This window comes from Nipponia nippon, unplaced genomic scaffold (genome assembly GCF_047370975.1).
Source record: "Nipponia nippon isolate SJK-2023a ecotype South Korea unplaced genomic scaffold, ASM4737097v1 scaffold_22, whole genome shotgun sequence".
In the NCBI taxonomy this organism is placed as follows: Eukaryota; Metazoa; Chordata; class Aves; order Pelecaniformes; family Threskiornithidae; genus Nipponia; species Nipponia nippon.
Window position 1 is genome coordinate 7,767,295 of NW_028262339.1, and position 144,179 is coordinate 7,911,473.

A 144,179-nucleotide genomic window follows, 5' to 3' on the forward strand; every position below is an offset into this window, starting at 1 on the left:
AAGATGCATGGCCTTCTACTTTTATCAGGCCAGTTCAGAGAGTCAGTATGTAAGTGGAGATTGTTTTCAGCTGGTGCCCATTCATTGGTTTCTATCAAATTAGTTTGGTGGCCTCAGGCTGGTTCCCAATGGACATGTGTCCATATCACAGAACTATGGCAACAACTGACACTAATTGGCACCCCTGTTTTGGCTGTCTCAGCAACTTTGTAGCCTCTAGAGGTGGTCTTTCCTGATCAGATGAGGCACACTGTCAGGGCAGCATGTGGGAAGTTTGCTCTGCTACAGCCTCTGCTACACTAGTTTTGTGACAAAGGAATGCAGCCTAGTACAGTGTACGAGAAAGCAGATGGGGAAATGTGGTGGGTTGGCCCTGGCTGGACACCAGGTGCCCAAAAAAGCCACTCTATCACTCCCCCTCCTCAACAGGACAGGGGAGAGAAAATATAATGAAAGGCTCGTGGATCGAGATACGGACAGGAAGATATCACTGACCAATTGCCATCACAGGCAAAAAAGGCTTGACTTGGTGAAAATTAATTTAATTTATTGCTAATCAAATCAGAGTAGGGTAATGAGAAATAAAAACAAATCTTAAAACACCTTCCCTCCACCCCTCCCTTCTTCCTGGGCTCAACTTCACTCCCAATTTTCTCTACCTCCTCCCCCTGAGTGGCACAGGGGGATGGGGAATGGGGATTGCGGTCAGTTCATCACACGTTGTGTCTGCCGCTCCTTCCTCCTCACACTCTTCCCCTGCTCCAGTGTGGGGTCCCTCCCACAGGAGACAGTCCTCCACGAGCTTCTCCAACATGGGTCCTTCCCACAAGCTACAGTTCTTCATGAACTGCTCCAGCGTGGGTCCCCCACAGGGTCACAAGTCCTGCCAGGAGCGTGCCCCAGCATGGGCTTTCCACTGGGTAACAGCCTCCTTCAGGCACATCTACCTGCTCTGGCGTGGGGTCCTCGACGGGCTGCAGGTGGATATCTGCTCCACCGTGGAACTCCATGGGCTGCAGGGGGACAACCTGTGTCATCATGTTTAGTGACCTGCGACGCCACATAGACACACACAAGTCTACGGGACTGGATGGGATCCACTGAAGAGTACTGAGAGAGCTGGCATAAGTGCTCACCAAGCCACTTTCAATCATCTATCATCAGTCCTGGCTAACTGGGGAGGTCCCAGTCAACTGGAGGTTAGCAAATATGATGCCCATCTACAAGAAGGGCCAGAATGAGGACCCAGAAAACTACAGGCCTATCAGCTTGTATTGCACAGGTTATCCATGAATGTGAAACATGCGCTGTGATCAAGCAAGCCAAGCAGTTAAAGCTTCTCTGTTATGGAGGACAATGGCTGAAATATAAACATGGGGAGGCCTGGCAGATTGATTGTATCACACTCCCACAAACCCACCAAGGCAAGCGCCATGTGCTTACAATGGTGGAAGCAACCACCGGATGGCTGGAAACATATCCCATGCCCCATGCCACCACCCAGAACACTACCCTGGGCCTTGAAAAACAAGTCTTATGGCGACATGGCACGCCAGAAAGAATTGAGTCAGACAACGGGACTCATTTCCGAAACAGCCTCATAGACACCTGGGCCAAAGGGCATGGCATTGAGTGGGTATATCACATCCCCTATCACACACCAGCCTCCAGGAAAATGGAACGATATAATGGATTGTTAAAGACTACACTGAGAGCAATGGGTGGTGGGACATTCAAACAGTGGGATACCCATTTAGCAAAGTCCACCTGGTTAGTCAACACTAGGGGATCTGCCAATCGAGCTGGCCCTGACCAATCAAGACTTTTACATACTGTAGAAGGGGATAAAGTCCCTGTAGTGCACATAAAAAATATGCTGGGGAAGACAGTCTGGGTTACTCCTGCCTCAGGCAAAGGCAAACCCATTCATGGGATTGCTTTTGCTCAAGGACCTGGGTGCACTTAGTGGGTGATGTGGGAGGATGGGGAAGTCCGATGTGTACCTCAAGGGGATTTGCTTTTGGGTGAGAATAGCCATGAACTGAATTGTATGATGTTAATTGCTATATAATACTGTACGACATCACTTCTATGGTTGCTATATGCCATATCAACGGTATTACAGTAAGCATCACCCAGATGAACGAAGAATGAACTTTGAGGAAACCGAGCTAAGTGCAGTGGTGATAGAACCAGAACTGACTTCAGCATGCAATAATACAACACCACACACCATCTCTTCTGCCCTGAAAGACTGTTATGATGGATGAAGCCCAAAGTCATGGACTGAATGAACTCAACGAATGTTTTAGAGGGATGGTCCATAGACTAAGGGAATGATATCTCTGTGTGTGTATATATATAAAGAGAGAGAGAGAGAGAGATGTCAAAAGACTGGAAAAGTGGTGATGATTAATTGGAATGTATTGGAAAGGTTAAGACCTGGGCATGACGTAGATGGTATGAAATAAGGGGTGGATACTGTCCTAGTTTCAGCTGGGATAGAGTTAATTTTCTTCCTAGTAGCTGGTATAGTGCTGTGTTTTGGATTTAGGATGAGAATAATGTTGATAACATGCTGATGTTTTAGTTGTTGCTAAGTAGTGTTTATACTAGTCAAGGACTTTTCAGCTTCCTATGCTCTGCCAGGTGCACAAGAAGGTGGGAGGGGGCACAGCCAGGACAGCTGACCCAGACTGGCCAAAGGGCTATTCCATACCATATGACGTCATGCTCAGTACATAAGCTGGGTGGGAATTGGACTGGGGGCAGCGATTGCTGCTCGGGGATGGGCTGGGCATCGGTCAGCAGGTGGTGAGCAATTGTATCGTGTATCACTTGCTTTATATATTGTTATTGTATTATTATTATATTATATTTATTTATATTATTATTACACTATATTATACTATTATTGTCATTATTATTATTACTACTAGTACGACTACTACCGCTACTATCTCAACCCATGAGTTTTCTCACTTTTACCCTTCCAGCTCTCTCCCCGATCCCTCCTTGGGTTGGGGAACAAGCGAGCAGCTGTGTGGTGCTTAGTTGCTGGCTGGGGTTAAACCACGAAACAGCCTGACGTCAGTCCCAGGGAAGGTTATGGAGCAGATCATCCTGAGTGCCACCACAAAGCATGTATGGGACAACCAGGGGATCAGGCCCAGCCAGCATGGGTTTATGAAAGGGAGGTCCTGCTTCACTAGCCTGGTCTGCTTCTATGACAAGGTCACCCGCTTAGTGGATGAGGGGAAGGCTGTGGATGTTGTCTACTTGGACTTTAGTAAGGCCTTTGACACTGTCTCCCACAGCATTCTCCTGGAGAAGCTGGCTGCACACAGCTTGGATAAGTGCACTCTGCGCTGGGTTAAAAACTGGCTGGACGGCCAAGCCCAGAGAGTGGTGGTGAATGGAGTCAAATCCACTTGGCGGCCGGTCACGAGTGGTGTTCCCCAGGGCTCAGTGCTGGGGCCGGTCCTGTTTAATATCTTTATCAATGATCTGGACGAGGGGATGGAGTGCACCCTCAGGAAGTTTGCGGATAACACCAAGCTGGGTGGAAGTGTTGATCTGCTTGAGCGTAAGAAGGCTCTACAGAGGGACCTGGACAGACTGGATCGTTGGGCTGGGGCCAACTGTATGAGGTTCAACAAGGCTAAGTGCCGGGTCCTGCACTTGGGTCACAACAACCCCATGCAACGCTACAGGCTTGGGGAAGAGTGGCTGGAGAGTTGCTTGGTGGAAAAGGACCTGGGGGTGTTGGTCAACAGCCGGCTGAATATGAGCCAGTAATGTGCCCAGGTGGCCAAGAGGTCTGATGGCATCCTGGCTTGTATCAGGAATAGTGTGGCCAGCAGGACCAGGGAAGTGATCGTCCCCTTTTACTCAGCACTGGTGAGGCCGCACCTTGAGTACTGTGTTCAGTTTTGGGCCCCTCACTACAAGAAGGACATCGAGGTGCTGGAGCGTGTCCAGAGGAGGGCAACGAAGCTGGTGAAGGATCTAAAGAACAAGTCTTATGAGGAGCGGCTGAGGGAGCTGGGATTGTTTAGCCTGGAGAAGAGGAGGCTGAGGGGAGACCTTATTGCTCTCTACAACTACCTGAAAGGAGGTTGTAGTGAGGTGGGGGTCGGTCTCTTCTCCCTAGTAACAAGCGATAGGACGAGAGGAAACGGTCTCAAGCTGCGTGAGGGGAAGTTTAGGTTAGATATTAGGAAAAACGTCTTCACCGAAAGGGTGGTCAAGCATTGGAACAGGCTGCCCAGGGAAGTGGTTGAGTCCCCATCCCTGGAGGTATTTAAAAGACAGGTAGATGTGGTGCTTAGGGACATGGTTTAGTGGTGGACTTGGCAGTGTTAGGTTTACGGTTGGACTTGATGGTCTCAAAGGTCCTTTCCAACCTTAACGATTCTATGGTTCTATGATTCTATGATCATGGTCTTTACTACGGGCTGCAGGGGAATCTCTGCTCTGGTGCCTGGAGCACCTCCTTCCTCTCCTTCACTTACCTTGGTGTCTGCAGAGTCGTTTCTCTCACATATTCTCACTCCTCTCTTCTGGCTGCTGTTGCACACGTTTTTTTCCTGCTGCTTAAATATGTTATCACAGAGGTGCTACCACTGTTGCTGATTGGCTTGGCCTTGGCTAGCAGCGTGTCCGTCTTGGAGGTGGCTGGCATTGGCTCTATCGGATATGGGGGAAGCTTCTAGCAGCTTCTCACAGAAGCCACCCCTGTGGCCCTCCCTCCCAAAACCTTGCCATGCAAAACCAATACAGCAAAACATACATAAGGAAATAGCTTTATAAAGTAAAAACTGTATTTTTTAGTAGAACATTTAGTGAGCAATAGCCTTTGATATACAATTAATACAGTTGCAAAGTTAACTGTGGTTGTGAAGTTTGACTGTACACATTTCAAGTTGTTATGAAGTATCAAGCCATACTCTAAAATAAATGTCTCCTAAAAAAAATCAATTAATATAAATTTTCATCTGGCCTCATTCTGAAAACAGTAGTAAAAGGAGTTTTAAAGTTTATAACACCTAACACCAGGCCTAGTCTATTTTATCTTTTTATCCTCTGTACACTCGTTTCTCAAAATTAGAATTTTCAATACAAGAACTGCACTTACAGGAAAAGCACATTTGCAGAATAAAAAATCTTGAGCTTTTTTTGTATTATTTTTATAGGAAAGCAGTTAATAAAGATGCACATTTGCTATTTTCTGTATCAGCATACTTTACGACCACATCTTCGATAAGCACCATAACTTAGGTTGTATTCCATACAAATTTTGGCAAGTTCAATAGACTCATTAGTGGGTTTTTCTTTAGGGCCAAAGAAGCTCAAAGAGCCCCTAACAATGGAGCTAATCACTGTGTCTTCCCTGACCCAAGCTTATGTTTTCCCTTTTTTCACTAGACTATTTCTGAGCAATTGGATTTCTGTGGCACACTCAGAACAAATAAATATCTTTTTTCCTTGCTTTCATGTTTTGTGTATATTTTGTTCTTTGCAACTGCCTGTATTTAAATTGGCATGGTAAATGGCAGGGTTCTTCAGGTAATCTTTCATTGGACACAAATAGCCTAGCATTAAAATGCAGATAATATTACCTCAATTAGAGAATGCTGTGCAAAGCTTTAAAATGACATAGCTAAATGTTTGGACTAAACAAGTAAGTCTATGTTGTTCAGAGTAGTGTTGGGCAAGTAGCAATTTCAATGGCTCCATTAATGAATAAAAGTTAGACTGTATCAACAGTCCTGAACAAGCACGTGGCTTGTATGTACACGAAATGTAATGGTATCAATTGACTAGCTCTTTCTGGTTGCTGTAAAGCGCCCTTGAATGTGTCAATGTAGGGAGGACATATAGACAATGAAGCCATGACAGCTGAATGTCAGCCACAACCTTGAACCTAAACTGGTTTCACCATTTCAGTGATTCCATCTGCAGTGGAGACATGCACTGCAGCTGGATCTGCAGCATTGCCTGTCATTTCCTCTGTTCAGACTCCAAGCATTTAACTGACAATTTCACCACATTGCTAGACCCTGTTAATAAGCATCAGGGAACATTCACTTAGTGATGTTGCTAACAACATGTTCAGCATTCTAATCAGACTGTTGCTGGCATTTGCAAAACAGAAAACACAAAGTAAAACAAAGCCAGTCACCACTGATAAAATGTACGCATATAAGAATATGCAGCCAAAAAAGGCACAAGCTGCTCTGTTATGAAGCAATGTTTTTCTTGATTTGAGTGTTGCACTTAGAGACCTTATATGCTTTATTCATATAAATAACATGATTGGTTAAAACACTGTGAAGAAGAAATAATTGGTATTTGGCATACAATATTTTTTAATGAAAAACAAAAGAATTTTCCTAAAGATCAGCCTTGCAGATTAAATGTGCCTTTAACATTAATGGTATACTATTATTGATATGCACACTATGCAGCAGAGACGTGCAAAACTCTTTGTGGCAAAGCACATTAGTATAGGCAAGCAATGGAATCCCTTTGCTTGAGGTAAGCAAGTTAGCATCCTTCTGAACAAAATGTACAAAACATGTCATGGGGTACAAAGAAGAAACAAGAAAGAAGGGGTGTTGGTGGATGGCCAAGTTTCAGTCATGTATACTTTGGAAGACATTTGTTTTGTGCACTGATATTTAGTGAGATCAGAATTTCAGTGAATGCCATGAAGGAAGCCTGTGTTGCTGTGGAAGAAGATCTTCACAGTTCACTGGGGGTGGGTGAGAGGAAGAAAGCTGGGTTTATTCTCAAACCCCATCTTGTACACTTAAATCCTGGGATGGGGAGCTAATATTGGAAAGATTTATCCTCTATGGAGGTTATGTTTCAGTCACTCTTATGTTCCCCTCACTTCTAGGAGGAATGTAGAGACAAATATCCATGTTGAGGAAGGCAGAATTAATTCTTCCCGTTCCTCGTCCCAATCTCATGTAGTTATGTTGAGATAAGACGGCAAATTACTTTTCGTGGGCAGAGGGGATAATATATAAACAGCAAGGCTCTTTTGTTTGCATTGAATATTAGTTTATTGATAAATTGGTATCAGAAATAAATTTTTGTGACATAAACCATACATTTTTCTTTCTCAAGCATCCACCTAGTTGTGCCAAGCCCACTGACCAGTCATACAGCATGTTTGTAAGCTTATAATTTAGGATGAACTGAAAACGCAGTCAGTTTTTGATGCATTGTGGCAATACTGTCTTAATTTGGTCCCATCCTTTACATATGGCAGACAGTAACTGGAGCCAGTTTTTGGCATAAATGAACACAACTTAAAATGAATTATAGGTCATGATCAATTTCTTGTTTGGACCAGGTCTTCTATAAATTAAGAACTAACTGGAAAATTTTTGCTGAATGTTACAGGGAGAAATCCAACCTCCTGTTTGACCCTGGAATAGCAGTAGATGGAAAGAAAATGGTATATTTCAGTGAAGCGCCAAAGCCAAAATCAAAAATGTTTTCCATTTTAGAAGCCTATTTCTGGCTACAATTTTTGCATTAAAAATGAAAAACCTGACTTAGTTAACAAACATTGTCTGTCTTCATTCTCAATTATACATTCTGGAAAAATGGATTAATGCTTTTCTAAATATCTTTAATTTTAAAATGCTGTTAGTGTTTGAAAAAATATTTTAACAGATCATGATAAACTATATAAAATTTATTATTTAAAATATAAAAGAACAAAAATTTTTCATTTATAGGAGAAAATAAGTACCTTAAATTCTGATCTTTCGTGATCATAAACAACACTAGCTGATTTACTTGCTGTTTTAATGCTAAATGCTACAATAGTATGGTAGTTAAAAAAAATGAGTATTTTTTAAAAAATTATGTCATAAACGGATCGGTCAGAGTCTGTACTTTAAGGAAAGGAATTCAAGAATATTGTAGAACAAGCAAATTAGTGCAATAACTTCATACTGAGATGTAGATGACAAATATTTAGTCATACTGAAATCAAAATATAAAAAGCCATTGCTTTTCTAAGTGCATGGAGTAACAAGCCCGCCTGGTGCTTTTCTCCCTTATATAAACAACAAAATGAGTATAAGTAGGATGGCAGCAAGTGAAAACAGAAGAATTCCCCTAAAAGTCATGTAAACAGCCTCCATAAAATGATAACAAGAAAAGTTTGAAGCTAGGAATTCATATTAGTCTTCATAGCAAACTTTCCTTGAAGATATCCACAGAATTCTGCAAAGATTTGCCAATTTATCAGCATTAACTTACATCCTCAGTTTCCATGTTGTTTTCCAAATGGGCTTGTGCACTATCACAACATTAGGAAAGGTATATTTCTTTGTGAATGGAATGCCTTAGTTTTATATTTTTAGCCAATAATAACTGCACTTTCAGTGTTAACACAAAAGTGAAATGAATAAAGCAAAATAAGTAAATTGTTTTAACTAGAGAGAAAGAAAATATTTCAATAAGCTTTATCTACTAGTAGGAAGTTCCAGAAAATAATAATAAGGAAGGTTATTTTTAGCATACCAGATAGGGGTAAGAGCACCTCTCAACTCCCTAACACAAATGTCTTGTATCTCTTTTGCAGGTGCAGCAGGTACAGAGTGAGCTAAGCACAGGGAATAGACAAGGCCTCATCAACATACCTGAACTTTCTAGTAGGCACAGTGATACAGGGGTAAGGGATCATAGAATCACAGAATGTCCTGAGTTGGAAGGGACCCACAAGGATCATCGAGTCCAACTCCTGTCCCTGCATAGGACAACCCCAAAATTCACACAGTATGTCTAAGGGCATTGTCCAAATGCTTCTTGAATATTGTCAGGCTTGGCACTGTGACTGCCTCCCGGGGGAGCCTGTTCCAGTGCTCCACCACCCTTTGGGTGAAGGACCTTTTCCTAATGTCCAACCTAAACCTCCCCGGCATATCTTCCTGCCATTCCCTCGGGTTATATCATTGGTTGCCAGGGAGAAGAGATCAGCGTCTGCCCCTCCTCTTCCCGTTATGAGGAAGCTGTAGACCGTGATGAGGTCTTCCCTCAGTCTCCTCTTCTCTAGGCTGAACAGACCAAGTGACTTCAGCTGCTGCTCGTACAGCTTCCCCTCTAAACCCTTCACCACCTGTGAGTGGCTCTCCTCTGGACACTCTCTAGTAGCTTCGTATCCTTTATGTACCGTGGTGCCCAAAACTGCACACAGTACTCAAGATGAGGCCGCACCAGTGCAGAATAGAGTGGGACAATCGCCTCCCTCGACCGGCTAGCAATACAGTTACAATCATAGAATCACAGAACCATAGAATCATTTAGGTTGGAAAGGACCCTAAAGATCATCAAGTCCAACCGTTAACCTATCACTGCCAAGTCCACCACTAAACCATGTCCTCAAGCACCATATCTACCCATCTTTTAAATACCTCCAGGGATGGGGACTCAACCACTTCCCTGGGCAGCCTGTTCCAGTGCCTGACTACCCTTTCGGTGAAGAAGTTTTTCCTAATACCCAACCTAAACGTCCCCTGGAGCAACTTGAGGCCATTTCCTCTTGTCCTATCGCTTGTTACTAGGGAGAAGAGACCGACCCCCACCTCGCTACAACCTCCTTTCAGGTAGTTGTAGAGAGCAATGAGGTCTCCCCTCAGCCTCCTCTTCTCCAGACTAAACAACCCCAGGTCCCTCAGACGCTCCTCATAAGACTTGTTGTCTAGACCCTTCACCAGCTTTGTTGCCCTTCTTTGGAAAGGCTCCAGCACCTCGATGTCCTTCTTGTAGTGAGGGGCCCAAAACTGAACACAGTACTCGAGGTGCGGCCTCACCAGGGCCGAGAACAGGGGCACTATCACCTCCCTGGTCCTGCTGGCCACACTATTCCTGATACAGGCCAGGATGCCATTGGCCCTCTTGGCCACCTGAGCACACTGCTGGCTCATGTTCAGGCAGCTGCCAACCAACACCCCCAGGTCCTTTTCAGCCAGACAGCTCTCCAGCCACTCCTCCCCAAGCCTGTAGCGTTGCATGGGGTTGTTGTGACCCAAGTGCAGGACCCGGCACTTAGCCTTGTTGAACCTCATACAGTTGGCCCCAGCCCAACAATCCAGCCTGTCCAGGTCCCTCTGCAGGGCCTTCCTACCCTCCAGCAGATCAACACTTCCACCCAACTTGGTGTCATCCGCAAACTTCCTGAGGGTGCACTCGATCCCCTCGTCCAGATCATTGATAAAGATATTAAACAGGACCGGCCCCAGCACTGAGCCCTGGGGAACACCACTCGTGACCGGCCGCCAACTGGATTTGACTCCATTCACCACCACTCTCTGGGCTCGGCCATCCAGACAGTTTTTAACCCATCGCAGAGTGCACTTATCCAAGCCGTGAGCAGCTAGCTTCTCCAGGAGAATGCTGTGGGAGACTGTGTCAAAGGCCTTACTAAAGTCCAAGTAGACAACATCCACAGCCTTCCCCTCATCCACTAAGCGGGTGACCTTGTCATAGAAGCAGACCAGGTTAGTGAAGCAGGACCTGCCTTTCATAAACCCATGCTCGCTGGGACTGATACCCCGGTTGTCCCGCACGTGCCGCGTAATGGCACTCAAGATGATCTGCTCCATGACCTTCCCTGGCACCGAGGTCAGGCTGACAGGCCTGTAGTTCCCCGGACCCTCCTTCTGACCCTTCTTGTAGAGGGGCGTCACATTAGCTAACTTCCAGTCATCTGGGACCTCCCCGGTTGACCAGGACTGCTGATAAATAATGGAAAGTGGCTTGGCAGCTCCTCTGCCAGCTCCCTCAGTATCCTCGGGTGGACCCCGTCTGGCCCCATAGACTTGTGGGCATCCAGGTGGAGGAGCAGGTCACTGACTGTTACCTCTTCAATTACTGGGGCTTCATTCTGCATCCTATCTCCATCTCCCAGCTCAGGGGCCTGAAAAACCCGAGGATGACTAGCTTGATTAGTAAAGACTGAGGCAAAGAAGGCATTAAGTACCTCAGCCTTCTCATCATCCTTTGTGGCAATGTTTTCCTCCGCATTCAATAAAGGAGGGAGATTCTCCCTGGCCCTCCTTTTGTCGCTGATATATTTGTAAAAACACTTTTTTTTTATCTTTTACTGCAGTGGCCAGTTTAAGTTCTAGCTGGGCCTTTGCCTTTCTAATCTTCTCCCTGCATAACCTCACAACATCCTTGTAATCCCCCTGAGTCGCCTGCCCCTTCTTCCAAAGGCAGTAGGCTCTCCTTTTTTTCCTGAGTTCTAGCCAAAGCTCTCTGTTCAGCCAGGCTGGTCTTCTCCCCTGCCTGCTCGACTTGCGGCACATGGGGACGGCCTGCTCCTGTGCCTTTAAGTCTTCCTTCTTGAATAACATCCAGCCTTCCTGGACTCCTATGCCCTTCAGGACTGCCTCCCAAGGGACTCTGTTCACCAGACTCCTAAGCAATCCAAAGTCCATTTCATGGTCGCTGTGCCCAAGACAGCCTTCGACCACCACATCACCCACCAGGCCTTCTCTGTTCATAAACAGCAGGTCCAGTGGGGCACTTCCCCTGGTTGACTCACTTACCAGCTGTGTCAGGAAGTTATCTTCTGCACACTCCAGGAACCTCCTAGACTGCTTCCTCTCTGCTGTGTTGTATTTCCAGCAGATATCTGGTAAGTTGAAGCCTCCCACGAGAACAAGGGCTAGAGATTGTGAGACTTCAGCCAACCGCTTGTAGAATACTTCATCTGTTTCCTCGTCCTTGTTGGGTGGTCTGTAACAGACTCCCACCATGATATCTGCCTTGTTGGCCTTCCCCTTGATTCTTACCCATAAACGCTCAACCTATATCATAGTTTTCCAGCTGCACAACGGCTTCCAGCTCCTCCTGTTTTTTGCCCGTGCTGCGTGCATAGATGCACTTCCATTGGGCTATTGATCCCACCACCTTTTTTTGGAGAAAAGCCCTAATTCCTACGTGACCATTCTCAGGTGCTTCCATGGTTTCTAACACATCAGTAACCCTTGCGTCTTTGCTGCCGCATGGCTCTCCATCCCCTACCTCCATTAAGATTGCAGACCGAAGGACCTCGCTAGCACAGCGTCCTTCAAACATTGGTGTGCCGCCCCCAGGCTTATCTCTAGCAAGCCTGGTTTTATCTCTTTCCCCCTTCAAATCTAGTTTAAAGCTCTTTCAATGAGCCCTGCTAACTCCTGTGCGAAGAACCTTTTTTCCCTTTGAGACAGGCGTACCCCATCTGTCGCTAGCAGGCCTGGTGTCGTGTAGACCAACCCGTGATGAAAAAAACCCGAATTTCACCGGAGACACCAGGCTCAGGGCCAGGTATTGATCTGCTGGCTCTTCCTGTTTCTTTCCTCATCATTCCCTGCAACTGGAAGGATAGAGGAGAACACTACTTGTACTCCTGATCCCTTAACCAGTCGTCCCAAGGCCCTGAAGTCTCTCTTGATTGCCCTCAGACTTCTTGTTGCAACTTCATCGCTGCCTACCTGAAAAATCAATAACGGATAATAATCTGAGGGCCGTACCAGGGTAGGAAGTTTTCTCTTCACATCTTTAACCCATGCCCCAGGGAGGCAGCAGACTTCCCTAAGTGGGTCCAGTCTGCATATCAGGCCTTCTGTTCCCCTCAGGAGAGAGTCTCCTATGACAATGACCCATCTTTTTTTCTTTATGGAAGTGGTTTTGATGCAGGGCACAGGCCGACTTAACCTTGGCGACACCTCCAAGCTAGATGAACCATCGTCCTCATTATTGTTCAGTTCCACTCACAGAGCTTCATACCTGTTTTGCAAGGGCACCTGGGAAGGTGGGGTAGTCACAGAGAAGATGCGCCTGCTGCGATGGGCAGGAACTTGTCGCCATTGCCCCCTATCCCTTAAGTCACCATGTTCAGCCAGGTGGAGAGAAGATAGGGAATCCTCCATACCATGTGTCCTGTCTGCCTGTCGGGCCTGTCCCAGGGAAGGTAGGGTGTGATTCCAGCAGTCTATCTCTCTCTCGGACTCCCTGAACCCTACAGTCTATCCCCCATTCCAAAATTATAGACAAAACCCAGAGCTATTTAACTGATCTTAGTAACAGTGACGATAATCTCTGTTTTGCTGGGAGTCTCACAGCACTTACAGCAGTGAGGGATCTGACATGCAGAACTGTTAAGCAGAGCAAAAGAGCTACATGACAAACTGGGGTCACCTGTGCCACCCCATGCTGAGTGTCATGCTGAGTGACATCCCCTTGTTTGAGGATCTGCTACATGTTACTATATGCATAATATTTGTTTATACATATTTGTACACTCCTTTATATATATATTTCTAAGTAGATATTGTATATAAATATATATATTTATAGCTGTGTGCTTCCTGGACCAAATGAAATGGACAGCCAGTCAGAGGGTGGTCTGAGATCCTGTGGGTATGACAGTGTCAAAAAATGGCAACCAGCCAATCACAAAGCAGTATGAAAACACATGGGGAATGACTCTGTCAAAAGTGGTGGTCTCCCTGTATGCAGTGAGAGGGGGCTTCCTTTTCTGACATACTTCTGGGTACACTGGTAGGGGCAGTAAGCTCTCCTTTTTTTTCTTGAGTTCTAGCCAAACCTCTCTGTTCAGCCAGGCTGGTCTTCTCCCCCGCCTGCTCGACTTGCGGCACATGGGGACGGACAGCTCCTGCGCCTTTGAGACTTCCTCCTTGAATAACGTCCAGCCTTCCTGGACTCCTTTGCCCTTCAGGACTGCCTCCCAAGGGACTCTGTTAACCAGACTCCTGAACAGGCCAAAGTCCGCCCTTCTAAAGTTCAGGGTAGCGGTCTTGCTGACCCCCTTCCTTACTTCTCCTAGAATTGAAAACTCTATCATTTCATGGTCGCTGAGCCCAAGACAGCCTCCGACCACCACATCGCCCACCAGGCCTTCTCTGTTTGTAAACAGCAGGTCCAGTGGGGCACCTGCCCTGGTTGGCTCGCTTACCAGCTGTGTCAGGAAGTTATCTATCATCTCCCACACACTCCAGGAACCTCCGAGACTGCTTCCTCTCTGCTGTGTTGTATTTCCAGCAGATATCTGGTAAGTTGAAGTCTCCCACGAGAACAAGGGCTAGAGATTGTGAGACTTCAGCCAACCGCTTGTAAAATACTTCATCTGTTTCCTCATCCTGGTTGGGTGGTCTGTAACAGACTCCCACCAGGATGTCTGCCTTGGTAGCCTTCCCCCTGATCTTAACCCATAAGCACTCAACCTTATCATTACTGTCGTTGAGCTCCAGACAGTCAAAACACTCCCTAACATACAGGGCTACCCCTCCACCTCTCCTTCCTAGCCTGTCCCTTCTAAAGAGCTTGTAGCCATCCATTGCAGCACTCCAGTTGCGTGAGTCATCCCACCATGTTTCCGTGATGGCGACCACATCATAGTTTTCCTGCCACACAGTGGCTTCCAGCTCCTCCTGTTTATTGCCCATGCTGCATGCATTGGTGTAAATGCACTTCAGTTGGGCTATAGATCTCTTCTCCAACACAGGCATGCCACCCCTAGGCTCATCCCTAGCAAGCCTGGTTTTATCCCCTTCCCCCTTCACATCTAGTTTAAAGCTCTCTCAACTAGGCCAGCTAACTCCTGGGCCAGGATCCTTTTCCCCCTTTGCGACAAGTGAATCCCATCTGTCTCCAACAGGCCTGGTGCCATGTAAACTGCCCCATGATCGAAAAACCGAAAATTCCACTGCTGGCACCAGCCTCTGAGCCACGTGTTGATGAGGTGGGTCTTCCTGTTCCTTTCCATATGACTCCCGGCTACTGATGGGATGGAGGAAAACACCACCTGTGCTCCTGATCCTTCAAGCAGTCACCCTAGTTCTCTAAAGTCCCTTTTGATTATCTTGATGCCACTATCAGCTACCTCATCACTGCCGACTTGAACAACCACTAGTGGATAATAATCGGAAGCTTTTACCAGCCTGGGGAGCTTCCTGGTAACGTTTCTTATTCTTGCCCAAGGGAGGCAGCAGACTTCCCTATGGGAAGTTGTTGAAGATGATCACCTTACAAATAGGGGTGAAGAAAAAGCGGAGGCATTCAATGCTTTTTTTCCCCCTCTGTCTTTAATAATACTGATCGACCTTGGGCTGCCCGGTCTCCTGAGCTGGAGGACCACGAGTGTGGGAACAGTGCCTTTCCATTTGTGGACACTGAAATTGTAAGGGACCAGTTGCATCAGCTGAATGTTCACAAGTCCATGGGGCATGATGGGATTCATCCCAGAGTACTGAAGGAGCTAGCAGATGTTATCACAGGACCCCTCTCAATCATCTACCCAAGGTCTTGGGAGTCTGGACTGGAAGCTAGCCAATGTTATTCCAATTTACAAGAAGGGAGTGAGAGAAGACCCAGGAAACTACAGACCTGTTAGTCTAACCTCAGTTCCTGGAAAAATTATGGAGAAGATCATACTGGGGGCTATTGAAAGGCATTTAAAGGACAATGCAATCATCAGGCACAGTCAACATGGATTCACAACAGGGAAAGTCCTGTTTAACTAATCTGATATGCTTCTACGATAAGGTCACCCGCCTGGTGGATGAAGGGAAGGCAGTGGATGCAGTGTTTCTGGATTCTAGTAAGGCTTCTGATACTGTCCCTCACAGGATCCTTCTGGACAAGTTGTCCAACTGTGAGATGAGCAGGTTCACGGTGCGCTGGGTGAAGAACTGGCTGAAGGGCGGGGCTCAAAGGGTTGTGGTGAATGGGGCTACATCTGGCTGGTGACCGGTGACTAGTGGTGTTCCTCAGGGCTCAATCCTAGGGCCAGTCCTATTCAATATTTTCATCAACGATCTGGATGCAGGAATTGAATGCACCATTAGCAAGTCTGCTGAGGATACCAAACTGGGAGGTGCTGTTGACTCTCTTGAGGGGCAAGAGGCCTTGCAGAGGGATCTAGATAGATTGGAGCATTGGGCAATCATCAATGGCATGAAATTTAACAAGAACAAATGCTGGATTCTGTACCTGGGATAGAGTAATGCCGGGAAGAAGTATAAACTGAGAGAGGAGTGGCTGGAGAGCAGCCCTGAAGAAAGAGATCTGGGGGTGCTGGTCGACAGGAGGCTCAACATGAGTCAGCAGTGTGTCCTGGCAGACAAGAGGGCAAAACGCATCCTGGGGTGCATCAAACACTATAACCAGATGGTCAAAAGAGGTGATTATCCCGCTGTATTCAGTGTTGCTGCAGCCTCACCTTGAGTATTGTGTGCAGTTCTGGGCCCCACAATTTAAGAAGGATGTAAAGGTCCTTGAATGCGTCCAGAGGAGGGCAACAAAGCTGGTGAAAGGGCTGGAAGGCATGTCCTATGAGGAGAGGCTAAGGACTCTGGGTTTGTCTAGTTTGGAGAAAAGGAGGCTGAGGGGCAACTTCATTGCTCTCTACAGCTTCCTGAGGAGGGGAAGTGGAGAGGGAGATGCTGATCTCTTCTCCCTGGTATCCTGTGACAGGACACGTGGGAATGGTTCAAAGCTGTGCCAGGGGAGATTCAGCCTGGACATTAGGAAGCATTTCTTTACTGAGAGGGTGGTCAAACCCTGGAATAGGCTTCCTAGAGAGGTGATTGATGCCCCATGCCTGTCAGTGTTTAAGAGGCATTTGGACAATGCCCTTAATAACATGCTTTAACTTTTGGTCAGCCCTGAAGTGGTCAGGCAGTTGGACTAGATGATCGTTGTAGGTCCCTTCCAACTGAAAATATAATATTCTGTATATAGATGGAAGAGGTACAAAATTATTATCAACATTTTTGAACTATATGTTTATGGACTGAGATCTGTCATTAACTGAATTGTTAGAAATGGAATTTTTGAAAAAACAATTTGCTGGGTTATAGTTATGTGGTCATGGCAAGATATATAAAAAACATTTATAAAAACAACACCTCATCAATATAATTCTCTCCTTATAAAAAACAATAGATAATGCAGTCCCTTCATTGCAGGTTTTTTTAGGGACAAATGAATGCAAATTTTAAAAAGGCCTAATCTTCTCCTTTGTATTTGTTTCTTCATTAAGCTCTAACTATGCTTTTGCCTTTGCATTGAATATTTGATGAGAAGATGGTATGACAGGCTTGGCTTCTCCCAATGCAGCTGGCACTGCTGAGGCCAAAAGCCTGAGTCTGTTGTAGTGGGATCATGAGAGATTCGTTCAGAGCAGTTTGCCTGTCAGTTTCCCATCCACCTCAGAGCACTCAGCTCCATCCCTGAATCCCCATGAGAAGTGGAGGACAATACCAGTATTGTTGTTTCTATTTGGGATCTTGTGGAAAGAATAATTGCTGTTTACCCAAGCATTTGTACTACCCAAACTCTGTCGATAATTACATCTAAAGACTCTGATTAACTCTGCTCTCTGCTTCAGCACAAATAGCTATTGAGCTAGACACATGACAACTTTTCTGTCCCTCATAATCTTTTAGTTTACTGAACTCTCATAGTTTATTGAATATTGCTTAGGTATGTATTTGGTGCAGAAACAACAATGCACCTAAATTCACGCTCATCTATATCATGTGAACAAATGAGAAATTTGTGCTTTGGTCTGATGCTGGAAATGCAACAAAAAAAGGCAGTTCTGAAAAGTACTCCTCTGGTTTCTTATTCCTGGTTTTCTTTACAACTGTTGGTAATAAAAAGAACCTTCTAATTAGCACTGGCATTTCTCAGCAATTTATCCTTATTAAATTTTTGTGGCTAAATATATAGCACAAAAATACTAATGAATTGTAAGCATCATAAGGATAGTGCTACGGACTTTGTTTTGTTTTTGTAAACCAAGCAAACTGAAACTGTTGCTGAGCCTATTTCTAGGATGCTGGTAATAATTTTAGTCTCTCAAATCATTTGGTCTTTCCTCACCCTCCTCCCTTCATATCCCCCCATGCAGCCTGATGCTAGCACTATGCAAAACACCATCATGAATATGCATAATTATGGAGATTCATGGTAATTTTTCAGGGTTATCTGATGTGACATTTATAGGACAGCAGCATACATCAATTTAAATGAGAGTGACAAATATCCTTTTTATTTCTATTGTATTTTTAATATTTCCTTGGTCTCTCCTGGGAGCAGTGTAAACTGGTAGGAATTTGAATAAAATATTTTAAAAATCAGTTACTTTACTAGCATACTACTTTTTAAAGTTTCAGTTTTTTTATATACGTGTAATATGTGTGCATGCATGTAAGATAGTCTGTCTTACCTTAAGATGAATTATTTAACATGAAATGAATAGAAGTCTTTTTGTAGATATTTTACATGTTATTATGTTACCTACAGATAACAATGCAGGGTAAAATGTCTCTTATGTTGGACTGATTTCTGAAAATTAATTTGATCTAATTACTTCAATAATCTGATCACCCACCTGATAGAATGATTTAGCAAGCTTCTCTTATTTTTATTTTAAGTGCAGACTTTTGAAACAATGACACTAAATTGTCTCTTGGCACCTATGACATACTGGAATTATGTTCTAGATCTGTTGCACATCCTAGAGATTTGGATATGATTTTCATTAAAGAAATTAATTGGGACATAGCCTAAGAATTTCCTATTTGCAATTATTACTAATAATGGCTATCACATATGATCATTTTTGTTCTGTATATTTTAAGCAGCTAGCACATCAGCTAAACCTTCAAATTCATGACGTGATTTCATTTGAAATCAGTAAAGTTACTTGCAGATGAAGGTATAATGCATTGTAAGACCTCAAAATATCAGTAGATATTCACCATATATTAGTTTGCAACGGTAAGATTGAGAAGTCTAGCTTTTTAAAAAAAACAAATAAAATTGCCTGTTGCACTGCAAATAGAGTATTACTGGATACTGTTACAGAGTTAATTAATTTGCAAAAACATATGTGTTATTTAGACTGCCACATGCCTCAAAATATTCACAAAAGAATGCATGCAATATCAGTCCTATATGAATCCTTCAGTCTTAACAGAAATTATTCTATAGCTATATACCTAAACTTAAAAAATATTGCAGGCAAAATTAAAGAGAAAGCACAATTTTAATTGTATATGTTCTTAGTCAAACTTACTGTCTGTTCATAAAATTTAAGAGTACACTTTATTGTGTCATAAATACATAAAAACATCACTGCATTTGCACTTATGAAAGAAGCCATAATTTTTGTTTTATTCGTTAATATTTTACTGATGTAGTCTATAGAATTTTTTTAATGGACATAAGCCCAATCCTGTCCTTCATGTGTAACAATGTAGTGGAAGAGAAGCTCACTGAAAGTCTTGTCTTTTGTTATTATATGAGACTCAAATTTAATTGGTGAAATTAGCCAGAAAGTAATGAAACAATGGAATAAGTGGGAAAGCTTTGCTTTATATAACATAGGAGTGTTGAATCTAGCATTTTGCATTTATTTATTTCAAGAGATTGCATGTACATACAGTATAAACTTGACTGACACACTACAAAAATAACTTACAACTGTGTTATAGCATATGAAGGAATAAAAAAACCTATACATACCCAAATGAATGGGTATGCACATGTGTGAATGTGTGTGTGGATGCATGTGCATCACACCTGAACAAAACAATATGGCTCCCAAGTATTATATTTTAAATAATAAAATTTATAGTCTAGCAGAACATCCATGAAGACCAAATGAATGTCTTTCTACTTTTTCTTTTTTTTTTCAGAAAACATGGATATCCAAATACATAAATGTAGGAATTTTATCTGTTTACTTTGAATATGTATTTTGTATTCAGAAGTCATGGAAGGAGTGTCTAACATTTATCCTGTTCTGCTCTGTGTTCATAAAGGGTCCAAACCTGAACACCACTGAACACAAACTCTCGTGGTTTCGCACTAGTGAACTGAGAGCTGTCCCCTTGAAGATACTCAGTGCCTTACAGACATCGGACCAAAACAAACATTAGGACACAGTTCTTGGGCATGTGTAAATTGTCACAACCCATCTGAATGAAATATACTAGGAAAATTTACATCAGCTAGGGATTTGTCCCTATATATTTTCAGTACATTTTTTAATGATAGTATATCCTAATTCTTGAAGAATCAGTCATTAAACTGAGCCTGCATTTGTTCTCTGTTTTCAGTTTTCAGACTAAGCTAAGTTTTAAAAGCTGTTCAGCAAAGACTAGAGATTTTGAAGTAATGTTTAAGTGGATATGCTTACTAAGGACCTGATCCTGCAAGACACTAAGCAGCTCACAGAAGGTACTGACATCCTGTCAAAATTATTGGAAGAGCTACCTGGAGAGCAGCACCTTGAAAATTTGTAATATATTCCTTTAAATTAGTGACAAGTCAAAGCATTGTACTAGCTCTCATTAAAAGAGAAGGCTTAGTTTATTTAAAATTTTACTATATTAGATTATGAGTTTTTATCAGTACCAGCTATCAAGACTTGAATGCTAAGCATCACCAAAATATTTTATGAATTTATTAGATGATGAAAATGAACTAGTGCTATGTTATAAATTCACTACATGCAAACTCACATGTAACAGTTGCTCGTATTTTCCATACTGCTTGAAAAATACTACTTGATGTAGGTTTAAAAATCTTTCTTATGTATTTATTGATAGCTTTTTTCAAAAGATTATTTTAATTAATTTTAAAAAACATGATCTATAATTTTATTTATGGAAAGTAAAATTCTGAAATTAAATAAGACACATTTTACAAATGCCTCATAATAAGTGTTACAGATATTTTTCTTTTGAATTGTTGAGGAGCAAAATATAATAATTTGGTGGCAAGCATCTGTTTAGTAATCATATAAGATAAATTCATAAGAAATACAGGAAAGATATTTATTTACTGTTAATGCTAAGCCAGCCTTTATTTATCTTAGAAGATTTTTCATCTGTGAACGGAAAATAAACTTTCTAAACTAAGGAAACATATCAGTAATAGTGCCCTGTAAATTAACTTGACATATTTGATGCAGAAAAAACCCTAAAAGCTTACAAAACACATTGAAAACAAAAGCCACTCAGGACCTGCACTACATATATTGTGTATTTAAGAGATCTGGAAGGTAGTTATTCTATTGTAAGCAACACACAGCCTTCATCTTCTTTGTTAAGACAATTCAGTCATTCTTTGTTAAAGCTGCAGTATTTGTCAAATAAAAAAAATGTATTTCCATAAAATAACAATCATAAAGCCAATTAACATCAAAAAAGGACATTGCTAATTATGGTCTTGGATTTATTTTGCATCTTTAAAATTCTAATATTTTTAAATATGCTATTATTAAAAGATAAGTTGGAACTATTAATAGTAATTTACCAATAATAAGGTGTGCTACATAACTAAAATATAAATAATTTAATGTTACCATTTTATGATTGGCACTTGCCATGTTAAGCATGAGTTATGCAAACACTGTTGTATCTTAAAAATATTGTTAAAGTAAACATATAATTTTTCCCTTTACTTGAAAGCTACAAATCTTTTTTTTCCTCTTTTTTTGTAAAAAATACTTGAAGCAAATATGAACTATTGATGAAATATTAACCAATTCTTTGACTCTACTTGCAATATAGACAGCAATAGGATACAGAGAGACATAGCATACTTAAGCTACTAGACATGCAGAAATGTTATTATGCTTTATTGTGTCTGCCTGTCCCCACCTCTCTTCCTCTCCCCCTTGCACGTCTCCCTTCCTCCTCCCTCCCCTCTTTGCTCTCTTTCACACACACACATGCACATGGGCACACACAAACACTCTCTCCCCCCCCCCCCCCCGCCCCCCCTTCTCTGCAGAGCTGGCAATACTGCATCTCACCAATATCTCACCTTATGGTTTACAAGCATAGGAGTGTACTGGTAAAATGCATAATCTTAGCATTTCTGTTTCTTGATATCCATAGATTTATTTACAAATCCTTGCATTCTACTTTTTTCCTGTTTCTATGGTTTATATTGCTTGCATGCTTATCTTCTTGTGGGCTTTTCAAATAAGAATCAAGATATAACTGGAAAAAATTCAAATAATGCAGTCTGAATTTCCATAATTTAGCTGGGTTTTTTAAAAGAGATAATTTTAAAAGGTTTATGGACTTATGGATATATGAAGAGTATTTTGATTGGGTTTTTTATTACTTCAACTACTTAAGGTTCTTTTTGTGTAAAATGGCTGTAATAAAAAGAATTTACATACACATACATGCTTGTGTGTATATAAATGCATTTGGAATGAAAAAGTTCATAAATCCTTGTCAATCGTGCTGATTAAACCCCATACTCTGTCATTGGCAGTGTTAAGATTTTACAGAAAAGTTAAAATACTAAAGGAAGTTATTCATTTTAGTTCTTCTTTTGGTAGCAACTAAAGAATGGATTTAACTAATTCAAAGGAAGTCATTCATACTTAGCTAATTTTCACTTCTTTAAGAAAGCATTTCTGTAGCACATTTTGTAATTTCCAAATGGACAATTTCATCTTGTAAATGGAAAGATATAGCGTATTTCAGCAATGATTTATTTTCTAAATATTTATTGACAAGGGCTTGATTCTGCAAGTTCTGGCACACAAGTAACTATCCTTACTTGAGTAAACCTCTTAATATCAAAGGGATTACTCATATGAGTAGTTTCTTGTAAGTGAATTTACTGAATCAGGCTCTAAAATAAAAAAATAATTTCAATATGCATTCTATTTATTATTTCAGTGTATTTTTTCTTTTTTTCCTTAAGAGGTTCACTTGTGAACAAATATTTGACATTAATTCTTTTCCAAGAGCTGATATTATTTAGTTTTATCAGGCTACAACAATAAAAATAACACTATATATACTGATCACGTATAATTCCTACATTTTTTCCCTTTTTTATTTGAAGTAACAAGATATTCCTCATAAATTCTCTGTAAGTAAAATACTATTGTTCTTAACATAGGCATGCACTTTATATTATTAAATGAGACTAATATCTTTCAAAAAGATGATAGTGAATTTGCAAACAGAAGCAAAACAGTTCACATCAAGATTATTCTGTCTGGGGTTTGGATTTTTATTTTGTAATTAAGTAAGTGTAGTGTTTTTGCAAGACTGCCTCAGTAGTAAAGCAATTTAGAGTGGAGGATATTTTTAGACTACATTCATTTTGAGGGGGAGGCCATGCAGTAAGATATACATGTATTTGTAATTCATATTGTTGCTGTGCTTCTATTGTACTCTAAGCTTCCATCATGGCTGAGACATGGGGAGCTGGCATCCAGACAGTGCAGCAGAGCAAAAAGCCCACTCATTGAAAGCACAGAAAATGGGGGTTCTCCCTCTCCTCCATTATCCCCACTAATTATTACCATGCTTGTTTATTTTAAAAATAAAGGTAAACTGCTGTAAGCTAGAAAGGTATATCTGGACGGTCTGTTAAAGAATGTTATTAAACCTTTTGGTCCAAAACAGAGATCTTCTCATTCTGGTCTTTCAAGAGTCTCAGTCTACCCATTCAAAAAGATGACAGAAAAATGAACTTGAATGTGCAAGCATTAAACATTTAAATTCTCTACTCCTTGGTCATTATTCTGATAGCCATATTTTACCCCCTCCTCCACTATACTTTTCCTGATTTCACTTCATTTGCATGGCCTCATTATGCATATAGCCTTTGTTCTACTGATATAGAATACAGCACAGTGCAAAGCAAAACCTATATACAGAGATATTTTTTTTCTCTTTAAAACTGTTCCAGCCATCTGATATTAGGATTTAATTTATCAATATAATTCAACCTTAAATCAAATGCATGTTCCTGATTATGAAATAATAATGGATTTACAATTATTTAAGAAAATGAAAAGCCAATGTCTAAACTGCCTCCAAAAATCTTTTGATTTAGTAATACATTGAGGTTTTTTTGTTGATATCTGTTTAAGCAAATATAGTGGCCATAGGTAACAGGTAAGAAGTACTATTATATTTATGATGAGTGAGATATCTGCTATATACTTATCTATATTGATCTTGATAAAGTGCTAGTATAAAATATATTTTTGAACTGCACATATAAGCTTCAATATGGACAGCTAACCTTCAATTTCAAGGGCTGCTTCTTTCCGTGGATCTTAAAACAAAGAGACTGTATCCTATTATAAATTTCAGGTTTTTCTTCTACTGCACCAAGTATATTTTGATGTTATAGAAATTTGAGGCTGATTCATCCAGCTTTATAACACTGATTGCAGTGGATCTGCTAAACCGGAGGGAATGTTTCAGAATCAGGTCCTTGGTTTCTATTCAAAAGTCGGTGATAGAAGGTTTAATGCAGCCCACTCAAAAGGGAATGGTAAACTAACTCCCACTGACTGCAATGAGAATACAACTGGGTCCATGTTGACAGACATATAATTTCACACAATAAAAACATTTTCTTTGCTTTCAGCATTTTTAGGATGCAAAAGGAAGGAAGAATTTGGCTGCTTGAGCTTTATCTTTCATGATACTAAGTGCCTTCAGGTCTGTGTAATTCCTACATGGGACATTAAACACTTATTTAATTTCTAACATCCTGTGGAAATATGGAATTAATCAAATACAACCTCATTAAATTTCTTTCTAAACAAGAACGACTTTTAGTGGTGCTAAACTGATTGACCATGATCCAATACCACCATTATCACCTTCCTCCAAGAAACTAGAAGACAAAAATTTATTTCCTTTCTGAAAAGAGGATATCTCTCAAGCTAATCTTAAAGAATACAATCACATTCTCATCTCCTTGTTTCAGAGCATCTCCTAGCAAATCTGGTTTACAACTCATTAATATGATGTCACATAGATAAAATAGCTCCATAATTTAGAGGAGGAATCATAGAATCATAGAATCATTAAGGTTGGAAAAGTCCAACCTAACCGTTAACCTATCACTGCCAAGTCCACCACTAAACCATGTCCTCAAGCACCACGTCTACCCGTCTTTTAAATACCTCCAGGGATGGGGACTCAACCACTTCCCTGGGCAGCCTGTTCCAGTGCCTGATTACCGTTTCGGTGAAGAAATTTTTCCTAATATCCAATTTAAACCTCCCCGGCACAACTTGAGGCCATTTCCTCTTGTCCTATCCCTTGTTACTAGGGAGAAGAGACCGACCCCCACCTCGCTACAACCTCCTTTCAGGTAGTTGTAGAGAGCAATAAGGTCTCCCCTCAGCCTTCTCTTCTCCAGACTAAACAAGCCCAGGTCCCTCAGCCTCTCCTCATGAGACTTGTTGTCTAGACCCTTCACCAGCTTCGTTGCCCTCCTCTGGACATGCTCCAGCACCTCGATGTCCTTCTTGTAGTGAGGGGCCCAAAACTGAACACAGTACTCGAGGTGCGGCCTCACCAGGGCCAAGTACAGGGGCACTATCACCTCCCTGGTCCTGCTGGCCACACTATTCCTGATACAGGCCAGGATGCCATTGGCCCTCTTGGCCACCTGAGCACACTGCTGGCTCATGTTCAGGCGGCTGTCAACCAACACCCCCAGGTCCTTTTCTCCCAGGCAGCTCTCCAGCCACTCCTCCCCAAGCCTGTAGCGTTGCATGGGGTTGTTGTGACCCAAGTGCAGGATCCAGCACTTAGCCTTGTTGAATCTCATACAGTTGGCCCCGGCCCAACGATCCAGCCTGTCCAGGTCCCTCTGTAGGGCCTTCCTACCCTCCAGCAGATCGACACTTCCACCCAACTTGGTGTCATCTGCAAAATTACTGAGGGTGCACTCCATCCCCTCATCCAGATCATCAATGAAGATATTGAACAGGACCGGCCCCAACACTGAGCCCTGGGGAACACCACTCGTGACCGGCCGCCAACTGGATTTGACTCCATTCACCACCACTCTCTGGGCTCGGCCGTCCAGACAGTTTTTAACCCATCGCAGAGTGCACTTATCCAAGCCGTGAGCAGCCAGCTTCTCCAGGAGAATGCTGTGGGAGACAGTGTCAAAGGCCTTACTAAAGTCCAAGTAGACAACATCCACAGCCTTCCCCTCATCCACTAAGCAGGTCACCTTTTCATAGAAGGAGACCAGGCTAGTGAAACAGGACCTTCCTTTCATAAACCCATGCTGGCTGGGCCTGATCCCCCGGTTGTCCCGCACGTGCCGCATAATGGCACTTAGGATGATCTGCTCCATGATCTTCTCACCTTCCTTCCATTTTCTCCCCGTCCTGTGGGAGAAAGGAGTGAGTGAGCGGCCGTGTGGGTGTTTGGCTGTTGGCCAGGATCACCATAGTCCTTTTTGGTCCACAATGTAGGGCTTAAGAGAATGACAGGTTTGATCGGAGCGTATCACACTGCATTTATAGTTGTTCAGTTGTTAATTGGCAGGCTTCTGTATTGGTCACGGGGCTTGCTTACTTTCCTGTATAATAGAGTCCAGAGCTTGTTAGTGGCTGCTGTCAGCTTTTTCTGTTTGCTATACCACTTATCACTGTACTGTGCTGTGACTGGGAACATTTTTTATAACAACAGTGACCGTGCACTTGGGCTGGCATATGGCTGTAGCATTGCTGCCATTTCTGTGCTCCACGAATGACCTTGCAGCTTTTTTTACAGAATCAGAAATTTGTATTTAGTATTATGGTGGGTTGACCTTGGCTGGCTGCCAGATGCCCACCCAGCTGCTCTCTCACTCCCTCCCCTGAACAGGACAGGGGGAGAAAATAAGATGGAAAAGTTCGTGGGTTGAGATAAAGACAGGGAGATCACTTATCAGTTACCATCACTGGTAAAACAGACTCGACTTGGGGAAAATTAATTTAATTTATTGCCAATTAAAAATAGATTCAGGTAGTGAGAAACAAAGACAAAACTAAAAAACACCTTCCCCCACCCTTCTTCCCAGGCTCAACTCCACTCCTTCATTCACAACTCTTCTACATCCTCCCCACCCCGAGCAGCTCAGAGGGGATGGGGAATGGGGGTTGTGGTCAGTTCATAACACTTCATCTCTGTTGCTCCTTAATCCTCACACTTTCCTCCTGCTCCAGCATGGGGTCCTTCCCACAGGAGACAGTCCTTCAGGGAAAGACTGCTCCAGTATGGGTTCCCCATGGGCCACAGTTCCTCCCAGAAAACCTGCTCCTTTGTGGGCTCCTCTCTATGAGCCGCAGTTCCTGCTTCCAAAGCCTTGCCACTTAAACTCAATACATTAATGTTCAGCAATAAACTAGAGACTGATTTGACATCTGTAATTCATATGTAAATCCAAGGCAGCTGCTCTGAAATTAGTGGGATTTCTTCAGATTGATATCACTGTTGCTAAAAATAGAATCTGATGGTCTATCTTTAGATTACACATCCCTTTTTCTCCTCCAGGATGAACACGTTCAACTTTGCTGCATGGGCTCCCGAGTTTCTTATACATCCTCATGTAAACTGTGTAATCATATTATCCAGCATAGTTGGCTTGTTAGGTGTGTGGAACCTGACTTGGTCCTGGCGTACAAGTAAACAACTAGTTGGTGATGTGACAAAGAAATGTGCCCTGAGCTGTTTGATACCTGGGTAGCAGGGTATGTGGGAAGATTTGGGCAGGTGCCTGGGACAGTTATCACCTCCAATAGCCTGGGATTTTATGCCTGAACAGGTGTGTAATCCCGTTGAATTGGTGCACCACTTGACGGAAGGGTGACTTGCTTACCCCTATGAGACCCAGCAACTCCTAGCATTGCTTTGGGGCTTGGTCTATGCCTATCAAGACTCTGTCCAGCACCATCAGAGGAGCAGGGGAAGGAGGGCCTCTGCATCTGAGGACAGCATGGCTGAGACAGAGACCCAAACCCCAGCTACGGTAATTTCCCAAGTAGTCAAAAGGAAACAATAGACATGGAGGTCGATGGGTCCATACAATCTGTCAGTAAGGTAGGAGGAGGAGGAGGAACCCCAGGTGCCCGCTGCGTGGCACCCTATGGTTCCTCCCGTGTGACCAGGAAGAGGATATGTGGAAGTGGGATGGTGCATCCACCTCAAAGCTATAAGCCTGCATATGTGAACTGCAGGGGGAGACATCTGCTAAGGCTGCCACTCCAGTTGCTATTGAGATATTGGAAGGCAAGCAGCAATCCCGCAGATGTAGAAGGCGGCCTGAGAATGCCTCTCCTCCTGATCTTGGTGATGGGACTTCTGGTCTGATAATGCAGGATTCAGATAGTAAATACTCTGACCAAGAAGAAAGGAAAGGAACAATAGGATTTCCTGGACTCTGTGGATTCGATGGTCTGGCACATCAGATCCACAGGAGTATAAGGCTCTAGTGGACACTGGTACACAATGTACCCAAATGCCATCAAGGTACAAGGGAGCAGAACCCATCTGGATCTTCGGAGTGACAGGGGGATCCCAGCAGTTGTCTCTGTTGGAGGCTGAGGTGAGCCTAACAGGTGACAAGTGGCAGAAGCATCATAGTGTGACCAGCCCAGAGGCCCTATGTATCCTTGGCATAGACTACCTCAGGAGAGGGTACTTCAAGGACCCAAAAGGGTACCAATGGGCTTTTGGTATAGCCACCGTGGGTACAGAGAAGATTAAACAGCTGTCTACTTTGCCCAGCCTCTTGGGGGATCCCTCTGTTGTGGGGCTGCTGTGCATCAAAGAACAGCAGGTGCCAATTGCTACCAGGACAGTGCAGTGGCAGCAAAATCGCGCCAACCGAGACTCCTTGGTTCCCATCCATAAATTGATACATTGACTGGAGAGCCAAGGAGTGATTGGCAAGACTCACTAACCCTTTAGTAGTCCCATATGGCCGGTGTGAAAGTCTGATGGAGGGTGGAGGTCAACAGTGGACTACTGTGGTCTGAACAAATTCACACTGCTGCGGAGTGCTGCCACACTGGACATGCTAGAACTCCAATATGAACTGGAGTTGAAGGTGGTTTTGCCATTAAAAAAAAAGCAAGGTCAAAGGACCTGCACAGGAGATTCAGTTCTTGGGAATAAAATGGCAAGAGGGATGTTCTCACATCCCTATAGATGTGATCAATAAGATAACAACTATGTCCCCATCAGCTAACAAAAAAGAAACATAAGCCTTCTTAAGCATTGTGGGTTTCTGGAGAATGCATATTCTGGGTTACAGTTGGTGTGCGAGACCTCTCTATCAGGTGACCCAAAAGAAAAACTATTTCAACTGGGGCCCAAATCATCAGCAGGCCTTTGAACATATCAAACAGGACACAGCTCATGTGGTAGCCTTTGGTCCAGTCCAGTCAGGACCAGCTGTGAGAAACATGCTCTACACTGCAGCCAGAGACCATGGCCTCACCTGGAGCCTCTGTGGAAAACACCCATAGAGACTCATGCTCAACCACTAGGGTTTTGGAGCCGGGGTATCAAGGATCAGAAGCCCACTACACCCTGACTGAAAAAGAGATACTAGCAGCATATGAGGGGATTCGAGTGGCTTCAGAAGTTGTTGGTACAGAAGCACAGCTCCTCTTGGCACTACAATTGCCTGTGCTGCACTAGATGTCCAAAGAAAACATCCCCTCTACACATCACGCAACCAATGCTACATGGAGTAAGTGGGTAGCACTGATCACGCAACAGGCTCGAATGGGGAACCCCAACTGCCCAGGAATCCTGGAAGAGATCATGGACTGGCCAGAAGGCAAAGATATTGGAGCATTGCCCAAGGAGGTGACTCATGCCCAAGAGGCACCACCATATAATGAGTTCTCAAAAGATGAAAGGCATTATGCTCTCTTTGCCGATGGATCCTGTAATGTTGTGGGAAAACATTGGAAGGGGAAAGCTGCTGTGTGGAGTCCCACACAACAAGTCATCAAAGCTGTTGAAGGAGAAGGCAAGTTGAGACAGTCTGCAGAAATGAAAGCCATGCAGCTGGCCCTAAGGATTGCCAAATGAGAGAAGTGGCCAGTACTCTATCTCTATACGGACTCATGGATGGTGGCAAATGCCCTATGGGGGTGGCTACAGCAGTGGAAGAAGACCAATTGGCAGCACAGAGGTAAACCCATCTGGGATGCTGCATTGTGGCAAGACACCGCTGCTCGAGTAGATAACGCTGCTGTTAAAGGTAGATGCTCACATGCCCAAGAGCCACACAGCCAAAGAACATCAAAACAATGAGCAGGTAGACCAGGCTGCCAGAACTGAAGTGGCTCAGGTGAACCTGGACTGAGAATGTAACGCTGAGCTATTTGTAGCTCAGTGGGCACATGAAACATCGGGACATCTAGAGAGAGATGCAACATACAAATGGGCTCATGATCAAGGGGTGAACCTGACCGTTAAAGGCATCACACAGATCATCCATGAATGTAAAACATGTGCCACAATCAAGCAAGCCACACGAGTAAATTCTCCCTGGAATAGAGGGCGGTGGCTGGGATACTGATATGGGAAGGCCTGGCGGATCACTGCTGTGAACCCGCTAAGGCAAGTGCTATGTGCTCACCATGGTGGAAGTGACTACTGGGTTTCTAGAAACATACCATGTAAACCATGCCACCACCCAAAACACCATTTTGGGCCTTGAAAGGCAAGTTCTGTGTTGGCACAGTACCTCAAAAAGAATTGAGTTAGACAATGGGACTCATTTCTAAAACAACCTCATAGACTCCTGGGCCAAGAAACATGGCATTGACTGGATGTATCACATCCCCTATCGTGCACCAGCCTCCAGAAAGACTGAGCTATATAATGGACTGTTAAAAACTATTCTGAGAACATTAGGGGCTGGGGAATGGAAGCACTGGGGTGCAAATTTAGCAGAAGCCACTTGGCTGATTAACACCAGAGGATCTGCTAACCGACCTGGTCTTGCCCAAAGAAAGCCCCTTACATACTGTGGGAGGAGATAAGGTTCATGTAGTGCCGGTAGAGAAGTGGCTGGAAAAGGCAGTCTGGATTGCTCTTCCCTTAGGAAAAGGCAAGCCCATTTGTGGGATTGTCTTCGCTCAGGGACCTGGGTGCACCTGGTGGGTAATACAGAAGGATGGGGAAATCCAGTGTGTACCTCAAGATTTAACCTTGGGGGAAAATAATCCAGCATTTGAGTTGTATGTTATAGAAAGTAATACATCAGGAACCACCTGAATCAACAGAGGATAAGCCTCATGAGGAACTAGGTGAGTGTGGTGGTGGCCCAACCCAAGCCAGTCTTGGCACACAGCAATCCAACATGCTGCTTCTCCTGCCCCAAGCAATCACCTTGACAGATGGGGCCCAAGTCATCAGCTGTTCTTATGGACATTTGGTGGGGGGGCCCATGGAATGGGGGAATAATGTCTGTGTATATGTCAAGGGACAGGGGCTGGTGGTTAATGAGGATGTATAAACCTGATTGTTGGATGTAAAGATGGTTTAAGCATGTAGTATAAGTTGCAAGTGTTGGTAAGAAGGAACTTTGGCAATGAGCGATAGAATGGAAAGGAAAAGAAAGGTATGGGACAGAAGGATCATATGTAAGGCAGTGTGGGTTAGGTAAAAACGTGGAAAGATTTGACTAAGGTACAGAAATGAAACAATATATGAATGAGATGGTCAGAGGACACTTAGATGTATCAGATAATGTGGGACCTGAGCATGACACAAATGGTATGGCATAAGAGGTGGAGATTGTACTGGATCTGGCTGGGATGGAGTTAACTTTCTTTTAATGAGTTTTTTCACCTTCCTTCTATTTTCTTCCTGTCCCGCAGGAGAGAGGGGAGTGTATGGCTGTTGGCTGAGGTCAACCCACCACAGGGATACATGGACTGTATCCTCAACTGACTTATGGAAAACCTTGTTGCAAAAACACTGTCAGGTCATGAGGCAAAAGGTGCCTTGGCAGAACTCTAAGCCTCTGGAGGGCTGAGAATTCCAGTCTGTAACATGAGCTTTCCACCAGTAAACATCCTGCTTTAAATTGTTGAGTCATGCTTCAGAATTTCAAAAGTAAACTCATATTCCATAGTGAAATGTTTAACTTGAACAAATTGGGTAGTGCTACTACAAAACAAATAGTGAGTGTATTGTGCATATGTAGTAAGGTTTGGGGGGGGGGGCTCTGCAGGAGTGGCCTCTGTGAGAAGAAGTCAGGGGCTGCCCTGTGCCAGACACAACCAGTTCCAGCTGACTTAGCAACAGACTCACCACAGAGCAAAGTTTGGGGTGCTTCTGTGAAAATATATTTAAGAAAGGGCAAAAAATGACAGACGGAGAGAGAAGGAGGGAACGAGTGAGAAACAGCAGAGGGAACACCAAGGTCAGAGAAGGAGGAAGAAGAGATGTTCCATGGAGCCGGAGCAAATATTCCCTGCAGCCCATGAAGAACCCACGCTGGAGCAGATTTCCTGACAGGAACTGTGGCCTGTGGAGAACCCATGCTGGCACAGATTTTTTTCATGAAGGACTGCAGCCTGTGGGGAGAGCCTACGCTGGAGCAGAGGAAAAGTGTGAGAAGGAAGGAGCGGCAGAGAGAGAAAAACTGTTATGTACTGAATCGTAAACCTCCCTCCCCCAGTCTCTCCTGTGCTCAGGGGGGTAGAGGAGTCTGGAGTGAAGGAGTGAAGTTGAGCCTGGGAAAGGTGGGGGAAAGGTGGTGCTTTAATTTTTGTCTTTTTGTTTCTCACTACCCGAACCTATTTTAATTGACAATAAATTAAATTAATTTTACCTAAGTTGAGTCTATTTTGCTTGCAATGGTAATTGGTAAGCAATTTCCCTGTCTTTTATCTCAACCCATGAGTTTTTTCATTCTTGGGGTTTTTTCCTATTTTCTTCCCTGTCCCGCTGAGGAGAGGCACGGAGTGAGCAGCTGGGTGGGAGTTTGGCTGTTAGCCAAGGTTAACCCACTGCAAGCTATAATAGATAAAGGGTTGTGCCCAAGGCTGTGTCATCTTTCCTTGCAGGAATTTGTAGGTGACAGCTAGAGTAGCTACTATACGTTATATGGCCCAGAGTGTAAGGATGTAGAGTAGAGAATTAACAAGAAATGCTAAAATAATATAAATATATATAAATATGTCTGTTTGCAAATTGATTTATCTTTGATATATTTGTTATAGCTACTTGATAAATAACTTTAATAATTATTTCTAAAATAATTATTAATCTATAGCCTTATTTGTATATGTAAATAACATGGTATGTTTCTTGTCTCTGACTGAACTAATGCTACTGTTGGAATGAGGCTTTTAACATGGATGTTCATGAGTATGAATGAAATATTTTCTTTCCATGAGTATTTGGTAATATTTGCTTAAAATTTTCTGTTACAGTGACTGTTTCTTCCAGTGAACTACTTTCTTACAATATTCATGCACAAAAGAGTGGAGCAAATTACAGTGAATCACTTAAAAATATGAACAAATATTTAACTGAAAATTGTACAAGGTATTCCACCAGCCTGTAATGCAAAAAGTAGGTAACAGCTGTAGGTACTGGAAGTAATCTTTGAAGCTTTTGAAGTTTGTAAACAGGGAGATAAATTTGGTTCATTTGGTTTGGTTTCCACATAGGGTAGATGGATTTCAGACTGAGTGTACCAAATTTATGCCAGAGCCTTTCACTAGTAAAGGATGGCAGTAGTGAGAACAGCTGTGTGAGGTGTGACCAAGTAGATGATCTGCTCAGCCTGGTGGCAGAGCTATGAGAGGAAGTAGAAAGGTTAAGGAGCATCAGGGAGGCTAAGAGATAGACTGGTGGAACCATGCTCTGCCCTCCCTGAGACAGAAACAGGAACATCTACCAGAAAAAACACAAGATCAAGGGGATCCTGTATCCTCCCCCGACCAGGCAGAAGGCAGTAACTTAAAGGAAAGAAGTGAATGGAAGCAAGTCCACACTCGGAGCAGCAGGAGAACCCCCTCCTTGCCCACCTCGCCTTCCCAGGTGCTTCTGTACAACAGGTATGAGGCTCTGGATGTGGAAGGCCAGTCAATGGATGATGTGGATGACAGTCCATCTACACCGGGACGTTGCCAAGGTCAGAAAAGCCTACCCCCCCCGTATCACGACCAAGTCCACGAGGAAGAAAAGACGGGTTATAGTTGTAAGCAATTCTCTTCTGAGGGGAACAGAGGGTCCAATATACCAGACAGACCCTCCTCTTAGGGAAGTCTGCTGCCTCCCTGGGGCCCAGGTTAAGGACATCACTAGGAAACTTCCTAGCCTGGTACGGCCCTCCGACTACTACCCATTATTGATCTTCCATGTAGTTGGAGAGGAAGCTGCAACCCATAGTCCAAAAGCAATCAAGAGAGACTTCAGGGCCTTGGGATGGTTGGTGAGGGAATCGGGAGCACAGGTTATTTTTTCCTCCCTCCTTCCAGTTGCGGGCAGGAACATTGAGAGGAACAGATGGATCCGGTCCATTAATACATGGCTCCGTGGCTGGTGTCACTGTAACAATTTTGGGTTTTTCAATAATGGGATGGCCTACACGGCACCAGGCTTGATGGCATCTGACGGGGTTCACCTTTCTCAAAGGGGGAAGAGGGCCTTTGCTCAGGAGCTTCTGGGGCTCATTGACAGAGCTTTAAACTAGACCTGAAGGGGGAAGGGGATAACATCAGGTTCACCCATGACAAGCCATTGGACAACATGCCAAGGTTTGAGGGATGGGGTGCTAGCGAGGGACCTCAGCCTGTTGCTGTGAGATGTGCTGGGTACACTGGAGCACACTTGAAATCTTACGGAGATTAGCCAGGGGCTCCTGAGGTAATAGGAGCCAACAGGGAAACACCAGTGAAATACCTCAAAGGGATTAAGGTGTGTTCCTCTAAAAAGGTGACGTGGCCAACAGCCCAGCTGAAGTGCCTCTACACCAATGCACGCAGCATGGGCAACAAACAGGAGGAGTTGGAAGCCACCATGCTGCTAGAAAGCTATGACCTAGTTGCCATTACTGAAACTTGGTGGGACGAATCCCATGACTGGAGTGCAGCTATCGATGGCTACAGGCTGTTCAGAAGGGACAGGCGAGGAAGGAGGGGCAGAGGGGTTGCCCTACACATCAAGAAATGGATAGAGTGTGAAGAGCTGTCTCTGAAGAATAGCCACGAGCAGGTTGAAAGCTTATGGGTAAGAATTAGAGACCGAGGCAACAAAGGGAACCTTGTGGTTGGCATTTACTACAGGCTGCCCGATCAAGGGGAGCCTATTGATGAAGCCTTCTTACTCCAGCTACAGGAGGCATCACACTCACAGGCTCTCGTCCTGCTGGGGGACTTCAACCACCCCAACATCTGCTGGAAAAGTAGCATGATGAGCTGTAGGCAATCCAGGAGACTCCTGCAGCGCATTGAGGATAACTTCTTAAGCCAGGTAATAGACAGCCCCACCAGAGGGGATGTGTCACCGGACCTGTTGGTCACCAACGCAAGTGAGCTAATCAGAGACATCAAGATTGGAGGCAGCCTGGGCTGCAGTGATCATGCACTGGTGAAGTTCGCAGTCCTGAGGGATATGGGACAGGCGAAGAGTAAAGTCAGGACCCTGAATTTTAGGAAAGCAAACTTCCAGCTGTTCAAGGAGTTAGTCAATGGGACCCCCTGGGAAACTGCCCTCAGGGACAGGGGAGCAGAACAGAGCTGGCAGATCTTTAAGGATGCTTTCCATAGAGTGCAAGAGCTCTTGATCCCCACGTGTAAGAAATCAGGAAAGGAAGGCAAGAGACCTGCATGGCTGAGTCAAGACCTGCTGGTCAAACTAAAGTATAAGAAGGAAATGCACAGGCAGTGGAAGCAGGGACAGGGAAGAGTATAGGGACGTTGCCTGGTTGTGTAGGGATGGGATCAGGAAGGCCAAGGCATGGCTGGAGCTGAACTTGACAAGGGATGCAAAGAATAAGAAGAAGAGCTTCTATAGGTATGTCAGAAAAAAAAGGAAGTTCAAAGAAAGCGTACCTCCCCTGATGAACACGACTGGCAAACTGGTAACAATGGACGAGGAGAAGGCTGAGGTACTCAACAACTTTTTTTCCTCATTCTTCACTGGCAACCTCTCTTCCCACACTTCTCGAGTGGACTGACCTCAAGACAGGGACTGGGTGAGCAAAGTCCCTCCCACTGTAAGAGAAGATCAGGTTTGTGACCACCTGAGGAACCTGAACATACATAAGTCTATGCGACCCGATGAGAAGCATCCCGGAGTCCTGAGGAAATTGGCTGATGTGGTTGCCAGGCCACTCTCCATGATATTTGAAAAGTCATGGCAGTCAGGTGAAGTCCCTGGGGACTGGAAAAAGGGAAACATTGCACCCATTTTTAAAAAGGGTAGAAAGGAGGACCCTGGGAACTACCGACCTGTCAGCCTCACCTCTGTGCCTGGGAAGATCATGGCACAGATCCTCCTAGAAGCTATGCTAAGGCACATGGAGGACAGGGAGGTGATTTGAGACAGCCAGCATGGCTTCACCAAGGGCAAGTCCTGCCAGACCAACCTAGTGGCCTCCTATGAATGAGTGACTGCATCAGTGGACAAGGGAAGAGCTATGGATGTCATCTATCTGGACTTCTGTAAGGCCTTTGACACAGTCCCCCACAATATCCTCCTCTCTAAATTGGAAGGATATGGATTTGATGGGCGGACTGTTGGGTGGATAGCAAACTGGCTGGATGGTCACATCCAGAGGGTAGTAGTCAATGGCTCGATGTCCAGATGGAGATCAGTGACAAGTGGTGTCCCTCAGGGGTCCATATTGGGACCAGTATTGCTTAATACCTCCATCAATGACATGTTCCCTGAGGAACACCGCTGGTGACCGGTCACCAGCCAGATGTAGCCCCATTCACCACAATCCTTTGAGCCCTGCCCTTCAGCTGGTTCTTCACCCAGCGTACCATGAACCTGCTCATCCCACAGTTGGACAACTTGTCCAGAAGGATGCTGTGAGGGACAGTATCAAAAGCCTTACTAGAATCCAGAAAAACTACATCCACCACCTTCCCTTCATCCACTAGGTGGGAATAAGAAGGGAAATTCCTCTTTTCCCCCCCCCCCCCTAGTTTATGTTCAGAAGAAGCTTTTTAATGAGTAAAAATGGCCACATTTAATAGCCACAGCAATTTCACACTTGCTTTTATAAAGTCTAGGGTCTCTTCTCTTTATGTCAAAGTCCAATGCAGGGAATGTCCTCAACAGAGGGATGCAAACTTAAAATTAAGGCATAAATTGAGGTCTGCGCTAGCTTATCTGCATGGAATAATAGATGTGTTTTTTAAAAGTGCAGGCTTGAGTTCAAGTTCTGCTCATATGCATTACCAAAGTATTGTTAAAATTAACAGCAATTATTGTGACTAAAATAACTTTTTAAAATAAACAAAGACATTATCTTTGTTCTTCATTGGTCTAGGCTGAGAATCTGCCAGCTTTCTTCACAGGGGAATCAATAGTATTGCTTAAATTATTCATCATCACAGTAGAAAGAATCTTGCCCTTCACTACTCAGCCACATTCTATCTACACTAGCCACTGATCCTGATTTTATTTCTGTTGTCCAAACTGACAGAATGGATGTCAGAAGTGGACATGTAATTTGGGGAAACAAAAAACAGTGGCTCTTAGCTTTTTGCTTAACCTAAACAAGAATACATCTGCACAAAGAAACTGAGACTGAAGTTACATTTCATAGATTTTCTCTAGATTAAGATGATTTTTTCTTGGTTTTAGTGGTTATGATATTATAACTTAGGTTGTTAGCTATGCTAATTAGCATGCTCAATTATCTTTTTTTTTTATTATTTTTAACACGTCAGTTTCTTTTTTCCTTCCATTTAAATCTGTCCCTGATTCTTGTCTCTATGAGAAATAAGGACATCTGTTCTCCAGAACACAAATGTAAAATAATCTATCCAAGTTCAAAAATTAAATATAAAAAGTCATTTTCCCATTATTGTTATTAATTTTTTTTATTTTAAAAACTATTTGCAGTATCTGATATTCCCATGTTTAAATCTTGTACCATGTTTTCTTGAAACTCTTGTAATCCAGTTATTTTTTCCCTTATACACTGGTTTCGTTGCTCAGTGCGCATACACTTGCAGCCATGCAACTCCAGTGATGCGTCTCAGAACTTGATTAGACAGGAGACTACATTGCATCAGAGCCCCATTCATATATGAGAAAAGGAATCCAGCCTTCAACTTCCATGAAACAGTATTAGAACATGGAGAGATGTAATTTAATAACAATAAACCCAAAACACTTTATTTAGTTTTTCCAGAAGAAAATCAAAGCATTTCAGCAAACCCAGAAATTTTCAATGGTAATTTTTTTCCATCAGCTTTGTTTCCAATTACTTTGATTCCCATGTTCTTCTCTTTTGGCCTGATTCTGAAAGGGCATAATAAATGCCTTCAGTGAAAGTAAGAATCCCTCAATAATAGGCAGGTTAGAACATTTAATATTAAAAAAAAAATCTGTTAGCTCTACATTAGCTACATTCATTTCTGATTTTTAAATTTATATTGCAAGCCAATGTTTGTATTCCTATTACTCCCATGATGGTACCTAAGCAGGAAATACTATCACAATAGGTCTCTATTATGTATGTTTCTCAAAACCAGTGTGCAAATGCACTATCAAGATTTATCTTTAGAAAACATTTGATTTGAAGATTTAACTCCAGGCAAAAGAAACACCTGGAATCAAATTACTATATAATCATAAAAATTTAGAGATGAAAAAAAGATCTAAAAGTTGATTTATTCAATCCTCTTAAGTAACCTACAATGGGTTCTGTAGAGCAGTGGTCTCCAAAGTGGGATGCGTGCACCCCAGGAGGTGCGCAAGATGATCCATTGGAGAGCGGGAAGAAAATATTAAAACTTCTACTTATATTTCTTTTTTATTTAAAAAAAATAAGAAAGAAATTAAGCTTTACTAATATTTAATATACGGATTGACACTGGCGCCCTCACTCGGTCTATATGTCAGACGTGACATGTACGGTACACGAGGTACCCTGAGGGAAGAGTGGGTGTTCCACAACGCAGAGGGGTTGACAGTGGCGCCCTCACTCGTTCGTTTGCTTTCAGTGTATTGCAACGCAGTTCATGTGTGCCCGGTTAAGTGGATTTACGGATTATAGAATCTAGTTTTAACTAAGCTAACCCTCTCAAAATGGACAAGTGGCTTAAAAAGACTGAAGATAATACTGATAATGCAAGCACAAGGAACAAGAAAATGGCAGAGCTGACACTTCTCTTACTTCTAGTATGAGTTCTTTGTCGAAGTAAAAACAATGACGACCTAATCAGATCTGACAAGAACTTGGCCCAAAAAAATTGAAATTATCAGTATGAAAGTAAACTGAACTTAGAAACAGACCTTTGAATCACTGCATCACAAAGTGTTAAACCAAGATTTTCAAAAATAATGAAGCATATTCAATCACATAGCTCTCACTTTAAAAAAAACATTATTAATAATAATATTTTTGGGGGGAAAGCCAAAAGATTTTTTGTACTGTTATGTTAATAAATAAAATATTTTTTTAAATTGCAAATATTGTTTATACCATCTTTATCTCATCCTTTTTTAATTTCTATTTTTGTATATGATTTATAATGTACAGTACATGTATATAATTTATAAATAAATATACATATATTGAGGGTGCACACTCAAAAAATTTTTACTGATACATGATCATTTTGATACATTTACATGATAAAAAAAGTTTGGAGACCACTGCTCTAGAGTATTCTACACTCTAAATTTAAATGACTCAGACAATGGAGTCACCATTATTTCCTTTTAATCTATTCCAATCTACCTCTACAGCCTATCAACTCCTGTGCTCAGTTTCTTCTCATTTACTTTTCCTAGGTACACAGACCATCATTTCAGTACTGCTTTAATATTACATTCTATTTTCAGTTATATTGACCAGGTTTTGGTTGATGTTACAGAAAACTCTGGACACGTACAATGAAGGAGCAGTTGACACTATGCAAGCCTTTGGAAGCTTGGAATACTCCCTACCTGAACATGAACATGCTTTTGATTACCAATTAGCTCAGTTAGTTCTCTCAAGCTTTCCTCCTGAATCAATCCCTCCATTCTGTGTTACCAGTTTTCCTTTTTTCCATTTTGTGGTGGGTTAGGCTTGGCAAACAGCCAAACTCCCACCCAGCTGCTTACTCCCCCTCCTCAGTGGGATGGGGGAGAAAATAGGATGAAAAAGCTTGTGGGCTGAGATAAAGACAGGGAGATAGCTTACCAATTACTGTTGCAGGCACAACAGACTCAACCTGGGGAAAATTAATTTAATTTATTGCCAATTAAATTGAGAAGCAAAGACAAACATTAAAATAACACTTTTTCCTCCCCCCCTTCTCATGATCAACTTCACTCCGGACTCCTCTACCCCCCTCCCCCAGTGGCGCAGGGGGGATTGGGGGTGAGGTACATAGAGGTTTTTCTCCCTGATGCTCCTTCCTCCTCATGCTTTTCCCTGCTCGAGCGTGGGCTCTCCATTGGTTGCATTCCTTCAGGAAATATCCATCTGCTCCAGCACGAGTACTCCATGGGCTGCAGGGAATATTTGCTCCAGCACCGTGGAGCATGTCATCTTCTCTGACCTTGGTGTTCCCTCTGCTGTTTCTCACTCATTTTGTTCCCTCCTTCTCTCTCCGTCTGTCATTTTTTGCCCTTTCTTAAATATATTTTCACAGAGGCACCCCAAACTTTGCTGATTGGCTCAGCTTTGTCCTGTGGTGAGTCTGTTGCCAAATCAGCTGGAACCGGCTGCATCTGGCACAGGGCAGCCCCTGGTCTCTTCTCACAGAGGCCACCCCTGCAGCCCCCTTGCTGCCAAAACCTTGCCACGTACACCCAATACACCTTTGAATCTCATCAATTTGACTCACTACAGCTTTTTGAACTACATGCTGTATTCTTAGTACTGTCTAATATTGCCATGTGGAGACTATCAGTTCCCAAAATGATGCTTTTATATGTCCTGCATAAAAAACATTGCTGCTACTTTTTTAACAAATCATATTTTAATCTTCTGTCTAATTTTCTGCCCACTTTCACCCTCAGGTCTCTTGCTATTACTTAGCATCTATTTCCACTGAATATATGTGTTTCAGATTTTTTTTTTCCTCTCAGGTATCCATTACCTTGTATATTTTTCCATGTTAAATCTTATATTTTGATTTCTAGACAATATTGCTAACCTGTCTTGGTTAGGTTTATTCTTTCTCTTTTTCCCACAAGCACTTACAGCATCTCCAAATACAGTAACTTGAGTTGTTTCATTTGTACTCTCCAAATTATTAGATTATAAATTTAGTATTCATAGAAACAGGTAATAAATGTTCCTAAAATCATTAAACAACATCCTTCTCTCTAAACTGGAGAGATATGGATTTGATGGATGGACTGTTCAGTGGATAAGGAATTGGCTGGATGGTCGCATCCAGAGAGTACTGGTCAATGGCTCAATGTCCAGATGGAGATCAGTGACAAGTGCTGTCCCTCAGGGGTCCATATTGGGACCAGCACTGCTTAATATCTTCATCAATGACATAGACAGCGGGATCAAGTGCACCCTCAGCAAATTTGCAGATGCTGCCAAGCTGAGTGGTGCAGTTGACACGCCTGAGGGATGGGATGCCATCCAGAGGGACCTGGACAAGCTGGAGAAGTCGGCCCATGCAAACCTCATGAGGTTCAACAAGGACAAGTGCAAGGGCCTGCATCTGGGTCTGGACAATCCCCAATATCAATACAGACTAGGGGATGAAGGGATTGAGAGCAGCCCTGAGGAGAAGGACTTGGGGGTACTGATAGATGAAAAGCTGGACATGAGCCAGCAATGTGCTCTCGCAGCCCAGAAAGCCAACCATATCCTGGGCTGCATCAAAAGAAGCATAGCCAGCAGGTCGAGGGAGGTGATTCTGCCCCTCTACTCTGCTCTCATGAGACCCCACCTGGAGTACTGCATCCAGCTCTGGGGTCCCCGGGAGAAGAAAGACATGGACCTGTTGGAGTGGGTCCAGAGGAGGGCCACGAGAATGATCAGAGGGCTGGAACACCTCTGCTATGAGGAAAGGCTGAGAGAGTTGGGGTTGCTTGTCCTGGAGAAGAGAAGGCCCCTGGGAGACCTTATTGCAGCCTTTCAATACTTAAAGGGGGATTATAAGAAAGATGGGGACAGACTTTTTAGCACGGCCTGTTGCGATAGGACAAGGCGTAATGGTTTTAAACTGAAGGAGGGTAGATTCAGACTAGATATAAGGAAGAATTATTTTACGGTGAGGGTGGTGAAACACTGGAACAGGTTGCCCAGAGAGGTGGTAGATGCCCATCCCTGGAAACATTCAAGGTCAGGTTGGACGGGGCTCTGAGCAACCTGATCTAGTTGAAGATGTCCCTGCTCATTGCAGGGGTGGTTGGACTAGATGACCTTTAAAGGTCCCTTCCAACCCAAACTATTCTATGATTTCCAACCTTTTAAAAGCTTCACTGTGCATGATTCTCTTTTTCTCCTTAACCTAAACCATTCTATGATTCTAATTATATAAGCATTTTTGAAAAAATGACATTGTTCATTTGTAAATCTATTAGGGCATTAAAATTACATACTCCTTTGTTCATTTTTAGGTGAACTGCTCATATTACACCTGAGACTTCAACTATCCTCTGGTCTTTAACATTCTGTTTAATTAATGGCTAGTTAAATACAGGCTTGGGCTTGATTTAAAAAAAAAAAAAAACAACAAAACCACAGGGATGAAGACACAGAAAGAACAGGTCAAAATCAGTCTGAAAAATCAGCATACACAAACTTGTATCCATTAATGAGCAATTTTAATTTGCTGTATGATGATAGACGCAACCTAGTTCTTATTCATAGGAGCTGCCTCATTTAAACCAGGGAAACACCTTATGTAAGTAATGACTACCTGAATAACTGGGAACTTACAACATTGGGCTCTATACATAAGTAATAGTTTGGACAATGTCTTTTGATTGGCAGATATTTTGGCCTACATTCCTACAGATACTTTGGTGTATATTGTTCGCAAAAACACGGGTTAAATACACCAAAACTTAACTTTTCTTAGGTCAGCATGGAATAATATTATAAGTTAAATGTAACAAATTAAACATTTGTGTTAAATATAGTATATTATGTTTATCATGTGTACAGCAATTGTGTGTATTTGTATACAGTACATTATTAGCAAAATGTGCTTAAGTGCCTGACTTTCATTTATATTAACTGGCATAGCTTTTTTCCTTCAATGATATTCATAGAATCATAGAATAGAATCATAGAATGCTTTGGGATGGAAGGAACCTTTAAAGGTCATCTAGTCCAACCACCCCTGCAATGAGCAGGGACATCTTCAACTACATCAGGTTGCTCAGAGCCCCATCTAGCTTGTCCTTGAATGTTTCCAAGGATGGGGCATCTACCACCTCTTGGGGCAATCTGTTCCAGTGTTTCACCACCCTCACTGTAAAAAATTTTTTCCTATGTTTAGTCTAAATCTACCCTCCTTCAGTTTAAAACCATTACCCCTTGTCCTGTCGCAGCAGGCCTTGCTAAAAAGACTATCCCCATCTTTCTTGTAGGCCCCCTTAAATATTGGAAGGCTGCAATCAGGTCTCCCCACAGCCTTCTCTTCTCCAGGCTGAACAACCCCAACTCTCTCAGCCTTTCCTCATAGGAGAGGTGTTCCATCCCTCTGATCATTTTTGTGGCCCTCCTCTGGACCCGCTCCAACAGGTCCTTGTCCTTCCTGTGCTGAGGACTCCAGAGCTGGATGCAGTACTCCAGGTGGGGTCTCACCAGAGAAGAGTAGAGGGGCAGAATCACCTCCCTCGACCTGCTGGCCACACTTCTTTTGATGCAGCCCAGGATATGGTTGGCTTTCTGGGCTGTGAGAGCACATTGCTGGCTCATGTCCAGCTTTTCATCCACCAGTACCTACCCCCAAGCCCTTCTCTGCAGGGCTGCTCTCAATCCCTTCATCCCCCAGCCTGTATTGATACTGGGGATTGCCCTGACCCAGGTGCAGGCCCTTGCACTTGGCCTTGTTGAACCTCATGAGGTTCACATGGGCCCATTTCTCCAGCTTGTCCAGGTCCCTCTGGATGGCATCCCATGCCTCAGGTGTGTCAACTGCACCACTCAGCTTGGTGTCCTCTGCAAACTTGCTGAGGGTGCACTCGATCCTGCTGTCTATGATGTCATTGATGAAGATATTAAACAGTACTGGTCCCAATATGGACCCCTGAGGGACACCACTTGTCACTGATCTCCATCTGGACATTGAGCCATTGACCACTACCCTCTGGATGTGACCATCCAGCCAGTTTGCTATCCACCCAACACTCCGCACATCAAATCCATATCCTTCCAATTTAGAGAGAAGGATATTGTGGGGGACCGTGTCAAAGGCCTTGCAGAAGTCCAGATAGATGACATCCATAGCTCTTCCCTTGTCCACTGATGCAGTCACTCCATCATAGGAGGCCACTAGGTTGGTCTGGCAGGACTTGCCCTTGGTGAAGCCATGCTGGCTGTCTCAAATCACCTCCCTGTCCTCCATGTGCCTTAGCATAGCTTCTAGGAGGATCTGTGCCATGATCTTCCCAGGCACAGAGGTGAGGCTGACAGGTCGGTAGTTCCCAGGGTCCTCCTTTCTACCCTTTTTAAAAATGGGTGCAATGTTTCCCTTTTTCCAGTCCCCAGGGACTTCACCTGACTGCCATGACTTTTCAAATATCATGGAGAGTGGCCTGGCAACCACATCAGCTAATTTCCTCAGGACTCCGGGATGCTTCTCATCGGGACGCATAGACTTATGTATGTTCAGGTTCCTCAGGTGGTCACAAACCCGATCTTCATAGAATCATAGAATCATTAAGGTTTGAAAAGACCCTTAAGATCATCCAGTCCAACCGTTAACCTAGCACTGCCAAGTCCATCACTATACCATGTCCTCAAGCACCACATCTATCCGTTCTTTAAATACCTCTAGGGATGGAGACTCAACCACTTCCCTGGGCAGCCTGTTCCAATGCTTGACCACCCTTTTGGTGAAGAAGTTTTTCCTAATATCCAACCTAAACTTCCCCTCGCGCAGCTTGAGGCCATTTCCTCTCGTCCTATCGCTTGTTACTAGGGAGAAGAGACCGACCCCCACCTCGCTACAACCTCCTTTCAGGTAGTTGTAGAGAGCAATAAGGTCTCCCCTCAGCCTCCTCTTCTCCAGGCTAAACAACCCCAGGTCCCTCAGACGCTCCTCATAAGACTTGTTGTCTAGACCCTTCACCAACTTCGTTGCCCTCCTCTGGACATGCTCCAGCACCTCGATGTCCTTCTTGTAGTGAGGGGCCCAAAACTGAACACAGTACTCGAGGTGCAGCCTCACCAGTGCCGAGTACAGGGGCACTATCACCTCCCTGGTCCTGCTGGCCACACTATTCTTGATACAGGCCAGGATGCCATTGGCCCTCTTGGCCACCTGAGCACACTGCTGGCTCATGTTCAGGTGGCTGTCAACCAACACCCCCAGGTCCTTTTCCGCCAGGCAGCTCTCCAGCCACTCTTCCCCAAGCCTGTAGCGTTGCATGGGGTTGTTGTGACCCAAGTGCAGGACCCGGCACTTAGCCTTGTTGAACCTCATACAGTTGGCCCCGTCCCAATGATTCAGCCTGTCCAGGTCCCTCTGTAGGGCCTTCCTACCCTCCAGCAGATCGACACTTCCACCCAACTTGGTGTCATCTGCAAAATTACTGAGGGTGCACTCCATCCCCTCATCCAGATCATCAATGAAGATATTGAACAGGACCGGCCCCAGCACTGAGCCCTGGGGAACACCACTCATGACTGGCCGCCAAGTGGATTTGACTCCGTTAACCACCACTCTCTGGGCTCGGCCGTCCAGCCAGTTTTTAACCCAGCGCAGAGTGCACTTATCCAAGCTGTGAGCAGCCTTCACTTACAGTGGGAGGACGTCTGCCTCCCTGATCCCCATCAAATGGCCCATTGACTCAGGAGGTGTGAGGAGAGAGGTTGCCAGTGAAGAACGAGGCAAAGAAGTTGTTGAGTACCTCAGCCTTTTCCTCGTCTGTTGTTACCAGCTTGCCACTTCTGCTTGTCAGAGGGCGTACGCTTTCTTTAACCTTCCTTTTCTGGTTGACGTACCTGGAGAAGCCCTTATTATTATTCTTTGTGTCCCTCACCAGGTTCAGCTCCAGCCGAGCCTTGGCCTTCCTGATCCCATCCTTACACAACCAGGCAGTGTCCCTGTACTCTTCCCAAGATACCAGTCCCTACTTCCACTCTCTGTGCAATATTCTATTTGTTGTGCAGATACTGAGAGGCATGGACAAAACTAATGAATATTTCTAAGCAAAATGCTTCACAAATGTATCCCATTTATGTTAAAAATAGACTATTTCACCAGAGGAATTTTTGTTTCAGCAGCATCTATCAACAGTGTTTAGAATAAGATCGGTATCTTTGAAATACAGCATTTGCAACTCACCATTTGTCATTAAATGTAACTGTATATTCAAGAAGTTTGTAATAATAGCCTTTAATTAAACTGGGGACTATTATAGGGTTTCTGTTGCCCTTTGAAGTTCTTAATTATTAGTTGTATCCAGCCTTTTATGGCAGACTTAAGGTTAAGCTACATAATTAAAATAAACTTCCAAAAGAAATACGAAGACTTTACATGCTTTAATTAAATTTTTGAGTGTCAAGGTTTTAAAAATAATAACATATTCTTTGATTTTCTTATGATGGCATACTAGAATGCTACATACATTAGACAAAATATTGGTAGCTTTTTATGGGAATAATAGCTAAGCATGGTGCATGTAAATGACCTATTTTCTATGTATGAATGGTTAAACTGCTAATTAAATAGTTGGTATGCAAGTCTATGCTCGTCCATTGTTTAGTGACATACAAATTCAGCGATGTGTGCCAGCAGACATTTTAAGTTGAATGTTTTCTCCTCTGTGCTCTTTGTCATGAAATGGTGGCACCATGATGAGAAAACTAGTGTAAGCAAAACACTGAAAAATGCTTTAATAATGTTTTAACCATGTAGTGACACTAGTCTAGTTTTCTAATGAATTTTTAATTTCTTTCCTCTTATAAGGATGTTATGAGTTACTGCTGATGCATATTAAATCATATACGTGAGTCATTTTCTCACTAAATTTGCATAAAATGGTTAAATGCTAATGCATCAAATGAGGCTTACTATATATGGTACCAGTAAATATGCCCTCACAGGTTTTCTGCAATCAATATCCTGTATTTCATTAGCAACTAGATAAAGGTCTGTTGTGAAAAGGAAAAACTATTGTGTATACACTGCAAACATGATACCTATGATGTCTACATGATGATTAGAACCCAGTCTAGAATTAGAATTTGCACAAGATTAAAACTGAAGTTCCTTGACAAGTTGAGAGAGCTGGGGTTGTTTAGTTTGGAGAAGAGAAGGCTCCTGGGAGACCTTATTGCAGCCTTTCAATACTTAAAGGGGGCTTATAAGAAAGATGGGGACAGACTTTTTAGCACGGCCTGTTGCGATAGGACAAGGGGTAATGGTTTTAAACTAAAAGAGGGTAGATTCAGACTAGATATAAGGAAAAAATTTTTTATGATGAGGGTGGTGAAACACTGGAACAGGTTGCCCAGAGAGGCTGTAGATGCCCCATCCCTGGAAACATTCAAGGTCAGGTTGGACGGGGCTCTGAGCAACCTGATCTAGTTGAAGATGTCCCTGCCCATGGCAGTGGGGTTGGACTAGATGACCTTTAAAGGTCCCTTCCAACCCAAACCATTCTATGCTTCTATGAAGTACAGTTAAATGGCCTCCCTGAAAGCAGTCTAGTACTGCTAATAACCACCAGGCAGTTCACTGAGACTTTTCACATTTAGTACTGAATGCTAGGTTTAAAATACACATAGCCCATGATTTTAATTTTGCAATGTTTTATATATCTCTGACTCTCACTGCTAAATCTATAGCCACCAAAATCTTGACAGCTCCTCACTATTTCTCAGTGCAAGTTAAAAATGCTATTCTTATTGTTATATACACTCACCTCCCACTCACATTAATTGTTCCATTCTTGTATTCCTGTTAATAGAAATTATATATATATCAATCGACATATATTTGAATTGATAGCATGGTCACAATAAGAATGGCATCACTGTAACAATATTATTAATAAAAAAAAATACTGCATTTAATGAAGGAAACTTGGGGCTTTGGGGTTTTTTTTGTTAGGGGGTGGTTTTTGGGGGGATTATTTGGGGTTTGGGTTTTTTTTACACATCTGGAACATTTTTGTACCTGATGCAAAAAAAAGGACTATTTGAAAATAAATTTATGCTTTGCCCTACAGTTATTTTGAGTTAGTTTTAATAAATAATTAAGTAATGCATAATATATTATTTAGATGCAAAGGTCTTAAGAATTTGAGTGGTATTTCAACTACAATTATAGTAATTTATTTATCAATGAAAAATTTACATAATCACACTTCAAAATCCAGTGGACTGGAGAGATATCAAAGACACCCAGGAACGTGCACAATGACTCTGGGCATTAGACTTACTTAATAATGTAGCTGTGTGCAAGATGTTATATCATCTAACATGACTATATTTGATTAATCATTTTTAAATTATGAAAGCATAAATATTGTTTTCTCTTTTTAGTTTCATTTTATGAAAAAGACAACTTTTAAATACAGAATAGGATTAGAATATTCTATAGCAAATAAGATATTATTCCTAGTAGAATGTAAGTGAATTTAAGTATAATTTACAGTAAAATCCTTGAGTCTCTCTTTTTCAGCTATCAGAAGAAACATTGATTTTATTACCATAATACCATTAAATGGTTATTTGATTTTGTTTAGGTATTTTAGATTATCAAATTGGCAATCAATGGTAAACAACAATGCAGGAAAGAAATGGAAGTTTTCTGACTTGTCAGTGTAGACAGACTGGTGCTAGAGGTAACTCACTCTTGTTAATTTAGTTGTACTACGAATCTTCCCTTAGCACATGAAGTCTTTTTGAGGCAAATGTGGTAGAGCTTATTGTTACTGGGAGTGTAGTGAATTTATTTCATGAAAGTGCACATGCAGATATAGATCATAGTTTTTTAAGGATTTAAACTTACATATGCATACACATACACACAAACAAATTTGAGTGCATATGTCAATTCTGTTCATGTATGTTTCTAAAATAAAAAGAGAATCTACATAGCTGTCATATGAAACTAATTTATGCCATTCGAGAATTATGTGGATTTAGAGGAAGATATGAAATTAATATTCATATATTTCCAACAATATATTTATGGCTACTGGTAAAATATTGGTACCTCATAAAATCCTCAGTACTCAACTAAACAATAACCTATATAACATACACTTACATCAATTACAGCCATAGAAAAGGAGGTTTTAATGGTCTTTTTTGAAGCAAATATTTAATACAGAAAAATCAGTGAAGAATTAGCTCCAGTTCCATTTCAGTTGGTAGCACCACAAGGTTATACTTTTCTATGCATCTATAGAGAATTCTACAGTGCTTCAATAGAAATTGCCTTCTGTGACAGAAAACAGCTAAAGACAATAATTTATATTTCTACAAAGGAGTGTTAATTTTACATTTTTTAATGTATCACAACTGCTGCTGAGGTGAGAAGAAATCACACATGTACATTCTATCCTTATTGTGCAGGTTTTCTGTTACTGACTTCAGCTTTCTCATACAAGGTTATTGTGTTAGATTCCAATTACATTAAACCATTACCGATGATATCATGATAATGATATTATTTTATAACACCCCAAAATCTTGCTTCCTAAAGATAATATTCTACATGACAATGACAGCGGAGTATTTTTATGTTAATGTCCCTTTCAGAGAACTAACATTATTAACAGAATAAATGTAACTTATTTGAAAATATGTCTCTTCCTTAAAAATTCTGATTTTAAAAAACAGCTGTATGCCACTTTGTCTTTGCACAGAGTTTATTTTGGAATTAAAATGATCCTGATCAGACCATACAGGTTCTTTACAAAGGGCCAAATGCTGGTACTATTCAAGTCCAAAGATAAACTGACCAAGCTTCGACCCAAAGCATGGGACATTTATTTTTCCCAAACAACTCTTTTTAGACTTTAAACAAGACAAATTACTGATCATTTCTCATAGTCATTCATTTATGAAGTTCGTTTTGACATAGTTTATATTTTCTCCATACTGATGCACAAACTGGAAATGGAAAGGCTAAACAGAAGGTGGTTCCTTACCTAAATCTTTTATATTGGCAGTTTCCTTAGTTTCTGTATCAGAGGAGGCTGGTGATCCTGCTCACTGATGTGACCTTACTCACATGGTTTTCAGCATCATCAAAGCCATAATAGTCTACAAAACATTAAGCAAATGAAGACAAGCTGTGTTCTTATCACATTGCACTTTAGCATAAATATTTAAATAATCAGTATTTAGAATAAGTGAATAAATATCAGTTCATCATTACCTTCCAGTGTTACATGCCTCAGATTTTTGTAAGAGCTCAAGGAACTGAAAAAGATGATATCACAACAAGCAAGAAACCACCTATACCTGGAGGAAAAACTTTGATCTTGCCCTGAACTCTATGCATCCCGTGATTGTCTACATTAAATACGTGTGTGTTTACCATTCTACTATAAATTATTTTACAAATACCTCTATTTAGGTGTAGCCCAGATACAAAAAAATTCAAAGGCAAGAGGTTATAGATATAAAATTGAATAGCATTACAAACAGTTGGGGTAGCAAAAAATCGTTTTCAAAATGCTACTTCTTAAAAGATGCTGGAAATCTGCTACTGATGCAGTGAAGAACCAGCAGCATTTCCATTGTATCAAATATTACCTCAGAGTTAATTAAAGCAAAACAGTCTAGCATGGAGAAATTAGCCCTCATTATCAGCCTATGGCAGAGCCCTAGGAAAGAGCAATTCTGAGATCTGTTGCAACTACTGCTGTTTACCTATGAAAGAAAAAACTTAGCAAGGCCTTGATGCTGGAGAGGCAACATTAGTCGTTAAGGTGCATTTTAGAAACACAGCTTTACCCTGACCGTTGATAGAGCACTGAACTAGAAAAGGCAATAGCGGGCAGCTGGAACTGAGAGGGTGTGTCCCTGTCTGACCAGGTGTCCTTGTATCATACTTGCCCTTACTCCTCATCTTCCTTGACCTCCATGCAGGCAAAAAGGAAAGCAGCCATGCGCCATACCGAGGTGGATTTAGCTTCACCTTAAAGAACTGAAGAGTTAAGATGGTATCATTAGCTGCGCACAGTGTGATTTCTCTCTAATCCTTTCTGGAATTTACAAGAAGTTTAAATGTCTGTGCATGATGTTATTAACTGGTTTTAGTAAGTACTTAAGACCCATAATTTTTTTATAAACAACCTCTGGTCAACTTCTTTCTACCGAGAGGGGAGAGCTCAGCCTTCTGACAACACGCCGGTCAGGAGGTAACTCTCCACGGCCCGGGAGGCTTTCCTGAGGCTCAAGGAGGGAAGGGGGGCAGGGAGCGGCTCCCAGCTTCCCCCCCCCCCCCCCCCATCGCTACGTTGCGATGACGCAAACTTGCACAAAGGCACGCCGGAACCGTTAACGACCGCCAGTGTCGCCCTCGGGGCGCTGTTCGCGCGGTCCCCGCGGCCGGGCAGCGAGGTGCGCCAGGCGAGGAGCCACGAAGCAACCCTCAAGCCGAGGGACGGTCGCCCACCTGGAGAGTTTTCACTTTATTCACAGGAGGAGCTTTCCACATGCAAATGAAAGAACTTGACATAATGACAAATCAGTATAATAATAACTCAATTACTTAGGAATATGATACCTGGTGGGAGGGGACTCGCTGCTTTTATAGCTTGTTCATGTGAGCCTGCAAACACAAATGACTGCCTCTTAGTAAAGGAAGTGCTAATTAATAATAATCAATAACAACAATTAATAGTTGTAATTAATAATGCACACTATGTAGCCTGAGAAACAGAAGAACCTAAATTATTAGTCGCAAGCATATATAACTATATATAAGTATATAAGCTAAATACATATGCACATAACTATATAGAATCATAGAATCATAGAATCGTTAAGGTTGGAAAAGACCCTTAAGATCATCAAGTCCAACCGTTAACCTAGCACTGCCAAGTCCATCACTATACCATGTCCTCAAGCACCATATCTACCCATCTTTTAAATACCTCCAGGGATGGAGACTCAACCACTTCCCTGGGCAGCCTGTTCCAATGCTTGACCACCCTTTCGGTGAAGAAGTTTCTCCTAATACCCAACCTAAACCTCCCCTGGTGCAGCTTGAAGCCGTTTCCTCTCGCCCTATCACTTGTTACTTGGGAGAAGAGACTGACCCCCACCTCGCTACAACCTCCTTTCAGGTAGTTGTAGAGAGCAATAAGGTCTCCCCTCAGCCTCCTCTACTCCAGGCTAAACAACCCCAGTTCCCTCAGCCGCTCCTCATAAGACTTGTTGTCTAGACCCTTCACCAGCTTCGTTGCCCTCCTCTGGACATGCTCCAGCACCTCGATGTCCTTCTTGTAGTGAGGGGCCCAAAACTGAACACAGTACTCGAGGTGCAGCCTCACCAGTGCCGAGTACAGGGGCACTATCACCTCCCTGGTCCTGCTGGCCACACTATTCCTGATACAGGCCAGGATGCCATTGGCCCTCTTGGCCACCTGAGCACACTGCTGGCTCATGTTCAGGCGGCTGTCAACCAACACCCCCAGGTCCTTTTCAGCCAGGCAGCTCTCCAGCCACTCCTCCCCAAGCCTGTAGCATTGCATGGGGTTGTTGTGACCCAAGTTCAGGACCCGGCACTTAGCCTTGTTGAATCTCATACAGTTGGCCCTGACCCAATGATCCAGCCTGTCCAGGTCCCTCTGTAGGGCCTTCCTACCCTCCAGCAGATCGACACTTCCACCCAACTTGGTGTCATCTGCAAAATTACTGAGGGTGCACTCCATCCCCTCATCCAGATCATCAATGAAGATATTGAACAGGACCGGCCCCAGTACTGAGCCCTGGGGAACACCACTCATGACTGGCCGCCAACTGGATTTGACTCCATTCACCACCACTCTCTGGGCTCGGCCGTCCAGCCAGTTTTTAACCCAGCGCAGAGTGCACTTATCCAAGCCGTGAGCAGCCAGCTTCTCCAGGAGAATGCTGTGGGAGACTGTGTCAAAGGCCTTACTAAAGTCCAAGTAGACAACATCCACAGCCTTCCCCTCATCCACTAAGCGGGTCACCTTGTCATAGAAGGAGACCAGGCTAGTGAAGCAGGACCTCCCTTTCATAAACCCATGCTCGCTGGGACTGATCCCCCGGTTGTCCCGCACGTGCCGCGTAATGGCACTCAAGATGATCTGCTCCATGACCTTCCCCAGCACCGAGGTCAGGCCTGTAGTTCCCTGGATCCTCCTTCCAACCCTTCTTGTAGAGAGGCATCACATTTGCTAGCTTCCAGTCATCTGGGACCTCCCCGGTTGACCAGGACTGCTGAGAAATGATGGAGAGTGGCTTGGCCAGCTCCTCTGCCAGCTCCCTCAGTATCCTCGGGTGGATCCCATCTGGCCCCATAGACTTGTGAGCATTCAGGTGGAGGAGCAGGTCGGTGACTGCCACCTCTTCGACAACCGGGACTTCACTCTGCGTCCTATCTCCATCTCCCAGCTCAGGGGCCTGAAAACCCCGAGGATGACCAGTCTGACTATTAAAGACTGAGGCAAAGAAGGCATTAAGTACCTCAGCCTTCTCCTCATCCTTCGTGGCAATGTTTCCCTCCGCATCCAACAAAGGAGGAAGATTCTCCCTGGCCCTCCTCACTGATATATGACTATGGTGGGAAAAAGATCAGCAGCCATGGAGGCGTGAGGGAGGGTGATCCCCGGCACAACTAACCTGGCCCAGCAGCGCCTGGGAGAACCCTGCTGCAACCGCTGGTCTCCGCTAATCAGCGCCCCAGTTGCGGGTGGCATGCAACGCGGACTGTCATCTTGGCAGAGCAGCAGCCCTCGGCGGTGGGAGGTTGTGGAAGGTTGTGTGGGTTGTCTTCAGTCCTGTGGGGGCCCCTCCCACACACCCCTCGCTGCAGGCTGAGGAGACCAGGGCAGCAAGCGGGTTCCAACACCAAGGTTTTGGCTCATGTCTGGTTGAACTCAGTTGGAAAGGCTGTTAAGGGTGAGGTGCCCCCTCCCTGGGAGGCCAGCAGCCTGGGTAACCCTCAAGCTTGCCAAGAGTGGCCAGGCCCCACGCTGGGCGAGCTGGAGTGGGAGGGTGGCAGGCACAGGTCCCCTGCCAGCGCTGCCTGCAGCTTCCTCATTTTCTCGAAGGAAACCTTCATGCGTGGACTCTACAGGGCCAAAGCACAGGGCCTTTCCTTCTTTGGGGTCCCAAAGAATCTTTCTTCTCCCCTGCCCCATGTGTTTGTACACTGTAGACAACAGATTGGGGGAACAGGGCCAGAGCCCCTTCCTTGGCAAGCTACACTTTAATAATAGATTTCCCCAACTAATACTGTCAGATACGACACAAGATCAAGACCCAAATCTATGAAGACTAATGATAGCTATTTTATTGACCTATTCTCCATCTGATCCAAAAGCAAATCACACTGTCTTCAACACATACGGGAGTGGGCAACCATGAATCCAATCTTTCTTTCAGTGGCAGTTTTTAGAATAAGAACTGCAAGATTTGGCTCATTAATAGTTTAGTCTTAATCATATTGAATTAGGTGGGAAATTGCATTACCTTTAATGACACAGACTGAACACCCCACCCCCCTTCCTTTCTCCTACTATATGTATGTATATAAATCTTCTAGACAACGCTCTGGTATGAGACTCGGTCCTGCTCCCAGCAAAGCTAATAGCACAATTTCATCCAGATTAGACTCTGGCCCTTGCAGGTAATCTTCACACCTGCTTTACACCACACACTATAAATGTATAGGTATATATATACATGTACATATGTATATAGCTAAATACATGTGACAGGTTCAAGAAGAACAGAATAGGTTATTGTTAGTAGACAACTGCAAAGCCAAAGGGCTCCTTTCTCCTTCTCCTTTCCCATTCTCTCCCAGAAAGGTCCATAAAAATATATTAATTTTTGTCTCATGAATTTACCATTTAGTGGGGACATTTAATTGTCAGAAGTCTGGCATTTTCTTTCCTCTAAATTAAAATAATGAAGGAGGTAAGGGCTAATTAATGTGTTCATCCCAGGGTGTGCAATCTATAAAAGTGTTGTGCATTTTAAAAATCTAAATGGACGTTTTCACTGTATGAGGCCAATCGTATGAGGTTCAACAAGGCCAAGTGCCAGGTCTTGCATTTGGGTCACAACAACCCCATGCAACGCTACATGCTTGGGGAAGAGTGGCTGGAGAGCTGCCTGGCGGAAAAGGACCTGGGGGTGTTGGTTGACAGCCACCTGAACATGAGCCAGCAGTGTGCTCAGGTGGCCAAGAAGGCCAATAGCATCCTGGGTTGTATCAGGAATAGTGTGGCCAGCAGGACCAGGGAGGTGATAGTGCCCCTGTATTCGGCACTGGTGAGGCCGCACCTCGAGTACTGTGTTCAGTTTTGGGTCCCTCACTACAAGAAGGACATCGAGGGGCTGGAGCCTGTCCAGAGAAGGGCAATGAAGCTGGTGAAGGGTCTAGAGCACAAGTCTTATGAGGAGCGGCTGAGGGAGCTGGGGTTGTTTAGTCTGGAGAAGAGGAGGCTGAGGGGAGACCTTATTGCTCTCTACAACTACCTGAAAGGAGGTTGTAGCGAGGTGGGGGTCGGTCTCTTCTCCCTAGTAACAAGTGATAGGACAAGAGGAAATGGCCTCAAGCTGCACCAAGGGAGGTTTAGGTTGGGTATTAGGAAAAACTTCTTCACTGAAAGGGTGGTCAAGCATTGGAACAGGCTGCCCAGGGAAGTGGTTGAGTCTCCATCCCTGGAGGTATTTAAAAGATGGGTACACGTGATACTTGAGGACATGGCATAGTGATGGACTTGGCAGTGCTAGGTTAATGGTTGGAATTGATTATCTTAAGTGTCTTTTACAACCTAAACAATTCTATGATTCTATGACTGTATCTCTGTGGGACTGCTACTTCACCCTCCCTTCTGGAGCTAGCCAACAGAAATGAGAAAACAACTTCTAATTCATACAGGAAAGGCCAGATCTGCCCTAAAAGACAGCACACTCTTAAGTTCTTTATAAAATGAAATATTTCACATATTGAAATTGAAATATTTCACTTTTAGTTGAAACAAGGAATTAATTTCTTCTATGTTAATGCATATTAATGTCAACTTTAGGAAGGGGTAGATGCACTCATGAATATGTCCATTCATACAACCAGTTTCTGGACTGGTAAATATAGTTTCCCTAACTGCCATATTTTGTACAATACTCAGCTTTTGTTACTGTCAGTGCAACAGCCCCACTAGCCCTATGACTTGCAGAAGGTTTACAGAGTTTTGACTTTTCTTTCTACCTGCCATGAATGGAATTTAAACGTGTTCTAGTGTCATTCTGCTCTTTGTACTTCAAGTCTGGATTATTCTAATTGCTATTGTTGTTCTTAACTTACAATTTGTTACATAAGAAATTAAGAAAAGACAACTTTTCTAACATTAACTTTTCACAAGCCACTCTGAGTGGTCTCTCTGTCAGTATTACACAATAGAATTGCAAATGTCAGATGCTGCAGATATTGTTCCTGCTTAGAAATTTACTAGGTAATGTGATTGGCAACAAATGTATTATTCATCAAAAATGTAGTTACTCATTGCTTTGCAGTTTTATGCTAAAAGAACTGTATGACATTTTATGAAACTAACAAAATCACAGTCAATTAGATTAAAAACACAGAAGTTCCAATAAAATATATAACTAACTCCTTGTAATGCATTTGGCTGTTTCTTTTTCTTAGTCTGCATTGTGAACAATGCCAATTGATATATGAACACTAAATAGAGGACTAAACTGCATAGCACTTTTAATAGAAACAATTATCAAGCGAAAAAAAAGGGTAATAAAACCTGAGAGAACTGGAAACATTTATTCTGGTACCTGGATCTACACTGAGATGTATTAATAGATTTTGCCAACACCTACAGAAATATATTACTCATTACTTTGTTTATCAACTTCAGCCTTATTTCTTCTAAATATTCAAGGGGAAATCTTTCCCTAAGCTCGACTTAGAAGCAACCTGTGTAATATGGAGTACACTTATTTATGTTTTATCAGTCCCAAGCTAGAGAGTTGGAATAAGTGCAAGATACAAGCCTGTTGACACAGTTTATTTTCTTAATTACATAAGAAGCAGGTTTGTAACTTGAACTTCTCAGAAAATGATAAGCCAGCTCTACATGCTGAATTCAAGTTCCCATAAGAAAATTTAAAAGTTTATCTGACTAAAATAACTTGTAAATTAACTCATTTTTCTCCAATTCTTTTTGTATTTTGGGCATTGTAGACCTTAGCAATGATATTAGTTCTAGTGTGGGAAAATATTATAATTGAGATCTGCTAAGTTATTTGCAGATTTCAAGTTTTTCTTTACACTGTGCTGACATTTAGTACAGCCCCGGTGAGGAAAACAATACTGCCATTCATAGCTCTAGACCTAGATTTCAATTGACTTAAGCAGGCACAATGAAACTTGGTCATTCACTGGTTACCCATATTGTGTTCTCAAATTTTCTCTCAGCAAAAGTATAATGACTCAGTATTGTATGGTTGCATAGACAAGGGCCCAGAATAAGAGACACTAGTTTTGTCTGACGGTGTGAGAAAGTTGTGAAGGGATCTTTTCTTCCAGATGGTGTTAAATTCAGCTGCCTTTTTAACATTGGCCATGCACGGCAATCTGCTGCTCCCTTTTCACAAAGAATAAGCCTGGGTTCCTACTAGTTAACATGCATACTCATGCAATCTGCAACTTCACTCCAACTGTTTTACAATGGAGTGGTATGCTAAATAAACTTGATCTGTTTTTTCCCAGTGCTAAAACTAGCCTTCAAAGGACTGCTCAACATTTCTTTTTATTTAAAGCTATATATTGTTTTATTTTTTTACAAGTTTTAAGGAAACAGCATTTTACAGATAGATAATTTTATAGAACATTATTTGCTACGTGAAGCAAACATAAACTTGGAGGGCATGCTACAACATTTTAACATGCTCTCTTTTCCCAAGTCAGATTTGCAGGACAAAAGGGAGAAGAAATGGGCCATTTTGCTTCTAAGCAATGAAGGAATAATAATAATAATATCAAACGTATTTTATTAATTGATAGTCATGTAACGTCAATAAAGTACAAATCAATTTAATATTACAATGGCTAACGCGATTATAATATTGATATTTTTCCTGGGTGTTTTTCTTAACAAATTTACATAAAAGACCAAGACGCAAGCAAAAGCTTAAGTAAATTGACTCCATTGAATGCCTAAGTAAACAATAGGTTTCCCCGGAAAACAGCTTATTGCCTTAATTGAAGCTCTTTGAGAAAGAAAACCACATACTTTGTAATGTAAATGTTAATTGTAGTAGACAATGGCTCTAGGTAAATAGCACCCCTGGACACTCAGTAAATGAAAGGCACACAGGCACTCAACGATGAAAGACTGGTCGCACAAACAGTGCTTCAAATGTAAATAAACAAAGGGGCTTCTCATCGGTCACTACAGTAGTAAAACTTTGGCACGTGTACAGCAGCTAAAGTGGGAATTTATGTAAATACAGTTTGTCTGGGGTACTAGCTGAATCTCAGTAAAAAAGCCACCGAGTAAGCCCTTTAGACTGAAAATCCTACAGAATATATTTGGAACTACAGGGAAGATGAGATGACTTTGGAGGCTAATTCTTTATTTTAAATCAACAATGTGTGTGGTGTTTCTAGGACCTGTGGTGTTTTCTAGGACCTCTTTCCTTCCTCTCAGAGTATGTGACGTAAAGGTAAATATTTCCATTATAAACCCCCAAACAATATTTTATGTGAGCCGAAGTAAAAATTGAAAAAAAAAAACACCAAAACCACAAACAGACAAACACAAAAACAGCCTGTGTAAGGTTAGCCCTTTAATTTGTGAACGTTGAGAATTGTTCCCTTATCTCTGATCTTATTTTAATCTACCTTAGAAATGTTCAGTTTCTAAGATAGTATTATACACTAGTGTGCCTCTGGAAAGATGTTTAGGTCAAGTCCAAAGGAAAATGGTACCCTTAAAAATTAATCCTGCTCAATTTTACTGTAAAAGGTGCCTAAACTGCAATAATTATAAAGATGAATAGCATCCAAACAAGTGTTTATTAAAAAACGTGAGATGTTTGCAAGGTCAACACATGATGTCTGCTATTTTTTCCATCAGGGAAGAGAGGCACAGTCTCCACAGCTGCACCTCCCCGGTTGCTTTGCCTCTGCCTTGCCTCTCCTAAATCATCCGCGAGACTCGGGCCACGGAAGAAAAGTGAAACTTGCTCCCGAGGAGCTTGTACCGAGGTTGCAGAATTAACAGAAAGAGACAGTGTGCAGCCACAGAGCAGTTGGTGTTCTCACTTGGGAGCCTGCAGATGGCCGTGGGTGGGAAATGCCTCCACTTACGGAGGCGATGAAGATGAGTATGGTATAGTGCACTTGATGTTTTTTTTTCATCTTCCAGCCCCCAGCAGGGCTGTCTGTCACGGGCTGCCGGGGCATGGAATTGCCACTTGCCCCGAGCGTGGGAATGGGAGCGCCCAGCCGTTCACATCTCCTGCACGCCGTTTAACGGAATCAATTAGGCAAGACAGACCGTCAGCTTCCCCACCCCCTTTCCATTTCTGTCAGGTCTATATACGTCCTAATTATTTCAGTTTGGGATGCCAGAGCTGTTTCCTGGATAGATCTGATCATCCTTAAACAAAAAGAGAGGAGGCGCACACGTGGATTTTTGGAGTAAATGTCACTTTCATTTCCAATGCTAGGCGCAGAGTAAGACACAGAACATTTTTAAACACTTTGACAAGGGGGGAGGCGATCTCATCTCCATCATGTCTTTCTGCTTCAATAGCCTCCTCAAGGAAACCTTCTCGGAACACAGAAGCATCTGTGCTCGCATTTTGAATAGAAGAATAAAAATCAGCCATCACTTTTTTCATCCTTGTGCAGCTCCACCGAGTTCTCAGTAGATTTAAATTGTTAAGCTTGCCTACACTTCAGTGTAAACTTTTTTGAAACCCTGATTTCATATTATTTTAAATAAACCCCTCAATGCTTTGTCTAAGATGAATGCAGACTGATTTTTTCCCAGTTCAGTCCACACTGTATCATCACCACCAACAACAATCATCTTCATCCTAACCAACTACCAGCTTTATTTTTAAAGCCATTTCATTGCAATGAATAATTTTGCAAAATGAAACAGCATTTCCAAATGCCTTTCTTAAAAAAAATCGTCTCGGCCCAGTTAAACATTAACTGGTCTGGGTTTCTCTTTATTTATTTAACAGCAATAGTTGCACATGCACTGTTTACCATCAGTACCATTTCCTCGTTGCAGCATTTAGCATCTGACAACTTCATATTTTGGACTAAGTATGCCATTTAATTCCTTCCACTCCCACCTTTAGCTGTAAAAATGTTAGATTCAATAAGCATTCCTGACCTTTCTCGGGTGTTTTTTTACTGTCTCTCGCAGTAGTCTTTCATTTTCACACGGTGTACGATGATCTTGAAGGAGTTTTTACTTTCGGTTATCTAGCTTTATGAAGACCAAAACACTCATACAGCTAGATAACCAAAGATAACAACTCGCTTCCCTCAAAGCTGCTTTTTTTTTCCTTGCTAGAATCCAGATTTTTTTTTCTGATAGATGTGTAGTTTCCTCCAAGAGTACTAGTGCTGCTTTAAAATAGTCATCCTTTTACACAACTGTGACCTGATGTGTGTGTGCGTGCGCAGCTAATAACATCCATAAGAGATCTGTTGCCTTCAAAGTTTATTCCGAACTTTTTCTTTCAGCCAGTAATTTCCGGCAGGGATAGCCAACAATTCATCTGTTAATATCAGAAAATAAACCCAGCTATTAAGGTGCATCAAGCTATGATAAGACTGAAAAGCATCCATCCCTTCACAAGCCTTTATTTGCATTGTAAATTGCTTCAGTCTCACGAAAGACTCTTTAGACTCTATAAAGATGTAAAGCCATCGGCAATTTCCAGCGCAGTGTAAGGAGGAAAAAAAATTCAATTTCAGTAGAAAGTGACAAGATGATTCGAGGATCCAGCTCCTGATCCTTTTAGATTATGCATGGTATAGAGCTTTTTACCAAATGGTGGCAGCTTGATTGAAAATATCTTGCATGTATATGTGTTTTAGGGGGGGAAGATTCTTGCTTTCTCAGGGCTCCTAGAGCTGGGAAGAAGATGCGGTCTTGCTGGCTTGCTGCTGCCCCCCGTTCTGAAAGAAGGAGAAAAGGGGCATCATGGCATCATTGGAGGGCTTTCAGCGCCAAAATGTGGACCAGCCCGGCAAGGTCAGAGGTCCTGGACCGCGGGAGACCAAGGTAATGATGATGTCATGAGAAATTTCAAGTACACACGGTTATTGATATGCATGAGTGATCAGCTATCTGCCCCTGCCAGCGGCAGCGGCGACAGTGACAGCCCGGGACTAAGCCCAGCATTGCCTCCTCTACCGCTCCTGACTGCAGGAAAATCCACCTGCCGCCTTTACCTTCCTTCTTGCTAGCGTAGGTCGCTCTAATATCCAAAGACTGGAAGAATTCTCTCTCTAAGGATAGATAAAAGCATTTCAGATCTGCGGAACGTCTTTGCCTGCATTTCTCTTTTGGCAGCCTCTGCTTGTGCAGAGAGATGTGAGGTACTTTGCTATAGCTTAAAGTAGGGCCTTGCTTTCTGAGACTGGGGATCAGATCTGTGTTACTCAGTGAGTCGATGTGTAATTACATTGACAATTTGCCCTGCTGTGATGTGTTTTTAATGGCTTCACAGCTCGGTCATGTTTTGTGTCTATAGTGATTTGCAGGTATTTACACCGGGATGACTGTGCAACGCATTTTCCTCTATATGTTTATTCAGAATGCTGCTAGCAGCAGGCTCCGGCTTGTCTCCAGTGTATTCTATAGCATCTATTCTCTCTCTCTCCGTCCCCATTTCCCAGTGTGTGTGGGGTGGGGTGTGTGGGTGTGGTGTGTTAGAATGCAACACAGGTGAACATTGCAGCAAATGGTGAAATGCCTTAATAAAAATGCTGATTTATTGTTTATTTTTATTAACCTCGTACTTAGAGTGAAGAAATGCATGTTTACATTACTCAAGAAATCGATGAAGGCAAGTCTTTCTAAACTGTTAGAATGCATTACGTAGAGTTTTAGGATTTAAGTCTCTCAATTCACCCCTCCCCCACATTATACTCTGAATTATTTAACATTATAATTTGTATAGAATTTTTCTAAGTCTAAAGTGCAAACAATAAAGGTCTCTCGACTATATGCGATACAATGAAACTCCAGACTGAGATCTACAATATTTACTGTTGAAATTAATAAATGTACTTCAACAGCTCATACATACTGTGGTTGGTATAAGATGCATATTGAAAAATTCAGCACAGACAGAATATGGACTGCTCTGCACTTCTAAAGGAATTACTACTTAAAATTCATGCTGCTACTATTCTTTTAAGGTATAAAATAAAACATAATACATCATGCTTTATGTTCCTGTACTGTTATAGGGAATACATCTCACTGCATTTAAATAGATTTATTTGTAAATTAAGCTGTTTGCATTGTTACTATTTTTAAGGGGAAATATTTAAATGCATGGAGTTAAACTGAAATTCTTGTTGTTCTATACTGACTGTATAGCCTGCTCACATAATAAAGCATATGTGTGCTTGTATGTACACAGGGGAACCATGTATACATGTGTAGGACTAAGTACATGTGTGTATACGTATTTGCATTTAAATATATATAATATGTGGTTACACTGTAAAATTACAACTATATAAACCAGTCCATTTTTTATCATAGATTAATATTACAAAAGCATGAAAATGGGAAAGCAATATCATTTCTCAGACAAGGCCCAAAATTAATACTGCCACCAAGAAGTAACACATAAACATTACTAATGTGCCAAATCCTGAATTCAGTAGTGATATTATTAATGAGGCCATTCATTTGTGCTTTTAGATTATCAGCCTCTGAAACTGAGCGTTATTTTTTTAAATGTGTGTTAGATACTCTGATATAAGGAAACACTGCAATTTGCCACCAGTGCTTGGTATATATGAGACGTATGAGCTAATTGTGCCAGTGCTCTTTTCAGATTATACAGCCTGGCATAAAATGGTTAGAATTCTTATAACACTGTACTATTCATTACTGTGCTTCTTCATTACTTCTCAGGCTGTTCAAGCACAACAAGGATGACAATTAGACATCTGATATATCTAAAGGCACATGATCATTTTGACATTATGTAAAATTCTAATGAGCTGCTCTGAAATGGCAGTTACACAGAAAGATGTTTTTTCTTGCAATAGCTAGAGGCAGCAGTATTAGTGGTTAGGCATGTGTTACATACAATAGGTTTGTGAATTTATGCATTACATTGTCAGAGGCATGAAAATTCAGGTATTCCTTGCGTATGTGTGTGTATGTCTATGCTTATGTAGATATTTCTATATATAATACATGTTAACACAGACACATGTACACATTAATGCATGCATTAAAGCATGTTGCCATGTTACAGGATTTGCAGTTAAATGCAAGACATTTTATTGTAAATTAGTATGTTTCAAAGATGCAAAATATGCCTTTAAAACATCAAGCTCTGTTCTCAAGACCACCTTACTCACACACTGACTTAAGAAGTAACTGCAATACACCTGTCACATTTTGTTGATTAATCATTGGAGCCTCAGAAAGTCAAAAGAGCCAACATGACAATTATAACCTAGCTGTTCATTAGCCATATTGCCAATTAAATTTTTTAACTCTCAGTCATCTAGTAGGGCCTTGAAATCGAAGGGTGCCCAGTAAGACTGCACAAAAATATTTGCTTATTGTGAATATCACAAAAAAAAATCTATACAGCAGTTGTTAATTTTTTCCAAAATCACTTTAGAATGATCTGCATATTGGAAGATATGGAATCCAAACATTTATTTTTTCCTCCTGCCTCCCTAATAAATTCCCATTAATGGCCTTTAAATTGGTATGTGATTGCCATGCTTGTTTTCTAATCTTTTTATAGGTCTCCAGATGGCTGTGATGTAAAGAAGAAACATCCTCCGTGGATTTTTTTAAGAATAAACAGTCTCTATTTACTTTAAAGGGGAATACTTATGATTCTTTAATTATTACAGAGTCTTGTTCCAATGCCAGTATCCCCATCTTCTGTATGGAATACACATAGGAACCCTATTTAAACTGCTATGAAGTACATAACTGTATAACATTATATTAATCCTCTTTTCGTACTAAATTAGAATAGCATTCACATAGATGTAAAACATGTCACACCAATACAATCCAGGCAAGTATTTCCTGCATAATATCCCTTTCCTTTCAGCCAGGTAAGTCACTTGACTGGCTTGCCTTCTAATAAAAGTGTCTTATCATTTCTTTTGTGACCACAATTTAATTTTACAGGCAACTGTAGATTATATTTCTGTTATGCTGAACATATGGTATGCAAAGGGATATCTAATACAAATCCAAATTACAAAATAAGAAAAGGCAGACTATCGAGAATTCAAAATCTTGGGAAAAAAAAGAAAACCACACTCAGTAATTTCACATGGATACACTGCGTACTGTTAAAGAACATGTTCTATCGTCTGACTTTTATTATTAAACAAAAAAATAAGAATACCGTTTCTTGTCATGATTGTCATTTCCTGTGGTCTTCCTGGATTGATTAAATCTGAAAAATAGCCACAAAAAAAGGCAAAAGATCATAATTTAAACAATTTTACTGTTCTTGTTTGTGAAATGTATGTAAATAGATAAATGCATGTGTGTTCAGGAGGTGCTGTGTATATCAACATTTGGAGATTATTGAATAAATTACTGAAACGCTTGACTCTAGATTAAACAGGGAAATAACTAGCCACATTTCCTGCAGATGATCTAATATGACATAAAACAGATACGAGTAATGTACTCTGGTATCTGCAGGGTTAAATGTGGTAATTAATATTTACAGGACATAATTATGAACAATAAAAACAAATTCCATAATTATTTGTGGAGACCTATGATAAAAAAAGTTTAAGAATATTTGGGGCTGCTGAATAGAGATGCTGAAAACTACAGAGGCATATATAATATTTGCATACTGTAAGCTGCCAGTTACTTAATAAAGGATGGAAGTTCCATCTACCCTTCAGTTCAAAACATGCAAAACACATTAAGCCAGTATTTTCCCGATAGAATTTCCATGTCTTTCAGATCACCAATGTCCTGAAATCAGGATCATTAGAAAGGCATGGCCTATATTTACAAAACTGTTATTATATCAAGAGTTGTATGTGTAAATAAATATAACAATCAAATCACTGTCATTGCATCATATTGATTACATCAGCCTTAGTTTAAAAGCATATTATTTCTTACAAAGTAACTGTGTTCTTCTATTTTATAGTAAGTTATTTCCTCCATTTCATGAATCCTGGGCTAGAGTTGTTCTTGGAGAGGTATGCTACTTGGTGAGTGGGTGGTTTGGTGGGTGGGTGAGAGGGAGGACTAAAATAGAAGCACCATTGTATAAGTCCCTTGCTTCAATTACGCTCTCTGCCTACCGGCGCCCCGGAGGGCCCGCGCCAGGGCTGGAGGTAGCCTGCGCCCCGGCGTCGGATAGCCCGGCCTGGCCTGCCGCCGGGGCAGTCCCGCGCCCCAGGCCCGACCCCGCGGCGGCCTAGACTGTGCCGTGCCGCGCCGCAGCAGCCATTCCCGGACTCCCGGGGCAGCGGTACCTAGAGCCGCGGCATGGCGCAGGCCGCCCCCCCCCCCCCCCGAGGTGTGCGTTTTAGTCGGGCTGAGCCTATGCCAGACACATCGCAGCTCGCAGCTGCCCCTGCCGCCCCGGCCAAGATGGGAATAATTACAACCTCATGAAACATTTCTTAAATCATCCCCGCTCAAAGGGATACATATTTTGATCAGGCTGCATTTTGGACAACCCAATAAGTGATGGCTGCTTGCTTGAAGTGACCCACTAAGCACAGAGGCAGACGGATTTATTAACTACAGTGAATAATCTCCTCCATGTTGGCAATCTCAAAAATATGAGTTCGACTTTTTAATTTTTTTTTTTTTGCAAAACAACTCGAAAATCTAGAGTCAACAGGAGTTAGTTCCCATATGCTAATTTAAAACCCGGTGAATGATTGTTCCTGTTTCTATACACCTTCGAAAGGTACCCAGGTACTGCTAAAAAAGCTTCCTCTCTGCATACTTAAATGTTATAGCTCTGCTTTTACTGGCAAACTGCTTGATAATTAAGAGTTCCCACACCTAACCACGCACAAGACCAACAAGTTTAGCATAAGACATACAAAATCAGCTAACCAATATAAGCCGTCGTGCTAACTCATAAACCCCTGCCTTGTTAATCAAATTTCCCTCGCGGTCGGCAATGGAAGTTCCTGGAGCCCTACCAAGACGACCTGTTCTGTCTGACGCTGAGCGAGGCAGCCCCTACCCCTGAACCTGACACAGAGCTGCTAACCGAGCTCAGGTTCACATATACCCACTCCCTCCATCGGAAAACGCGGACGTGCAATGAAGTTCAGCTCTCTCCCTTTTATGACGAATTCAGGTTCTGTATATCCCCCTCACGATACTTACATTTGTTCTTTATAAAATAAAGATTTGACCCCAGATCTAAATGGTTAGGTGAATCTCCAGTAGAAAACAAAGATTCCCACCACGGTCAAGACCCGTTTAAAGCACAGAAAGCAGGTTCTTTCATATCTCCAGAAATTCAGATCTTTCCCCTCATCATCTCTATTTAAAAGTGCCGTTTAGTTCCATGGTGTAATTCTTGCACGATTGGTTCTAAAATAGTTAGAAAGCTTTCATAAAAAAAAAAAAATGGGGGGAGAGGAGAAAGGCAAAAGGGTGTGTTTGGTTTTTTTTTTTTCCTTTTTTGATATTGCTTCCTAAGCCCCAGAGTAAAAAGTGAAGTGTTGTATGTGAGGCTCTGCAAGTTTTTTGGAGGGGGTGGTCAAGGTCTAGTCCAGCCCTCTCTGCTGAGGAGGACGTGCTCTGAAATTCAACCAATTTTCCCAACGCTTTTGTTGCTGATGAACTGAAGCCCTTTTGTTCATCCATTGCCACGGTCTTTTCCCGTTCCTACTATATGTTATGCATTGCCAGAGATAATGAATTTACACCAAAACCTCTCATAGTCCCATTTTGACAGACGGAACAAATTAGAAATGCCTAGTCTAAAGAAGAGCAATGGCTACATTTTCCTAGAGAAGAAGGAAAGCGCACATTTCTTTGGAAACAAAAAAAATTGCACCAAATGGTTGGGTTTTTCTAAGGTGTTTTCCTCCATCTAACTTCTGAAGAAGAGTTTCTTCTGGGTCTTGTTTTTGGGAGGTATTACCATTTTGTGTAACTTTTGTCAAAATTGATCAACCGCTCAACAACAACAATATAATAACAACAACAACAAAAAGAATCCCTTCCAATTCGTTATCATGAAACTTGTAGCTTGACCTCTCGTCAACACAGTGATTGCTGGAAGGAGGCTTTCTTAAAGTTTTGTGGTTTCCTTCTTTTCCTTTTCATTCAACGCTTCAGGTTCAAAAACAGTGGTACAGAAACAACATTTCGCCCATGAAAACGCCAGCTCGTTTTAGGGCGCAGGAGCTTGGCAAAGATCTGCATGGCGCGTTTGAAGAAGTTTGGGGGTGTGCCTGACCACGGGAGGTGTGTGGGGAAGGAGGGAGGTGGTGCACGGCAAGGTAGAGAGGCAGGACGGCTCTCTGGTATGTGCCCGGGAGGACGCAGCGATGGGGTTGTGCTCGCCGTTTGGGGTGGGCAGGAGGTGGGCTGGCGGGGGTGGTTGCAGGGCAGCGGTGCCGGCGGGCGAGCCTCGGAGGGAGTTCGGGGAGGGTCAGGGGTTTGGGAGTCTGCCAGACAGCCTGTCCCTGTCTGGGGCGACTTTGCAAGACATCCGCACATGGTGTTTTCCATAGAGTGCTGTGTTGTAGCCGTGTGGGCAGGTGTCAAGGAGTGTGAGCATGTGTGAAGAATGTGTCTGGAGGGGGTATGTGCGAGGATTGGGAGAGGGGGAGGGGCAATACTAAAAAATTTATATATATACATATTATGCCATATGTGTATGTCGCATATATATATATTTATATATATATGTCATATGGGAGTCCCGTTCAGAGTGCGGCTCCAGGGAGAGGGTAGTCGGTCCGCAGAGGCGCGGATTTCTCGCCAACTACTGCCAGGGACACCAGTCCAGCCACTCAGTCCTGGCCGCGGCCCTTCACAGCCCCTATCGCAGCCCAGCCGCACACAGCACCCATGGATCCTCCTGCCAACACAGCCCCTGGGGACAAGGCAGACCAACAGAACTCTATAAGAATAAAAATGCAATCTCATACTAAACTAACGAAATTCAGGGTAAACCCTGGCTACACAAAACTGCTGAGAGGATTTATAAGAGTCTGGATCAGTCTCTCAATCAGAAATACACTCGTGTTTCCATTCCCTGGCTTGGCCATTTAAGTTTAGTCAAGATGTTTGAATAGAGAAGCAGCGCGTGAGTGTGTGTGGGTGTGAGCGTGTGTGTGCATGTGTGTAGCCGCTAGCTTGCAGATGATTTGTTCTAAGAGTGACTGTGTCAAGTTCTAGAGAGATGCTCTGGATCATAACAAAACAAACAAACAATCATGAGAAAAAGAAAAACTTAGATCCTAATAAAAAATATAATTCATTTTCAAAACATCGATTGCATTTAATTCTACAGCCTCACCAGTAGAAATTCCCCTAGCGCTAAAAGTTCTCCAAATATCATTATAAACCGAGGTGTTTCTAAATGGAGAAAGGGTACAGGGAAAGATATAGGGGAGACAGCTTTAGAAAACTGCTCACGTCTACCCTCTTCTACCTTGGTGTCAACAACAAAGCCAACTTTCTGCAGTCAGATATCCGAGAGTCCTTTAATACCGCTTCTTTTTCCAAATGGGAGAAATCAGTGCAAAGACAGGAGAGTGGTTTTGACTTGCAGATCAGATCGGCTTGCCTACAGCCTAGCGACTTTTCCATTTTCTGCCTCTTCTTCCTTAAACCGGCACTGATATCAGCGAATCCCTTACACCAAACCACTAACACTGTATCGATACAGTCATTCGAAATTATGATTTACCTGCACTGCATGTGTCGTGCAGTATTGGGGGGGATTTTTTGTGACTTGATCGGTGTTTTCTATTTCCCGCTCATCATCTGATGAAGAGGAGCGGCGGCGTTCCTGGGGACGGTGATAGCGCACCGCGAGGGTGGGCTTTGTTTTGCCACCGGGCGGGGAGAGAGGGCGGGCTAGCCGGGTTAATGTTTCTGTTAATGTTTATTTTATTGGGCAGGGGCTCTGATCAGTGTGGCAAAGCGGCGAATGGAGCCAAGCAGCCAACGCAGCTGCGGACGGTGCCTACCGGCGGTCCGGCCACCTCCCCGCTGCGGCCGCCGCCTTGGCCTGGCCCGGCGCGGGACGATGAGGCTCGGCTCGGCGCGGAGCGGCTCCGGCCCTGCGCCCCCGCCGCCGCCGCGTCCCCCATCCTCGCTTCACGTTCAAGGTTTAACCTCAAGCGAGGTCATGTTCATTGACGTCAGCTGGAGGTTTACTGTACGTCCGGCTACATTTACATACATCAAGGAAATTAGGGCATTAAAAAAATATGCAAATCCTACTGCTTGGAGAAGAAACTGAAGATTCCTGGAGCGATCGCCCCTTTTAATGAAGATCGCAATTAATGGAACAAACAATCCGTTCTCCCCTCGTCCCCCCGGTCAAACATCATAAACAACAACAAAAAAAACCCGAAATAACAAATATCAGTTAGGCACGGGAAGGCTGGGGAGCGCCGGCTTTGCGTCGGCCGGGGCCGGCTGCAACCCGGCACGGAAAAGAGCCCGGTTCAGAGCAGGCTGCTCCAGACGGCTCCCTATGCATAATCAGGGCTTCACCGTTGCGCCATCCTCCTCCTCTTCCTCCTCCTCCTCCTCCTCCTCCTCTTCCTCCTCCTCCTCCTCCTCCTCCTCCTTGCTTGTTGGTTCTAGCGTGTATTATTTTTAATACTTATGCATATGTAAAGCTATATTTGCATTTTTAATTAACCGAAAGTTAGAAGCTATCGCTTTTTCTGTGATCTTTCCTTCCTTTCTTTACCTCCCCTTTCTCCTCCCCCCCCCCTTTGGCATGACTCTGCTATGTATGAGCCTTTATATGCAGTTTCCTCCCTGCTTCTGTTTGTATAAGGTTACAAAATATGCACAAAGCTAATAAAACAAATAAAGGTGCACAACATGCTTATTGGGTCTTAAGAGGAGAGGCACATATCATTGCCATGTCCAGCTATAATACCATAGGTCGAACCTGGAAATTTGATCGCCTAATTAACTTCATATTAGGAAAAAAATACTGTTTTAAGGTATAAGGCAATATAGATAATGCGTGTAATGGGGACTGATTCAAAGGATTTATAATATTTCATTGCAGAATTACGACCTATAAACGCACTTATATCTCTATTGATTTCAGGAATGTTTTATTTCAGAATATTATCTTAAAATGTGTAGACCCAGGTATGGAGTGCTTTCTCTAAGGAAGACATTTTGTACGTTCTGTCTTAACTGCTACATTATTAAATGTATTACAATTCATGTTAACGTGTAGTTTTAAACCAACTATCTAAGTCTTTACTGAAAAAGCATTTTTAAAGGTTATTTTAAATATTGCCATTATCATTACATTTTCTTTATCTGAAAATCCACAGACCTAGAATTAAATTTAAAAACAATATTAGCTCATTTCGATTTACCTTAATGGGGAAATTCTTGTTAAAAAAAAAGAGTAGTTTAAACCTGATTAAAACCAGACGATTACTCTTTTTTTATATTCCAGAAAGATTATATTTTTAAACGAGTAATGTTTTCCATAAGAACAATGCCCACCCATACACACATTTTTTTCTTAAAAAAAAGGTCTAAGTACATGCATAGATAATTAGTTACACTATGAATGACTTACCTGCATAAACGTACAAGGCAAAAATTACCTCCCCTCCAAGACTGCCATGCATATATATTTTTTAAAATAAAGATTAGAATGTCATACTCGATTTGTATTACTCAGTACCTATTTCACAACATGTATACTTTCTTTGGCTTGCTTATGGTATTTCCAACGCTACCTCTTGCTCCAGTTGTACAAGCCCTACAGTAAAGTGTTCATATATGTCACCCAAGAAAAAGTGGTCAGATGGCTACCCGTAAAACATGAAAAAATCCCAGAAACGGATACTATCATCCATTAGATTAGTTCTTACCTTACCATATAGAGCAATAATTCATATAGGAAAGTACTTTTTTTACACATTTTTATGAATAGCGGTAGGACTACACATCTGTGTGCAGGTGCCCATTTACGAGTGATGTTGGGGACTCTTAGCCCACGAAAGGAAACCTATTATTGCCACTGCTTTTAACTACCACATGTGAATCGCGCTCCTCTGTAGATCTGTAGTAACATATGCAGACAGACCCACAGACATGAGTGCCTAGCCCAAGTTCGGGTGTGTGCGCAGGTAGAAGACGACACAGAGGGAGAGCGGTGGGTATGTGTAGGTGTTGGTGAGCGGGAGTATATGGATATGTTACATAATACCCCTCTGTCCGCAGCACAAGTGTGCAGTGGTGCGGCTGTCTCCCGCGGCAGCGCGGCCCTGGCCTCCTCCCTGCCCCCGGCTCCCTTGGTGGCGCAGGGCAATGATCCCACGCCCCGCCACTCCCCGTGCTGCCGCTGCTGCTTACCACCGCCGCCGCCTCGCTGCGCGCCGCCGTTGCCCTCGACAGCACCGTACCCGGCGGGACAGCACCCGGCGGGACGGGACGGAAGGCACCGCCGCCGGTGCTCTGCCCCAGCTGGGCTGCCGCGGGAGCAGTGCCAGAAGCCCCCCCCCGCCAGCTCCCCTCCGCCTCTACCCCCGTCGCCGCAGCCACACACCTGCCCCCCCGCCCCGTATTACCATACGGAGGCTGGGTCCCCGCGAATCACAGAGGCAGCGGGCGACATTTGAATAAACCCCGCAGCCGGCAGCAGCGCCAGCTCCTGCAGCGGCAGGGCTCTGCGCGGGCCGCTTCCCCAGCCCGTCCGCCCCTCCCCCGCTCCCCCGCCCCTGCATGTGCCATAGGCATCGTGGGGACAGCTGTCTTGCCTCAGTCACTTGCCACTTTAACGCTAATTTGACGGCTAGAATATGAACAATAAATACCCCCCCAACTCGTTAGCTAATACTCAGCCTTTTAAAGCTAAAAATAAAGGCGCATACAACTCTCATATGATTTCAAAATGCCACTGAAGTGACGATTTCACGGATTTCAGACAGGGGAAAAAAGTAGCATTAATAATACTCAAATTTGGGGTAATCGTTACAGATGAGAGAGGGCGTCGGGCTGAAAATAAATACATGAAATAGATCCCCTCCCTCGTCTTTTTTGCAACGCTTTTAATGGCTAGAATCATCTAAATATTCAACATTTTACACTTAGATTTTTCCCTCTCTTCAGCCCTCTCTATCTATCTTTTAATCAAACCGTACATAATCAGATCTGCGCCGATATGCTCTACCCGTGAATATATATGTTTTGGCATTATTTACAGATTGTTTTAGAAGAAGGGAGATACAGGTACAGAAAAATGTGTTTGGTTTTGTTTTTTTTTTTTCGCAAGATTTAAACCCTTGAACGAAAAACTGTAAAATGACAACCATGTAATTTTAGGTAGAATAACCGAAACTTGAAATGAGAAATAAATTGATTTTTTTTTGTAAGGAAAAGGCTGAATTTAGTGGGTTTTGCCTTCACAAAAATTCATAATTTGGACGTCCTTACACATCCAGTGTGAATACACCTCATAATACACATCCTTTGGGAAAAAAAATACAAAGCCATACCAATGTCTCTCTGATTAATAATGTCTCCCCTAATTAGAGGTAGAAAGCTAGAAACCAAGAGGAGCGGCAGGGGAAGAGGGGGCGAGGATTTTAATATTCAGGAGTTTCATGCATATTTAAAATAATTGATAAATTGTTAGATTTCCGGGGAGGAGAGCGAGGGGGTGATGTACATTAGATACGTTTTAGTGAGCATTCAAAACGTTAACTTCAGCATCAATCTAGGATAAGTAGCCAATGCAGTTGAGTTTCTATACACGAGATGTTTATGGCTTTTAGCACTAACAGAATTAGCCAAGTTTTCCTGATGGCTTTTCTGTTCTATTTTCGTAATCAGTTTATAACTTGGCATAAAATAAGCAATCAATAAATTAAGGTTTGAAATGAACCGTTATTTCGCTGGTTTCCATAATAATTGGCTCACAGAGAAGGCTAAACCTGTTTTTGTTTCGGTTTGGATTATTTTCCCCTTTACATCATCTTGGATTGCCGGAGCCCACTTCTGATCTCCTGGCACAGACCAAGTGGAAAAGGTTGGCAGGGTGTGGGTGTCCCTCAACTCCATGACTCCTCGAAAGGGTGTTTCCTACCCAAAGTGCCCCCCTTGGCTCCGCTCTGTGGCCGGCTCTGTGGAAGCCTTGCGCGGCGGTGAGATCAGGAGGTGGATGCCGCCGCCCGAGGCAGGCTGCCTGCCGTCCAGGAGACCTGAGCCAGGCCGGGGTGTCCCAGACGGCGCAGCTCTCCAGCGCCCGCGGAGGCCACGTCCGGCAGAGAGACAGCGTCACCTACCGGTGTTCCGCACGGCCCCGGCGGGCGCGGGCGATCGGCTGGGCTAGGGCGCGAGGAAGGGCCACACCGCACCGCGCTCCCTTGCTCAACCTAGCGCAGTCTGGGGAGAGAACATCACGGCAGCACTCCCCTCTGCGTGACCCGCTCTAGAGCAAGAATTCAGCCCTACTAGAGCGATCATTTCAGTGGGCAAAAATCAGCAAAATTCCAGGAAAAACCAAGTGTGTTTTTTAGTCTTTGCAACGCGCCTTCTGAAACAAGTGGGGATGCTGTCCTTGTCGCCTCCTTGGGACCGCAGCCCCCAGCTACAGCGGCTGAAATCCCGCTTCCCCCCCCGCATACACACGCTCCCTCCTCCAGATCTGGGCTGTACCCCACAAAAATTAGAGACCTGATCAAGATAATGATAAACGCCTCACTGCGAGCAAAGTCTTCCCAGAGACGCTCGTGAAGGACACGCTGAGCGCAGAGAGCGAAAGGCAGCACCTGTGTGTTCTCCCTGTCGCTACCGTCTCACCCCAGCCTCTCTCCCCTTATTTGTATTGTCTTACATACACGGGGAAAGTCAATATTCCACAAACGCATTTCAGCAGGAATAATCGCCGCCTCCTCCGCGCTTTGTATTTTAATTGACAGGATCAAAAAATGGGCTCACTTTGTGGGTTCCTGTTTGAAGAAAAGCATGGCTTACAAACCGTAGGAAGGAGGACGACAAAAATATCATAAGCAAGAGTATAATTTTAGTGTTCGCCCCTGCGGAATAGCCCTATTCTTTATTTAATTTTTGTATTGATGCTGTGCGGAAAGAACTTTTTCTTGGAAACACTTTCTAGCTGATCGTATTACTCTTTATCTTACCCCTATTCTCGTTTCCTCTTTTTAATAATAAAAAAATCATCAAAATAAAAAGGCCATATTTATGTTACCAAAAGGCAGTTTTTACAAGTACAAATGGCAGTGAAGGAGCACTAATCGTGTTAGGTTTTTAGGAGGAAGGCACACATCCGACAAGTTGGAGGCTAAATTTGATTGGATTAACCGGCACTTTCTGTTGTTGTTATTTTAGTAGTTCATTAGTCGGGTGTGCTTTGATAATTGATTTCTGAGATTTTATTTTAGGAATTTTGTTTTTTTCGTATCTCGATAGGCTTTTCTCAAAGGGCTATAGTTGGAGAAAAGAATAACTTGGCTGTTTCGAAGAACATTTTTTGTGCATCTGCAGGAGTTTTTTTCTTCTTGCCCGAAAAAATAATGACGTGCAGTTCTTTTACAGTGAGGAAAGGGTGTGGCACAACTTGCGGCAACTACCTTTCAGAGGTTTTAACTTTCGTATCGTGAGCACAAATGCAGGGACGCAAAGTAGCTCTTCGAGTGCGTTTTCTAAATGTGCATTAAGGTAAATGAGCAAAACTTCGCTAAATCTCTTTGGTCATAAAACTTGAGAATAAATGAGTTCGTCGCTAGTAGCATCACAAGACCGAGAATTCATTCTTAGAAAATGTACGTCTACTAAAAGGAACCAATATATCATCTGAATAACGATTTCGCTTAGAGTGATGGAAAAATATAAATTAAAATCAACGAAAAATCAGCTTGCATCCTCAAGTACTGAAGAGGTTTTTAAATACTGGTTGATCACACCTAGTCCAAAATCAAGAATAAGACACAGCACTAACATTTTCCTGGCTCTTTTTCTCCGAAGGGTATTGTTCTCTTCTTTTAGTAACTCCAGGAACTGCTGATGATCATTTTTACACTAAAATAATAGTAATGGGTATCTCTCATTTTGCCCTAGACACGCCGACGTCCTTCCATCCCATCCTGCCTCATCCCCCAAACCCAGAGAGAGCAGCAGGCCGGGCTGGCGGTCGCACACCTCCGTGCCGTGCCGACAGGACGCACGAGCGGATCGACGGGGCGCCGGCTCTGAGGCTGACCGACGCCGCTGCTCGGACACGTTCCCACGCTCTAGGAGAACCCCCTGAGAGAGAATTGCAGCACCTTCATTAAAACCTTGTCATTTTGCTGAGAGCTGTGCGCATGCCTATTTGGCAAAAAGTGTCAGACATCTCCTAATATATTTCTCTCTCGTGTCTGATAACATAAGGACTACTTATTTAACAAAACACCACAGGGTATTAGGCAGTCCAAAAGCACAAAATCGTTATAGCCCTACAAGTGTGTGCGTGCCCCCCCCCCCCTTCTTTCCCAGCTTTTCAGTAGCAATGAATGAATCAAGAACTAGAGCAGCATACTCAAATACGAATGAATCAGGACATGTAAACCTATAATCTTCAGTCGTCAAGTTGAAGAATCGTCAAGGCTGAGACGGCAGCCTATAGCGGTAGGCATATTGCAGAAAACCTGGGAATGGCTGGCAAAGGAGTGCAGTTTGCAGCCGACTAACAGACTCATAGAGTGGGATAAAAGGAAGGTCACCTACCTTTCCAGGGCGCCTCCCCTCACACTCCCAAAATTCAACTCAGTGAGAGTAGAAAGAAGTGTATCTATGGGCTTTTAAACCTGCATATTCATTATAAAAGATTTTCTTAAGCTAGCCTACTCTGCCAACCTAAGCAGAACTTTTATTTATTTCCTTCCACCTGTCTCCCTCACATACAGTACTATTTTCCCGATAGCATTTCCTTTTTTTCCAACTAATGGACAGACGGTCCTGGGAAAAGCAATTGTCAGCCTTATACACTCAGAGCAATCAAAAAACCAAACCCTCCCACTTCACCCTAGCCAGCAGCCCTAAGCCCTAATTTATTTTGATTATTTGTTAAAAGGCAGCCAGCTGGGAACTTGACAATGTGCTCGTACCCGATCTCTCTCTCTCACACACACACAAATGTGATGTGATACGAGCGTGTGTGCATGTGTACGTATATGCTCTGCCCGAACTGGTGTGAATACCAATTTCCCTACAAGTGTTACCGTTTCCAGCTCAATGCAGCCCCCGATAGATGTGTGTGTGTTTAACAAACCAATAGATAAGTCGCTATCAGGTGATCAAGCTTGTAATCCGATAGTCTTTGTTCGGTTAAATAAGATTTATCATTAAGAGTAAAAAAATAGGGAAAGAGGAGTAAGGACAAGACGGGGTGGGGGGGGGGGGCACAGAGAAATCTCTCCCTGCTCAGGAGAAATGGCCATCTCGCTCTGCTGCCGTCTGGGGTTACTGCGTCCGTCGCAACCCACTCAGCCCAGCATAAACTTTCAGAAGACTGAAGTGCCATAGAAAGTCAACGAGGGATCCGAGGAATCGCATGGCGACAAGGTGTAAGGAGGCTGGCGTGGGGGGGAGCTGTCCCTGCTGATGCCCTGCCTCTCCCCCCCGAGCCCTCGGGAGGCTGCGGGCAGGGTCGCCCTCCCCGAACACCCTCCTGCCCCGTGGGTGACACAGCGTGGCCTCCTCCGGAGCCCAGCGGGGCATCGCCTGGCCTTACCAAGCCCCCGGCAAAGCCCGAGCCTCTGCGAGAGTGTGTGTGTGTGTGTAGGAGCGGCGAAGCTGCTGCGGTGCAGGGTGGCAGGGCTGCTCCGCGCCCCGGTACTTACCCCTGCGATGCCTGACATCGATCTGCTCCCGTCCGCAGCCCCTCAGCAAGGCACATACGTCACACACATCCTCGCAGAGATTAGTTGTGACTTTTCGAGCCTAACCCTGCTCATTCAACGGTAGGCAGGAGAGGAAAATATAAGGGGCGATGGAGGGAGAGGGGTGGCCACGGGTGCTGCCTCACACTGGACTGCAACGTGGCTCCCCTTTCCCCTTCGCTCTGGCATTTCCCACCCACTCACCTTCTTCTGTCCGGGATACAAATGGGCTGCCGGCTCCGGCGGGCATCGCCTCCCCTCCTTCCTGTTGCTATTTTTAATATTATTATTCCTAATGATACTAATAATTAATTTTAAAGATCTTTGCAAATGCAAACTGACAGCTGGGGCTGAGAAGCAAGAGTAGCTGTTTTAAACAATAGATTAGGAACACTAGGAGGTGTCTCCGCAGGGAATGGAGACTTTTTGCTTCGTCAAAGGTGAGGTCTGCTGCCTGCTTATCAGTACAGTAACTTCTTCAGTTCCCGACTAAATACAATAACGCAGGCCCTCGTGATTAATTATACAGGAGACTTTATGAATTGTGGTCCCTCGCTCTTTCGCACACATACTCGCAGCACACCTATATCTGTGAGAGGCTGGAGTTGGCGGGGGGCTGACCGTGGACCCAGTCGAAAGTTTCAATATTGGAGACACAGTAATCGTCCTTCTGATTTTCTTCGTTAAAATTTTATTTGGCGAATTGCAAATTTTTCCAAAAGGTTCATCGACACACGAAAATATGTTTGCATTTATATCCGTCAGAGATGCTGCAGAATAAAAATGCCCGAGTAGACCTCGTCTGAAATTAAATCCCCGCATTTGCAATTGTTACATATACAACAAATTGTTAACAATTTGCACACCAGAGATGGCATAATTCTAAGCCTCCTTTCCTTTGTAAGGCAAATGACGGCAAAATATGATTTGCCATATAATTAATTGGAGCAAAGAACAGTACATCAGCAAGACTGTGGTTTCTATAGGGTTATGTAAGTTTCATGTTTATACAGAGTGAAAAATAATAAACATTAATTAATTATGGCGAATTTGACAACGTGTTTTGGGATGCTTTTACCTGATACATACTATATCCTAATAAAATAATTTCATGAAAGATCATATTAATGGCGTTGAAGTAAATTTAATAAATAAGAATTAAATTATATTTAAAAAATAGGTTGCCCTACAATAAAAATGTCTTTGATGCTTTAGGATAAACAGCCCCCCCAATATATATTGTAAAAATCCTATATTTTGTTCAGAAACATAAAATTATCTATGATTTTGTATCGATTATGGTGTTATATAAAATGCTTAATATAATAAATAGAAACAGCTGAGTCAGACTAAGTAGAAAGTTACTATTATTTAAATTATCAAAATAAAATCCATCAAATAATGTTTTCCATTCTAATAAGCATAGAAATGTTTCTTTTCTAATTTACCTATTTTCAAAACATTAAAACATGTTAGAACTGATTTCCTTTCAAATCAGAAAAGTTAATATTAGAACAATTGTCTGCATATTTTTTCTATAACATGCCATTACCTGAAGCACAGAAATACAAACACGCAAGCTCTGGAATTTGCAATTTTTTTTTTCTTACACTGTCTATAAACATTGCTATGTGATTACATGCACTCACTTTCTTGTATGGACCATCTGGTGTCTACATCTTTCAGAATGTATTCACACTCAGTTTAATCTTCTTTAAAGCAGTTACTAGATATATGATAATGTCAACATGCATATAGGTATACACAAAAATTGCTTTTGACCTTCAGAAATCAGCTAAGCCCTCTGGGCAAGTCAGTTCCAGTGACGATAGGCATGAGTTGCTGTCGAGCTCTAATAATTCAAGCGGAGAAAAAAGTGGATTATGAAGTACGGAATAATCACCAAATTGGTTCTAAAGTAATTAAAATAAGTGGAATTTATTTCAAAGGGGCAGAATTTGGCCCAGTTAGTTATAAGGGTGTGTAGCTATTGGTATAAAAATGTAGTTCTCAAGCCCATCTCTTGTTAACCTTACAGACTTTATATACAAAGGTGAAAGCAAGCTATTCAGTAGTGTTTTCACAGGAGTTTAAGGAGGGGAAAAAAAACTATCGAATTTAAAATTATTTACTCCCCAAATTCATTAGATTGTATAGCACCAACCTCTTGGCAAGACTTCTTCTAAAAATTATCTTTCATACAACTGCAGCTACTGGAAAAACAAATGGAGATAAAACATTTAAAATACTTCTTAATTTTTCTGGCGAGGTGTAATGCTTTAATTCTATTTCCATCTTTTCTCTAATAACTTTCTCTCCTCAGAACTCTCCTTGCAAATAGTACACCTGCATTTGTGAGCAGAAAGTAGGCCACTCTGAAAATGATCTGGCCAAGCAATGAAAGTACCAAAGCCGGAATCACAGTCATCAGTCAGTACATGCCTTGCCATAGGAGTGATGTGTCTATAAGACTCCCTATTGAAGCCACTGGAGAATTCAGCTTAAAAATAAAAAGACACACTTTGTCCTCCTCTTTACAAAACTAAATCGCTTGAAGTACATGATAAGTGTAAGATATATTATTTTTGCGTTAGTTATTTGAATAAATTAAGAAAGACTTTAGCTGCTCAATTCATACTCGCACAAAACTTCCATTAGGTCAGAGGATGCTTTTCCAAGGGAAGAACTGAATAGTCTTAAAAACCAAGATAGAAAGTTTGATGTGTTCTTTGGAAGTTAAGTTTTAAAAAGTTTGAACGTGATGTCATTATAAAAATGCATTTAAGTAATAAAATGAGAACTTCTGAACATGCCTTGACTGTATGTGTTTGGCTTTCTTAAACTCTGCAAAATGAACAACTAGACTTATTGAATATCGAAGGAAACAATTTTTATCTTAAAGAGTATTTAAAGCTTTCAGGTGTATTGAACTTGTACCTGAGGGCAATGATCCACCTGGAGGATGTAGTCAACGATTTGTAGGATCGAGCCCGCAAACCCACATTTAGATGTTATATGACACTGCGGGAATTTCGTGTGTGTCTATAGATCTACAGATACCCATATAACGTGTAATATGCAATATAGTATGCATATAATCTCTATGATTACATATTATTAAACATAGATGCTATCATACAAACATGAAAATATATAATAAAAACTGAGCACCTGGATTATAAAATGCAAAGCTATATTGAGAAAGGACTTCCTTTCAGAAGTTCCTGCTAAGTAAGGAAACCCATGCATTCTGCACTGTGAGCTTCTCTCGAGATACACTGTATCAGAAGTCAGAATTTGCTTATTTCTTCCTGGTCCAAGAAAAGGCCCTTTTTCTTCGCACACAGGTTCTCAAGCAACTCCGATGGGAAGAACCACAGAATACACTGCTGAAAATGAGGTACATAACTTCCGGGGGTGGTAGTATCGTTTGTTTCATTTGGTAAGAGCTTGGAGTGGCAAATCCAGGAGACAGAGCCATCCAGAGCAGACACCTGCGCCCAGCTCCTTTCACGCTTGGCTTTCACTTGGATGTGTTGGGTCTGCGAGGCAGATCTTCCGAAACGGAGAAAACATCGTTTAACCAAGCTGCCCGTGCATGTGCGGTACATCCATCTCCATACACACATGCTGCAAAGAGCTTGTTAGGTGCTATTGTCAAACCGTTTATACCTACATATTTATACCTCTATCTCACTGCCTCCAAGACTGAAAGGCAGAGGTATCAAAGAGTTAGGCTTAGCTTTGGAAACTTTAGCAGAGTGAAATGAATAACGTTAAGGAAACAAAAAATAAGCACTTTTAAAAGTTGGGTTAATATTGCTTTTTAAATTCTGACGAAAGAGTGTTTCTGTCTGATTTTTTGAGTTCCCAAGATCAGATCAATGTTTGACCCGTCTAAAAACGTCTCTTCCTTTGGGGCAGTTAAATAATTATCTGCTCGGACAGGGACTTTCACTTTATGAAAACCTCCCACTTCAATTCCAGTAAATGCCTTGCACCAGACAACTCCTGAAGAAGCAAAAAGAGATCGATGCACTTATTCAAGAAAGAAGAAGAAAAAAAAGAAACAAACCCGTCAAACCAATCAGACCCATCTCTTAGCCCCGTACCTGGCTGCCGAGAAGGGCAGGAGACAAGCAGCACGACTGACTTCATGGGGAGCGGGCTTGTAGCCGCAGCGCTGGGGGGGGGGGCGGAGAGGTGCAGGGATCTGGGCACGCCACAGGCCCTGCGGGGCCGCCCGGTGGGACCGGGGTTTCCCTGGCCGCACGTCTGGGGGCCTTCCCGGATAAAAGCCCCCCTACCCCTCTCCGACTCTCCACGCTCAGTTGTGAGCTTGCCCTGTACTGAGCCTCTTCGCTGACCCTGAAGTACAAACCGTTCCCGAAAAGGATAAACTCCTGGGCGGCACGAAATGACCTGCCCGGGCGTGGGAAGCGGCACCACGCCGGGACTGTCATCCCGGGCGGCGGCTTGTTACCGCTTCCTCTACTCACACGGCCCTTAAGCGCAGGGCAGCCTCCTCCCAGACCAACTTTAAGACACTTTTTGGACAGCTAGCTGAAGGAGCTCCCCCGAGAACAAACGGATTAAACCTCTCACCGAGCCCCCCAAGAGCTCAGGAATACTGCACACACAGGCACCCACCGCACCGCACCGTACGCACGCACGCACGCAGAGAACCTCTCTCTGCCGCCCCGCTGGCCCGGCCTGCCCCACCGGCGTCCCTGGGCGGGACCTGGGCACCACGCCGGGCCGCGGGGACTCTGCCAGCCGCGAATAGCTCTACGGCCGGGAGGGGCGAGCCCCCCTTGCCAGGGCCGGGGCCCGGGCCGGTCTCCCCCGCCGCGGCCCTGAGGAGACATAGGCAAGCCACGACACTGTATCTTGCCCCGATCGCTCAGGTGCGCGTCTCCCACTTTGCAGGGTGTGACGGGCTGTAGCAAGTGGTGTGTACGGAGACGCGCACGCACCGGGACCAACTAAGCTATATGAGCCCAAGAACGGTCGCGGCGTTAATTACAACCATGCTAATTTGAGCGAGAAGCGGTGAGCGCGCGGGCGGGGGAGGCGTGGTGCAGTGTGGCGCTGCTGCCCCCTGGCGGAGCCGCGCAGTACCTTGTCGTGCAGTGCCGTGCCGTGCCCGGCCGTGCCGTGCCGGGCGGGATCTGCTCCGCATCCGCGGAGCCTCGCAGTGCTGGTTGCGTCCTGCCGGCGCGCCGTGCAAGGGAATAAGCAACCTGCGGAGCCCCGCGCGGGGCAGCTCGAGCAGCGCAACCCCAGCAGAGAAGCGCGGGCGGCCCTCAGCCCGCAACACCAGGCAAAGTCATTTCTGCCCTAAAACGCCGGCCTGAACCCCGCGGTGCGGGGACGGTACTGAGGGCAGGGGCAGCCTTTGGCCCCCGTACTCAGCCTCCACCTTCAGGTTTGGCCCGGGTCAGTGCAGCAGCGCGGCGGGGCAGGATGTACGCGTGGTCTGTAAGGGGACACGGCCATTCCACCCTTTGCAGAGGGGAGCCGAGGCCCCGGCACTTCCTCCCCGCGGGGCCGAGAGGCGCCCAGTGGCCGCTGGGGCGTCCTGGGACCTAGACGGGACCAAAGAAGAAACCATAAGAGGCTGGTATTAATGGTTCTTTGGATACGTAAACATAGCGGCATTTCCTCCCCCTTTTGTTTTTATTCATATTGTTTCACAAAGATAAGTATCATGCAGCTGCGGGACAAAGTGAAAAAATTACTAGTTCGTTTAAAGCTAAGCCTAGTTACCAGCTCTTTCTAAATATCAAACTTTGTACAAATAGCCCAGATTTACACCTTTTTACCCACTGTTTTAAGTGTTGGAGCTTCGTAAGACAGAAATAAATACGTGGAATAGATAAATATCAGAAAAGGCAGAGAAAAAAAGGAACACTAAAGCAATACAAATAACGCAGGGGAAAAAACAAAAAGCACTCGGCAATATTCTGTGGAAAAAATTAAATCGAAATAAGTCTAAAACGTTAACTAAAGGAGGCATTTTGGTTCTTAAGAGTTGCCAGAAACTTAAGAAAAACATCGAGAAATGTGAAAATAAGAACAAGACAGGAGCACGAAGAGGGCGCAGGTACTTCCCACGGATGATGTTCACTCAAATCCCGCAAAGTCTTGCTGGCGCAGCAAGAATTCAAAGCTAAGAAGTATAAAAAAGGAAGAAACTTGGAAATCATGCTAACAACATCCCTCAGCTGACTGCTGACATAAGTACTTGCCTGGAGCAAGGCGGACAGTGTGCGACGAGGCGCGGCTGCCGGCGCGGCTCGCGGATCGCCTCTGCGGCTGCGCCGGAAGCGCGGAGCCCTTGGCCACAACCCATCGGGTAAAAGGGGGGATCCGAGGAGTAAGGAATGGGAACAAAAGCATTTAGAGAATTTCACTGCGGGAAAATTAAACCAAGGCGAAAGGGATCACTGTCCGGAACCAAACGCAGTTGCGGAGACAATGAACCAACTGACTGATATGATGTAAAGAAACGCAGGGAGAGAAAGAAGTGAAACAGAAATGTGAAAAATCTCCCAGAGCGGAGGAAAGGGCAGCTTTCTCATTCCTTATTTTCTTTTATTTGTTGGATTTTTATCTTCTGTTCAACGCAAGTAGAGTTTCCATCAGTCGGGGCAGAGAGATACCGCGCACTCATACTCCCTCCGGGACTTTCGCGGAGGTCCCGGGTGAGGGCGCAGACTTTCCGCGGTACACAGCGAGGCGAGGGGACCGCCAGCCACTGCGCCCGCAGCCGCTACGCCCGTCGTGCGCTGCTGCACACGGCTCCCGGGCTCCCATACCTACAGGAGCTAAGCAATATCTGCTGCATTTACTCTATAGCTGTCGGTCTTCAGCAGAGAAACCAAACTTGCACTGAACTACAGGCAGCAAAGGAGGTCTCCCTGCACGGGACAGGGCGCAGAAGGCCGCGGAGCTGGGCGGTGTACGCGGAGGGCGGCTGGGTGTGCCTGCCTGTCTTCCTGCACGCGCACAATTGCAGTGTAACTTGGTTTTATTTCCCGTCCCAGGACAAGTGATATTAGGATATCAGGAACTGCTGGCACAAGAGTTTTTGTGTGCGCTGATTCAGAGTGGCGAGACCCGGCAGCCTTTAACGCGGGCATGGAGTTAGAGGTGGGCAGTGCCCCGCAGAACAGACTCCCCGGGTCATTTTGCTGGTCTAGGAAGCAGGCATTGCCGGAGCCTCGCCTGCCAGAAAGGCTGTGCAGGATCAAATCACCCCACACTTCGAGGGCAGCTATGCTAGGATTGAATTTTGACGTGGACAAGGACTGGAATTTATATTTTCCTCAAACATTTGCTCGGGTTATTCGCCCTCGGGAGGGCTGGGGGGACGTTTGCTCCCGGCCAGCCTCACACCTTCTCTCCCTGAGCTCTGGGGCCTTTTCTCTCTTGCGTTCCCCAACACAGTGGTGAGCTGAGATTTCATGTGGGCGGCTGGGGACATCCAAAGGGAGGGAGATCTTGGCCGAGGCTGGAGAAGGTCTTCTGCCGTCAGCCCCCTTCCCCATCCCTGCCCTGTGTCAGAAAGTTATTCTTGGGAGCCAGCCCCAGCCAAAAGGGGAACCCATGTGGGTCCTGTTCACTCCAGAATTTCTCGAGCCTTGCTATATGCACCCCATTTAACTAGCAATATGTTTCCAAAGAATCAGCTCATCCCAGAGAGTGCTTTCACCAGCTAGTGCCCGCTTATGGCCAGGGCAGGATTTGTTGCAATGGCAGCACACAATTTGTTGAAATTTTTGTGAAAAAGTGAGGTTAAATAACCAATTGAATGTAGCTCTCAAAATGTTGTACAGCAATTTAAAAAGGTGGGACTCAAAAGAGAAGTTGAAACCCTTGACCGGGCAGCTCTTTAAAGGTAATTACTAAAAACTCAAAGGGTCAATTTAATCTAGTCTTGTCTATAATCCTGTAAATTCTGTAACACCCCAGACAACTTCTGAGCACAAGGCTTTATTGTAACCTTAATTTATAAAGCAATAGCCCCCCCCCCCCGCGATTTTTCACCCATTACAGATAGGGCAGAACCAGGTTTGGAAAAACAATGCCAGGAGATGTCTCACAATGAAAATTTGCTACTCAAATCCCCAGGCCAAATCCTCCCCACACAAAGAGGTGAGACTTTGAAGATTCAGCTCTCCATGCATTAGAGATGTCTAGATTATGTGGTCATTGGTCTTCCAGAATGGAGCTCTTTAACAAAACTTCCTGGGTAAATTCCCCTCACCCATTGCTTTTGTCACTGATCACCTACTCCTACTTTGATCAGCAAGCATAAGGAAAACTAATCCTTAAAGAGAAGGGAAATTCATATCTATTAATGGACTGAGATTAACTATACAAAATGTAACAGGCCCCTCTCAGTGACAGTTTTATTGCTATTGAGAGTAAAACACAGTTTGTAATATTAGCAGAAACCAGCAGCAGCTATTTCAGATGTCAGCTGTCTATTTCAAAGCTGTTATCATTATGATTATGATTATGATTATGATTAAGAATCAGGGATCTTGTTTCTGCTGCCAGGTCCCTGCTTCCCACACCACCATTCTCCTTCTTTCCTTGTGATTACTCATTCCAAAATATGGGAATAAATATTTTTTTCTTCATAAAATATTGGGTTTTTTGTTTGTTTTGTCAAAATTTTCAGTAGAAATGACTTTTCCTCAAAACTTCTAAGCATGAAAAACATTTTCTCCCTATTCAACAACTGAAATTCAGAAGTCAAGTAAAATAAAAAGGAAGCTCTAAATTATTGAAAAACAAAAACATCTTTCATTTGCCTAAGTATTGCTGCAATCAAGTTTATTTTCTGAACTAAACTCTTCTTCCTCCATGGCTATGGGTACAATAATCTTCCTTTGTGATTTCATGCTTAACAGTTGTTAAATACAACAGTTAGATGTTCAGTTACTTCTACTGAACTGTATCAAAGGCTCTATTGTATAATGTTGCCAGTTAGAAAATAGACAATTCATAAAACAGAATTAGAAGTCCATTCGCTGAGTTATAGGCTTTTGAAAGAGTAAGATCAAAATGGCTGGAAGTAACTTGTAGTTGTATTTTTTTTTTTCTTGCTGTGTTTAGAACACTAGAGGTAAATGTTAGATACTAAATGTTATAATGCTATTATAGGGTTTGGACCCCCCCCCCTTCTTAGATCTAGTTTTGACCATCCCAAAGTTTTCCAGATATTTATAAATTCCTCGTAAAACAAGCTATAGTCTGCAATTTAGACATTCACTTTCTCAGCCCAAGTTACTGCAAGACATAACAACATGACTGTTGTTATTATGTATTTAATAAACAAATAAATGAATACATTACAGGGGTGCAAAAATGAAATACCAAAAATACGTTTATGATTACTTTTCTTTGCATTCATTTCATTAAACCTTTATGTTTTGAACTATATAACTTTTACAAATCTTGAACAATACTGTGATGACATATTTTTTATTTTAGGATTAAAATGTAAAGCCATAGTGTATTAAACTTTGCTGCCCTATATAGATATAATGCTATGACTCTTCCTTATGGCATATTGACATCCTAAGAACTTTACTTTCTGAGCTAGAGGTCATCTTGTAAGGTCAGTGTTTCTCTTAATGCAGTAAGATCTCTTGATTTAGGGCATAACCAATTACAAGAATTCCACAAAATTTCCTAGAAACAAGATAGGATCTTTAATCCTTAAAGTACAATCCAGAACACTCACTAGAGATGAGAAGTATGGACCAGTTTTTAATGATTTCAAAGTTAATATGTGCACTTTGAAAACATTTATGAGATTTTAAAATGTATTAGGCATACATTTAGAAATTCATATTGTGTATTTATGATTTTGCAAAGTGGATGAAAGCAGCAGTTTATCTCTGAGGATGACATCCAACAGGAAAGTGAGAGTCTATCCAACAGACTGACTTATAACACCTTATTTCAGCTATGAATGGGTAAATACTTTTGCCGACAGAATTAACTTCAGTGGCAGAAGGAGGTATTTTTAACAAAACTATGAGTAAGAAAATTGCGTTGCCTCTTCTACTCCCTCATATCTGATAGAGTTCAGAGTTACAAATATTTGCTAGGCCAGAAATCAGCATTTGGTCACTCTATGGAGTATCAGTTGAATATTCCTTTAAATATTAATTTTATTGCTGCACCAGATAAAATAATATCCATCAAATTTCCAGAAGAGATTAACTGAAACATCTACCTGTCTTTAGAAAATACAACTTTTTTCTTTTAAAAGCGTTTTTTCCACAACAAAACTGACAATCCTTTCAATCTCCTAAAAGCAACCATTTGCTTCCTTCACTGCCCCCAAAATCAACTCAGCCTTTAAAACTGGAGGAAAATAATGCAATTAAATACACAGCAGCAACTAAACCATAAAATTATACTTGAAGTTTTTGCTCAGAAATGGAAAAGAGCCAGATATTAAAATTAAAAAAAATTCCATTTTTAGCAATTTTTCCCTAAGAAGAAATTCATGTACTGTGGTAATAGGCAGCAGTACTGGAACACAATACTGAGTTAAATAGGTTATTTTGATTTTTTTTTTAGTAAAAGAAAAAACCTCATATTTACAGATAGGCACTTTTTCACATAGAAATTTCTTGCTATACATATTGTCCTTGTAGACTGACTTCGATATGTTAAAATGAGTCTAGTGTGAAGAACAGAGCCATTTAGGCATCCCTGAAGATTCCTTAATTTCTGCATTGAATAGTTTTATTCTTGGCAACAGAGCAATGGTCTTCCTTCACTAATGATGTGCTACAGTTGTGATTTGGAGGGACTGAATAGTAGGGGCTGATTTCTGGACTCAGTCTGTCCTTGGCATTTGCAGAGGCTTCCAACAGTGATGGCAACTAAGAGGAGGTCAGATGAAGAAGCAGACTGAGCAAGCTGTGGACATTTATTCTATTTGACAACAAAAATAAATTATCCAACTGAGTATGTGTCACACACTTTCCCCTAATACCTAACAATTACTATTGTTTGTTACAAATGACAACTTGTAACCTGAAATCTTGGTTTGTTTGCAAATCTTTTTCATAAAACTGCCAAAAGAAGGAAGTGGTGTTTATTTGCCCTCGTTTTCTTCTGACATCCTTTTAAATTTTCTGTTCTTCTCTCAGATGGCACTTGATGGTTGGGTTCTCAGATTAAGACTGTTAACATTCCCTTATAAAGCATTCCTTCTCTCAGCATATGGCACTTGCGATAAAAGCAGCTTTTTACTACTTCCCACCATATTGTAGTTATTAAAAACAACAACAATGATGGTGACAATGACTCCTCCCCCTAAATTGTCCAAACATTGGTTCACACATTTGATACTGCTAGGTTATTATAACATGTTTATTTGGCATTCAACACTGGATTTTTTTCCCTGTTGCCCACAGCTTGCCTCAAAGATAGAGGTGACACAGACTTTGTTTCCCAAATAAATTACAAGCATCTGTCCTTTGTTCACTGTTCTGCCCTCTTATATGAAGTATCATGTTTCTTCAATGAACTGCTCACAACCTCCCTCCTCATCTTCATCTGTCCCCACTAATTAAGTCTACATTTGTCTTGTCTACTCTACTGACAGGTTTCTCCTTAATAAGTCTGTGACCTCTATTACACACTGCCTGATCTACCTCTGCCTTAAATACTATGGCCTGCCTTCTTTATAAATTCTTGTATTGGGTTTGCGTGGCAAGGTTTTGGTAGTTGGGGGAGACTACAGGGGTGGCTTCTTTGAGAAGATGCCAGAAGCTTCCCCCATGTCCAATAGAGCCAATGCCAGCTGGCTCCAAGACACACCTGTTGCTGGCCAAAGCTGAGCCAATCAGCAACGTTGGCAGAGCCTCTGTGATAACATATTTAAGAAGGGGGAAAAAAATCTGCTGTGTAACAGCAGCCAGAAGAGAGGAGTGAGAATATGTGAGAGAAACAACTCTGCAGACACCAAGGTCAGTGAAGAAGGAGGGGGAGGAGGCGCTCCAGACACCAGATTCCCCTGCAGCCCATGATGAAGACCATGGTGAGGCAGGCTGTCCCCCTGCAGCCCATGGAGGTCCACGGTGGAGCAGATGTCCACCCTGCAGCCCTTGGAGGACTCCACGCTGGAGCAAGTGGATGTGCCCAAAGGAGGCTGTGACCCCATGGAGAGTCCGCGCTGGAGCAGGCCCCTGGCAGGACCTGTGAGCCTGTGGAGAGAGGAGCCCACGCTAGAGCAGGTTTTCTGGCAGGACTTGTGACCCTGCAGGGGACCCACACTGAAGCAGTCTGTTCCTGAAGGACTGCACCCTATGGAAGGGACCCACGCTGGAGCAGTTTGTGAAGAACTGCAGCCCGTGGGAAGGACCCATGTTGGAGAAGTTGGTGAAGGGCTGTCTCCCGTGGGAGGGACCCCACACTGGAGCAGGGGAAGAGTGTGAGGAGGAAGGAGAGGCAGAGACAATGCATGATGAACTGACCACAACCCCCATTCCCCGTCCCCCTGTGCTGCTCAGGAGAAGGAGGCAGAGAAATTGGGAGTGAAGTTGAACCGGGGAAGAAGGGAGGGGTGGGGGGAAGGTATTTTAAGATTTGTTCTTATTTCTTATTACCCTACTCTGACTTTTGGTTGGCAATCAATTAAATTAATTTTCCTGAGTCGAGTCTGTTTTGCCTGTGATGGCAATTGCTGAGTGATCTTCCTGTTCTTATCTCGACCTACAAGCCTTTTGTCATATTTTCTCTCCCCTGTCCAGCTCAGGAGGGGGCAGTGATAGAGCAGCTTTGGTGGGCACCTGGCATCCAGCCAAGGTCAACCCACCACAATTCTGTCTCTGAGGACACTACACTCTGGCTTCTAGCTCAGAGAACCTTTATTCAATATTTCTTTGCGGCTACAGTCACCCCCATGAGATTTTTTTTTTTTTCATTGCTAGCCCTGTTTGGTGTTCTCACACTGGCAGATAACCTGGGAAGTAGGGGTAAAGCAGTCATAATAGAAACAACTACCAGTTAAGTAAGTTACATAAATTAGTGCTAAGACATTAGCAGTATCTTTAGTTGTAAAGTACCAGTATAATTAAACCACACTATCAGTAACCTTATTTTTTTCAGCAAAAACACTGCTCCTCATGAGTTGCAAACACAAGAATAATGGCAAATTTCTTTAGTGATATGTCATTAACATGATAAAAACTTACTGAATTGTGTGTATTGGAATAACAGAAACAGCACTGAGTCAGGTCTTGTTTTCTTGCAGTTTTTTACATTTATGTAGCATTTGGTTCTCCTTACTAAATGAAGATGAACAATAAGATCTTGGTTTATGATCATGAGATCAAAGATAGACAAAGAAGATAAAAACCACTTCATACAACCTTGCTTTGCATATTCTTGCTTCTTTATAAAGAAGTACAGGAAGGATACATACTAAGTATTAAAATTGCAACTCTCCAGTACAGTCATTGAAGGCACTCCAAAATAATTTGCTTTTTTGAAGAACTGGTTGTTGGACACTAAAAACTATTCACTGTTCCTTGAAGTCCACTGATACCATTGTTTTCTCAAAGAAAATGTGCTTCCAGAATGTTAGTTGAGGTGATGCAAGCTGTATATTATGAGGCAAAATGCATGGCTTTCCTAGTATGTCCTAGAGTTGTTGGAAAATAATGGCAGCATCATGGCTACCATCTTTTGAGTTGTCAGACAATGCAAAGAGCCATCTGCTTGTCATGTCACTAGAAGTTCTCTTAACATGATATTCCCATTCTTCATCTTTTCAGTTGATTTATTGATGGCTGTTGCAGTTTCACCACATAGGAATTGCAACAGTCATGAATGCAAAGACTCTCAGTTGGTTTACTAAACAACAAATTTAGATAATAATTTGCAGGAGAGAGTAAAAATGTAGTCAAAGTTAATGGATGCCTTATCTAAAGTCTTCTTCAGAAAAACTTTCACTCTTTGCAGAAATTTCTTCAAAATCTAAACCTTCATGACTAGCAAAAACAGATATAGAGATTTATACTTCAGCTAGTATATCACCTATTATCTCTTTGTTTTATCATTGATTTCTGCAGACTGAAGAAAATTGTTTTGAAGGTCCTATTGTGCAAGTGCCTTTAGAAAATTTGTTCTTTTTTTTTCCCACTGTCTGTTGCTTATTTTCCAGTCTTCAACAAAATCTGAATTGTTGACACATTTCATTAGTTATTTATTGAACAACATACTCAGGCAATTTTGAATACTTTTGCTTGCATGCTATGCTTTTGGGACCATATTTATTGTCTTCCGTGGCAACAAATACACAAAAAAATCTTATTCATGGCACATTTGAAATGAGTAATTTTCTAAGACAGCATCATGCTCTCCATGAGCAAAAAATAATGTTTTGCTATGAAACCTATCTGATTTTATACACAATCTTCTGGGTCTTCTCAGCCTCAGAACAAGGATGACACTAACTACAAATAGCAGAACAATGGCCATCAGAAAGTTCGGTATTCTTCCTGTGATAATTTGCTTTTCTGAAAGGATATCAGGTGTGTGACTGAAGCTATTTAGGACTATTTTTCACCAAGATCTTGAATTTTTGTGAACCAGAAAAAAAAGGAATTAGCCAATATGTACAGGAAGACCATTTTGCCTTTAGGTGCAACTGTACTGGGTCTGTTTGGGATGGAGTTAACTTTCTTCATAGCAGCACATATGGTGCTGTGCTTTGCATTTGTGGGTAAAATAGTGTTGTTAACTGTTCTGCACCAGGGAGGGGGGGTGAGAGAGAGATAGAGATGGTGCAGGGTTCTTTCTGGATCTCAATAAGAAAGGCCTGACAACAAATGGCTTTTAATAAGATGATAGAACAAAAAGAGGAATATAGACAGCGAATAAATATTATGTCCCTTCAAATGCTGGGAACCCTATATTCGTGCAGCATTGGATGGACCCCACATGGATTTTCCCATGGCATGCTGTGCAGATCACACCGTGCAGATCTCATCTGTGGAGAGACATTCCTCCTTTTTGGTTATTCGAGCTGTTATATATTTTTCTTACAAGAAAGCAATGCTATTCATAAAGGATGTTCGCATGAGAACTTTTTGCTGTATTTTAAGATAAAGGCAAAGCCACACGGGTGGGGTAATTGCCAGTACCAAGTGGGAGCTGCCTGCAGGCTCCTCTGATACGCTGAGGTGGCTGAGTTTACCCTGCGGCCAAGGAATTTGTGCAGCACAACACAGGCCTGAAGGCCAAGCTGTATGTGCAGCACAGCACAGTCCTGGGCCTTCTCAGGTTAACTGTTACATTGATCACTGACTCCTCCATGTAAAATGGTCTCTTGGTCAAGATCGCTACATTCCACCCCTTGATCCACATACAGTTTACCTTTCTCAAAGTTGTTATAAGTTACAGATTATATATTAATAACTGTGGGAATAAATGAGATTGTGTTTTACTTTGACGAGATGCAGCTGTGCCCTTGAGGCTTGTTACAAAGAAGTTTGTGAAACTTAGAGGCAGAAAAATAAGGATGAGATTGGATACATCCCTGAAAGAGGAATTCGCGTGCACCAGCTTGAAGAACCAATAAGTAACGCTGAAGAGACGTGTGGATGCAAGACAGTAGCCAATGAAATAAGTTTTGCTTGCTCGTGAACACTAGATCATATTATAAAAGGGATAGATTGTAAAAATGAAGTGTCTTCGCTTGTCTTCGCCTTAACTCATACGTGGAGTCCGTGTTTAATTGCCACAAATGGTGACCCCGACGTGATTCGGTCCTATGACGTGATTCGGTCCTATGATGTGATTCGATCCTAAGAATTGCGGACGAGAGAGCGGCCGGTGGCAAGCCCAGCTGAACTTTATTGCAGCAGACCATAGAGCTGAACTATATTGCAGCAGACCAGAGAGCTGAACTCTACTGCAGCGGACCAGAGAGCTGCTTGTTGACAATTAATCACCTCGGGAAAAAGAGGTGAGCAGCTGGGGACGGGAAAATGGGGGCGCAAATGTCCTCGGAAGAAAAATCTATTTTGTGTATATTTTTGCCAATCCTTGCAAAAAGGGGAATAAATTATGATGAAGGAAAGGTTCAGTTGTTGTTAACTTGGTTGCGAAAAAACAGGCAGCAAGCGAACGCAGCGACCGCGTTCCAGGTGGAGACTTGGGAGGAGGCAGGGAAAGTGTTATGGGAAGCGGCCACCAGGGGGGACAGTAATGCCACAAGTGTTTTGACGACATGGCGTTTACTGAAAGACCCTTTAGAACAATTAGAGTCAGACCGAAAGGCGATGGTGGCTGCAGCCTCTGCTACCACTCCGGAGCTAACCCCGCAGGGCACGCCAGAAACACCGGCATCGGGTTCGTCCTCCGACATGCCCTTGCTCGCGGGTGCTCAGGCTGCGCAACCCTCCACCCCCCCCCCGCGCCGCCGCTACCCTCTGCGCCGCTTTCTCCTTCACCTGCTCCTATGGCTTCAACACCTCTGCTAGACCTTCCGATCCCTGCAATCAGTACCCCTCCACTTCCCCGCCCACCCCCGGCCCCTGCTGCGTCGGCACTCTTACCGCCTTTCTCTACTGCTGCTAATGCCGATACTCCACAAACCCATAATCAATTGCCACCCGAGGAATGGGGGACGTCAGCCGCTGCTACAAGGTGGCAAAAGATTAGACACCAAGCATTGCAAGTGGGAGATACAGCTTTTTGTTCAGCGGTAGCATGTCCCGTCATACGCAGCAATGGAAATGGCCCCAATGAGCATGAACCTTTTGTCTATAATGTTTTAAAAGATCTACGACAAACAGTTGCTGCGCATGGACTGGGTTCTCCTTTTACACAATCCCTGCTACGGGGAATATTTACAAATGAAATAGTACCATTTGATATATGCACGCTTACTAATCTTATATTGACCCCAACGCAAAAGGTGATCTTTGAAAGCACCTGGCATACCGCCTGTCAAAACGCCACAATTATCAATATGCAGCGACAACAAGGCGACCCTTTACAAGGGGCAGGACTCCCACGACTTATGGGGGATCCGCCGCTAAATCACCCAACGTTACAGGGACGGTTACGACCAGAGATATTATCACAAGGCAGAGACCTTGCTTTACAGGCATTACTAAGAGTGCCGGATGCCAGAAGAGCGACAAAATAATTTACATTAATAAAGCAAGGGAGAGGAGAGGGATATATCTCATTCTTAGATCATCTTAAAGAGGCTTTGGAAAAACAAGTCGAAAATGCAGAAGCAAGAGAGGTCCTACTCTTAAAATTAGCCTTTGAAAATGCGAATACGGACTGTAAAAAAGTGCTTTTGCCTCTAAAAAATCCCTCCTTAATGGACATGATAGAAGCTACCCAAAAGGTGGGGTCAATGTCCCATCATATGGAAACATTAGCTACAGCTTTTGCCGCCGCAATGAAAGTGCAGAAATCATGTTTCTCCTGTGGTAAAACTGGACATTTTAAAAGAGATTGCCCAGAACTAAGAAAAAGAGATACAACGAGCTCTAAACAGATATGGACTTGAAATAGTCCCTGAAAAAGTGCAAAAAACTGAGCCTTGGAAATATCTGGGCTGGAAAATCTTGCAACAAACAATTGAACCTGCAAAAACAAAAAGGGGGAATGCCAGGAGCCACTCCAGCAGACAGACTAAGTAAAGCCATGTATGTGTTAAACTACCTGAATATGTCTGAAAATAATATTCCTGTTATTATCTCTCATTTTCTGTCTCTTCAATCAAAAGATTTAATAGCCACCCCCACAGAGGGCCCAAGTTTTTACAAAGTCGCTACAAACAGGTAATTGGGAAGGTCCTTTTGATCTGCTAACCTGGGGCAGAGGGTATGCTTGTGTCTCAACAGATGTTAGACCTAAGTGGGTACCTGCAAGGTGCATAAGACCGGCTCTTGCATTGGATAACAAGAACGAACAGCAGAAGACACTGAACTCTGAGAAGACTGATGGGGAATGACTTATCAGATAACTCCAAATCAATCCATAAAGCAATCAAAGATTTGAAGTTAGCAAATTACAAGTCAGTGATGGATTTGATTGGCTGAATCACTTACTAACAAGTTGGGGAATTGGCGGGTGGATAATGTCTCTAATCAAAATGGGTCTTTTCTTGTTACTAATATTTTGCGCTATAATAATGACAGTTTCTTGTCTAGTGTCTTGGGTACAGAAAATGCTATAGAATATGATTAAACAAGCTTTTGTGATAGAAAAACAAAAAGGGGGAATTGTGGGAATAAATGAGATTGTGTTTTACTTTGACGAGATGCAGCTGTGCCCTTGAGGCTTGTTACAAACAGGTTCGCAGGAATGCAGCTGTGGCCTTGAGGCTTGTTACAAAGAAGTTTGTGAAACTTAGAGGCAGAAAAATAAGGATGAGATTGGATACATCCCTGAAAGAGGAATTCGCGTGCACCAGCTTGAAGAACCAATAAGTAACGCTGAAGAGACGCGTGGACGCAAGACAGTAGCCAATGAAATAAGTTTTGCTTGCTCGTGAACACTAGATCATATTATGAAAGGGATAGATTGTAAAAATAAAGTGTCTTCGCTTGTCTTCGCCTAAACTCATATGCGGAGTCCGTGTTTAATTGCCACAAATAACATATGGGCTTCTCAAGCTCTAAGTACGTGGCCCTATGGAGCAGACATGGCTTGTTCAAAATCACGTATTCCTCAAATAGAATGTCTTCCGCAAGGCTCCCAATACAATAACACACCAGTGTTTTGTCTGTTGCTGAACAGTACTTGCACAGTGTCAAGGCTTTCTCTTTTTCCCACTCTGCTCCATCCGTCAAGTAAGCTGGGGGTGGGAAGAAGTTGGGAGGGGACACAGCCAGGTCAGCTGACTTGAATTGGCCAAGGGAATATTCCATACTGTATGACATAGTGCTCAGCAATAAAAATTGGGGTAGCAGAAGAAGAAGAAGGGGGTGGGTTTTTTGACTTCCAAGGTGGCCATTGTTTGGAGACTGGCTGGGCATCGGACTGCTTGTGGGAGGTGGTGAGTGATTGCCTTTGCATCACTTGGTTTTTTTCTCCTCTTTCCTTCACTTATTAAACTGCCTTTATCTCGACCCACAAATTTTCTCGCTTTTGCTCTTCCTATTCTCTCTCTCATCCTGCTGGAGGGGCTGGGGGGAGTGAGAGAATGGCTGTGTGAGTGCTTAGCTGCTGGCTGGAGTCAACCTACAACAACTCAAGAATGACAAGTCAGAATCTGGATACTGTCTAATGTTCATATGTTCTCAGGTCCACCTTTTAAAATGGAAGATGAAAAACTGGAGAGCATGCCTAAAATTATTTGAACTCTGAGGAAAATAAAAGCCTAATTGTCAGAGACACAAATTTAAATTTGCCTATCAAAAAAGTAAAAAAAAAAGAATTGATTGCATGACACAAGTAGCTTTACAGGGATAAAGGTACTTAAGGGATCTTTATTGTATTAGAAAAAAGACAACACAAACAGATGAAAACTCGTATGTGTTAAAAATAGGCACATATTTTAAACAGACAGAAATTAACCATCTGTGCAAATGGCCAAGGAAAGGGAAAAGCTCTCTGTTTCTCACTGTCCTGCCTTGAAGATATATTTTAGCATGTTATTAAGATCAGTGTAGGGGTTCACGTGAAAATCTATGGCCCATAAGAAACAAGAAGTCATTTGAGATGATCTCAGGTTCATTCTGTTTGTATAACCTATGGACATCACTTAAATCACCTAACTTTAAACGCTTAATTTAGGTAGCTATGTCCTGTAGGGAGTCTAGAAAGAGAATAATTTCCTAATGTAGGTGGTTCCCAATGGGTTTGTAAAACAGGCACAGCATGGTGCTGATGTATACATTGCTAGCCCCTCAGTCTCATGATCCTCAGCAGTTAGAAGCACTTGGGAAGGCAGTACTTATCTGGGAAGGGAGGGGAAGAGATGCACCCCAAAAATGTTTTTGGAATAGGTGTATTTGGGAGAAGCAGAGACCTGCTGTCCAAGAGGAAAGCAGTCCTGGAGCAGGTAGTATTTCAGGTGTGATGTCTGCACTAAAGCAACTGAGGATGTGCTAATTGAAGGGATAAACTCTGCTCTGGGACAGGAGTAGATGTCAATAAGAACTGTTTTCCTGGTTGTCTGGATGCCAACTCCACAGCATAAATTGCTGGGACAGGGATGTCAGACAGTTGGCTTGTGAAGTTTATTTTCATCTGTTTCTGTTGTTTGAGAGGGAGAGGTGGCAGTCTGCTACAGGCAATGGGAGCCAAATGGGAGCCAAAGGATGATGACAAAACCTGGCAATGCAACAAGAATCCAGCTTTCTTTTGTGCAAAATCAAGATGCAAAATAATGTTCCTGTAAAAAAAAAAAGTCCAGATGCCAAACCACACTCTCCTCTATAGAATAAGCAAAATCAAAACATGTGTACACTCAGGGAAAAAAAAATGCTGTGTTTTCAGAGTACACACAACCATTAAAGAGGGATGCCTCTGCCTCTTTGAGTACCCTTTATTTTATGCAGACATGAAATAAAGAATTTCATGTAGTTGCCCCTTTCTTCTTCACTGAATCATTCGCATTCAAAACATGATGTCCAAATTGTGGTCCACAGTTTGGAACTGAGTCTGTACAGTACCTAGGACAGCCTAGTAACTGGAACTAGTCTAAGAAACAGAATCAGCTTTTTTGGTAAGGAACTAGGGTATCTGCCTGGGGTCACTGGCTGCCAAAGAGCAAGATCAGAGGAAATCACTAAATGCCTTGGTGAGGGAAAGGGAGGGTCTTCCTGAAGCCTCTGTAAGTCTAATACTCTAGATCTCCAAAAGCAGGACAGAAAATCTGTCTAGGAGAGTCTGGTACTTCTCTCTACTGACAAAATTAGCTTCCTTATAATCTAGTATGTTGGAGAAATCTGCCACCCATTCAGAAGATGGGAAAAGGTCTGGCTAACAGTCTTTCTTCAGCAGCTATTCATAGATTGAAGAAGATTGATGTTAGCAAATTAGTGTGAGTGGCAGCTCATACTCTCACAGCTGTAAACACTTTTATAAGAGAATAGATTGGAGAATAAAGATTGAGAAGGTTATATGGTCTACTGAAAAAATAGCCCTAGTTTAAGGAAGGTTTACTGTCTTTTACATAGTATTACTTTTTCATGCTTGGCAAATTAGCCAAACAATTATGAGGTGAATTGGTTCTCCATAGGATAAGATAAGATCTCATTTTTTCTTCTAGCTTCTGACTTGGGAAAAGTAATTTTTCAGTTAGTAAGGAAGTGGAGAGTGTTTTTACAACTTCCTGCAGAACAAACCTTTAGATACAGCCTAATTAATGCTTGCCTGTGCACACACAGTGGCCTAGAAGCTGAGTCTCAATATCCTCAAAGAAGTGTCTGATGAAAGCTTTGGCTGAGCAGAGCCTTGAGATGACACTGTCTAACTTTTCCTTACAGTGAGTGTTCCTAGCAATACTCACTGCTTCTATCTCTGAAGCAAGGTTTTCTTAAAATGTAAATTAGCAAATACAAGAAAACTTTTAAAATAGTAGAATCTGAGATCTGCCAGAGGAGACATTAAGTAAAAATATGGGAATTAACTCCTTTCTCTTCATCTACCTTGCAGTTTTCTTCATCAGTCTTGCTTTCCAGTCCAGCAACCTTTGCTGTCCTCTTGCATTGTACAATCTTCAGACAATTTCCCCTAGGTTCCTAGGAAATATTCCTTCTCTCTCACTTCTTAGTCTCCTCTGAGGGTTCACTTCTTGCCGTTATCAGTACCCCACTCCTGCTAGGAGTCTCAGCCAGCGCTTATATGGCACTCCATAAACTCCCTGCTCAGTTTCCCCTAGGGAAGGCTCTATCTTCACATTTTTCCAGAGGGCTTTGCCTGCCTAAATTTATAAGAGCCATGGCAAGGCAAACTGTTTGCCTTCCTCCCCAGATGCAGCCTTTCAAACAAAACATACTGCATGTGCACAGTAAAGTAAACTGAAAATAGATAAAACACCCTCTTCACAAGGTGTACCACTTCTAGAATATTTGATACAGCAGCAAAATAGAGAGCCCAGTCAAATAAATAAACTTCTTCAAGAAAACGACTCCATTAAATAAAAATTTGTAAAGTCCGCAGAATTATAAATAGTTGATTAGAGTTTCCATGTTTCTTCCTTCAAGACCCTCACTCAGCTTTTGCTCAGCCTGTGATTTTCAATTAGAGCCTTCTTACATAGAAAGTATGTAAAATCAAATAAATTGTTCGCCCTGAGGAGATGGAACACCTCCCTCATTATCCTTGCTCAAAGAAGGATCCTTGATCTGATCTGAGGAGGAAAAAATATACTTGCCTGGTTGGTACTCCCCAGCATGAACAATTAGACAGGAGAGGGACAGAAAGGATTAGATGGTGATAAAAGTTACTCTGGAGTAGCTGGGTGCATAGGGTCTGTAACTTCTCCACAAAACAAAGGAATGTAATTATAAAACACACATCTCTGCTCAGATCCTGTATCATTGCAGCTGTGTTTCATATCCACATGACATCTTCATTCAGACTCTAAAATTACAGACTGCTTTTGAGAGAGGGCTTGAGGACCTTGTCCCATGTAGATAATCACTGTGTCACTGGAGAGGTGTTTTGGTGACTATGAACTATAAAAGGCAATATTAAGTGCTCTCCAGATAGTCCCTTTTGGTTATATATGCTACTGCAGGCTCTTGCCTAGTGTTAACATGTTAATTTTTATGTATTTGAAGAAGTCCTGAGGTATAATTTCACTATGACAGATCTCTGTGCTGTGAAAAAGTGCCCAGGTAAGTATTAATCACTCTGCAATGGACAAGCCAAAAATGTTGAACACGGAAAGTATGATCCAAGTGCTGCTGAGCAGTTACATAGAGGAACAATCAAATTCTCATTTATGCAAAGATCTCCTTGAACTGGTGTATATTTCCACAAACCATTTCTTCGTGGTGAAGTTTTTTTGCATATGTAGACACACATTTAAACAGCATCATGTAGACTGACCACTAATTCTCAGCTTAAATTTTCTGATTAAAATGATTTTGCACTGGAAATGTGTCCAAAGAAGGGCAACGAAAACTGGCTGCTCATGGCTTGGACGGGTGTACTCTTCGCTGGGTAAAAAACTGGCTGGATGACCGGGCCCAAAGAGTTGTGGTGAATGGAGTTAAATCCAGTTGGCAGCCGGTCACAAGTGGTGTTCCCCAGGGGTCGGTATTGGGGCCAGTTCTGTTTAATATCTATCAATATGATCTGGACGAGGGGATCGAGTGCACCCTCAGTAAGTTTGCAGACGACACCAAGTTGGCCGGGAGTGTTGATCTGCTGGAGGGTAGGAAGAGTCTAGAGAGGGATCTGCATAGGCTGGATCAATTGGCCTGATATGATATGAGGCTCAACAAGGCTAAGTGCTGGGTCCTGCACTTGGGTTGCAACAACCCCATGCAACGCTACAGGCTTGGCTGGAAAGCTGCCTGGCAGAAAAGGACCTGAGGGTGTTGGTCGACAGCCAGCTGAATATGAGCCGGCAATGTGCCCAGGTGGCCAAGAAGGCCAATAGCATCCTGGGTTGTATCAGAATCAGTGTGGCCAGAAGGACTAGGGAAGTGATCGTCCCCCCTGTACTCGGCACTGGTGAGGTCGCACCTCGAATACTGTGTTCAGTTTTGGGCCCCTCACTACAAGGACATTGAGATGCTGGAGTGTGTCCAGAGAAGGGCAATGAAGCTGGTGAAGGGTCTAGAGCACAAGTCCTATGAGGAGTGGCTGAGGGACCTGGGGTTGTTTAGTCTGGAGAAGACGAGGCTGAGGGGAGACCTTATTGCTCTCTACAACTACCTGAAAGGAGGTTGTAGTGAGGCGGGGGTTGGTCTCTTCTCCCAAGTAACAAGTGATAGGACAAGTGGAAATGGCCTCAAGTTGCACCAGGGGAGGTTTAGGTTTGATATTAGGAAAAACTTCTTCACTGAAAGGGTAGTCAGGCACTGGAACAGGCTGCCCAGGGAGGTGGTTGAGTCTCCATCTCTGGAGGTATTTAAAAGATGAGTAGATGTGGTGCTTAGGGACATGATTTAATGGTGGACTTGGCAGTGGACAGTTGGACTTGATGATCTTAAGGGTCTTTTCCAACCTAAACAATTCTATGATTCTATGATTCTTACACACTGATATTGTCTCATTCCTATACATTCACATTAATTCTATCAATCACTCATCCTTAACTGTACTCTTGCATCTGTAATTTATGCAGTTATTAATTTTTCCTGGCTGTTGCGGAATAAACAAACAGGTGCATGTTTACCTTTAAGTCAATTGGGCGTGCCTCACAATATTGAAAAGTTAAAGCCATACTAAATGGAAAGGCCTGACAGTCTTAGTTCGTAGAGTGCTTCATTTCTACTGTATTAATTTCTATTGCTGCAAAATGAATACACATAGTTGGAAAAAAAATTATTTACAAGAAAAAAAAGGATGGTTACGTTATGTGATATCTAGACATAAGAACTGCCATATGGGATAAGATCAAAAGTTCACTTATCTCGTTATCTTGTTCCTGACAGTGGCCTGTAGGGGATTTTTACAGGGAAGAACATAAGAAACATGTCACGTATGGAATTCTTCCCTAGAATATCTCTCATTTTTTCCAGCAGTAAATAGTGGAAAAACTTCCTTTCTTCCTTCAGTTGGGAGTTGTACCTGCACCATCATGCTTAATAGGACAAATGAAGCTATATCTCCTGTGAACTGACACTTTATAAACTTACTTAGGCTTTTGGCTTCCACAACATTGCATGGCAGTGAGACCCACTACTTACTTATGATGTGCAATGTGGAAATACTACTTCCTTGTGAACCTGATGGATTCTTTGGGCATCCTTTGGTTCCTGTTTTTTTGAGAAAGAGCGAGTAATTGCAGATCTACTGTCTCCATACCATTCACATTCATTTATTTTTCAAATTGAAGACTCCCATTTTATGTAATGTCTCCTTCAAAGGAGATCTGTCCCCAGATCATCTTATTCTATATTCTTTTTGAGGTAGAGTAATCTGTATTAGATCCAGGTTTTCTCACTGTAAGATCACATCTGCAAAGGATACCATAATGACATTTTCTAGTTTAGTTCTCAGTCCCTTTCAAAAAAAATTCCTAACATGGCATAAAAAATTTCAAAAAAGTGCCTTGGGCCTCCCTCAAGCATATGCAAATTTACTTCCAATGAGTAAATGCCAAATGTATTATACTTTCACAAGTTTGTCTTTCAAGGTGTAGAGTGCTGCTGTGAGGCAATGTAGATCAGGAAACTCTTTTCAGCTTTTGCAAGCTAAGTAATATGTAATACAGTAAATTTATAACAAAATTTATAACAAAAGAAAGTTATGTTTTTCCTGATGAGTAAGAATCTCAGTTTTTATTTATAGAAAAATATCAAAGGGAAAAAAAGGGCTGCATTTCAAACACCACTCCTGTGACATATATTCAGATATTTAGCCACAGAAAGGTAGAAATTCAGGTTTTTCTTAAAAATATGAAATGCCTTCCTTTCTGATGACTTTCTCAGTGGTCTGCTTCCTGTGGTTCAGCCTTACAAAAAATTTTCTTAGAATGCAACCTGGTAAAAGCTTGATAGCTTTGTACAATGAGGTGACTAGCATGGTGGATGAGACGAGGGCAGTGGATGTTGTTTAACTCAACTTTAGTAAAGCCTTTGACGCTGTCTACTATCATCACAGACAAGATGACAAAGTATAGGCTAGATTAGTGGACAGCGAAGTGGATGGAAAACTGTCTGAATGACTGGGCCCAGAGGGTGGTGATCAGCGGCATGAAGTCCAGTTGGAGGCCAGTCACTAGCAGTATACTCCAGGGGTTGGTACTGGGTCCAGTCCTGTTCAACATCTTCATTAATGATCTGGATGATGGGGCAGAGTGTACCCCCAGCCAGTTTGCTGATGACACAAAACCGGGAGGAGTGGCTGATAAGCCAGAGGGTCATGCTGCCATCCAGAGGGGCCTCAACAGGCTGGAGAAATGGGCTGACAGGAACCTAGTGCAGCTCAACAAAGGGAATTGCAAAGTCCTGCCCCTGAGGAGGAACAACCCCATGCAGCAATATATGCTGGGGGCCGTCCAGCTGAAAAGCAGCTTTGCAGAAAAGGATCTGGGGACAGTGACAGGACAAGATGCAATAGGCACAAACTGAAACACAGGAGATTTTTGTCTGCAAGGGTGGTCAAACACTGGAACAGGTTGCTGTCACAACCTGAAGGGTTACCTGGCCTGTGGGTATGTAGAGATCGCAACCATGGGTTCATGGGATTCCATAATACACAAGGACATGGAGGCTTTTATCCTCTAAATTTCTGTACTTTATTACAGATTACCACACAAATCGCCACTAGCAAGTATACTACCACAAAAATTACCACTAGCAAGTATACTTATGATTAATAAAGTGAATATATATATCAAGCTATTACAAATTACTATCAGGAATCAATAATATAGCAACAATAAATATTATAGCAACAATCAATAATAGCAACAACCAAGTAGATGTATACTATTACAGGTTACTACAAACTTATCATTAGTGAAGCAAACTTATCAACAATATAATAGCAGATGTACTTATGACAGATTATTGATATGGATATATAGTACTGGTATGAAGTGAATTAGGCAGTTTTCAGAAGGGGCCAAACCTTCCCAGAGGGGAGGACAAACTGATCCCAGAGGGGGACCCAATCATACCAGAGGTAGGAAGACAAACCAAACCAACCCCAGAAATGAGCCCAGAGGGGGACCAACAAAGTAACAGACAGAGTGTCACTTCAAACATGATCCATGTCACAGAGTCTGGAGTCAGCCAGGCATCCCTGGTGAGAGTCCAAGATATCATGGAAAATTTGTGCAGAGAGTTCAACCTGTTTAGGAAAGGAAAAGTACATTCAGCACAGGAAGGTCTCAAAGAGAGACGTTCAATTTTGGATAAAAATTAAGTCTTTTTTATATCATAGAGACATAAGAAGGCGTAGGAAACCACCACTTTGAGCAGCCAATAGATGCTGTTCATTTCTATTTTTCACCTGTAACAGTCAATAGATGATGATGTTTTCTGTTCTTTCAGACCAACTTTTATTTTTCCAGACTGTTTTCCTGTTCTTGCAGTTAGAACAGCCGATGGCAGTTACCAATTCTTACTTTCTCAGGATGCTTTCCCATTTTTTTTCCAGACTATTTGTACTGGGCCTGTCTGGGATGGAGTTAATTTTCCCCATAGCAGCCCTCATAGTGCTGTGCTTTGTATTTGTAGCTAGAAAGTTGTTGATAACACACCAATGTTTTGGCTACTGCTGAGCAGTGCTCCCACAGCATCAAGGCTGTCTCTCCAACCCCCCCACCCCCAAAGGCCAGTAGGCTGGGGGTGGGCAAGAGGTTGGGAGGGGACATAGCCAGGACAGCTGACCCAAACTGACCAAAGCGACCAGATGACGTTATGCTCAGCAATAAAAGCTAAGAGAAAGGAGGAGGAGGGAGGGCATTCATTATTAAGGCATTTGTCTTCCAAAGCAACTGCTATGTGTACTGAGGCTCTACTTCCTAGGAAGTGGCGAAGTGGCTGGACATCGCCTGCTGATGGGAAGTAGAGAATAATTTTTTTTTTTTGTTTCCTTTGCTTCCATGCATGGCCTTTGCTTTTCTTTATTAAACTGCCTTTAGCTTGACCCATGAGTTCTTCATTTTATTTTCTCTCCCTGTCCTGCTGAGGAGGGGGAGTGATAGAGTGGCTTGGTGGGCACCTGGTAGTCATCCAAGGTCAACCCACCACAGTCCTTTTTGGCGCCCAACGTGGGACTCGAGACAATGGCAGTTTTGATTTGAGTGTGCTGTAATTATAGTAGTTGTTAAGTGGCAAGCTTCTGTGAGGATCACGGAGTTTGCTGGCTCCACTGCTTATCTCTTTATTTTGAGCTTGGAAACATGTTAATACAAACAATGGCTATGCACTTTGCCCTGGCACTGATGCCCTTACTGTGCTGGGGAGCTATCTTGTGGAGAGGATGAGGGAATACACCTCCCTCTTCCTACCCATGATTGATGTGGGTGGTTTTATTGCACAGGCTCCCGAGGTCCTTGTTCACCCTTACGTGAGCTGTTTAATACTACTAATTAACACTGTTGGCTTATTGTTGGGTTTGTGGAATCTGGTGTCATCCTGGCATAAGAGAAGACAACTTTTGGGTGAGGCGATACCAAAATGTGCCCTGAGGCAGCTGGTCCCTGGGTGGCAGGATGTGTGGAAGGATTTGGGCAGGTGCCTAGGGCAGTTATCACTTCCCATAGCCTGGGATTTTATACCTGAACAGGCAAGTAATACTGGTAAAATGACACGCCACCTAATAGAAAGGTGCCTTGCCTACCCCAATGAAAACCAGCAGCTTCTAGCACTGGACTGGGGCTTGGCCTGTGCCTACTGAGCCACAATTCAGTACTATCGGAGGACTGTGGTTAAGGCAGGGACCCAAATCACCTCAGAGAATACCATGATTGAGACCAGGATACAAACTACATCCAAGAACACGATAGTTGAAACAGGGACCCAAACCGCATCTGAGGACACCATGGTTGAGATAGATAGGGACCCAAACACCAACTACAGTAATTGCCCCAGTAATGAAAAAGAAACAGTGGACAAGGAGGTCAATGGGTTCATATCATCAATTAGTAAGGGAGGAGGAAGAAGAGGAAGGGTTTGATCAGGAGGCCAGTCCTTCAGCAAAGAAACAGGAGGAAGAAGTGAGAGAAATCAGGCAAGAGGCAGAAACTACCTGCTCCCGGACTTCAAAAGAACTTCAAGACATGCAGAAAGATTACAGCTGCCAGCCAGGTGAGCAGATTGCTGCCTGACTGCTCTGATGCTGGGATAGCAGGGACAACAGTCAGCAATTGGAAGGTAATGAAGCCCAACAGCTGGGATCCCTGGCTAGAAACCAGGGAATTGAGAGAGGAATTGGAAAAGAGGCAGCAATTGGCAGTCTCTGGAGACAGCTCCTCTCAAGTGTGAGGGCAAGATAACTGTTCAAGGAAGATCTTGTGAACTACCAAGGAAAGTGTACTACTGCGGATGGAGGCATCCAGTATCTGAGAGAATTAGCGGTGCTGGTAGTCATCTACATTGATCTAGACAATGAGGAGGTCTCCAAAGATCCAGATTATGTCCTGTGCATATGGGCCATGTGGAGGAAGGTGATTCAAAGTGCCCCAGCATCATATTCTAACAGCTTGGCAACAATGTATTGCCTGGATATGGATACACCAACTGTGGAGAGAGCATCTTCCTGGCTCCAGAACTTTGAAGAAAATCTCTGTAACTCCTCATCCCTATGGGCCAGTGCCTTGGCTGTCAGGGGTGCCCCAAAGAGTCAGTCCTCTCCTGCCCCGGTCAGGGGGAAAGGGAGCTCCAGGAGCATGCCGCGTGGTGCACTCTGGTTCTTCCTGTGTGACCAGGGCAGGACATGAGGAAGTGGGATGGTGAAGCCACCTTTAAGCTGGAAGCCCATGTATGCGAACTGAGAGGGAAGACAGCTGTTAAGAAGGGGCCACCCAAGAAGGCTGTCAGCTTAGTTGCTGTAGAAGGCAATCAGTGATCTCCCAGACATAGAAGAAGGACTGAGATCACCTCCCTTGATCCTGGTGAGGGATCTGGCACTGCAAGGGTCAGACAGTGAATACTCCGACCAGGAACAGGAATAGAGGCTTCCTGCCTTTGGCGAGGAGGAGGAAAGGGATGACCAGGTATACTGGACTGTGTGGACTTGATGGCCTGGCTCATCGGACCCACAAGAAGTATAAGGCTTTGATAGACACTGGTGCACAGTGTACGCTGGTGCCATCAGAGTATAAGGGCATGGAACCCATCTGGATCTCTGGAGTGACAGGGGGATCCCAATAATTGTCTGTATTGGAGGCTGAGGTGAGCTTAACAGAGGACAAGTGGGAAAAGCACCCCATTGTGACCGTCCCGGAGGCTCCTTGTATCCTTGGCATAGACTACCTCAGGAGAGGGTACTTCAAGGACCCAAAGGGGTACCGATGGGCTTTTGGTGTAGCCACCGTGAACACAGAGAAGATTAAACAGCTATCATCTACCCTGCCTGGCCTCTTGGAAGATCCCTTCATTGTGGGATTGCTGCAAGTTGAAGAACAGCAGCTGCCGATTGCTACCAGGACGGTGCACTGGTGGCAATAACAAACCGAGACTCCCTGGCTCCCATCCATGAGCTGATTCATCAATTGGAGAGCCAAGGAGTGATCAGCAAGGCTCACTCACCCTTTAATAGTCTCATATGGCCAGTGCAAAAGTCTGATGGAGGGTGGCAGTTAACAGTAGACTATCGTGGCCTGAACGAAGTCACGCCACCACTAAGTGCTGCCATACCAGACATGCTAGAGCTCCAAGATGAACTGGAGTCAAAGGCAGCCAAGTGGTATGCTATAACTGACATTGCCAATGTGGTTTTTTTTCAATTCCTTTGGCAGCAGAGTACAGGCCACAGTTTGCTTTCACATGGAGGGGTGTCCAATACACCTGGAATCGACTGCCCCAGGGGTGGAAGCACAGTCCTACTATTTGTCATGGACTAATCCAAACTGCACTGGAACAGGGTGATGCCCCTGAACATCTACAATACATTGACAACATCATCATGTGGGGCAACAAAGCAGAAATGTTTGAGAAGGGAAAAAGAGTGATTCAGATTCTTCTGAAAGCTGGTTTTGCCATAAAAAGAAGCAAGGTCAAAGGACCTGCACAGGAGATCCAGTTCTTGGGAGTAAATTGGCAGGATGGACATCATCATGTCCCTATGGATGTGATCAACAAGATAACAACTGTGTTTCCACCAGCTAACAAGAAAGAAACACAAGTTTTCCTAGGCCTTGTGGGATTCTGGAGAATGCATATGCTAGGTTACAGTCAGCTTGTGAGCCCTCTCTATTGAGTGACCCTAAAGAAGAACTATTTTGAGTGGGACCTTGAGCAACAGCAAGCCTTTGAGAAGATCAAACAGGAGATAGCTCATGCGGTAGCTCTTGGGCCTGTCCGGACAGGACCAGCTGTGCAAAATGTGCTCTACACTGCAGCCGGGGAGCATGGTCTCACCTGGAGCCTCTGGCAGAAAACACCAGGAGAAACTTGAGGTCGACCTCTAGGGTTTTGGAGCCGGGGGTACTGAGGATCAGAAGCCCACTACATCCTGACTGAAAAATTGATACTAGCAGCATGTGAGGGGGTTTGAGATGCTTCAGAAGTTGTTGGTACAGAAGCATATCTCCTCTTGGCACCGTGACTGCCCGTGCTGCACCGGATGTTCAGAGGAAACGTCCCTTCTACATGTCACGGAACTGGCGCTACATGGAGTAAGTGGGTAGCATTGATCGCGCAATGGGCTCGAATGGGGAACCCCAGCCATCCAGGAATCCTGGAAGAGATCATGGAGTGGGCAGAAGGCAGAGATTTTGGAGCATTGCCCAAGGAGGTGGCTCATGCCCAAGAGGCACCACCATATAATGAGTTATCCGAGGATGAAAGGCGTTATGCTTTGTTTACTGATGGATCCTGTCCTGTGGTAGGAAACCATCGGAAGTGGAAAACTGCTGTGTGGAGTCCCACACAACAAGTTGTTGAAGCCACTGAAGGAGAAGGTGAGTCAAGTCAGTTTGCAGAAGTGAAAGCCATGCAGCTGGCCCTAGAGATTGCTGAACAAGAAAAGTGGCCAGTGCTCTCTCTCTGTACTGACTCCTGGATGGTGGCTAATGTCCTATGAGGGTGCCCTACAGCAGCAGAAGACAACCAATTGGCAACGCAGGGGTAAACCCATCTGGGCTGCTGCATTATGGCAAGACGTTGCTGCCTGAGTAGAAAACATGGCTCTAAAGATACGTCATGTAGATGCTCACATGCCCAAAAGACACGCCACTGAAGAACATTGAAACAATGAACAGGTAGACAAGGCTGTCAAAATTGAAGTGGCTCGGGTGGACCTGGACTGGGAGCGTAAGGGTGAGCTATTTCTAGCTCAATGGGCCCATGAAACATCAGGATATCTAGGGAGAGATGCAACATACAGATGGGCTCATGATCGAGGGGTGGACCTGACCATGGAGGCCATCACGCAGGTCACCTATGAATGTGAAACATGTGCTGCAATCAAGCGAGCCACACGAGTAAAGTCTCCCTGGAATAGAGAGCAGTGGCTGGGTTTTTGATATGGCGAGGCCTGGCAAAATGACTATGTTGGATCACTGCCACAAACATGCCAAGGCAAGCGCTACATACTCGCCATGGTGGAAGCAACTACCGGTTGGCTAGAGACATACCCTGTAAACCATGCCACTGCCTGAAACATCATCTTAGGCCTTGAAAGGCAAATTTTTGGCAACATGGTACCCCAGAAAGAATTGAGTCAGACAATGGGACTCATTTCCAAAATAACCTCATAAACTCCTGGGCCAAGAAACACAGCATTGACTGGGTGTATCACATCCCCTATCACCCACAAACCGCCAGAAAGACTGAAGGATATAATGGACAGTTAAAGACTATGTTGAGAGCGTTGGGCAACGGGGCATGGAAGCACTGGGATACAAATTTAGCAGAAGTCACTTGGCTGGTTAACAGCAGAGGAACTGCTAACCGTCCTGGTCCTGCCCAAACAAAACCCCTACATACTGTAGGAGGAGATGAGGTCCCCGTCGTGCACATGGGGAAGTGGCTGGGGAAGGTGGTGTAGGTCTCTTCTCCCTTGGGAAAAGGCATACCCATTTGTGGGGTTGTCTTTGCTCAAGGACCTGGGTGTACTTGGTGGGTAATGTGGAAGGATGGGGACACCTGGTGTGTGTCTCAAGGAGATTTAACCTTGGGGGGAAAATAATCTGTGATGTGAGTTGTATGTTGTAGGAAGTAATGTGGCAGGAACGACCTGAACGGATGAAGAGTGAGCTTTGCAGGGAACCAGGCAAATGCAACGATGACCCAAACCAAGCCGGTGTTGGCATCCAACAAGCGAACATGTTGCTTCTCCTGTCCTGAGTGCCCATCTTGACAGATGGGGCCCAAGTCGCAGCCTCTTCTTATGGACATCTGGAGGAGTGGCAGAAGCCCATGGAATGGGAGAATAATATCTATCTGTTAAAGGACAGGGTATAGTAGTTAATGAGAATGTATAAAATGTATAAATCTGTATGTTGGGTATAAAGATGGTTTAAGTATGTAGCATAAGTTGTAAGTGCTGGGAAGAAGGGATTTCAGTAATGAGACTTAGATACAATGGGATGGTTCGAAGATATATAAATGTATTAAATTATGTGGGACCTGAGCATGATGGAAATGGTATGAAATAAGGGGTGGAGATTGTACAGGATCTGGCTGGGATGGAGTTAACTTTCCCCATAGCAGCCCTCATAGTGCTGTGCTTTGTATTTGTAGCTAGAAAGGTGTTGATAACACACCAATGTTTTGGCTACTGCTGAGCAGTGCTCCCACAGCATCAAGGCTGTCTCTCCAGCCCCACCCCCCCACCCCCAAAGGCCAGTAAGCTGTGGGTGGGCAAGAGGTTGGGAGGGGACATTGCCAGGACAGTTGACCCAAACTGACCAAGGAGATATTCCATACCATATGACGTTGTGCTCAGCAATAAAAGCTAAGAGACAGGAGGAGGGGAGGGGGGGCATTTGTTATTAAGGCATTTGTCTTCCAAAGCAACCGCTATGCCTACTGAGGCCCTGCTTCCCAGGAAGTAGCTGGACATTGCCTGCTGATGGGAAGTAGAGAATATTTTTTTGTTTGTTTCCTTTGCTTCCATGCATGGCCTTTGCTTTTCTTTATTAAACTGTGTTTATCTCGACCCATGAGTTTTTCATCTTATTTTCTCCCCCTGTCCTGATGAGGAGGGGGAGTGATAGAGCAGCTTGGTGGGCACCTGGTGGCCAGCCAAGGTCAACCCACCACAAATACATAAGAGATCTGTTTTACATCTGTTATGACATTTCAACAAAAGGTGCTTACTAAGAAACAAGTAAATGGACCTCATGCTTGTTTTAAGTATGTTCTTTCTTGTTATAGAAATAGTTGATTTGAAAAATATTTTAGGTGGATCTGGTACCACAGCCATTTATAAGGTTGCCTAACATTTCTCATTGAGATTTTTTTACTGTTTGCAAGTTACCGGATTTCAGCTTTAAGACTTAAAGTTATCCTTTTGGGGTATGTGCATTATTCTGAATTTTTCTAGAATGGTTCAGCAGTTACTTGAAATTAACAATGGAGAAGTATTCAAGATTATATATGTTAAAAGAACTTTACAACTGTTTCACTGAGAATCTTTACAAATTTTGGAATAATGGAAGTTTATCAGGCACAGTTTTAGGGATGTACCTAAAGCCTGCCCAAATAGCATATCTACCAAAGAGAAATTCACCAGGAAAATATGAGGTCATGTATGCTTGTTTGAGACTTCAGTCAGGAATCTGGCACCAAAGAGGAGGAGGAGGAAGTGATTAAGAGCTGTTGGTATGCCTATATGCATATAGCCAAATTAGAGCTGCATGGCAACTAATTCTGATATTCCAGATATTTTAAGCCCTGACATTCTTTTATCATAGAATCTGATGGTTTACTAAGGTGTACACTGAACTATGTATATTTTGCCCTGTATGGCAAAAGATGGGTCAGCTGTTGTCCACTTCTTATCTGCTCAATTTCTAATGCAAAAGAGATGAATATATAGGTTGTTCTTTTTCTCTTTACTCTTTTTTTCCCCTACTCCTTAGAACGATACATGGAACTGACCCCACACTGACTTTCTCTCTTTGTCCCACCCTCCAAGCTCTTAATATTGCTGTAAGCATTGCCCAGTCTTCCAAGTAGTAGATAGAAAAAATTCTGACAGAATTGATATATACTGAACTGAGTTGTGCAATAGCCACTTATATGTACATAAAATGTAATTCTAGTCCTCTGTTGTTTTTTTGCATTAATGTACCATTCATTGAGACTGAGACAAAACTGCTGCCTCTAATAGCCACTGATTTGCACAATTGTCCAAAATCAGATTATAATAAATGGCAATCTTAGGAATTTTGATTAACCTCTAAAGAAATATTACTTTGCAAAAACCCTGTGAAATGCATTAATGATAAGTTGTAAAGTAGTAGTAATTGCAGGCATGGCATTATAGTTAACAGTTAACTGTATAGCACTGTTCTGCACTGGGGGTGGAGTCGGGTGTGAGAGAGATGGTTCAGGGTTCTTTCTGGATCTCAATAAGAAAGGCCTGACAACGAATGGCTTAATAAAATAGCTGTTTTAATAAGACAGAATAAAAAGAGGAATATAGATAGTAAATCTTACATCCCTTTAGATGCTGGGAATCACGTTTTCGTGCAGCATCGGACAGACCCTGGATGGCTTTTCCCACATCATGCTGCACAAATGCTATCTGTGGAGAGGTTCCTTCTCTCTCCCATGCTGTGGTACCTGTTATTTTCTGTAAAAAACAAAATCATATATCTTCTGACAGGTTGGAATGTTATCTCTGTCCTAACATCCACCAGCATGCAGCACAGGCTGACACAGGGCATTCCAGCAGGTTTCCTTACAGCAGCTATTCATGCTAACATATGGGCTACTCAAGCCTTAAGTACAAGGCCCAATAGAGTAGACATGGGCTGCTCAAGATCACTAACTCCTTGAATATGTCTTCCACAAGGCTCCCAATACAGACACATCAGCTGCTATGAAGCTGGAGTGATTACAATACTATTTAAAACAGAGGCAGGGCTGGAAACAAGGCTACAACATAGGCCCTCAGTCCATCTTGTAAACAAGGCCAAAGATAGTACTAGTGACATAAATCCCAGGGGAACCTAGCCAGAAGATAACTAGCTACAACACAGGTCTAGAATCCAGCCACAAAACAGACACAGAACATGAAACTACTACACTTGCAATATAGTTCAGACTACTAAAGCCCCTGAGCTGAGCTTAAATGGAGCTCCTGGGCCCATGGGCAGGAGTGTGGGTGGAGGCCCCAGGTGAGACTGGTCAGGGCCATTAAAGCCTATTAGTGCAGTCACGGTCCTGACAACTTCTTCCTTTCTCTGTCCCTTATCAATGCTTACAATCATATGAGTCTGTATTGGGTTTACGTGGCAAGGTTTTGGTAGCTGGGGGGCTACAGGGGTAGCTTCTGTTAGAAGTTGCCCCCATGTCTGATAGAGCCAATGCCAGTCGCTTCCAAGATGGACCCACCGCTGGCCAAGGTCGAGCCAATCAGTGACAGTGATAACACATCTGTGATAACATATTTAAGAAGGGGAGGAACCTATACAACAGTAATTACAGCTAGAGAGAGGAGTGAGAACATGTGAGAGGAACAACTCTGCAGATACCAAAGTCAGTGAAGAAGGAGGGGGAGGAGGTGATCTAGGCACCAGAGCAGATTCCCCTGCAGCCTGTAGTGAAGACCATAGTAGAGGCAGGCTGTCCCCCTGCAGCCCATGGAGGTTAATGGTAGAGCAGATAACCACCTGCAGCCCGTGGAAGACCCCACACTGGAGCAGGTGGATGCCCAAAGGAGGCTGTGACTTTGTAGTAAGTCCGTGCTGGAGCAGGCTCCTGGCAGGACCTGTGGACCCATAGAGAGAGGAGTCTATGCTAGAGCAGGTTTGCTGGCAGGACTTGTGATTCTGTGGGGGACCCATGCTGGAGCAGTCTGTTCCTGAAGGACTGCACCCTATGGAAAGGACCTATGCTACAGCAGTTTGTGAAGAATTGTAGCCTGTGGGAAGGACTCACATTGGAGAAATTCATGGAGGACTGTCTCCCATGGGAGGGACCCTATGCTGGAGCAGGGGAAGAGCGTGAGGAGGAAGGAGCAGCAGAGACAACGTAACGTGTGATGAACTGACCACAACCCCCATTCCCCATCCCTCTGTGCCACTCAGATGGAGGAGGTAGCAAATTTGGGAGTGAAGTGGAGCCTGGGAAGAAGGGAAGGGTGGGAGAAGGTGTTTAAGATTTGGTTTTTATTTCTCATTATCCTACTCTGATTTGATGGGGAAAAATTAATTTATTACCAAAGTCAAGTCTGTTTTGCCTGTGACAGTAATTGGTGAGTGATCTCCCTGTCCTTATCTCAACCTAGGAGCCTTTCATTATATTTTCTCTCCCTTGTCCAGTTGAGGATTGGAAGTCGTAGAGCGGCTTTGGTGGGCACCTGGCATCTAGCCAGGGTCAACCCACCACAGGGTCACAAAATGTACCTGCCTAGATCATCTTTCCTTGTGATGGTCCTAAGCAAAAAAATCTGTTTAGGGATGAGTTCAGCTTAAGATTATAAATGAAAAGTGGAAAACACATTCTTGTCTTGCAGGTGTTTTCCTAGAAATGCAGTGGAGACTGTAGGGAAGAATGCTCAGGCTTTGGGTTTTTCAGAGGGGCCGGACATGGGATGACACGCATTTGGTGAAGAGTCCTCAGTTCATCTTATTCCAAGCATGACTGCAAGATGTGAAATCACCTCAAAAATAAGATGCATGTTGATGATATAGCTGTACAACTCCATGAAGCCAGAGGAAGTTTTTTCAACAAGATGAAGATATGAATGAAGGCAGAATGGAAAACTGAAAGTGTGCAGAGGACAGCCAGCACCAGCCACTCTCAGCACATGAGTCTGAGTGAAAGCATTGATTTTTGGGGGGAATTTTTTGGCCATGGTACTGAGAAGAACAGTTGCTCAACAAAAGGAAGAAGAAGAAAAACAGTGGGCGTGTTTGTTTTAACTTGTTTCACATTTTAGCAATGGTGGAAACATCTAGAATGTGATTGCTGTAGGTGAGCACCATTGGATTTAGTTTCATATACTTAAGGATGTTTGGCTTTTGGTTTGTTGTGGGGTTTGGTTTTTCTGACTGAATATTTTTAGATTCCTAGAGGCACAATTGGTTTGGACTAAGCTTTCTAGGGCAGCAGGGAGCAGAGGCATGCCCACAATGCATATTGGTAAGCTGACTGCTTCTGTTCCCTTCAGTTAGACAGGAGAACTGGCCTGATACAGGGGAAAATGGGCTGAATTGCTCAAAACTCTCATGTCATGCATGTCTTCAGTGTATATTACATTAATGCTCATGATTAGATAATGCCTGATAGGAAGTGTCTAACTTTGAAGACTACTCCCATTGGACTGGGTCCTTGTGGTGGCCTTACAAAGACAGTGCCACCTCCCAGGATGAAGCATCAAATGATGACTCTTCACACAGGAAGCTTCTGCACCCATTGTTGATCACCACATATGTGGAGAGCAGTGTAATTCCATCATCAAAAAATTACAGGTATTTCAAGACCTGGGTAAAATGGCTGGTCTGCTTCTTGCCTGGGAGGCTTATAACCTACAGTGATGAATAGGGTAGAGAAGAAAGATAAGCCATGCCTGAAGTGACCTTTCTGTTCCAGGTTGCAGGTTTTGTCCATCTTGCCAACTTTTAAAAGCATTGGAGCAGGCAATTCCATTGTGTTCTAAGTCAAGCAAGCAGGGCAAAAGATCACCTTGGCTGAACAGGGAACTTCTCTTGGAACTCAGGAGGAAAAAATATGGTATGATCTCTGGAAGCGAGGTCAGGCTTTGCAGGAAGATTACAGAGCCGTGGTTCGTATATGCCAGGAGAAGACACAAAAGGCTGAAGTTCAATTAGAGTTGAAACAGGCCAGTGTTGTTTCAGACAACAAGAAGGGCTTTTTTAAGTATGTTAATAGCAAGAGGAGGTCTAAAGAAAACATTGGACTGATACTTGTTGAAGATGGTCACCTGACAAATAGGGGTGAAGAAAAAGCAGAGGCATTCAATGTTTTGGTTGGTTTTTTTTTTTTTGCCTCAGTCTTTAATGATACTGATTGACCTTGGGCTGCCCAGTCCCCTGAGCTGGAGGACCACGAGTGTGGGAACAGTGCCTTTCCATTTGTGGACACTGAAATTGTAAGGGACCAGTTGTATCAGCTGAATGTTCACAAGTCCATGGGGCCTGATGGGATTCATCCCAGAGTACTGAAGGAGCTAACGGATGTTACAGCAGGACCCCTCTCAATCATCTACCCAAGGTCTTGGGAGTCTGGGGAGGTCCCTGCTGACTGGAAGCTAGCCAACGTTATTCTAATTTACAAGACGGGTGTGAGGGAAGACCCAGGAAACTACAGACCTGTTAGTCTAACCTCAGTACCTGGAAAAATTATGGAGAAGATCATACTAGGGGCTATTGAAAGGCATTTGAAGAAGAATGCAATCATCAGGCACAGTCAACATGGGTTCACAAAGGGAAAGTCCTGTTTAACTAATTTGATATCCTTCTATGATAAGGTCACCTGCCTAGTGGATGAGGGGAAGGCGGTGGATGTAGTTTTTCTGGATTTTAGTAAGGCTTTTGATACTGTCCCTCACAGCATCCTTCTGGACAAGTTGTCCAACTGTGAAATGAGCAGGTACACGGTGCGCTGGATGAAGAACTGGCTGAAGGGCAGGGCTCAAAGGGTTGTAGTGAATGGGGCTACATCTGGCTGGCGACCGGTCACCAGCGGTGTTTCTCAGGGCTCAATTCTAGGGCCAGTCCTGTTTAATGTATTTATGTCGTGGTTTAACCCCAGCCGGCAAGTGAGTACAGATGCAGCCGCTCGCTCACTCTCCTACCGGGGTGGAGACTGTATTGGGTCTGTCTGGGATGGAGATACCTTTCCCCTTAGCAGCCTTCATAGTGCTGTGCTTTGTAGGTAGAAAGGTGTTGATTACACACCAATGTTTTGGCTACTGCTGAGCAGTGCTCCCACAGCATCAAGGCTGTCTCTCCAACCCCCCCCCCCCCCCCCCGAAGTCCAGTAGGTTGGGGGTGGGCAAGAGGTTGGGAGGGGACATAGCCAGGACAGCTGACCCAAACTGACCAAAGATATACTCCATACCATATGACGTTGTGCTCAGCAATAAAAGCTAAGAGAAAGGAGGAGGAGGGAGGGCATTCATTATTAAGGCATTTGTCTTCTGAAGCAACCGCTACGCGCACTGAGGCCCTACTTCCCAGGAAGTGGCTGCACATCACCTGCTGATGGGAAGCAGAGAATAATTTTTTTTTTTGTTTCCTTTGCTTCCATGCATGGCCTTTGCTTTTCTTTATTAAACTGCCTTTATCTTGACCCATGAGTTTTTCATTTTATTTTCTCTCCCTGTCCTGCTGAGGAGGTGGAGTGATAGAGTGGCTTGGTGGGCACCTGGTGGACAGTCAAGGTCAACCCACCACACTATTTTTCACCTTTTCAGATGATAAGTTGCCATTACAGTTCTTTGTGCTTATTGATGGTATATCAGGATGTCTCCAGTTTCTAGGTACCTAGCTGTACTTCAAAGATGCCAGCTGCACTTTTCATGGATGGTTCTTGTTCCCAGGCTCACAGTTCCCAGGCTGGCAGGCATTTTCTCTGTCAGAATTTTTCAGCAGACATTTTCTTCTATTCAGTAATTTTCCCCTTCTAACTAGGTTGCCTTTCTGGCTGCTCACAGTTGACCAGAGAGGTTGTGGAGTCTTCATCCTTGGAGATATTCAAAAGCCGTCTGGACATGGTCCTGGGCAACTGCCTCTACGTGGCTGTGCTTGAGCAGATGGGTTGGACTAGATAATCTCAAGAGGTCCCTTTCAACTTAAATGATTCTGTGAAAAACAATCAATCATCAGTTGCATTTCTATTGGCCGTTTTGGTGGTCTGATTGCTGCACCTTGGCTTGTCAACTGTTTGTAGTCTAGATTCTAGATGCTTTCTGCTTGTTTCCTACTTTGAGTTTTGGTGATGCAACACACTGTGGTGGTTTGACCCTTGTTCTTAAGTCTGCTTGTAAAGTGAGAGTAATGGAGTTTCTCTAACTTTGTGGGATGATGTGTGGTGGGGCATTAACATTTGTGAGGCACTGAGATGCTCATGGTGTGTGACTGATCAATGAACCCTTACAATGGAAGAAGGCTCAGAGAAGATACGCAAGGATGATGATCTCATGAACCTCAGAAAAGAATGTAGGAAGTGACCACAGCTATTATAAAGGAAGCTGAACTTATCTCAGCACCAAGGGGACCAAAGGGTGGCCTTTTTTGTAGATAAACGACTGTATCAGTTGAGTGGGTCAACTGGTTATGTGAATGGCCTTCCTAAAATAATCAATAGAAAGTATTATCTTCCAGAGCCAGCCAGATCAATATGGGGGAAGGGTATATGTGGCTTAGCCCAACAAAGAGTATAAAAATCAAACAGCCAACAAAATGAACTTTGAAGAGAGCAACAGGCTTGAGCTGGCTTCAACCCACGTATTCCTTCCCAGTGATTGGAGACACCCAGTGTTGTGATGGTGAGCATATAGAGACTGGTAATGGGAATGATATTTGTACTGTGATTCAACTGTATATTGCAGTGTTGAGTCTTTTGTGTGTTACAGTGCAAAAAATTAAAAATGGAACATTATTTAAATTAATTAAAAATACACCATACACACTGTATCACTAAGAAAGCCAGTAACTTTACTGATTTGTCCACAAAATACAAATTGTACCTTATTTCCAGCAGGAGAATCTTTTGAAATTTTCCCATTTTTGTTCACTACAGACAGCTGAATTAAGTCACTTGAGATACACAGATGTGGTTTAACTTAGTTATCTTGTCATCTAGTGGCGACAAAGTCCAGCTTATGCCGCTGTGAGCGTCTATTTTAATATTTGTTGCAAATGCCTGTGCATCCCCATTTATAAGCTATTTTATAATTACCATTGTTTTATGGAAACAAATCCCCAGGAAAAAGAAAGAAAAAAAGACAAAAGGATGCAACAAACCATCTGAAGTAATCCAAGTGTAATGCCTGTGGTAACCCAAGTCTGACATTACTTATTCCATAAAAGACTCTGGTACTGCATTTTTTTAACAAGTTATTAAACTGACCTCTTTGAATCAAATTGAGGTATGGATCAGTCTGAGGTATGAGCAAGGACAGTAAAAATGCAACACCTGATTATGAAAATAATCAAAGGGATACTTTTGATGAAGAAGGTCTGTGGCTCAAAGCTTGGATTGTTCCACATCTTTGGTAAAAATATATTAGCAAAAGCCTTTTAGTACATCTACAGTCTGAAGCATTCTAACAGACACCAATGTTCCATCAGTCCTTCAAGACACCTGTAGTGGCAGGAAATTAATGCCATATGACTGACGATACCACAGCAGATGGCACAAACAGGAACAGATGAAGTATGCCATGTTTAGGCAACATCCTTTATTGAGGTTTCAAGTGGCTTTTAAAAAATTGCAGAGCATTTACCTTCAAGGTGAAGGAAAAAGGAAACCAAACCAGCTTTGCTAGTACTATAAATAAAAGAGGGTATATGGGATAATACATACAATAAAAAAGGGTTGACATCCTTGAAAACAGTTTATGACTTCTTTTATTCTTATGTCAGCTTTACCTGAAAAAGACCTGAGGACAACAGATATTTTTTATGTTATTCATTAAAATTTGCTGAATTCCTCTTCTGGGAAAAATATAAGCCATTTTGTTATAAAACACAACTTTTGAAAAACATTGAAATGATAAAAACTTTACTGTGAATGACTCAATGCATACAATATACAGATTGTGCAGAATGGGTATGTCATATAACTGTCACCAGCAGTTAGACATTAACTGCCAACACCTTTTAATAGAGGTTAACTTACTTATAATAATACTTGGAGATGTCTAGAATGACACTTCAAATGTTTGAACGTGCAATTAAGAATGTTGCCTAAAACATTATATAGCATGGGTTAAGGTCAAGTAAATGTTAATACTCTTTCAGGGCTCTGCCCCAAACTCTTTAAATACAAAAGAATCACACAATAAACCCAAATTACCTTTGCAAATAAAATAAATAGTAAGGTACACAAGGGAACAGAGAAAGGTAGACAGTTATAGTTTACAGAAAGTGACTTCACAACAAATATTGTGCTTCTTTTCATTAGACCAGTTTAGAAATATGCATTATCCCCCACTATCTTGCCACTGTATGTTAGTTGCCCTCAGTAGCAGGAACAAGAGGGATGACTGGCATCCATTTTCATGTGATTCTGTTCTGTTTGTGTTCATATAAAAATCCTTGAAAGACTTAATATAAATTGCCCTTTCACACTACTTTCTGCTTAGTTACTTGCAGTAATATATTACACTGCACCTCCCTTAAAAATGTTATCTTTCCTCTTTCATGTGTTGCTGAGGCAAACTGCAAGGTGAACTATTAATATGGCTATTCTTCATATTTCAATAGACTGACTCCTCCACCCTCACTGACAAGTTTCTACTACAATACTGATAAAGTTGTATTTTTTGTTGAAATGACAAGGTACATTTGTGATATATTTGCATATTTTTGACAGATCAAATTTTAAAATTCTCAGAAGAATATGAGTATAGGTTCTTCTGAAGGAGAAGAAAATGTTTCTGAAAAGCTGTTTTGTGTTTTAAAATTAATGATGGGCCCCATTTTCACTTAACCCCCCCCACATGCATATCTTTTTACCCTGCAGACTGCTACATGAGAGAAGATGGATGCATTAGTAGCACAGTATTCTGCTTAAAGAGTTTCCAAATTATGCACTAGCCCCTGCATGGCTGGGAACACCTGTAAGACAGGATTATATAAGGGCATAAGGGAAAAACATAGGTCAGAATGCACACTGTAGTCTATTCATCATTTGCTAATACAGAGAGGTAGACTACTGTTGAGCAGTGCACAGCAACTGCATGTATAGATGGGAAACAGAGGATGCATTTCCCTTAACAAAATCTTCTGTGTTGATATTTAGCTATTGCAGCTATATCCTTCACCACAGTGTTAACGTATGTAAGTGAGAGTTGGAACGAGTCTTGGAAAAAAGATAAATATTACCAGTTTTACTATGGCACTAACATTTTGCTTAAACACTGTTTTCCTCCAATAGAAGTTTAAACTGAAACAATTGATATACCATCTTCTAATAAACAAGAGGGATAAAGAGGAACTGGTCAGGCTATTTTAGTCAAAGGCAAAACATGAGGCAGGAGAAAAATGTAGATGCCATATGCCGAAGCAAATCTTATTAGGGTGTAAATACACAGGGAGTGTTGTTCAATGACATTCCCACTGTGAGATAATGTGACCACAGAGGTCCATGAAAACAATGATGATGTAATGACCAATATTGTTTGTGTAAGATAAATTGACTTTTGAATGGTCTTTTAATTGATAACCTCTCTAAATTTTTTAAATCTGTGACAGAAGGGAGTTATCTAGGTATGTTTGTGCCAATCCCTCACTTTTTACTCTGTCTGCCACTTCTGGAAATATTCACCTGCACTCACATAACTGACAGCCATTAGAGCTGTACATCCAGTTCTAACAGGCAGAATACCAGCTTCATTTATGAGAAAGGGCCAATTTATGCCACTTTTTGTCATTTTACCCATGGAAAACTACAAGATACACAGGATGTAAGTAATAGAAGGGCCCTTAACCTGTTACAATGAACAAAACAGCATGAAAGAACTAATCAGTATATACAGGCGATCACAGTTCACCCAACTGGTAAAATGTTGTATTAAAATGATTTAGGTTGTTACACCATGGGTGAATTCTAACTTTTTACAGATCTCTCTTTCAACAGATGACTTGGATCTGTAAAATGTATGCCCAGTAAAAGAAAACTGAAAGAAAAAAGTTAAATGTGCAACTGCACAAATATAATTCCCCCTCTATTAAGATAAAAAAAATTTTTGCTATTACCATAATTATTATATATATTAGAAAGCTATACACAAGTATGCTAATTTTACAGATTTTTAAAAAAGATCCTTAATATTTTATATAATTAGAAATACACATTTAAAAAACAAAACTTCTGCAAAGAGAAAACAGTTATCTTGGTTAGCAAAGCATCGAGTTCTTCATGGCTTAGGGTAGTGCTTTCTATACAAAAAGTCCTCTGTTTTCTTCAGGACTGTTAAAAAGATTAGCAAAGGAAAAAAGAACACATTTTGGCTTAAAGAAACTACAAAAGCCACAAATGCTTTGCAAACTGTCTTTTTAATATGAAAATAAGCAAAATCTAATGTACATATTCTTATATTTTTTATTTAAGAAGTGATGCAGACCCAGAATTTTAAAAAATAAATATGTTTTCCCTCAAACTCAACATTTTTACAAGTATGGTCCTTTTTAAATGTCTTTGATCCTTTTTAACTGAGGGTCATACTCTAATGATATGCCTGTATGTTTGTGAGCATTTTAGGTATGTTAGGTGACTGAGTCTCTTCCTAGTACTGATTCATGGCCACCCAACTGCTGGGTCTGTCAAAACACCTGTACAATTTCTATATGTTGCATAACAGCTGCTTTCTTTCTCAGTAAAGATCTGCCACTTCTGGCAAATGTTTTCCTTTTGTCTATTTACATGTAAATAATGTTGAACCTGCAACATGACACTATCTATTGTAACATACATTTTGCAAGGGAGCACAACAGTGAATAGAAGTTAGTCTTAAAATCTATTTTATACAAGTGTTCTGTTGTACAACTCAGGTGCCAAGCTTATCTCAGCATTTCTGTTTATCCTTATACTGTATCGCTGAGGCAATTTAAAAGTACTTTTACAAAACAGAGTACCTGACTTTTTTTCCACACATGGCACATAATGCATATTGACCTCCCTCCTCCATTAAGGTATAGCACACATGCACTACAAGAAAAAAAAAATGTAATAAGGTTATCATGTTGCCCATCCTTCAGAGAGCCACATGCGCTTGACAGAGGGGCTTTCCTTTTCATCTGGTGAAGGTCTGGTGAGTCCAATGGGGGAGTGGAATTCATTCCGGTGATCTTCTCGGTCACTTCCATCATATGAACTGCTACAGCTGCTCAAACTGTCAACAGGAGATCTCCCTGCCTCATGGTGCATATGCTGTGGGTATCTTGAGGGTGTGTTGGTACGGTCTCTAGGAGGAGAAACAGGTTCTGACTTGATGTTGAGGCTTTGAGTAGAAGGCAGGGAGATATTTGTACTCTGAGATAAATGAGTGATAGTGCAAGCTCTGTAGGAGGAAAGGAAACCCAGTTACAGACTGAGGAGGCATGGAGCCCCTGGAAATGCACAAACACACAAAACATCAGTGTAAAGGCTCATGCAGTACTGGTGGATACTAAGAGAATGAGGACTGTTTACTAGGAGGTACTGTGAAAAAAAATCAGAGAGATGAAAACATCACAACAGACATGGTTCTCTTGAGTGGCTCTGGGATATGCCTTGGGATTGAAAGAAAGTCTTTCTCTTTCATTCTCTCATAACGAATAATATATCAACATATCTGTCATAACAAATTTTGGAAGCTGAGCCTTTGCACTGTTGGAACCACCTGTAGGTTTCTTTATAACTAATGCTTGTGTGTGTGTATGCACTGGCTGAGACAGGGGAGGCATGGACTTTCTGCTGGGATTAATTTGATTAGTTCAAATGCACCAAACATTTTTATCACTGTTCATTTTGACATGAAACTTTAGATGCAAACTCCATAACAAAAATTTGGGCTCTGTACATGTTACACCTTTTGGAATGCAGTTAAATTTACTGGTCCTCTGATTAACATTAATAAATTACCACAGACAAGTAAGGTTTTAGATATGATTTTATGGTATAAATGTATGAACTCATAATTCACACCAGAATTTTTATGAATAAACTACCAAAGAGAAACTGAAAAGTAGTGGAAGGTATCAGAAGAGTATATTGATTTGCATGTAGGAGAACCCAACTCAGAGGATGCTGCAAACATCAGGAGAAACTGTTGCTCTAAAACTTTTAAAAAGATGAGCTATATACCTATTCTAAGTTCATTTTCTTTTTGTGGGCAGGTAATAGCAGAAGAAAGCTGAAGTAGGTGGGGAGGAGAGTGAATATTGAGAATGCATTTTATGTAGGCAGTGCGAGCAGGAAGGGCGCTGAAGCTCTGCCAACTCAAAAGGTAAGTTCAGCCGGTGGTCATCACCCTCTCGGAAGGAGCTCAGCTGTGGTCTCCACCCGGCAGAAAGCCATGTCCTCTATGACCACTAGAATGGATGTGGCAACCCAAACTGCACTCCCAACAAACCATGCAGCCGTCCAGGTCTTGGGCTGCAGAGAATGCCAGAGCCTTTCGCTGGTAACAGTTGGCAGTAGTGAGAACAGCTGTGTGAGGTGAGAACAGCTGTGTGAGGTGTGAACAGGTGGACGATCTGCTCAGCTTGGTGGCAGAGCTATGAGAGGAAGTAGAAAGGTTAAGGAGCATCAGGGAGGCTGAGAAAGAGATAGACTGGTGGACCCGTGCTCTGCCTTCCCTGAGACAGAAACAGGAACAGCCACCAGAACAAACCCAAGATCAAGGGGATCCTGTATCCTCCCCCGACCAGGCAGAAGGCAGTAGCTTAAAGGAAAGAAGTGAATGGAAGCAAGTCCGCACTCAGGGCGGCAGGCGAACCCCTTCCTTGCCCACCTCGCCTTCCCAGGTGCTTCTGTACAACAGGTACGAGGCTCTGGATGTGGAAAGCCAGTCAATGGATGATGTGGATGATGGTCCATCTACACCAGGGGTGTTGCCAAGGTCAGAAAGGCCTACCCTCTGTATCACAACCACATCCATGAGGAAGACAAGATGGATTATAGTTGTAAGTGATTCCCTTCTGAGGGGAACAGAGGGTCCAATATGCCAGACAGACCCTCCTCTTAGGGAAGTCTGCTGCCTCCCTGGGGCCCAGGTTAAGGACATCACTAGGAAACTTCCTAGCCTGGTACGGCCCTCCGACTACTACCCATTATTGATCTTCCATGTAGTTGGAGAGGAAGCTGCAACCCATAGTCCAAAAGCAATCAAGAGAGACTTCAGGGCCTTGGGATGGTTGGTGAGGGAATCGGGAGCACAGGTTATTTTTTCCTCCCTCCTTCCAGTTGCGGGCAGGAACATTGAGAGGAACAGATGGATCCGGTCCATTAATACATGGCTCCGTGGCTGGTGTCACTGTAACAATTTTGGGTTTTTCAATAATGGGATGGCCTACACGGCACCAGGCTTGCTGGCATCTGACGGGGTTCACCTTTCTCAAAGGGGGAAGAGGGCCTTTGCTCAGGAGCTTCTGGGGCTCATTGACAAGGCTTTAAACTAGATTTGAAGGGGGAGGGAATCAATATCAGATTTGCCTGTGACAAGAGGTGGGATCGCACGCCATGGTTAGAGGGATGGGGTACTAGCGGGGGATGGGATGCTAGCAGGGGCCCTCAGCCCGTTGATCTGAGGTGTGCTGGAGACACTGCAGCACGGTCGAAGTCTTATGGGGATGAGCGGGGCGCTCTTGAGGTAATAGGAGCCAACAGGGAAATATTGGAGAAATTCCTCAAGGGAACCAAGGGGTGTTCCTCCAAGAAGGTGACACGGACGACAGCCCAGCTGAAGTGCCTCTATACCAATGCACGCAGCATGGGAAACAAACAGGAGGAGCTGGAAGCTACCTTGCTGCTAGAAAGCTACGACCTAGTTGCCATCACTGAAACTTGGTGGGATGAATCCCATGACTGGAGTTCAGCTATCGATGGCTACAGGCTGTTCAGAAGGGACAGGCGAGGTAGGAGGGGCAGAGGTGTTGCCCTCTACTTCAAGAAATGGATAGAATGTGAAGAAGTGTCCCTGAAGAATAGCCATGAGCAGGTTGAAAGTTTATGGGTAAGAATTAGAGACCGAGGCAACAAAGGGAACCTTGTGGTTGGGGTCTACTACAGACCGCCTGATCAAGAGGAGCCTATTGATGAAGTCTTCTTACTCCAACTACAGGAAGCTTTGCGCTCACAGGCTCTTGTCCTGCTGGGGGATTTCAACCACCCCGACATCTGCTGGAAAAGTAACACAGCAGGCAGTAGGCAATCTAGGAGACTCCTGGAGTGCATGGAGGACAGCTTCCTAAGCCAGGTAATAGATAGAACTACCAGAGGGGATGCAGTACTGGACCTGGTGGTCACCAATGTAAGTGAGCTCATTGGTGACATCAGGATTGGAGGCAGCCTCGGCTGCAGTGATCACGCACTGGTAGAGTTCACAGAGATAAGGGTCAGGTGAAGAGTATAGTCAGGACCCTGAATTTTAGGAAAGCAAACTTGCAGCTCTTCAAGGAGTTAATCAACAGGACCCCCTGGGAAATGGCCCTCGGGGACAAGGGAGCAGAACAGAGCTGGCAGGTCTTCAAGGATGCTTTCCACAGGGCACGAGAGCTCTCGATCCCCAGGTGCAGGACATCGGGCAAGGAAGGGAAGAGGCCATCATGGCTGAGCCATGACTTGTTGGTCAAACTAAAGGGCAAGAAGAGAATGCACAGGCAGTGGAAGAAGGGACTGGTATCTTGGGAAGATAAGAAGCAGCAAGCTGGTAACAACAGACGAGAAGGCTGAGGTACTCAACAACTTCTTTGCCTCATTCTTCACTGGCAGCCTCTCTCCTCACACCTCCCGAGTCAATGGGCCATTTGACGGGGATCAGGGAGGCAGAGGTCCTCCCGCTGTAAGAGAAGATCAGGTTTGTGACCACCTGAGGAACCTGAACATACATAAGTCTATGGGTCCTGATGAGAAGCATCCCAGAGTCTTGAGGAAATTGGCTGATGTAGTTGCTAAGCCACTCGCCATGATATTTGAAAAGTCATGGCAGTCAGGTGAAGTCCCTGGGGACTGGAAAAAGGGAAACATTACACCCATTTTTAAAAAGGGTAGAAAGGAAGACCCTGGGAACTACCGACCTGTCAGCCTCACCTCTGTGCCTGGGAAGATCATGGAACAGATCCTCCTAGAAGCTATGCTGAGGCACATGGAGGACAGGGAGGTGATTTGAGACAGCCAGCATGGCTTCACCAAGGGCAAGTCCTGCCAGACCAACCTAGTGGCCTCCTATGATGGAGTGACTGCATCAGTGGACGAGGGAAGAGCTATGGATGTCATCTATCTGGACTTCTGTAAGGCCTTTGACACAGTCCCCCACAATATCCTTCTCTCTAAATTGAAAGGATATGGATTTGATGGGTGGACTGTTCGGTGGATAAGGAATTGGCTGGATGGTCGCATCCAGAGGGTAGTGGTCAATGGCTCAATGTCCAGATGGAGATCAGTGACAAGTGGGGTCCTTCAGGGGTCCGTACTGGGGCCAGTGCTGTTCAATATCTTCATCAATGACATAGCAGGATCGAGTGCACCCTCAGCAAGTTTGCAGAGGACACCAAGCTGAGTGGTGCAGTTGACACACCTGAGGCATGGGATGCCATCCAGAGGGACCTGGACAAGCTGGAGAAATGGGCCCATGTGAACCTCATGAGGTTCAATAAGGCCAAGTGCAAGGTCCTGCACCTGGGTCAGGGCAATCCCCAGTATCAATACAGGCTGGGGGATGAAGGGATTGAGAGCAGCCCTGAGGAGAAGGACTTGGGGATACTGATAGATGAAAAGCTGGAAATGAGCCAGCAATGTGCTCTCGCAGCCCAGAAAGCCAACCATATCCTGGGCTGCATCAAAAGAAGTGTGGCCAGCAGGTCGAGGGAGGTGATTCTGCCCCTCTACTCTTCTCTGGTGAGACCCCACCTGGAGTACTGCATCCAGCTCTGGAGTCCTCAGCACAGGAAGGACAAGGACCTGTTGGAGCGGGTCCAGAGGAGGGCCACAAAAATGATCAGAGGGATGGAACACCTCTCCTATGAGGAAAGGCTGAGAGAGTTGGGGTTGTTCAGCCTGGAGAAGAGAAGGCTGCAGGGAGACCTTATTGCGGCCTTTCAATACTTAAAGGGAGCCTACAAGAAAGATGGGGACAGACTTTTCAGCAGGGCCAGTAGCGTAGTGATAGGACAAGGGGTAATGGTTTTAAACTAAAAGAGGGTAGATTCAGACTAGATATAAGGAAGAAATTTTTTATGATGAGGGTGGTGAAACACTGGAACAGGTTGCCCAGAGAGGTGGTAGATGCCCCATCCTTGGAAACATTCAAGGCCAGGCTGGATGGGGCTCTGAGCAACCTGATCTAGTTGTAGATGTCCCTTCCAATTGCAGGGGGGATGGACTAGATGACCTTTAAAGGTCCTTTCCATCCCAAAGCATTCTATGATTCTATGATTCTGTGTCTAAGGGAGAAAAATGAGATCTCTTGCATCTGATGAATGCTTTGTACAGAAGCACCACCTACTGGAAAATCTGACTTTTCTTTTTATTATTAAAATACAGTTCTCAATATGTAATTTCCATTATGTTCTTAGACATTGTTCCAGTTCAGAGACCATTTACTAGTCTGAAATTAGTGCCTAATCCCAAACACACCGTTTCAAGGTTTTTCATAGTGAGGATTTATACAGGGAGAGATTGAAGGTAATAGGGGCAATAGGCCACTCAAGATTTTAAAACCAATGGAGTGTTCAAACATTTTTACAGCAAGCAGAAGAAATTTTGGGATTTGGAAGTACGTTTTAAACATGTAGGAGAAACTGTTAAGTTTAGATGCAGTCATTTTCATTTATTGAAATATTCTACTTTTTCTGATACCTCATTGACTGATTTGAGCTTTATTTAGGCAACATCTACTATTACTTTCATGAAAGGCAAAATATTTTATTTTCTTTTGACACATTTATACTTGAAACTATATGGCTTCACTACTGAATGATATCAACTGCTTTTATCACTACTTATTGCAATGTTAAATAACAGATGGATCTTGTTAGACAACAGAGAAAACAGGATGTTCTATCTCCAATTGCTTTCTTACCCTTCATTCCTATAGAGACAAGTTTGTCAAAATTTGCAGAAATCCCTTTCATGAGTCACAGAGTTAGTGATTAATAGCCCTCACTGTAGCAAATGTAGGTATTTTTTTGGCAAACAGGACATTTTTTTGCTTTTGTAGCTATTAAACTGTACTGGGTCTGGCTGGAATGCAGTTAACTTTCCCTCATAGTGCTGTGCTTCGTATTTGTCGCTAGAAAGGTGTTGATAACACACCAATGATGTTTTGGCTACTGCTGAGCAGTGCTCCCACAGCATCAAGGCTGTCTCTCCACCCCCCACCCCCCCCAAGTCCAGTAGGTTGGGGGTGGGCAAGGGGTTGGGAGGGGACATAGCCAGGGCAGCTGACCCAAACTGACCAAAGGGATATTCCATACCATATGACGTCTGCTCAGCAATAAAAGCTAAGAGAAAGGAGGAGGAGGGAGGGCATTAGTTATTAAGGCATTTGTCTTTTGGAGCAACCACTACGTGTACTGAAGCCCTACTTCCCGAGAAGTGGCTGGACATGGCCGGCTGATGGGAAGTAGAGAATAAATCTTTTGTTTTCCTTTTCTTCCACGTGTGGCCTTTGCTTTTGCTTTATGAAACTGCCTTTATCTTGACCCATGAGTTTTTATTTTCTTATTTTCTCCCGCCCCCACCCTCCCACTGAGGAGGGGAGTGATAGAGCAGCTTGGTGAGCACCTGCCATCCAGCCAAGGTCAATCCACCACAGGATGTCATCTACCTGGACTTCTGTAAAGCCTTTGATACTGTCCCCCACAACATTCTTGCCGCTAAATCGGAGAGATATGGGTTTGACAGATGGACTCTTAGATGGGTAAGGAATTGGCTGGATGGCCATGTCCAAAGAGTTGCAGTTAGTGGCTGAATGTCCAAGTGGAAACCAGTAACGAGTGGTGTCCTTCAAGGGTCCATACTGGGACCAATACTATTTAATATCTTCATCAATGACATAGTGGAATTGAGTGCACCCTCAGCAAGCTTGCGGATGACACCAAGCTGAGTGGTGCAGTTGATTTGCTGGGGGGAAGGGATGCCATCCAGAGGGACCTAGAGAGGCTTGAGGAATGGGCCCCTGTGAACCTCATGAAGTTCAACAAGGCGAAGTGCAAGGTCTTGCACCTGGGTCTGGGCAACCCCTGGGTAACCCCCCCCTTACTGCAGCCTTTCAATATATAAAGGGGGCTTATAAGAAAGATGGAGAGAGACTTTTTACCAGGGCCTGTAGTGCCAGGACAAGGGGCAAGGGTTTCAAACTGAAAGAGGGTAGTTTTAGATTGGATATAAGGAAGGAATTTTTTACGACGAGGGTGGTGAGACACTGGAACAGGTTGCCCAGAGAAGTTGTGGCTGCCCCATCACTGGAAGTGTTCAAGGTTCAGGTTGGACAGGGCTTTGAGCAACCTGATCTAGTGAAAGATGTGTCTGCCCATGGCAGGGGGGTTGGACTAGATAATCTTTAAAGGTCCCTTCGAACCCAAACCATTCTATGATTCTATGATGTTATGATTCTGTATGAGAAGATGATGTCATGGCCTTACCTTAGGTTAAGTGTGGAGTGTTGGCCAGTTCTTAGGATCTTACTCAATAGAAACTGCAGATACTAGGATTTTTGAAAAATCATACTCTTAAAGTTTATTTGAATTAGCCAATAAGTTACTTTTTCAATAACTCATCAGGTGATTTCCTTGTGTGAATTTTCACACTTTAAAAATACTGAAATAATTTAGCAGTATGCTTCACCAATCTTGAAGGAATATCTTGAAATTAGCCACTAGAGGGCTGTCCTCCTCAACATAGGCAAATCACAATAAGTTTTATGGGCTGCCGGCTTCTTAGGTCTAATTATGTTATTTGCTTGTACAAAACATTTTGAAAGAAATGAAATTTGTATGTCACAGCTGAGCAGATGGGAGCATATGATTATTATAGAAGGTTAAGGCTTAATCTAAGGTCAAATCATTATGTCACTGATTAAAAATAATTATAAATTTTTCAAGTTTATTGTAAAAGTTTGTGCTATAGTAACTGCAAATAAAAGGAACAAAGGGCAAAATAAAGCAACAGTGTTTAGTTTTGTCTTTGGTGGTGAAATAAAATGCTATTTAAAGAAATAAAGAGCAAAACATGAGCAGTAATCTTTATTACTGAGAAAATGTCAGGGATAGAGAATATTTCATTTTAGGTACCTGAAAAACTTTTCATGAAATATGTAGTTTCAGTTTTTGGAAACAGAGCTGTTATACACAGTAAATATTTGCTGATATGTTATCTTGATATATTCCAGATTTGGGATTACTGGGGATACAGAAGTCACTGTAGAACAATATGATAGTTCAAAGTAAACACTGCTTACCCCAATTGACTGAGGGCAGATGGTGGTATATTATGTAGGTGTCGCTGTTGCCAGCCAGTCACAGAACCAAGATGAAGAGCACTGGTTGTATTAAACCCAGAAAGAGATGATATATCTGCACTACTCAGAGAATATTCTAGATTTGAAAAAAAGAAAAGACAATAATTAAAAGAGAATTAAGGAGGAAGGAATTAAACAATAACTAGCATCATAATATGAATGTCACTTAATACACCTTTTAATTTTAATTACACCAATCATATTAAGTTGCACTAGGAAAAACAGACTCTCCTCTTCAGTCAACTCATTAATTTGGGAGCAAATAATGTACTAATAATTATTCTGTAATTTACCAGGGCTTTTCTGGATCTGAAAGATCTAAAGTATTCTTAGCCTGTATATCCATCATAACTATATATGCATTTTCATGGAGCCAAAGACTTGAAAAACATTGTAATATTTCATTTATGATCTTCCTCATAGAACCTATTAGGTAGCCTGTGTCTGAACAATGCATATCTTCCCTAAAAGCATCTGATATGTATACCAACATGTTTTATACAGTAATAATGTGCATAGAAACTGCAAAGTATGTCTTGGGGCTTCATTTCTAATCCCTTCTAGGTAACTATGTAATAGCCCACAAATTTATTGAACTCCATTTTGAAACCAGTGAAACTGCTTGCTCCCACTACCCTTATGACTTTAGGAAGGTGCATTCAAGATCTAGGTGAAATTATCTGTTGTATTAAGAGAATTAAGAAGTCTCTTTTAAGTTAAGTTACATTTCTTATTAAAGCCAATGGAAGAAAGCTATCAATCAAAGCAGTTTTCCATTCAAACATATCTATTTTTAAATAGATATGTCTCAAGTCAGTGACAGATACAGAATAAGTAAATGAAGCGTGAAAGCATATCAGCTATGAATTTTTCAGTTTAGCCCAGCAATCATTAGCTAATTCATTACTACTGAGACAGAGATTTATCAGCATCTTGTTCCCTCTCCCACCTTTTACATCTTGCACTGATACTTACCAGTACCATACGTTGTTGAGATGGCTGATGGGTATCCTCCCATCCCTTGCCCTGGTAGAGTAGGAGTTGCCATGGAAACCACTGGAGTAGCCAATGACTGAGCAGACTGGGAGTTATTTATCCTCTCATTCTTTTAAAGTAAGTAAAATAAACATATTATTGACTAGCTTTAAGTCAGTTAAGTGTATTAGCTTTATGGGCATGCTTTGTGCATAAGAAATACAAGCTGATACAAATTTCAAGAAATTAATGATTTAACATGTGGCTTTCATGAACTCTGTCAACTCTATCATTTACGATCCTTCAAGAGACCAGTTGTCACCATAGTAACCCATTACATCAGTATCTCCTGAGTAACTGAACTAGTAACAAGTAAGATTGCTTTTATTGTGGGTAGAAAAACAGCCTGTATGAAAAACTGATGAAATATGTAAATGCTTTTCCTATTGTTTTACTTTTCATTCAAATGAAAAAACAAGAAAGCATTAATGGATTTATGCTTAATTCAGTGAGTGGCACCCCAATAGAACTGAACACTGAACTCTCTATAGCAGCAGATGGTGCTCTGCCTACTTTGCTTTTTGTAATAGCAAAACAAACTTCAAGGAGTATTAGGTAGCAAAGCAGTTACACATTTATCTTTAACTCTGAGGCACTAGATGCTGTACTGTAAAAATTGCATTCGAGAACTCCAGTCCTGTGAGTGGCAGGACAAAACATCCAGAGAGCCACCAAAAAATGTAAGGCAGCTGTGTCATCTTCAAGAACACAAGATTACACACTAGCAAAACTCCAAGCTCCAACAACAGGAAAGCTTTATTTTAACATGCATAATTTGAATATGTGCAAAAAGTGCATCTTTGTCTTCTATATTGCTAGATTTCAAAAATTATGATTCTTTTGTTTATAATATAGTAATGGTAAAGTTTTCTATTTTATTTCAACCACCACTTCTACACAAATATCAATCAGACAAAAGAACTGGGTTTTTCCCCATTATTAAGATGAAGGTCACTACTACTTACCAAAAGCAGATCAACATCCTCAGACTGAGAGCATAGGAAAGGAGCATTAAAAAATTGGTGAATGTATATATTTACCAGGGTGCAGATTTTCTAGTCTAATGAACAGCTTCATCTGATAGGGGTAGCAAATTAAATATTTTCTGAGCATAGCTTAGAAAAATAACAGTTCATAGATCTGTTCTTTGTCCTTTTAATGAGATGTTTGTCTCAACTGTGAAGACAATTTATCCAGTTTTCAGCACAACTCTTTTTCTTAGAATTAATTATTTCTTCCACAACCCCAGTGGCTGCAGATAGTGTTGCTATACCTGGTTTCAGGAGACCTGACTGTTCACAGAATCCTTTGGAAAGTATCAGTTTTTAAGGACCTTCAAATAAATCATTTAATGACAGCTTGTCACTGCCTTGGTTGATTTTGAGTATAGCCCTGTAGAAGACTATTTATTACTTATCCTCTCAGATGCTGTCTTGCATCACATTTATGGGGGGTTTAGTTAGATATTCAAAGTTAATTAAAGTAGCCTACTTGGAAATTGTTTTAATAGCGTGTCTGTTAAATAATCGAAAAATGTGTTTATAGCATCACTTAAATTCACCATCAAGATATTTTTTTAATGAAGTTCACTTTTAATGTTAAATCACTCATGAAAGACTTACTTGCAACCACTAATTAACAACTTTACTTGTAACCACTTTCAGTAGGGAACTGAAAGATGCTCACATGACACCTTAATGATTCAACCTTCTATCATACTACTCTGCTTACATTTTTTTAATCCTGGCAGGAGATACAGCAATCTGATGCCCCATTATATCTTGCTCTATCTATTTACTACCTCTCATCATTATAAAATTTGGCCTTTGGAGATCAGTGTGATAGAATTCAAATTAATTTATTTGTAGTTAATCTGCCATCTTCTGAGAATCTATGTGGCTAAATATTTAAGAAAAATATAGTGTATTAGCAATACTTAGGGTTAAATTCAGTCTTTATAACAAAGCCAGGAAAGGCTCTTCCAGATACTAGGAAGGAGAGTGCACAAGTTTAGACTGTGCAGGACATAGTTCCCATTTTGTAACTCAGTAGAAAAATTAAGTAAAAATGACTTCATAAAAGCAATCAAATAGGCTCTGCAAAATGTCAGGCCTTAAGGCTAGGTAAAAAGACTAAGTAAGCAAGAATATGGAATGTTTTTCTACTGATTTTAGTAGGTTTAGCAGGCCTTGAAATTCTGAAATATCTCTTATTTGAAAGGGGAAAAAAAGCTTTGAGAATGCATTACCACTGATGGCATTGTATTTTTGCTGCCAGGTGGAATAAGCACTCGGAAATCTGGTTTATGGTTGTTCATTCCCAAATTCATTGGGGGTGGAGATTTTGCTTGCATATTCTTATTCAAGTTGCCAGGTGAGATCAGCAGACCTGGTGAGTTGCAGGGGTTGCCATACCCATTTCCTGTTAAAAAAAAAGATAAAAGAAAAAAGAAAAAGAAGAGAGAAGGGTCATAAGCTCAAAGGTATTTCTTAAGACTGAACAATAAAAATTTCAAATAAAAAGTTCAAATACATGTATCAAGTAATGTATCTATATAGGAAAATGCAACTCATGCTGTATTTGGAACAACTGGTCTTAAAATGCTTTCCTTCATGGCAGACAACATTTCACTGATGTGCTGAATTTTAACTTAAATATATGACTCTATTTATAGCACTATAGTATATACTATGATATACTGTGCACTCAAAGGAGCCAAGATCTAACTTTGGCCTTAAAGAGAATTAGGAAAGTCAGACAATATTATGGCTTAAAAAAAAAAGTCAAAGCTATGCTGTGTTTTTTCAACAAGTATAGAGGATTCTGACTTGCCTGACTCAGCCCTTTCCAGTTAATGATTTTGTTTTGTTTTTAACCAAAGGATGAATACAGCAAGGCTATAATTTCCAGAAAAGGCAGGGGGAGGAATAGGAAGATTCTTAAATGTTTTTGGCTCTCTTTCCCCACACTTTCCCCACTGTCAACACTAAAGTCAGTGGGAGCAAGAGCATGTCCTTATTTGCAATATGTCTCCATATTCTTCATTTCTTTGCTGCTTTCTGCAAGCCCCAATAACAATTCTGAGAAGCAAATGTTTAATTTTTTTTTTTTTTCAGAAATGAGTTTCCTCTTTCACTAAATAATACTGATGACTGTATATCAGTACTGTTACTGACCTACCATCCCGCTAAAAAATGAGACCTCCCTTTTTAATCCATCTAATTTCATCTTCTATCCTCACAAAGTTTGGGGAAAGAGATGACTTTTTAGTGTAGCCTGGAAATTCTGCCACTATGGGGTCAAGAGAGATACAGAAAGTACCCAGTCATAGTGAGGAAATAGTATAAAAATTAATATAGAAAGAGAAAAATTTCACATATAAATACCAAGAAAACAAATTTTAGGGAAGACATTCTGTTCTAGGCTCATCTTTTGTTTACGGCTATCAAGCTGCAACACACAAGCTAAAAACAGTGTGGAAAGATGAGCTAGTGAGCACAGAACAGACCTATGAATTAGAAGCCCTAGAATTTCACAATTTCCTTTGTAGTCCCAAAGTCAGCGAAGCACTCAGTATCTCACTTTTTTCATATGTGAAATGGGGGTTACAGCCCAATTAACATAACTGCATAATGGAACTAAATTTAATAAAGTCTATGAGGTATCCATAAAAATAACAGTAAATGAGAGTGAATCTGTTTTCTAGTTTGGATAATGAAGTATGTCCAAGCATTACTACCATTAAATCATATTTTTAATCTGCAAGCACATTAACTAATTGTATTAATCAGATCAGCAAATTCATGAAGAAAATTGATCAAGGGCTATTAAATACAAAAATACCGCTTCAGGCTCTGGAACACCCTGAATCATGAAAACTAGGACACAGGGGAAGTATTACTAAGTGCTTGACTCTCATATTCTTTGGGTACCTGCTATTAGCCACTGGTCTGCCCTGGCTTGTTTATTCTTATGCTTTTACTTATAATGATCTTGCAACACTTTGAAAAAAGAATTAAAATCAAAAATTAAATGCACTGAGACCACTTCAGAGATTTTAAACAAAAATATTTTTTATAGTTAGTCTGATTGTTTATTTCCTTAATAATATCTTACAGTCATTTTGTCAATGAGTTAATTTTAAAAAAGTGTATTTTGCACTTATCAAGCAAAAATAACAGAGCACTGGCAAGAATTTCCCATTTCATGTTAGTAGGATTTTTCTTAAGTCAACAATTGCTCTCAACATGGATTTGCTATATTTTAAGCTCTAATTAATGCTATGTGTTCTTACAGGTGAAGAGATTAAATATACAATATTGCGTTTTTTTCTAGAAACTACAGTGCCTTTTAAAAGCTGAACTTCACTTTGACAAACTGAAGACTGGAAAATACAGTTATGACATGGTGAAAGGATCAGGAGAAGAAACTGAAGCAAAAGAAGAGCTTTTCTGGTGCTGGTTTCATACAGGATCTATTTTACCAAAAGGAAGTAAAACTGCCTTATGAAATCTGTTGTATGGCAAGCATTTGTTCAGAGTGTGAAAATAAAGCTGTTTGAAGAAACAATGTAGTTTTTAAAAAGTCTGTAATATACTATCTAAGATATTTAAGGAAACAGCATGCACTGTAGCCTATATGTTTGTTTTTATGCTTGCAATTTTTGGAGAAAAGAAACCTTTACAAGAAAACACTCCTGTTTCATACAGAAGAGTTGCTTAATATAATTTTCTATTAAAAAACTGAGAAAAAGAATGCATCCTTATCAAATTATACTGTTCAGAAACTTTATTCAGACCTTTACTATTTACATACTGATGTAAAATATTTTGAACAGTGATAACATTTTTTACATGTATCTTTTTAGAACTTTTTTGTTAAGAACTACTGCAATCTTCTCTTTACCAATGGATTTCTGCTGTTCGTGGCATATTATGCCAGCTAGCATTTTGGAGCCATAAAATAACCATTCTTCCTTCCAGCCACCAAATTGTTATTCTTTTGGTATAATGTGGATTCTGGAATGTAAGACTGTGGAACTTAAACCAATGATATAGAAACCCACTATTTAAAAATCAGTGATGAATGCATGCATGTGGCTTGCAGCTAAGAAAAGTCTGCATTTAAACTATATCTCTTTCAACCATATCCTCCTTACTCAGAAAGCTGTGGCTTGCTCTGAGGCAGCTGTCCCAACTTCAGATAAATCCACCAAAGAGAATGGTCGCGTTTACATTCAGAGGCGTGTGCACACACACATACAGTATAAAACACAGCATTTTTTACCCTTTCTTAAATATGTTATCACAGAGACTCTACCAACATCACTGATTGACCAGCTTTGGCCAGTGGCAGGTTTGTCTTGGAGCCGGCTGGAACTGTCTCCGTCCAACATGGGGACAGCTTCTGGCATCTTAATAGAATCATAGAATCATAGAATTGTTAAGGTTGGAAAAGACCCTTAAGATCTTCTCACAGAAGCCACCCCTGCAACCCCTCCTGCTACCAAAACCTTGCCATGTAAACCCAGTACAATAATGAAAATAAAAACAGTAGATGCACAGTTTTAAAGGGCATATGTCAGAATTTGTAAAATTTACTGTATTTTCAATTTTGGAAGTTTTCAGAGAAAATTATTTTTCTTAGTGTTGTTTGTTATACTGATCTGAAAGAGTAAAAATATTTTACACATAGAAGAGCTTGTTTCTAGACAGAACTAGTGGAGCAGCATATGTCATGAAATGCAGTGCCAGACTTTGTATTTGGACTAATGGCACAATATAAAGACAAATGCTTTCTGAGCATAGAATGCTCTTTTTGGGCATGTTCCCATATATTGCAATTAGGCACAAGTGCCATTATCTCTAGAGAGAATTTTGTCCAAGTACAGATTGCATGATTAATCCTTATGATATCCCTTTTTAAAAACTCATATCCAGAAAAGCTATTTTTATGCACTGGTAGTTAGTCAGTCAATAAAACTTAATACAGAATATTAATCTAGTAATGGAAAACTACTATTTGAACTATGTTGCAAATTAAAGTACAACTATGTTAAACGGTCACTTCTGTATTGTAAGAATTTAAGGGTAAGAATAAGGCACAAGTTTGTTCAGGATAGGATAGACAGCAAAGTTTATTTCTCTTCCTTCATACCCCATTAGTAACATCTGCACCTTACATATCGTTTGTGTCACTGGTATGACAATGGTTGCAAACTGGCTGCAATTTTCGATATTCTCAGAGTTATGGAAACGCTTATCTACTGAGCATTTAAGTTTGAAACCTTTCCACATATTAAGGTAACACAAATAAGGAGTGAATAATTTATTTCCATATCTCTCAACATTCTTGAACAGCATTGTCATGAGTTCAAAGTCTCAAAGTATGAAAAATCAGATGATTTTTGTATTTTGACTTCTTGAAGTTTTGATTCTGTTGATTTTTTATTTTATCATTTCAAAGAAACAAAAATACAATTAATGATCAAAACCTCTATCATCGTCCTATAAGAGTTAAGAACAAGACAATAAATATGCCCTTTCTTTGCTTTTTTCTTTCATTTACTCTAATGCTTTTCATTGGCCATATGGGTTGAGAATTTAGAAGATGTTTAGGAACCTGGGATGCCTACTTCCCGTTAATTTTAATAGGAATGAGCTTTCAAATTTTTGAAGGAGTAAAATATTAGTAAATAAATATTATGTAATACTAATACTAATAAATATTAGTAGTCATTTCAAGTTCTCAACAAGCATATGCTCTTACTTGTGGAAATTATCATAATTCTTCCAAGAAGAATATGTACATTCCATTTCATGGAGGATTCCTATTTCTTATTGGGTTACATTAAATACAAATACCATATATGTGACATTATGACTGACCACCAAGTCTGTCAAAAGGAATGTTTAGAATGGGTCTATATAAATAAGAGATCAAACTATGCTATAATTTACCCTGGAATTTATAATATAAGGAAAATAAATGAAAAATAATAGAAATTTTGCTATTTTCACATTCAGTTTCCCACTCTTCACTTGATTCAGTTTCCCACTACTTAGAAGAATGGTAATTGTGCCTAATTGTGCTGTCACAAGTGGGGTCCCCCAGGGATCGATATTGGGCCCAACGCTATTCAATATCTTCATAAGTGATCTGGATAACGGGATCAAGTGTAGCCTGATGAAGTTCGCAGATGACACCAAATTGAGCGGGGAAGTAGACACTCTGGAAGGGAGAGCCACCCTGCAGGAAGATCTGGATAGGCTGGAAGAGTGGGTTAACAAGAACCTTATGAAGTTTAACAAAGACAAGTGTAAGGTCTTGCACCTGGGAAAACATAATCCGGGAGTGCAGCTCAGGCTGGGATCCACCCGGCTAGAGAGCAGCTCTGTGGAAAGGGACCTGGGGGTCCTGGTGGACAGGAAGCTCAATATGAGTGAACAGTGTGCTGCTGCGGCCAAGAAGGCCAATAGGATGCTGGGTTGTATCAACAAGGGCATCACCAGCAGAGATAAAGAAGTCATTACCCCACTCTACTTGGTGCTTGTCAGGCCACACCTGGAATACTGTGTACAGTTCTGGTCCCCGTTATACAAAAAAGATGTGGACAGGCTGGAGGGGGTCCAGAGAAGGGCCACCAAGATGATCAAGGGTCTGGGAAGCCTGCCATATGAGGACAGGCTGAGAGAGCTGGGTTTGTTCAGCCTTGAGAAAAGGAGGCTTAGAGGTGATCTCATCACCATGTACCAGTACTTAAAGGGTAGCTACAAAGATGGAGACTCCCTTTTTACAAGGAGTCACATGGTGAGGACAAGGGGTAACAGGTACAAGTTACTCCCAGGGAGATTCCGATTGGACACGAGAGGTAAATTTTTCACAATGAGAACAGTCAATCATTGGAATAATCTCCCCAGGGAAGTGGTTGACTCCGCTATGCTGAACACGTTTAAGGCTCAGCTGGACACGGTGCTGGGCCATCTCGTCTAGATTGTGCCAGAAAGGTTGGAGCAGATGATCCTCGAGGTCCCTTCCAACCTGGTATTCTATTCCAGAAAAATAATATCTTTACATTAAAGTACCTGCCCATTTCCATAACATTACACTAATGGACCTTCTTTACTGAATTACTGAGAGCCGAGACAGATGTGGTATATAAAATTTACTGACTTGCTGTGAAAGAATTCTCAGGCATCTTGTGAAATATCAGCTGCTTTTTGTACTGAAATAGGAACTCTTTACTCTTGTTATAGCTTAAGAAATCAACCATTTCAAATAATGTAAATATAAATTTAATGATTCCTACAACAATATAGGACTAAGTTGATATCTGACAGTGACATCCTCTCTCTAATTAGATTATTCTTATGATACAGGTAGTATAATTGTTAATGGGAAATTCTTGCTCTTTAAGTCTAAAGCTATGTAAAGGGCTCTGCTGGCACTACAGTTTTCCTGTACTGGGAAAAAGCCACTATTTGGGAATCATTAAAATGCTGTGAATGCTATAGGCAACTTAGGTATATGTGATGGCCACCTGCACTGGAAGTGCACAAAGAAAAAGGTTGCACTGTGTATCTCATTTCATGAGTTATTGAGAAGATTTCATTTTGGGAGCCAAGCAAAACTCCACTGCTCCCATTGCAATGGAGATAAATGGTCTGATCAAATTTGCTAAGGAAAATTGTGTCTATGATTTGCTTATATTTGTAATATATTGTCAAGAAAATGGCTTCCCTACTCTATAGCTCTTATTTTTCATTTTTGCTACATCCCTGGGCTAGTTAAAGCACTTGGGCTCAGATCCCACATAGTCTGAGAGTCTGGATCTTACTGCTAAATCTCATATTTACTATCATTAACAGTCCTCTAAAATTCTTGCCCCAAATTCCAAATTGCCCAGGCACAGCCCATATGGTGAGAGACAATTTTATAAATGCAGGCTCAACTGTAAAGAGCAGATTACCTCTCATCTCTATTCATGCTCTTCTGGCATTCCTAAAACCTCCATATGCATGCATCAGGGCCCTGATGGCACTACTGGGCCTTACTGGCCTTGCCCAGCTTCCCCTGGGGCCTTCCCCCACCCCTGCCCATGGCCCAGGACCCTATTTCAGCCCAGCCCAGAGATGCCATAGGAGTGCTGGTCTTCAGCTCTGCTACAGCCCTGCCCTGCCTGGCCATGGGCCCCACTGAGTTGGGCCGGATGCCTGGGCTGACGTCAGAACACTGCAAAACACATTTCTGGAAATCTAAGGCAGTGTCACAAATCTAGGAGGCTAAAAATCTGAGATACATTTTTCAACCAGAGAAACAGATGAGTTTATTCACACACAGAGTGAAAGACCATGAGAACAAAAATCTGACTTGTCCATCACAGACCATTACATTTCATGCAAATACTTTAATGCTGAATCAAGTACATGGCTAAGTATATGGCAAACTAATCTGATCACCAACACTGTGGTTTATGTTTTTCTACTATAATAAAATACATATTTAAATGTTTTTAAAGTAGTTCTTGCACTAAGCATTCTCCCACCTTAGACTATGTAAGGAATTCACACCTTAATAAAATAAATGTAAAGGTAGCACCTGACTACAGAATTAGCCTGTGATCACCTATATGAGGAACTGTAAGCAACCCTTCAAAACATTTCTTATTGCAATTAGGTTTCCCAAGCTGCAGGAAGACATTTCAGAACATCTCTGGACTCTCTCCTTCCAACCTTTGCAATAGGGGTATATCACATATGCCATGAGGGTATGGTACGTGTCTCAAATTCTGTCAACACAGAGAGAAGGGGGAGTGCTCTGCCTGCTTAAAGCTGACATCATCTTTATTCCTCCCTTTTTGCTCAACAAAGAAACAGAGCAATAGATGATCCAAGTCCAGGTCCTGTTTGTGTTTTTTAATTTTCCAGTACAGTTATTATTGTCAGTATGCTTATATTCTGATATTGTCTAATCATAAGATCTTACTATTTGCTTTTGCAATTCTTTAATTGCATCTAATTTCAGGAATTTCAGAGCATATAGCTTTAATGCAGAAATGCTATATTTCCTATATCTTTACCTCTGATTGTATTGATTAATGTTTCCACTTCCACAACACTGTTTTGTTCTAATACGTTTATATATCAATATCTATGTCTATCTCAGAAAACATATATTTTAAATTATCTTGTTTGCTTTGATGTTTCATCTAATCAGCATAGTAAATAAGTTATAATCAGTGAGAAAAATCACTTAAAATTACACAGTGGTCTTCAATTTGTGCTTTATAAAGACTACACTTTTGTAGTTCAAAAATATGGGCACTGCACAATGAGCACCAGGACAACTTTCCTGTGCATTATCGGCTCTCTGGTGGTTTTTAAAGTCCAAATATCAGGGACCAGATAGTCACTTAAAGGTGTCTTACCATGGTGAAATAGCTAGCCTACCACTGTCACTGGAGCTGTAGCTGTTACCATGAGGAGCAGACACAGTGCAGTATCCTCTACCTTGTGTAGCATTCCTTCCTCACTGACTGTTCACATTTGCATAGGTTAGTGTCACTTTCCACACTAGGAATGCAGAATTCTTTTACACTGAAGTTCAGTGTATTAGAAGAGGTCAACGCCAAAAATCTAAGATGGTTTTCAGCAGTGCTCATCTAAAATTTAGCCTGCATGACAACTTTTCTGAAAATTTTGCAGTAAGTGGCACAGGCCTGATCTCTTAGCATGCACAGGATGCACAAAATTATATCAGGACCTCATCTGTCTGAGATACCCCCCCCCCCCCCAATATATTTTCAGAACTTAGCTGCCCACTTAGGATTTTCAATTATTTCTTATTCCAGTAAAGCAATTAAATAATGCATATTATAAGCATGTGATAATATATCTCTCCATCTTGTATGCTAGCTGAAAAGATGCTCCATTCTAGTCCCTTCTATGCAAAAAAACCCAGTATTTTTTCTTCTTTTATATGACCTGTTCTAGAGTCA

The 144,179-nt window shown here is 42.6% G+C and overlaps 2 protein-coding genes, 1 long non-coding RNA gene and 1 pseudogene across 11 annotated transcripts in view; 2 read left to right on the plus strand and 2 right to left on the minus strand.

The window, feature by feature from the left end:
• Positions 1-7,107: 7,107 nt before the first annotated feature.
• LOC148055468 (uncharacterized) lies at positions 7,108-77,867 on the minus strand. 6 transcript variants are annotated; one of them, XR_015705379.1, is made up of 6 exons: positions 72,431-72,545; positions 65,035-65,085; positions 51,944-51,988; positions 50,358-50,472; positions 48,120-48,154; positions 7,108-7,442 (listed from the first exon to the last, which is right to left on the minus strand). It is a non-coding gene; the product is annotated as an uncharacterized LOC148055468 (long non-coding RNA). The 6 variants fall into 6 exon arrangements; XR_015705374.1 differs by lacking the exon at positions 72,431-72,545 and adding an exon at positions 67,011-67,294; XR_015705375.1 differs by lacking the exons at positions 51,944-51,988; positions 72,431-72,545 and adding an exon at positions 77,705-77,867.
• A 16,152-nt stretch (positions 77,868-94,019) lies between these two features.
• On the plus strand, positions 94,020-97,116 carry LOC148055469 (endogenous retrovirus group K member 5 Gag polyprotein-like; annotated as a pseudogene).
• Positions 97,117-123,666: 26,550 nt separating this feature from the next.
• LOC104011634 (myocyte-specific enhancer factor 2C-like) overlaps positions 123,667-144,179 on the minus strand; it is a 157,951-nt gene continuing 137,438 nt past the window's right edge. The window contains exons 5-9 of one of the 4 annotated variants that reach the window (XM_087760399.1): positions 135,432-135,604; positions 134,149-134,172; positions 133,124-133,253; positions 132,089-132,224; positions 123,667-123,892 (exon numbers count right to left, since the gene is read on the minus strand). In XM_087760399.1, coding sequence (XP_087616525.1) covers positions 123,667-123,892; positions 132,089-132,224; positions 133,124-133,253; positions 134,149-134,172; positions 135,432-135,604 — 689 coding nt within the window. Of the gene's footprint in view, positions 123,989-132,088; positions 132,225-133,123; positions 133,254-134,148; positions 134,173-135,431; positions 135,605-144,179 lie in introns of all 4 variants that reach the window. The other 3 variants (XM_087760396.1, XM_087760397.1, XM_087760398.1) reach the window with 3 other exon arrangements.
• LOC148055470 (uncharacterized) lies at positions 124,985-126,089 on the plus strand. The gene is made up of 2 exons (XM_087760267.1): positions 124,985-125,127; positions 125,273-126,089. Exons 1-2 carry the CDS (start codon positions 124,985-124,987, stop codon positions 126,087-126,089), a joined length of 960 nt encoding a protein of 319 aa, XP_087616393.1.

Excerpts from the sequence above, each read along its gene's own strand:
- LOC148055470 (XM_087760267.1), top strand. The coding sequence starts at position 124,985 with ATGTCCTCTATGACCACTAGAATGGATGTGGCAACCCAAACTGCACTC. Across the intron at positions 125,128-125,272 it reads AGTGAGAACAGCTGTGTGAG|ACAGAAACAGGAACAGCCAC; the intron begins GTGAGAACAGCT and ends GCCTTCCCTGAG.